General features: G+C 25.9%; 7 protein-coding genes across 7 annotated transcripts; 5 read left to right on the top strand and 2 right to left on the bottom strand.

Moving 5' to 3' along the window:
- The first annotated feature begins 21937 nt into the window (after positions 1 to 21937).
- Positions 21938 to 23509, top strand: LOC145838209 (uncharacterized). Its single transcript, XM_082945769.1, has one exon. It carries the CDS (start codon positions 21986 to 21988, stop codon positions 23219 to 23221), a length of 1236 nt encoding a protein of 411 aa, XP_082801895.1. The 5' UTR covers positions 21938 to 21985; the 3' UTR covers positions 23222 to 23509.
- A 398-nt stretch (positions 23510 to 23907) lies between these two features.
- LOC145838434 (oxysterol-binding protein-related protein 9-like) lies at positions 23908 to 33397 on the top strand. The gene is made up of 5 exons (XM_082946024.1): positions 23908 to 24156; positions 29043 to 29250; positions 29579 to 30067; positions 30299 to 31053; positions 31325 to 33397. The coding sequence occupies exons 1-5, from the start codon at positions 23929 to 23931 to the stop codon at positions 31700 to 31702; spliced, it is 2058 nt and encodes a 685-aa protein (XP_082802150.1). The 5' UTR covers positions 23908 to 23928; the 3' UTR covers positions 31703 to 33397.
- On the top strand, positions 33396 to 64331 carry LOC145838436 (catechol O-methyltransferase-like). The gene is made up of 7 exons (XM_082946025.1): positions 33396 to 33525; positions 36346 to 36420; positions 42483 to 42654; positions 43874 to 44038; positions 46364 to 46572; positions 59270 to 59422; positions 62469 to 64331. The coding sequence occupies exons 2-7, from the start codon at positions 36358 to 36360 to the stop codon at positions 62685 to 62687; spliced, it is 981 nt and encodes a 326-aa protein (XP_082802151.1). The 5' UTR covers positions 33396 to 33525; positions 36346 to 36357; the 3' UTR covers positions 62688 to 64331.
- LOC145838029 (fibrinogen C domain-containing protein 1-like) lies at positions 47280 to 49961 on the bottom strand. Its single transcript, XM_082945551.1, has 7 exons — positions 49913 to 49961; positions 49636 to 49722; positions 49057 to 49205; positions 48476 to 48572; positions 48251 to 48347; positions 47940 to 48010; positions 47280 to 47542 (listed from the first exon to the last, which is right to left on the bottom strand). The coding sequence occupies exons 1-7, from the start codon at positions 49959 to 49961 to the stop codon at positions 47280 to 47282; spliced, it is 813 nt and encodes a 270-aa protein (XP_082801677.1).
- Positions 64332 to 82340: 18009 nt separating the features above from the next.
- Positions 82341 to 94292, top strand: LOC145839394 (2-oxoisovalerate dehydrogenase subunit beta, mitochondrial-like). The gene is made up of 9 exons (XM_082946968.1): positions 82341 to 82500; positions 83870 to 83956; positions 87347 to 87540; positions 88058 to 88227; positions 88729 to 88921; positions 89795 to 89905; positions 90125 to 90211; positions 92450 to 92574; positions 93789 to 94292. Exons 1-9 carry the CDS (start codon positions 82359 to 82361, stop codon positions 93802 to 93804), a joined length of 1125 nt encoding a protein of 374 aa, XP_082803094.1. The 5' UTR covers positions 82341 to 82358; the 3' UTR covers positions 93805 to 94292.
- Positions 94293 to 103521: 9229 nt separating this feature from the next.
- LOC145837860 (solute carrier family 35 member E3-like) lies at positions 103522 to 113734 on the bottom strand. The gene is made up of 6 exons (XM_082945325.1): positions 113554 to 113734; positions 111526 to 111758; positions 109794 to 109904; positions 108395 to 108548; positions 105236 to 105439; positions 103522 to 103833 (listed from the first exon to the last, which is right to left on the bottom strand). The coding sequence occupies exons 1-6, from the start codon at positions 113708 to 113710 to the stop codon at positions 103754 to 103756; spliced, it is 939 nt and encodes a 312-aa protein (XP_082801451.1). The 5' UTR covers positions 113711 to 113734; the 3' UTR covers positions 103522 to 103753.
- A 12691-nt stretch (positions 113735 to 126425) lies between these two features.
- LOC145838005 (cytochrome c oxidase subunit 4 isoform 1, mitochondrial-like) lies at positions 126426 to 127376 on the top strand. Its single transcript, XM_082945519.1, has one exon. It carries the CDS (start codon positions 126503 to 126505, stop codon positions 127040 to 127042), a length of 540 nt encoding a protein of 179 aa, XP_082801645.1. The 5' UTR covers positions 126426 to 126502; the 3' UTR covers positions 127043 to 127376.
- The last annotated feature ends 12780 nt before the right edge of the window (positions 127377 to 140156 follow it).

Below are 140156 nucleotides of genomic sequence, written 5' to 3' on the forward strand. Positions count from 1 at the left end.
CTACTACAAAAATTAAATTAAAAAAAAAGCAAAAGTGTCTTTGTGCAATTTTATCTTCGTGCAGTTTTATCCCTTGTACAAAAATATCTTAGTGCACTTTTGTCCTCTCATTAAATTTTGTACCCTCGTGCAATTTGGACAGCTACCCATTTAAAATATATAATATTTCATTAATTAAATACAAATATTTAAATAATAAAAACTAATAAAAGAAATAATCAACAAATATAATATAAAAATTAATTTTTTTTACAAAAAAAGCTATAACTTTTAAACATTTTTATAAATCAAATAAAGGTACAGATCAAAATGTATTTAAAGTGTTTTAAAATTTGTTTGAACTAAGTTTTTTGTTCAGAAAATTAAAAAAAAAGAAAACCATGTAGAAAAATATTAATGTTAAAAAACCTTTGATGTAAAACTTTAAATTATAATCTTAAACAATTAACACAAACAACTGAACAATTGTTGATGGTGGGGTATTAAAAACTTATGGATTTAAAAAAACAAAAACTTAAAAATTTAGAAATTATAGAGTTAAAAATTAGTATTAAACACATTGTTCCTGTGGTTAATTTCTGATGTATTAATGTTTAAAAGGAAAAAGAAAGGTAAACATTAAAAAAAAAAATTTAACACATTATTGTTGTTGTTTCCACGGTTATATTATGGTTTAGAATAAGATGGTTTTTTATGAAAAATGTTTGTAAAGCAAAATTTAGAACAAAGGTTAGATTTAGAATATTAAATTAAATTAAAAAAAAAATTAAAAAAAATAAAAATTTAGCTAAGAAACAACCATAGATAATATATTCTACTAATAATCTAGCTTGATAAAAGACTACAATATCTTAAAACTTAAAATTGGTTTATTGTAATGCATGAAGAAACAATTTGATATCTTGACAAAATATGATTTACAACTGATCTAACTTAAAAAACATTAAAACAATTTAAAACCAAAAATAAGAATGTTATGATGCAAGGACAAATTATATAACATTTTAACAAAATTTTAACCTATGTAAGTTATAATCTATAAATATTCATTCAAGTAATGCGGGCATTGGGTTGTAAGTTCGTTTCTCTTGTTTATCGTGGTTTATTGAACGAAAAAAAGACGCTTAAAATATTTGGTCCTAGAACCTGGTGAACGGACAGCCTTTTGGTTTAAGGTATTTCTTTTGTCTTCAAGGACTATATGGACTATGGAGTATGGATGGAGTCTTTCTAGGTTACATAAGATGCACACATTAATATGTGCACCTGTCAGTATGTTAGTATTCGGACGTAAAAATTTGCTTTGCGGCGAAACATTGTAATTTTTTTTTTTAATAATAAATTACTATTTTTCAATCTCCCCTGTGGATCGATTACTGTGTCTTATTTGTTTTAAACTCAATAGTTAAAGGCAATGATACAGCAGTAAATAACTAACATTTGAGCCCTTATTCCTTACCTATTTTACCCAAAAGCTTTGTGTAAAATACTTTCCCAATTAACTTTACAAGTTTTTTTTTAACCAAACATATAACGAAAATTATCAGAAAAAGCTTTATTAATGAAAACTTAAAATAAACAGAAATCAAATTTTATCTAATCAAAAGCACCCTGAACTCGCAGTAGACGTTTAAAAATTTCGCTTTCTAGAAAAATAAACAAACTGTTTTTTATACCATAATATTATTTTCAAATTATTGCTTCCACAAGTATAACTGTATTTAAGAAACTCATCTGAAATAGCTCGAAATTATTTAAGCTTTATTTACAATAATGTTTAGACCAGGGTTTTCCAAAGTATGCGATATCGCCCCCTGGGGGCGATAACTAGAAAGGGGGCGAATGGGGGGCGATTTTAGAATGTTGGTCAGTGATAAAATTTTTACTTTCTATCTTGCTATCTTACTATTTTTAGCTTGATATTAAATATTTGACCCTGAGATAAAACTTAAACAAAAAAAGTCCATTTTGTTTACGTAAAGTGTAGATTTTATTCAGAACGTGTAGATTATAATGTAGAGTTTTTCAGAAAACGTCGAGATGAGAAAACAAAACAGTGTAAAATCACAAACATGTTCAAGAAATCTACACAAAGTATTGAAGATGGACTATTAGCTTTTTATTATCTGTCTCTCATAGTTGCTAAACAAGGACTGCCTCACACCATTGGGGAAAAAACGTTAATTTATGTCTGAAAAACAGTTCTGGAAAAAGTCTTTCATTATAAAAACACCAGTAGTGTTTTACGTTATACTCCTTTAAGCAACCAACACTATGAAAAGACGTATAGATGAAATGTCAAAATGTCTTAAACAAAAGTTAGTTTGAATGATGTGCTATAATTTATTTTCGATGCAGGTTGATAAGTCCACATTGCCGGAGAATAAATGCGTTCTTCTTGTTTGCGTGCGTTTTATAGTTGATGATACAACATACGAATAACTAGCGTTCTCCCAACTAATGGAAACGCATAGCACAGGAAGGCTTGTGTTTGAGAAATTAAAAAATATTTTTAAGTAAATAAAGTACCTTTGAAACATCTTATATGAATTGCAACAGATGTTACTCCGTCTATGATAGAAAAGTATAGTGAATTAATCACATATTACAAAGAGTCTATTAATTTTATATTTATATTGATATTAAATAACCCTGATATATTTACTATTCATAGCGTTATACATCGCCAACATTTAGTTGCAAAAAATTTGAGCGTACGTTTAAATGACTCATTAAACTTTGTGATAAAAGCTGTCAACAAAGCATGCGTTACAAAGTCGCATTTTTAACAGCTGTGCAGTGATGAGGTGACAATGGTGAGATTTTTGATAAGTTGATAATGCATACAAAAGTGAGATGGTTATCAAAAGGAAACTGTCTAGAAAGTTTTCGGCTGTTTTTAATTCAGTTATTGATTTTTTTCTGAAAAGGATAAGGTATTGGTAGAGAATCTTGTTAAAAGAAAAATAGACATTGCATACATGTCAGACTTATATGGTAAGATCAACAATCTAAACAAAACTTTACAAAGTAAAAACTTGAATCTTGTGAAAGTCAAAAGTAAGATAACCAGTTTCAGAAACCAACTTGAACTGTATGGAAAAAATTTCAAAAATAGTCAGATTTCACAATTTATAAGTTTTGAAAACTTAAAGCTTCAAATAAGTGAAGGTGAAGTAAAAGTTTTTTATCATGTGATATTAATAAACGGTTTACTGACGTTTTTCAATTTAACGTCCCGAAGTGGAATATTGATCCATTCAAAGCAGATCTTTTTAAAGTAAACGTTGACTTACAGGAAACTTTCACAAACTTGCAAACTGACCTTGAACTTAAAGTAAATTTTACCAAAGAACGATATGAATGCTTTTGGACTCAACAAAAACTAAGGCAAAAGTATCCAATCATTTGGGAGGAAGTTTGATTCTTGTTTATAGCTTTTCCTCTTAGCTATGTTGTTGAAAAAGCTTTCAGTTCAGTTATTAACATCTTGAGCAAAAGATCTAATCTAGATATTTGTAAAGGAAGTGACTTGAGGCTTTAATTGACTGATTTAGAACCAGATATAGAAAAACTTGCAAGCAGTCATGAAGCTCATCCTTCACATTAGATTAGACTTCAGTAGCACACATTTTTTTCTGTAAGTTTTTCTATTTTATTTTATTTACTAAAATATTTCTTTACATGGTTTGTATTGTATTTAAGTATTCATTTTATACGAACAATTTTATTAAGTTATTTATTCTACAACAGATTTGCTTATTGCCTAATGAATATTAATTACGGTAGATTTTCTCTTCAGTTCGCACTTTTCACCCAAAAAAAAGTCCAAGTTTATATATTCTTAAATCTAACTTTTATAAAGTATATAACTAACTAAGTATTAATAAAAAAAAATACTTAATAGCTTATATAGATTTATCTTTTTAATAAATGCTTATTTTATGTTTTAGTGGATTTTACGTTTATTCAAAACATTATTGCATAATAATATGTTGAAATTTTCCATATTATTAAAAATGATAATGCACTTTTGAGTTCAAACTTTTTGATTATGTTCAAATTGCGAACTCAAGCGGATGTCTACTGTATTTATTGAGTGGTTTGTATTTTAAAGTTATTAATAGTTATGCTTTGACTTGGTTAATTTTTTAGTTTATATTTGTCGTTTTACATTACACTGAAAATTTTTATAGCATAGTGAATAAAATATTTGTTTGAAAGGTATTTATTTGACAGATTTTTGCTACTATTTCTTTAATCTGTTTGATTTGATATCTTAATAACCATTAAAGTTTTTATTTCAAAAAAGATTTTGACTTTAACTGAGTATAGATTTGAGGTCTATGACTTTAACTATTTCACTTAAAAAACTCTTAAAGTCAGTTTTATTTTTTTACTTGACTTATTACTGTTAAAAAATCTATTTATTAAAGAATTTTAAATTATTTGTACAATTGTTTTTTATTTTATCTTAATACAAAATATTTTGGCAATTAAAAAGTTGTGTTCATTTAAATAGTTCAACCCTAGCTTTTAATTTTTCACTATTTTTCTATGTTAGATTATTATAGGTTGATAGCTATAAAAAAAATCATTATTGAACAGAATTAAATAAGCCATCGAAAAGACTGCTACAGTTACAAAACAAAATTTTAATCTAATAAAAAGAAAATTAAGTAATCACTTTCTGTTCACAAATTTAACTGTAAAACCTTTAATTTTTTTTTTTTGAATAAAGAAAAAAAAAGTTAGGTTTAAGGTTTAGTTTTTTAAAGGTTATTCCGAGTCAAATACTATTTCATGGTAGTCTACTACGAAACATATAGTTTAAAAATTTTAAATTTACAACTAACTTGCTTATAATACATTTTATCATTGAAATTAATAATTTTACTGCATTAACAGAAGCTATTGATAAAATCACTTTTCATGTGAGATAATCAATCAGTCGATTAAACTTCCTCAAACTAGATCAGCAATGATGTTTTAATATTTATTTCATTACGTGTATAATTAGCTGTTCATTTTTATATAGTTTTTTAATCTGTGGTATAGTAATTTTAGAATATGTCTATTTATAAAATAATTTAAGTATATTGTGCGACTTAAATAAGTTACTTAGCAGCCACTTCTAAATGTCCGAAATTCGTTATTAGAGACTATTATAATGCCAGTTTTCAGATAAGATTTTAGATGGGTAATTTACGGTCAAAATCCAGTCAAATTTCGGCCCGCCAAGTAACTTGAAAACTACTTGTGGAAAATAAATAAAATTAATTTTTTGATACTTAACATTTTGAAACACGCTTTTAGTTTGGTTTTCAGTTTACAATAGTACTTCCTAAATCACAATAATACTTAATCAATTTATTACAATTTTGCTCGAGTTTTTTAATTTTCATATATGTTAGTTTTTAAATTATGCAGCCCGCAAGTTCATTTTTTTATCAAGTCGACACTAGAAAGAATTTTTTAGTAAAATTGACTTGCTGACTACAAAAGTTTTCCACCACTAACCTAAAGATTTCTTTAGTTTTAAACGATACATATTTAAACAGAATTTATTACAGATTACACAAGGCTTTTTAGTAATTAAGTATTTTGATACACTTTACAGGTATATAAGAAAATAACTGTAATTTTTTTTTCAAGTCCTGTAAAATACTTTGAACACAGCCCAAAAGTGCGTGCATAAGAAGTTCCAAATTAAATTACATTTCGAATACAACTATTTTGCCTCAAAAGTGCGTACTCAAGGTAGAAAAAAACTTTATACAATCATGGGGGCGATTTTTTTCCAAATTTCTGAAAAGGAGGCGATTTAGTAAATAAGTTTGGGAAACCCTGGTTTAGACGCATGGTGAACTAAAACCATGCTTATAAATATTTTGCCAAGTATTCAGTGTTTTCTGTAGTAAAGCAAATGTTTGTTGTAGTAAGATCAATAAGAAGATAGTAAGGTCTTCTAAATATTTTAATTGTAACTAAATCTATTTTGTTTAAATAAGTTTCAGTAATAAGAAGTTTATTACGATAGTAAAATTGTTTCAAAAACGTATTAACTGCGACTAGGGTGAGTTGTACAACGACATAAAAAATACTGAATCAGATTTAAACTTATAAGCTCTTTAAAATACACAAAAAAGTTTTTTTACTGTAATCAATTCAGTTTATAAACAAAGTTACTTCAAAGGAAATAAAAAAGTTTGCCATTCTTGATTACAACTTAAAGTTTTTGTATTTTACTTAACTTTAAAAAACTAATTTTGTGATAATCTTTTGTTTTAATAATATTTTTAGTAAAGCTTATTCTTTTTATGGCTAATTATTACGAGGCTGAAGTTTTATAGACATTTCAATTCAAGAAACTATAACACGTTCTCATTTTTTACCAATAGTCATTACCGCACTTTAAAAACGCTCGTAGTCACATTAGAGCAATGAAACTAAAGAACATTGTTTCATGTGCGTAGAATTATGAAAAAAAAAAATTAACTTTCTACTTAAAAAATAAAATTGTTACGGTACTTCGAAAAATACCAAAAGAAAAGCCTAGAAAACACACTTTCAAAACGCTCGTAGTGACATTAGAGCAAATTTTTGTAAAAGAGTGAAATCAATAATTTAAATTAGGCCTCCAACAAGAAAAGCAACTTAAGAAAATACAAAATAGATAAATATCACGAAAAGCTAATAATGTTTAAGTGGTTACAACTTTTGTTAAACTTCATACTAAACACAAATAGAACAGATAAAAAAAACTTAAAAACAAAAAAAAATCATAATACATAAGTTAAGTACATGGAAACTATTAAAAAATAGAAATGATGGCTAATTTAACAAGTAAACAATCTTAAACATATCTTTTTATTTACTACTTACAAACTGTTGGGAAATTTTTAATTCTTACAGCTACATAATTTATGAAAAAAAAAACACTATAAAATTCTTTCAATTTACAGAAAAAAAAATTCAAAAAGTTATTTACCTAATTTATTATTATTGTCGTTATAAAAGATATAATTAAACAGTTGAAACTTTCGGTAAATAAACGGTGCAAAAGTTTTGACATATAAAAATGTCGCCGTGGAAAAGTGACGTCGTGCAAAAGAGTCGCCGTGCAAAAGTGCACCTTTGTGCAAAAGAGTCGCCGTGCAAAAATGTCCCCTCGTGCTAAAGTGACGACCGTGCAAAAGTGACATCCACCCTTTATTTGGATAAACAAATTCGAAGGTTCACAACAAAAACTTTATTTCCACATATAATTTTTTTTAAAAGAGTTCAAAGTTAAAACTAAACACCATAATACCCAAAATAACCTTTAAAAACATAAAAAGATCATGATAATTAAAAGCATGCAAACCGACATAAATTTTAAAAGAATAGAAGCTGACCAACTAGCTGATATGTTTAGATCTTTTTCTTTAATTTCTTTAATACAAAAATATTTGGCAGCGTCAATTTTTCGGACTTAGCCTACAAATGGTAGCTTGCGTTTTTGCACTTAAGCCCGCTTGATTAGATCTCAACAGCGGTTTCTCGCGATTATACCTGCTTGTAGAGTCCTAATAAGGGCGAAATATTGCTGTTGTTGATGATCGTGCGGTGTAGTTCTTTGTTTATTTTTAACTTGTTTGATCATGGCCGAAATAAATATTGGTTATTAAAAATACCTAAGCATTAAAAAATTAATGATAAGTTTATTGAACATTATAACGAAAATGCTCGAAAATACTTTGGTCTAAGGACCTGGTGTACATAAAAAACTATAAAATATTTACCTTTGGTAAGAAGTTTTTAATTTTTTTATTATACTAAAAATAATTACAAAATAAAAAAACTTTATTAGTTAGTATTCCGAAAAAAAAAAATAAAAATCTACTTTACAACTTAGAAATTAAGCTTTGTTTTGTAAGTGATAGCACTAAACATAAAAGTAGTTTTATTATTCTGGTTGTTAAACAATCTAATCTACTTCTAACTTTGATAACATAACGTTAGTTTTGTAAACTCCCATCACTAGTTTCTTCGCTCCAATCACTAGTTCCGTGTCGTGAATCAAAATTTTTGATGACTTACGCCAGACCGCAATTATCTTATTTCCAAAGAGCAGTCTGCAGCAAAATTTATGAAGGCTACAGTTGTTGTCAAAACTTTGTCGAAAACTTCACACATTTCTGGAGTTTTAGTTCCTCTAATCATGAACAGCTATTTTCTGCAGCAGCTGATCTTTGTACCTCGGGTGAACCGTAAGCGATAACTCCGACCCTTTGTCACCGATATGATCGTACGATGTGACCGACTTCGCTGCGTCAAAACTGAAACCGGCACAGCCCGAAACACCTGTTCTTCCGTTGAAAACCGTACAGGTAGCAATTTTTCTCCCACCAAATTGAGCGATATCCTTCTTGCTGTAGTTTGTCGCATCAATTTTAATGTTATACACTAGTTTAGGAGAAAATATTGGTCTATCATGTAGTTTTAGAATGCATAGTTGGTCAATAAGAGAAGTGCAAGCATTACAACCTTCATCATTAACACGATGAAGATTAACAAAGTTTTTAAACGTGTTGTAAAAAGTTGATTATTTCTCAATTGACTTCAGTTGTTTACCGTCTGCAATAAAAATAAACATTATCCTTTAAGTAAACGGATTAATAAAGTAACCATTTTTTTCAAAACATTTAGCATTTTAAAATCCTTTAATTCGGTCCCACCGATTTGGCTTAAACTTTCAACGCGGTCGTTCGTTGTGCTGCAAACCACAGCGTTACAAATTTCACCGTTGAAATTCATGTTTGTAAAACAAACGCCCGCAATTTCGCTGCAACATTGCTCTTTGTCGTTCAAGATGGCATTGACAACGCTGGAGCAGCATTTGCGAAACGACTTGTGCTTCTTGAAAATATCGTTCAAATAAATGTGTGGTAACAGTGGGAGGCGAATAGTCACCAGAAGATCTCGTGCATGCTTCTTCCTCCTCTTCCTGCAGACAACCGATCTGATTGTCTGTGGCACTAGATTTTCAGAATCAACATTCAGAATAAAATTTGACAGTGTTTTTGAAACGAGCGGAAAGTCGAGCTCTAAGAACGCGTCCGTCTCGCTGAGCAAAGGGAAAAAGCGCTGGATGAAGCGCTCGATTATTTCAATGATGACGGGTGTGTTAAAGCTGCTAGGTAGTAAAATAAAGTAAAGTTGGCACGTCTAAATCTGTATATACTTTGCTCATATGTTCGTCATTATATATTACTCTATGGAATTCGAAATATTAGACCAACTTAACTGCGTGTACAGGATTTTCTTAAATCTACCAAAGCACAGTGGGCAGAAAAGGGGGTAAGGCGGCAATTGACTACAGAAAAATATTTTTATGAACAGTAAATGAAAGGTGTTATGCATAGTTTAAAAAAAAAATTCTTGTTTTTAAAAGTGGTGTTGTTTTTTTTTAAATGTTTAAGAAATTATGTATGTTCAAATGCAACAACTCTTTGCTGTTTTTAATTTAAAAAACTACTAAAAACTGTTTTTAATTTTTTTTTTAATTAACTCGCAAAAACTATACAAAAATATCAAAAGTATTTATTCAAAACTCTTATTTTTACCGTTTTTCTTAAACATGGTGTAGTGTTTATAAAAAAATTAGACAAGTTTGATCAAAAACTCAAGTTAAAAAAAAGTATTTGAAATATTGCTTACGAAACAATAAAAAAAAACTTTTTCCTTGAATTTTTTGTAGTTTTTTCATTATATATACCTAGCAAAAAAAGTGAAGTTTTCTAAGGTTCTTTTAGTTCATACGACCCTAAGTGTTCCCCAAAGTTTACCGTCATAATTGAAAAAATATAATTTAATATATCAAAAAATATCAAAATATTTTGAGCTTTCAAATAACTTATACTGTTTTAAATGGGAGTTACACTATTACAAGTAAAAAAGTAAAAGAATAGGTAAAAATTAGTATTGCAGCTGTTGCAAGCGTAAGTTTTGTCGTAATTTAAAATCGTTTTAGGTATTTTTGTACATAAAATTAATAAAAAATTGACCGAAAAAAAACTTACGAATCAAATACTTGAAGCAAAAAAAAACAGTTTTTAATAGAAAAAATCCAGTTTTGTTTAACAATATAAAGCTCTTAGTTTAATTTTCTAGTCACAAAAAAAAGCCGCTAGCTAGTATGCGAGGAGAGAATAAATATCTAAAACAGCACTTGTACAATCAAGATCAATAATTTGATGAAAAAACATTCTTTATCATTTCTTTTCAAAGCACGTTTTTTTTGCACAAACTCAAATTATCACTATACTAATGGTTTATTGGCAACTCAACGACTCTTGTTCAATACATCCAAATTCATCTCTACTTTTATTTTTACATCATGATGGATTTTTTTACCATATATTTTTAACATTAGTACTTTCATTGGATTATAAAATTATCTGTAAAAGTTAGAATTAATAGCATAGAAAGTTTGAGTTTTATAAATTTAATAAAAAAATAATTTCAATTAAGATTTTCAATATGTATCAAGCTAGAAAATATTTGAAGTTTAAATAAACAGCTTAAAAATATGACCTAACAAAGATTTCTATTAATTAAGACGTGTAATAAGTGAACTACTGTTTTGTAACAGCTAAGCACAAAACTTTCAGTTTTTATTTGCGAGTTACTCATATTCTTGTTAAATCTTTCGAATTTTTTTTTTACTTTGATTAAAAGCAAAAGCTAAAAAACTTCATAAACTATAACTTGTAGTTTGAACCTAACCAAATTAAGAATTTAATTTGTGACTTTTGTGTAGCAGCTATATATAAAAAATATATAATATTCACATATGTAAAATTTACTAACTGTATTTTGTTATAAGTTGTTGGCGGTTTTAGAATTATTACCTGGAGCCTATGCTACCCAAGAAAAAGAAATCAAAAAATTAAGTTAAAACCATTAAATACAGAAACATCTCGACTTTATATATGTTATTATAATTATTGCTTATGCTTGCTTAATAAATTAAAAATTGTTGACTATTGAAATTACAAGAGTTAAGCATTATACAAAAATATACTTGATTAATAAGACATCTTATAATCAGTCGTAATTGTTTATTAATAAAAAAGATGCTCAAAATATTTGAACCTAGGACCTGTAATAATTTATAAGATATAATTTCATTGCGATGTAACAATAATTTTATAGTTAACAAGAGCCTATTTGAAAATGGTAACCCTGATTTTTTAAATCAACATTTAATTGGAAACGCTAGATTGTACATTAGGATGCATCCGTTGACCTTTACAATGAAATTTTTGTAGTAGAGCTTAGTTTAGTTTTATTTCCAGTGGCAAATCACACAAAAGATAGCATAAAACAGCTTTCTAGCTTCGACCACTGTCACGCTATTCACACTTTTATAAAAACAACCCCATTGTTAATAACCCCATTCAAGTTTTTGGCTGAAAATTGTTGTACATGTAGCAATCACCACAAAAAAACATCTACGCGTTTCAGACGTTTTGAAGAAATTTTCAAACAGGTATTTTTAAGCTTTAAAAAAAACTTTTAAATAACGAAAAATGGTAAAACAGTACAGAAATTGTAAAAAATCCACAACAAAACTTTTTCAAATCGTTTTAAAACGCAAGTGATAATTTTACAACCTGAGTTATCAAACTATCATACAAAAACTGAATTTAATTAACATCAAACTATCCAGAGTCAGCCTGATTTTTTGATGATGCTGATTAAAGTTGCATTAAAATATTTCTAGCCAAGACTACTGATTTTCGTTTGAGTGGAAAAACAGTTTTATAAAGCATTTATTGTTTTACTTTAAGTATTTCATCAATCTAACTAAAATTGTATAAAATAAGGTATCTAGTTTTCATTGTTTTTTTATACGTCATGTTTGCACAAAATTTCAATAAAACATTTACAAAAGTGCTTTTATTGAATTTAAAAACCTTTTTTGTTATAGTTTTGGTCAAAAAATAAATTATGCTTGCTATAAACGAATACTTTAATTTTAAGTCGCAATCAATTAGTTTATTTGATATATATTGTTTATATTTAAAACGCAAAAAATAAAAAATCTTAGTTATTTTAAGGCTGTAAAAAAATTATTTAAGTAAATTATTAAAGTAACTAAATTTTATAAACAACTAATTTAATATTTGTTTAATGTATATTGTATATGCACGATAGATATAAGTTTTGCTTTTTTAGAGTTGCTACATAAAAAATTACCATATTAGTAATTCATTTTGTATTGTTGTGATGTGACTTACCCAACAATAAAACTGAACTATGTAACTGAACTTCAGACATAAATCTGTTCCTACATTATTAGTAGAGTTACATCATGCAACTTATCGTTTTTGGTGATTGATAAATGCTTAACATAAAAACTTGTGATTGTCAACTGAAATGTTCAATGAATTTTTATATAGTTATTTTCATAATAATTACTTTTGTACTATCAATTGCATATATTCTTTAAATACAGCATAGTTTTAAAATTTATTTACAAAAAGGTTCACAAAAATGCAATTTTGAATTGAAAAAATGATCTATATTGCTGACAAAAATCCAATAAATCTTCCTTTGAACAGGTCTATTGACCACCCTTGTGAATATTACAGGGTTGCCAAAAAACCTGGAATCCTAGAAAAACCTAAAACCAGGGTTGCCAAAAAAACTTGGAAACCTGGTATTTGACATTTTAGGCTAAAAAACCTGGAAAAACCTTGAATTTCGAACAAAAGTCACTTAAAAACCAGACAAACCTGGGATTTTAAACAATTTTTCATTTTAAGTAGAAAAAATTTGATTTGATCAAAAAATCTACCATATAGATAATTTTTTTTAGTCATCATCAAACATTTTTTTATTATAAACATATTTGATATAACCTTACAGTATTTTTTCAATGTTTTTATACTATTTAACACAGTGTTTTTTTAACTTAAACTTAACTTTAAACTAAAAAAAGACCTAAAAATGTGTACTTTTAGAAACCTGTAGGAAATTTTGAAAACCTGGAGAAAATTTGCTAAAAACATTTAGAAACCCTGAAAAATTTTGAATTTGACAATTTAGGTTATAAAACCAGGAATTTGAGCGATTTTGAACATAATTTTTTCTCTAAAAATTTAAAGATATGGCAGGTAGAATACCAAATGATGAGCTCAAACTCACTTGCTTGATCTCCAGAAAACGTTTATTGTTGCAGAGGGAAGAGTGAGTTCTGATGTTTTTCTAATCACCAAAATGAATCACCAAAAAACCTGGAATTTTAAACAATTATTACATGCTCAGTAACAATTTTTTGATTTGACACAAAAAATCTATCATATAGATAGATAAAAATTTTTTGTCATTCTCCAAATTGTTATTATTAAAAAAACACATTTAAAATAGCTTTACAGTGTCTTTTCAATGTTTTTATACTTTATAACACAGTTTTTAACCTAAAACTTAACTATAAACTAAAAATAGACCCAAAAATGTGTACTTTTAAAAACCTGTAGGAAATTTTAAAAACCTAGAGAAAATTTGCAAAAATTGTTTGGCAACCCTGATATTAATGTTTTTATTATTTTTGTTTCTTGAAAGTTACAGAGTTGCAGAAAACCTGGAATCCTGAAAAACCTGGAATTTGACAATTTAGGTTAAAAAACCAGGAGTTTCCAACAACTTTTACATGGTAAGTATTACAATTTCAATTTGACAAAAAAAAATCTATTGTGTAGATAAATTTTTTTTGTCTTCATCAAATATTTTTATTAATAAAAATCATATTAAAAGAAGCTTTTTGATATCTTTTCAATGTTGTAATACTATTTAACACAGTTTTTTACCTTAAACTTAATTTTAAACTATAAATAGATCCTAAAACGTGTAAACTGAAAACCTGAAAGTAATTGCCAAAAATATTTGGCAATTCTGAAATCACTTCTTTAAAAATTACTTTTAACCACTAGGTTTTAGTTGTGCATATTTACAACAGAAAGTTTCAAAGTCATCAATTTTTTAAATTAGAAAAACATCAGAACTCACTCTTTCCTCTGCAACAATAAGCGTTTTCTGAAGGTCAAGGGAGTGAGTTTGAGCTCATCATTTGGTATTCTATCTGCCATATCTTTAAATTTTTAGAGAAAAAATTACCTTTTAATAAAAAAAAAATAAATCTACCTATAAACAAAAAATAAAATGGAACTTTTATTATTAACTTAACAAAAAAAAAATCATAACCCTTTATTGTAAAAAAACCCTGGTGACATGTTTTTTGGCAAACACTGACAAGGTAAATATCTACAAACACATTGAATTTACAAACATATTTTACATTTTATTTATATAGTTATTTGTCTTAACTATAAAAGGAATGCTCAATTTATTGGGATGTAAAGAGCTTATTTAAATAAATTTATGCAAATTAAATATTTTATTTGCAACCTGTTTTGGTGGACAAAAAATATGTTTTTATTTTAGAGTAATTTATTTTCAAAGTGAACAAAAATAAATGTCTTGCTGGAAAAAAAATTAAGCCTTATACACAAAACTTAGCTTCAATATTTTGATGTCCATTTAAGCATAATTAACAATTAAGTTGTACTTTTGTTATGCAAAATAAATAAATTTTAGACTGAACTAAATGCTTAAAACACAAAACAAATCACAAAAAAAGCTAAAACATTTTACGTTTAAATTAAGAGTTAGTTCTTATTGTGACCATAAACAAATTAGAACATAAACTTTTGCAAATTATTTAAATTTCATTTTTATAAAACAAAGTGATATTGAAAAAACATGGAGCCAAAATAAATTGAAATAAACTACCAACTGTAGTAAAAGCCTAAAAAATAATAGAAATTACAACTGTAATAAAAAGTTGTTATATTCCACTTAGGATTACAATTTTACCATAACAAAAAAGAAATGTAGATTAACTTAAGCAGCTGTTTGAACATATAAAACAAACTACAATCTCAAAAGATGTCTCTGTTATACTACAAAGGACTATTTTTATTTTTTCAAGTTGTGGTGGAGAAATAAAAGTTTTTTGCTGGTCTTTGAAAACATACAATTGCGCTTTTTGCTCATACAAATTTCCAGTTTTGGAAAAAATTCTTTCACAATACACAAAAGATGGTGGTGAAGCACAATATTTCCTTGCAAAATTGGCAAGATGTGGCTATTTTATTGTGTTAAGGTTCCACCAGTCTAAGACTTAATCCTCTTCAGTTTCTGCATTCAAACTTTCTGTAGTAAAAAAAACCTTTATTTCTGCTTCAATTTGTTCACCAATAGAATCCTGTTGCTCCTCCTCCTGTTTGATTCTTTTATACACAAAGAATAGTTAGTTCAATACTTCTTCAGATCAAAGTTTACAGAGTGTTGTGGTTTTGGTTTCTCTGGTGGCAATATAGGACTAGGAGAACCACCACCTTGATTAGCCTCAAAACAGATATGCTTTTTAACATGTAATTTTAGCTGCTCTTTAACATTATTTTTGAGGTAAGAAGGAAAAGCAGAATGTCAATATTGTGGATCAACAGCTGCTGTGACTAACAGTAATTTTTTGCCATTCAGGTTTAAGTTGTTGTTATTGGCATCAAACCTTCCTTTGCAAGCCTTTCTTATATTTTTTGGCTAAGGTTTTACAAATATTTTATACTTCTTCTGAACTTTCATAAAAGTTAACAAACTTTGTAAGTGATACTGCATGCGGGATCACGCTTGAGAGCAATACATTGTTTTTATTATACTTCTTTGTTACAAAAATAGGTTCAAGCAGTAAAATAATGTCATTAACCAGCTGCCATTCTTCATTTGTAATATTGAAATCTTAATTGTTTTTATAGTTAGCTTCATAGTTACGGACACTTGATTTTAGCTTTTTCAGTCTCTCTAGCAAAAGATATGTTGAATTACACCTTGTATCCACATCATAAACAAGAAGCAAGGCTTTTTGTTTGTGTGTGGTCAAAATCTAGCTAGATCATAAATAAACTACCAACAACATTTACATTATTCAGGGTTGCCATTCTTTAAGTTAAAAAACTGCTTTGAGTGCCCTTAAACTGTCCTAAGTCAACTCGGGATTTTTCAAATCCTTAAAAAAAAATTAATATCTTTTTGACATCAATAAAAATCAAGTTTTTAACGAATTGGTTATGAAACAAAGTAAAAAAAAACATTTAAAAGATACTGTAAAGCTACTTTAAAAGTGTTTTTTGATAAAAAAGATTTTAATGATGACAAAAATTTTGATCTATATGATTAATTTCATTGTGTCAAATCAAAATTTACAACTTTTTTAGTTTTTTTAGTGATTTTTGTTCAAAATTCCTATTTTTATCTTGAATTTTTTAAGTTCCAGATTTTTCCAGGTTTTTAAGTCTAAATTATCAAATTCAATGGTTCCAGGTTTTTTGGCAACCCTTTAGAGAGAATAATATAACATCATTTTTTTTAAGACTTTGTTTTCATAATAATCTTTCACTCAAAACATAAAAAATATAATAAAATAAAACTTATTAAAAAATTGTGAGCTATGAATGTTGGTGGGCCAACATCCAAAGTTTTTGTTGGGTATGGTTGACTGTCTGTAGTAGATTGTCAACCTGACCTTTTTGCCCATACTTTTTCTGCAAACAAGGTGACTTTCTAGCACGTTTGTGCTTAGGACCCTCTGCGGGCATCTTGGTATTTGTGTTATTTAAATTGGACATAATAAATGTAAAATGCTTTTATACTAGCTTATTATAAGTATCTGTGGATTTTATCTATCAATAATAAAGACTATTCTAGACTACTTAATAAAAATTAGACAAGATAGTTTGGGTGATGTATCTATTATACAAAAGAACCAAAAACTATATTACAAAAATTTCTTGATCAAAAAATATAAGCTGCTGTTTTAACTTTTATAAATTACGAGGCAAAAGTTTTTTGATAAAATGTTGTATCATTGATTTTAAGCCTTATTTCTCATAACTGCAAACAGTTCTAAATATTCTCTTAATATTCAGATTTCAATAATGAATAATGCAAGTAGTTGCAGCAGTTCATTACAATGTAATTTATGTTTTATTTTTAAAGATTTTCTTTTCTTTAGAACATTGTTTTTAAAATAAAATGTTAAAATGTTTGAAATTATATCATATATGTCATAAATAATAAAGTTATCAATTAATTAATGATAATATATTAACAAAAAGTATATAGCTAAAAGTTTGTAAGCATCTGCTTTAATGTTAAACATTTACGTTGCATTTTATTTCTGTCTTAAGTTGCAGAATTTCATTACAATCAGCAAACATAAAAAACTAAACATATGATGAAAAAATAAAAGCGGTTATCCAAAAAGCTGAGATTAAACGCCTTAACTATGTATTTAATTTTATTTGAGAGTCTAACAAAAACAATTTGTCGTAGTTTTTATACTGTGTGCAAAAATATAAATCAAAATTGATAAGGCTTTTATAAATCTGAAAAACCATTTTTTATCCACTCAAGCAAGAAGTTATTAACTAGTTTTACATTTCATTTAAGTTTTGACAAACAATTAAGAAAAATTCAAAAAGTTTAAAAGTGGTCTACCAAATCGAAAATTTTGGGTTTGGCCGAATCTGAGTCTTTTTTTGAAATTAAAGTTTGGCCGAATCTGAGTCCAATTCTTATTTTGAAAATTAGGGTTTGGCCAAATCCATTTCGAGTCTTATTATTTGGTCGAATCCAAATACAAGTCCAAAAAAATCTGATTTGTTTAAATCCGATTCCAAATCTTAGATTTGGTAGATCACTACTTTTAAGCTTTAAAACTTTAGATGTTTGTGTTTCACAGTTTAAATAAAAGAAAATTTATGGTATTGTAACTATCCAATGAGTTTTTTTTCCAACAAATACGATTAACAAAAAGTTACTCAGGGTCTGAAATTTAAAAATTTACTAAAAATCTATCTACTTTTGAGCTAAAGACACTAAATTTTCAGAAACTATTCTCAAACAAGATTTCTTAGTAATATATTTAGGTATTTATATTTATAATAATTATGTTTTTCTATATCTCAAAAACTCAGGCTAGCTTGATTTTATTAGGGTAGCTTTTGGTAACTCAGTTTGAATTTTTTGTCTTAAAGGGTGACAACTTTATTAATTAAAAACAATTTTTTCATTGGCAATATATGAACTCACCAATTTTTAATTCTTAAATCTCAAAACTTACTTTAAATTTTGTTTAGTGTACAGTCGCAAACCTCTACAAAAAAAGATCAACATAAGAAAAAACACATAAAATACTTATTTATATTGTTCTAATGTTGTAACTACTTTTAAACCATATCTAATAAAAGTAATTAATAAAGTAGTATTAAAGTATAAAAGTAATAAAGCATTATTGATTTGTATTATTAAAAATAATAACGTTGATACAGGGCTAATTACAATATAAAAAGAACCACAATGTATCCCATTGAACATAGAATAGACATCTCTTGCTTAAACAATGGAAGTCTTATGTTTTTAATCTGCCTAAGTGTTTTTTAGGCCTGGAATTAAACATTTTCTAATAATTAAATATGTATGAATCTTGTTGTACATTTGCAACACTAACTGTTTTTTGTAAAATAAATTTTAAGTTGTTTGAAATATTTGTGTTAAATTTGTTAAGCCAAGCTAGTCTTCTAAATACTTGAAACAATTGTATTTACTTGCTAGCTTACAAAAATAAAATGATGCATTTTTAAGATAAGTAATGTAACTTGAAACTACTCTTATAACATTCTAAACTGTACCTAATTTACTTAAATTTGGTTATTAATAATAAAAAAATTAACATTTACTATTAATTAAATTAAAAAGTTCTTCATTATAGTTTTATATTTAAGCTTTACAAAATTTAGTTGTTTTTTCTAATATAGCTGTAACTTACTCAGTTGAAATTTGTTTTTAAAAAATTAAAATTCCTACTTATAAACAAATATTTTATAAAAGCTGATAAAATAGTTTCCTCAAATGACTTAAATGTTTCATAAGTTTCAGAAGGCATGAATAAAAGAATAATAACCAATACCTAATACCTAATAAAAATTGAAAGTTTACCTTTTAAATGAAAAAGGCCATCAAAACAAAGAAACATGGTTAAAAAAATTTGTACAAAACTTATTTGTCAACTTTTCTCTACTTTTACAGCTTATTCTATAAAAATTTTGCAAATATTTAAATGTATTCATATCTCTAGTCTAATTCTCTATTATTTACATTTCTTATTAAAGTTAAATCTCTCAAGTACTGAAAATCCAATAACATGTAGTTTTTAAGTAAATATAAGAATACATTAAAAGCAAATACATTTCTCGTTTATATTTTTGAGGAATTTCCTAATAGATCAATAAAAAGTTAATTATTAAATTAAATGAATTAATAAGTTTAATTAATTAAATGTAAAACTGACCAAATTCATAGAGTATTTGGAATGTTTATTAAATATCAGGGTTGCCACACGGTCAGGAAAAGTCAGGAAAAACTACAAAAAATTACAAAAGTCTTGAAGTTTGACAAAATTAAAAACAAAGTCAGATTTTTCCAGATTAAATTTACAAAGTTCCTTATTTTCCAAAGCCTTCAAATGGTAAAAGATGAATTGAAATCTTTTAAAGTCGGAATAAAATTGTAAAATTTTCCTAGAAATTCACAAAATTATTTAATTTCCAATGCTTTCATCTGGTATAAATTAATAATATATCATTTTTAATACTGCAAAATTTTTCTATTAAGATATTGAACAACTACCCTACTTGAACAAGCCGTTTTTTATGCTCTTTAGTATTGATGATCTGTTGCAAAGACACTTCGATAGTGAAACTGTGATATATACACAACATTTTTCTTGCATTTCTTTAGTTATGTGATACCTCTTATGCAGCCTTTTTTGACATTTTACCAGGGTACCCAGCCTGTTGTTGCCTTTATGCATGAGAACATTTTGTGCTTGGTAATTAAATTGCTGTGCATCATTATGAAAGACATGATAATTACGAACCTCAGAATAACCAGTTATTCAAGGTTGAATTAAATGATCAAGCTTTCCTAAAACTTGCCCTTGATCTTGGTTGTGCAGCAAACAATTTGCTTGCAAGTTTGAGGAAAAATGACCCAGTTGAGGGACAAAAGGTCATAAATTTCAATCAAGCAAAAGAAAGATTGTTTGGACCAATTCTATTTTGAAGCATTAAAGTTTCCTGCCAAATCTTTCTCGGAAAGTTGTTGCAACCATTATTTGTGTTGCACAATGACCAATCTGAGGTCAAGCTGGGGTTTAGTGTTAACAAAGCTTTGATTGAAAACAGTATGAAATGAGAAACTATTACATTCAGAAGAGGAGTTAAAGGTTATATGTATGCATTCAAACTAGAACTGTATCAAGTTAGAAAATAGAAATATATTGCTTATAGAGCTGTTTATTGCAAATACATAAGTCATATACAGGTAGTTCAAGTGGTGTAATGGAAGTTAGATGATTGAATTCATTAAAAAAACTGTATAAAAATAAGATTGTATAGTTTCAAGTGTTTGATTATGTATTTTATAATAAGTTTATCTTGAGAGTTTAGATTTAGAAAAGTCAGGAGGATTTTAGTAAAAAGTCAGACATTTTTTCTCAGCATGATCTGTGGCGACCATGAAATATTATAAAATACATCATCTGATGACCGAAGTGGTATGATCAACCCTTTTGCTTTAAAAACCAGGGTTAATTTTTTTTCAAAAATTTTTTCTTTAAGGTTTTAAAATCCATTTGAAGTCTTGAAAAAAGTTAGTTATTGCCTTAATAAGTAAACCTAAGTAGCTTAAACTCATTATTATTGCCTTAACTAAAACAGCCAGGTAAAGTAGTAGTATTCAAGAATTAGTTTAGAAACAAAAAAAAGTTAAAAGATATAATTAATTAAGCCCAAGGCAACATTTTGTTTTACAAAAATTAACATTGATTTTTATTTGAAAGGTAAAATTATATTCATACTGTAAAGTAGAATATATAAAACATGAAGCTTTATTTAACTTCTAAGATTTAGTCTGTTTAGTAAGAAGTTTCTGATACAATATTATGGAGAAGAAATTTTTCATTGATAAATTTAATATGTTTAAATAAAGCTACTAAAAATCTATTTTATCTTTTATCTCTTACACAATTGGCTTCAAATTTTAGAAAATATTTTTTCCATTATAAGAAAAAATCCTATTGTATTGATTTAAAAAGTATTATAAAGTATGCATTTTATGACCACAAGTATAAAGATAGTTGTTTTTTATAATTATATTTTTACTCTTAAACTATAAAAATCATATAATACAATTGTTTGTTTTTTAGTTTGAGATAAAAGTAAGAAAGTTCAGAACAGTTGCAAAAAATGAAGAAGACATAGTTGAATTAGCTTTACAGTATCTTTACAATGTTTTTATACTATTTAACACAGTTTTTTACCTTAAACTTAACTTTAAAATAAAAATTGACCCAAAAATTTGAACTTATAAAAACCTGGAGAAATTTGGGTTTAAAAATATTTGGCAACCCTGTAGTTAGGGTAATTTTTTTAAAGTAAGACCAACTTATAAAAAGAGCCTTACACCCCATACGGCCTTTATTGTAATTCTTACATTTGATGATGATGATATTTTTGTCAAGTGTAAGTAAACCATTGATTCTAAAGATTTTATTTAAACCTTTTTTTTCAATAAAAAAACTTACTAGTAAACATTAAAGAACATAAAAGTGCTATAATTTTAAATTATAATATAAAAAGTGTTTTATAAACTGAGCAATTGTATTTTATTTATATATGCTAAAATTTTTGTTACAGTAATAAAGTTATATTTTAGTGTTACTTTTATAGATATGTTTCAAAATAAGATTTTTTTTATTGCAGTATTATATTACCATTATATTTTAGGTGTTAGTTAGTTTTTGTGTGTGTTTGTGATGTTTGTTGTAAGAGCTTTAGAGACCTCACCAACGGAGGACACAGAAAATACCTTAAATATTGAGCCTGTTGAGGATAAGTTTCATAATTCAAAAACAAACTCTGACACTGCAGATTTAAATACTTTAACAGAAGATACAAGTTTGGAGAACAACAGCAAAAGTTTCATCTCAGCTTCATCTGAATCAACCCCAACTGAAGATGCTGTTTGTAAAAATTCCAAATCTTCCAACTTAGATACTGTCTTAAAAGATTCTCTAAACCAAGCTTCTTCTGAAATCAATGAAGTCAATAACACCAACCTATTAATAACAAACTGTACTTGTGATGTGGAAGATAACGATGATAACTCATCTGTTTTGAACATCAACCTACATTCAACAGACAGCAACTGTAAGAAACCAGACAACAGCAATTGTAAGAAACCAGACAACAGTGAGCCTCTCCTTGTTCAAAACTATATGGACGGTGAAAACATAGAAGTAAAGAAATGGTCCTTCCACAACTTTCTGGACAGAAATGTCAGGTATCTGAATTATGTCCCTTACGCTTTAGGCACAGCAGGGCTGTTTATCATATGCAAAAAACTGAGGATCACCGAAAAGTTCACCTCCAACAACCAAATACCAAGAGACTTCCTTGCAAAAAGGATAAAGTTGAGAGGAAGAGTCACTGAGGTCAGTGCTGATGGCACACTGCACATTGATCACACGCCAATAATCAGCCACAAGTGGCTCAAAAACACCAAGAGGCAGGCTGGCCAGCTCAAAGTGAGGCTTTTGGGTGTGCATTGCCCGGCAAACAAAGTTGAGCCTCAATCAAGTTCCATATTGAATAGTCTAAAAGACCAGGAAGTTTGGTTTAAGCTGTGGCACAAAGACGCCGATTTGAAGACAAAAGAGGACGTCTTGTACTGCATTGTCACAAAAAACAAGTGGCCTTTCAACACAAACATAAACACAGAGTGTCTCAGAACAGGCATGGCAAGATGCCCTCCTGACTTGAAGTATGTTGGAGACGATGTTTTAGCAAACAGAATGAGAAGCAAGTTTTCTAAAGCAGAAAACTATGCAATAAAGAAAAGAGTAGGTATATGGCATGATCCTAATCACACTAAAGTAGACTACGCAAAGTACACTCACGGACTAAAAAATGTATTTACATTTATTATCACTTGTATTTACAACTTTTTAAAAGGGTTTATTATGTTTATAAGCAAACTTTTCAAAAAGTAGTGTTACATTTTTGTGTACTTAAGTTTTATTATTAGGAGTTTAGTCAAAATTTTACTAGCTTTTTCTGTTTTAATTCTGTAACAATCTGCTGTTTTATAGACACTCTAGCTGCTTAAAAAAATACTGTGAGGATTTTGTTAAAATTTTAATCATAAATTGCAGCTTAGTCTAAAATGTTATAAGAGTTTTATACCTGTTAAGTCACAAAGCTTAAAGTGCTTATAATTTTAACTAAAAGCTCATTTTACTGTTATAAGTTTGACAATGTGTTTATATATTACACTTATAAACTGAATGCTTCATACTGTAAATATTAAAACATATGTTCTAATTTAATTTATTTTTCTAATATAATGTGAGTATTTAATTTTGTGTAATTTCAAGAAGTTTTGTAAACTAGTTTTTCAAAAATGTTATAGGTTAAAATAAAAGTATGTTTAGTTAAAAGTTATAATTTTAGTTTTGACTTATTTCACTATTTTCTTATTTTAACAATTTTCAAAGTTTCCTTTTTTTAATTAGTAAAGTATTGCATACATAGATATGAATGTTTAAAATATTAAAAAAAGTGTTTACTTTTTTTTTTCCTGCTAAAATGACACAAATAAATTGAACTTTAAACTTTATAATTTACCAACTATCTAAATATGTTACAAAACGCAATGTTCAAACCAATTTACAGACTTTAAAAGCTATAAACAAATCAAATGACAAGCGCATCGTTGGAAGGGCCGCTGTCCAAATGGACGAACGTGATGAAGGGGTGGCAGTACAGGTGGTTCGTGCTGGACGACGGGTCGGGACTGTTGTCATACTACACCAGCAAGGAGAAGATGAAGAAGGGAGCTAGGAGGGGGTGCGTCAGGTTGAGGAACGCGATCATCGGGATTGACGATGAAGACGACGCCGGATTCACTATCACCGTTGACCACAAGGTTTGTTGTTGATAGTTATTACTGTTAGATATGTTAGTAAAATACTATTTTATGAAGTGTTAGTAAATCTCACCATCACTGTTGATCACAAGGTTCGATCTGATGTTTTAGATTATTAAATATTTAATTTTCTTTATATTTAAGGGTAAATTTTTACTACTCTATTTTTATTACTTGTTATCACTACTTCGTTGTTATTGTTGATCACAAGGTTTGATATGGTGTTTTTATGCAACCGAGTATAAACTATCACTGTTTTGTTTTAAACTTTTGGTTTCTATAACTGTTCGCAAAGTGGTTTAGTTTAAAAAGTATTAATTTTATTGTATCTATCAAAACACTAACAAAATTGTAGCTGTAAGTGCTAAAGTATATACTATTATATAGTACATTGTTGTATATCACTGTTGATCATAAAGTTTTATTTAAAGTTGTTAATCATCACTGATAAATAGGTAAAGTATTAGTATTAAGCTTTAAATTTGTTTTGTTGTTTGTTGGATGTGTTTTAGAATAAATAAAAGTTGTAAAAAAGTGTAATAAATATTGTTAGTTTATTACTGTTATGTGTTCAGTAATTCTTGAAATTTTTACCATCACTGTTATTCATAAGGTTTTTTATGTTGTTCTGTGTACAAATTTTTATTTCACTAAGTTTTTAAAAGAAGTAGACTATCACTAATTTTTCTAAACTCATCCACCATTTTTGTTGTATTTCTTAAAATGATTTAATTTTAAAAGTATTAGTAGTATAAATTTTAACTAAAAAGTTTTATAGTATGTGCATTGTTTTATTTCATTGTTAATCATAGGATCTATTATGAAGTTGTTTTGTGTGATAAATACTACTATACTGTAGTACTGTTGAATAAGTAAGTAAACTAGATTTATTAAATCTTTTTTGTAATTTCTTTTATAATCACTATGATTGTAAAGTTGGTATAATGGTTTTAAATAACATTCGTTGAATGGCATTTGTTGTTCTTAAGATAGTTTAGTACAGTGTTAGGAAATGTTTTACGAGTTACCAACTAATTATAATATCATAGTAATTACGATGTGTCAAGTAAAATAAAGTTATTCACTATTATTGTAAATCTCAACACATTTTCATTAGAATTTTCTCACTAATGTAAAATTAGTATTTTTTTTTAGTAAAATTTATAACTATATCTTATAATTATTTTAATTCAAAATCTTTAATTTTTTACGTTATAAGTAAATGTAGTGTTAGAACTTATTTTAATGTACTTAAAGGTAAACATTATTTTAGTCTGAAGAGGAGATTATTTAAAATATTAGTTTTAGTAAAATATATTGAATTGATTACGATAAAAGACTAATGTTTATTAATTAATTATATAATTTTTATTTAGAAAATTAACTTTATTAATTCTTATTGCCGGTTAAAAAATGATCAACAATAAGATGAAAAGAATTAAAACATTTGGCTAACTATAATGTTAGCGATTATTCAGTTTACTCTAACTTTATTGATTTTAAAGTTAATGGTTCGGACATTTAGTGTAAAAAAAGTAATAAGGCGTATTTAATTTTTAAATCGGGAATTTTTAAGTAGTACTAAGTGTAGCTAACATAATTGCAGAAAAATTAAGCTTTTAAAAGATATTTGGTATAAAAGTTTACCTCACACTGTTATTAGTAAAAGGTTTTTTTATAAAAGAAATCACTTAATTTCTGCTTGTTTACGAAGTGGATTTTGTAAGACTTGTTTAATAAGTCTATACAAGGTTAAAAGTTAGTTTTTAATTACTGATTTATAACTTATGACATTATAATAAAAAAAAATTTAAGATAATATGCTTTCTTTACGTATCGTTTAAAGTCTAAGTATAATATATAGTTGCATTAATTGATATTAAAGGTGAAAATGTTGAGTTGATACTATACTGTAAAATTATATAAAATAGTTATTACTAATTTTGGTTACTAATATGTTTTAAAACTTAAAGCTACTTGTACTTTAAGAAACAAATAAACAAAACCAAAACATCTTTCACTTTAAGTAATTGAGTTTAATTGGTAGCCAATACTTCTTAAAATTTTTTGGTTGTTGAAATTGAAGTATTATATATATATATATATATAGTATTAAGTTAATTTAGAAACTTTATTTTATTTTACTCATACAATGATATCTCTTAAACATTTAGTTTTAGAAATCAATAATTTATTTAATTTAATAAAATATAACAATATAAATCTTATAATTCTTACACTTAATCCAGCTAGCAAACTTGTTTAAAAGTTGATTTAAATTAGTGTAGTTTTTATTTTCTTACAAGATTTTCAAATTGTATTTTAAATTAGCAAAAGCAGACAGTTTAAGTCATGTTGTACATTCTAACTATGAAATATGTTTTATATAAACAAATATTAAACTTTTTCGTTTATTGTTTAATATTTTTTCAAGAGAAAGTTTTAAAACATCATAGCCCAAGTTAAAATAAATAATTTAAGGAAATGCATTTTCTATCAAGTTTGTATGCTAAATTTGTTACAGATTGTTTTTATAAAAAGTAAATGAGTGTCTTATTCAATGAAGTTTATTTTAACATTTTATTGTCTTAATAATAACTATTTATAGAATTAAATATATTTTAATCAATTATTCATTACAGAAAAACTTTAGTATTAGTTAGTATTAGTCACAAATTTGGCTTTCTGTAATTATTCGCTGTTGATTTTTAAAATGTTTTACTATTTACACCTACACAATTAAAATAAAACTTGTTAAGATTGTCAACAAGCATATTAACATCGGATTTTAAAATAGTACTTATTAATTAAACTTTGCTTATAAACACTTTGTACACATTTTCACAAGTTTAATTTTTTATCCATAGAAAAAAGTTATAAATAAAAAGGTTAGTAGAGTATAAAAGTGTCAAACTACTTGTTTTTAATGTTGTTATGTTTAGTTCTTATAATTGATTAAATGTCTACTTGATGCTAATTTACTAAAGTTAAGCTTTACTCTTGCACTTAAAATAGTTTTCATTACAGGAATGTAACATTCATAACTATGTCTGATTACAAGGTTAATTCTTTTTAGTACTGCTTTTTTAACTTAAAAAGAAATAAAATGAAACCCCAGTTTACTCTAGAACCACATTATAGCCTGCTTAAGTTAGGTGTTAGTCAAAAAATTACCAACAAACTCTTCTTTAGCTTAATACTTACATTCTATTGACATGAAAATTTTTATATACTTGTTTTAACTCTATTAGTATATTAAAACTAATATTCTAACTCCATACGACTACGAGTTTAAAATCTTTGGATTTCCAGTACTATTATGTATTATTACTAGTTTTAAAATATTTATATTGGGTTTTTGAACTTTATAGCTTTTATTATTAAAGCACGTTGAATGTTTTCAATCTGTTTTTCCACAAAAAATATTTTAATATACAATGTTTTAAAGTTTATTTCCTGTTAAATATTTCAAAGTTTATAACTATTTTCGTAGAATTAAATTTGACTTAATGTGTTGTTAGTTGAATAAGTTAAAAGTATCTTTATATTCATAATTTTGTGTTCACAACTTCTATTAATTAAAAAAAATATATTTAAATGTTTTTTTTTTAGTTTATGCAGCAACCGAATCATAACTCTATAACTTTTGTTGTCATATAGTTGTTGGTGGTTCCATTATTTTTCAGCTTTGTTAGTTTCAACACAATGTAGCTCATGTAAATTACTTCCTTCTGAAATATTTTTGTATGACCAACTAGTTTGGAAAAACTCATTTTTTATATTATAACATACACAAAGATTATGTGTTTTTGCTTATATGCTAGATATTTATCTTTTAAGATTATTTACAGTTCATAAAAAATCTAGACTACTATTTTATTAATTGATTTTAACCGTCTAAGTTATAGAACAAATACAAAATTGTTTATTATAAAGTTTTAAATTTAATAGTGATTCATAGGTTTTTAATAATAATTAGATCGTAACATAGACTTGTGAATACTTTTGTTAAAGGTTTAGTTAATTAAAAGAAAATAGTGCTTGTTATAACTTTATACTTCTACCTGAACCGATAGAAAACTTTTCAATCAATTATTAATAAAGTTTACATTACATTGTACATTAATCACCTATTAGGCATATGCTTTTCAAATATTAGTTGTAATTTTATATAAGCAAGACTGAAAGTCACATCCGGCTTAAAGTTATTATAATATATCTATATTTAAATTTTTGTGATAATGTTATTAATTTCAACACAGTCTGAACCAACATAGAAAACTTATTTCGATTGTTTTGATTAGTAATTAGTTTACAAGTTAAACGAAGTCCTAAAATATAAAAACCTTTTATTTTCAGCATTATGAGGATTTTTTGTTGTACATACAAACATTTTATGTACGTTAAAATTTTTTTACAAGTGCTTTTGTAGTTTCTAATGATTTTGATGCAATCTTTTATAAAAAAATAGCAATAAATATAATTAGCATAGTAACACTCTATACTATACTTAAAGTAACTTGTGTCCTAAATATAAATAAATAAATTTAAGAATGTTTAAGCATTTGAAAGGTATGATGTTATACTTATAGCTATAAGATATTTATTTACTACAATATCCAACTAAGTGTGAAATTTTGTTCATAGTAAAAAAAAATATTAAATAGATTTAAAAACTCTTTTTAAAAGTTGTTATTTATCATAAGAATACATTGATAAAAAATAAAAGTATTCCTCAAAACACACACTTACTATTTCTAACTAAAAAACAAGTAGTGTACACATAACAAGTTAATCTCAAAACTCTATTTTTTATAACTAACACAACCATGTAAGATATAATTGTTTCCTCATAGCCGGGGATTTTTGATATTTTGAAACCGCAGGTGTTCCACTTTCAAGCGAGGGACGAGGAGGAAAGGACAAAGTGGGCGACGTCGCTCGAGGACACGATCAGGAGGCACTCGCAGCAGCATTTCAGCAGCCAGAAGGTCGACTTCAACAACTTCGACAAGCAGCTGGCCGAAGCCGACGCTTACCTGCAGATCATGCTTCAGTCCGTCAACTCGCTACAGATCAAAATGGACGCGTTGGGTATGTGTTGCATATAAGTTTATGATGAAATGCCACGCACAACTTTTAACATGACAATTACCCATATAAATATGTACCCTTTATGTTCAAATATTTGAACTAATTTAAATTCATTTTCATTAGTTATAAGTTTTTTAAATTGTTGATAGCAATGTTGGTTTTGTATTTTGAGACTAAGATTACTTACCCTGCTAACATTTTTAACGAAATCGAGCATATGGACTGATCATTTTTTAAATTTATGAAAAATTAAATTTGAAATCCATATAAACAAATTTTACATTTAGTTACTCTCAAGTGAAAAAAAAATCTGTTTAAAACAACGCAGGGCCAGGAGCAGAGAAGGCGAATATAGCCGAGATCATCAAAACGTCTCGGTTGATGATGGAGTCGGTCAAGAAGACCATAGTCATGCTCCAACTGGCCAAGAGGTCCGTGTCCAAGAACGTGAAGGAAACCACAATAGAAGCGGTCCACACCGAAGTGGTGCAAGCCGAAGTGGCCCAATTGAGCATCAGCTCAACTTCTTCCAGCGTCCACAGCGGGGAAAGCCCCCTGAACGACATCGACGGGGGCATGGGCGAGGAGTTCAAGACCCCGCAGAAGCAGGATGATGTTCCTGCATCGGGGGTTCCCCTCACGAGCTACTCTTCAACGGACGACGAGAACGACGATTTCGAAGACGCGTACGACGAGGTGCAGCCGTCAGAACCCAGTGAATCAAGTAAATCGGACGGTGGGGATAAGAAGGACGCACCAAGTGACATATCGCTTGCGAAAGTCAGCAGCAAGGACTTCTTCATGAACGAAGATGAAGGTATATCACTTCTTTATTTTTGTGTGTTTTGATTTACTAACTAGTTGGATTTCATATTGTTACAGTTTAAATTTGCACAAAACTGTTTATGTTTATTTAATATATTAATATATTTTAGTTTATATTATTGTCTTACTAGTTTCATTTTCCCTCATAGTCATACTTGTACCAACTGCTCATTTTAAACAGGACTTCACTAAAACATCAAAATTTACACTTACATATACTTAGGTAACGGCAACAGCAACGGAAACGTGGAACAAGAAGGCAACAAGAGCGTCATAATGCACATGTTGTCCCAGCTCAAGATCGGCATGGACCTCACAAAGATAACCCTTCCCACCTTCATACTCGAGCGCAGGTCCCTGCTCGAGATGTACGCCGACTTCTTCTCCCACCCCGACCTCTTCATCGACATCGCCAAGCAAGCCACGCCCGAGAAGAGGATGGTGGCCGCGCTGAAGTTCTACCTGAGCACGTTTTCGGCGGGAAGGGACTCTACGGTGGCAAAGAAGCCGTACAACCCGATCCTGGGCGAAACTTTCAAGTGCCTGTACAACCTGTCGGGCGAAGAAATGACGCACGACGACAGCGAGAAGTCGGACGGCCCCGTCCCGTGGGCCAAGTCGGACCACTTGGCCTTTCTCGCCGAGCAGGTTTCCCACCACCCGCCCGTTTCCGCGTTCTACTCCGAGCACAAGGAGGCGAGGATCCAGTTCAACGGGCACATCTGGACCAAGTCCAAGTTCCTGGGCATGTCGGTGGGCGTGCACAACGTGGGCCAGGGCGTGATCAGGCTGCTGGACAGCGGCGAGGAGTACGTGATAAACTTTCCCAACGGCTACGGCAGGAGCATACTGACGGTGCCGTGGGTGGAGTTGGGCGGCGACTGCCAGATCACCTGCCAGAAGACGGGATACAGGTCCGACGTCAAGTTCCACACGAAACCGTTTTACGGCGGAAGGGCGCACAAGATATCTGGAGAAGTAAGTTTTGTTGGATCTTTAACTCGAACAAAAAATACTTTCAAAAATAATTTAAAAATGTTCTTTGTGATATAAACTTAAAATTGAATTTTTTTCAATATAAAATTGATTATTTTTTCTAATTTTTTTTATTGATTGCTATAAATATTATTAAAAAAAGTTGGCAGCCTTCGAAAGGCTTTAACTATAAAGTGCAGTAGCAAGCAAGTTTTTGTAAGAAAATATATCATAAATTATATCAATGTTTTGTTAACTTACTTTCCATTCTCAGGTGTTCGCGCCCAACCAGAAGAAGAGCGTGTACTCGTTCGACGGCGACTGGAACGGAAAAATTAACATAAAAACGCAGCAGACGGGCAGGAGCGAGGTGATATTCGACGCTCTGACGTGCAAGAAGTTCCCCAAGTTCGTGCAAGCAGTGCCCAACCAGCTGCCCACGGAATCGCGCAGGATGTGGCAGAAGGTGACCGAGGGTTTGGCCGGCAACAACATCGACTTCGCCACCGAAAACAAAAGGTTTTTGGAGGACAGGCAGCGGAAGGACGCCAAGGACAGGGCGGAGGCCGGGGTCGTGTACAAGCCGGCGCTGTTCAGCCTTGACAACGACCAGAACTGGGTCTACCACTCGTTGCTTAGCAACAGGTCATAGGGGGGAATTTCGCTTGCTACGTGTTTGCTTCTATCTCTCTTCTATATGAAATACTCTGCTGCTCTTTGTGGCTGAGCTTGTCAAAATTATACAAAAACTGTATACAAGTAGCATTTTGTTCGCTGATTATGCTAGTTCATGACATTATCCATGCTTTCCATACTATATATATATATAGATTATTGACGTTTTAATATAAGTTTACTTTATATGGTTGTAATAAATAAAACTTGCAAGATTTGTTTTTTATATAAATTTTCTAAGATTGTAACCCTTGTGTTATAAAAAATAAGAGGTTTAAGAGTTTTCATATACTAAGTTGATAATAACTCGTTTAATAAAAACTACTCATATCAAATTGTTTTTAATAAAGTTTTATTGCTAATTGAGTGTGATTAAGATGTGTTTAATTTTCTATTAATATTGCAATCAGAATTCTGACACTGCAAAGTATGTTCTCAAATACTCTTGATACTTTGACATGCATTTAGAAGTGTGAAACTTTCTCTTTCGGATTTTCTAGCCGTGCCTATCAGAAATGGCCAAAGCTTCTTTCGATTATATGTTTAAAATGTATAAAATGTGTATTAGTTTGTCACCAAATTTTACTGAATCATAACTTTTCACATTCTAATTAGACTTATATATATGGTATCTACTTTCTATACAACACTATAAAGTTTTAAATTGATAAATTTTATAAAGCATGCTTGTTTCATAACTTTTTTAAGTGTCACAGAATACGTAATAAAAGTATTAATAATTAAGTTACTTAATTTTAACAGCAGAAAAGGTTCAACTTAAAAAAAATAATTGTATTTATTTTGTCTCGCTTCAATAAAAAAACACACATGTACAATTTACAATTATGCGTGTGTTTGAAATTTCAAAATAGTCTTAAATGTTAAAAAAAAGTTTTCATTTAAACGTAATTTATGTTTTATTTTATGGTGAAATATTGTTTATCAAAATACCTGGTAGTCATGTGTTGTTGTAATTATAATAAAAATAGAATATATTGCAGACACGCATATAATTATTTTTACGAAGGCAATTTTAGTTTTACCAAAATTCTTGATTTACATTTAATTAACTTTCTAACTGTTCTTGAAAAAACTACTGCTGTCAAAAGGTGTATTAATAATTTAGCAGAAGTAGATTAAAATACGATTATGTCTTTTTAATTTAAGCTGAAACGCTAACAATTTTCTTGCTATTTCATGGGAAAAATGTAAAATTGATATAAACACTTTACATTAGAAACAATATATTTACGATAAATGTAATTGCTGTGTGTTTGCTTATTAAGAGAGTAAACTTTTATAATAAGCTGAGTTTTTGTGAAAATACTAGTAATCTGTTAATTTTTTAACTTTTGTTTTTGATAGAAAATGTTTATCTTAAAGATTTCTTGACCTTTCATTATTGTTAAATATATAATGTGTTTATTTATTATACATCTTTTAGTAATTTATACCGTTTTCTTAATTTAGTAGACGAAAAATGTTTAAGTTTTTCAAAAATTATCACACCAGTTTAACTTTATTACTAATTAACATATTTAGTATAATTTATGATCTTTTGATGATTAAAACTTGATGTTTGAAACAAAAAACCTTTCTAATATTCCTAATATAAACTTCTCTATACAGTTTTACGTGTGTTTTAACTAAAAGCTCTTTTTCCATTCTATAGGTTTTATTTTGTAGTATCGGAATTAACCTTTGCTAAAATAGATTTCAGCGGTTTTTGGCTTCTGAAACACACTGAATAGACGTTTTAAAACGACCACTTAGAATCAATTGGATTTCGCTCTGTACAGGGTTAGTTACTTTTGTTGTTGTTTTTCTAAGGCTGGCTGTGTGTACGCATGTTGAAATTACCATGACATTTAGCTCTTCATTCCGCATCGATTTGAGCTTGCGTTCAGAATATAAGTTGCTACGGTCAAAATCCTTAATTTTTGTACATAATTAAATTCTGGTTTTAAATTTATAAAACTTTCTTTTTTTTTGCTTTTCAAAACTTTTGTAATAAGTGTAAACTTTTAAAAGCATCAAGTAATATTTATGTTCGACTTAAAGTCGTAAAACAAATTTACTCATTCTGTAATTATTCAAAGTTCTTTTAATTTGTACGTACAAATAAAACAGAAATGCGAAAAAAAAAGTATAGAAAGCGATTAATAATTGTTTAATGCTTACAATTCATCAAATGAAATGTTAAAGTGTAGTATCTGCTAGTGTTAAAGAATAAAACAGAACTATAAATCTATATATATACATATATATATTAAAGGTTTTATAAAAAGTTCTGATCGATAGTGCTCGACAAATTAAATTGGAGCTAAATATTTATCTAATTATATAAAAACTATAATTTAAACAGCTGTTTCACACATTGAAATGTAAAATTTCATGTGATCGTCAGTAAGTTACAGTTTATTATAATAGTGAACAGAAATTTCGATTTTAGAATTTTTGTAATAATTGTGACGTATTAATGGTACAGTAGTAAAGCATAAAATAACATTCACAGCGTATTTCAAATTCAGCTAATCGTACAATAAACTGTACCATTACTACGTCACAATTATTACAAAAATTTTAAAATCGAAATTTCTGTTCACTATTATAATAAACTGTAACTTACTGACGATCACATGAAATTTTACATTTCAATGTGTGAAAACAGCTGTTTAAATTATAGTTTTTATATAATTAGATAAATAAACATATATATATATATATATATTTGTCCTATTTATTTTAATTAATAAAAGGCTGTATTTATATAATTAATGGCAGCGAACCACTTTTTACATAGTAAGTTTTAACATACATTTGTTATAACTTAGTTAATAAAAACATATGTATGTATAAGGGTTGCAAAAAAACCGGGAAACCTGGAAAAACCTGGAATTTGAGAAATTAAAAAAAAACCTGAAATTTTTAACAAAAATCACTAAAAAACCTGGAATTTTAAATAATTTTTACATGTTAAGCTTTAATTTGACACGAAAAATCTATCATATCGATAAGAAAAGTTTTTCATCATCAAAAACTTTTATTATTAAAAAACATATTTAAAGTAGCTTTACAGTATCTTTTTAATGTTTTCACTTAGAACAGTTTTTAACCTTAAACTTAGCTTTAAATTAAAAATAGACCAAAAAAGTGTACTTTTAAAAACCTGAAAGAAATTTCTCAAAAATAAATTGACAACTCTGACACATATATATAAGTTAATTATACACAATTTAAACATAACATAGGTAATTCTTAGCAAAGAACTTTAGTTTTTAATAAATATTTTCATGGACAATGCTTAAAAAACACTTACTTCTTAATTAGTTCATGCAGTGTTTTCATTAAAAAAAGTTGTCATTCATAAGATATTCACGATAAATATTTGTCACGAACAAAGTTCATGTTTTTTTTCGAATTTTTTTGTAGTTTTAAGCATTGAAACAGAATAGTGTATTATACTTTATGATTTGATTAATAAAAATAAACTTTATATACATTTGCTCGCAGTTAGAACGGCATTTTGAATCACTTGAACTTTATTCATGATTAAAACTTTCTACAAACCAGGTTTTTATATACATTTTTTGTATCTTACTTAAAAAGAATGATATATAAATTGTTAATGCGTAATTTAAACATGACATAGGTAATTTTTAGTCAAAAAAAATTAATAGATATTTTTAGGGATAACAATTAAAAACTCTGTAAATCAAACTTTCCAATAGGTCATTAAAAGCCAATTACTTTTTCATTAGTTTATGCAGTGTTTTTAATAAAAAAAAGTTGTCATGTATAAAGTATTTACTAAAAATGTTTGGCATGCACGAAGTTCATGTTTTTATTCGAAACACACCAAATGAGTGCTATTATGACGTCACAACAAAAAGTAAAACTCGTGTTTCGGTCGCAAGGCGTTTTTGATTTTATTACAGGGGCTCCATACGTTAAAATATTCATTAAAACTTTTTCTCACTAGTCTTTTAATTATACATTTGTATCAATGCGTTCTTCAATTTCGCTTGTGCTAAAAATCTGAAAGTTTTGATTTTTTCGTTAAAACCACACATCTTCAAAATTTACAGTAGTTTACAATGTAGCCCATAAAATTTGAACAATTTTGGTCAAGTAAATATTCTAAAGTAAACGCTATTTATAAATTTTTTCAAATATTGTAAGATGTTTGGCTTCATAAGTTAACGTTAATTTTTTTCTTAAAGTGTTGAGATAATCACTATTACTACAGAATACATTGATTAGTAGTGTATTGATCTCTTTGAGTTATTAATGTTCTTACATATCAAAAATATTAATTAAGTGTTTTTTTGTTATTAAGATAAAGTGATTTATGTGCAAATGCTGTAAACACATTATTGTTTGATAGATCATGTTAACGCATGGATCATAACTAAATAACAAAAAATTAAACCTTCTTGATTTAAAATAGTATTTATATCTACAAGTTAGTCAAATTAAAACCAGGAAAGTTGTATTGCTAATTAAATAAACTGGAAATTATCGAAACAAAAAGTAGATCTAAGTAATATTGCTTTAACTTCTATAAAGCATAATTTAAATACATTTTGTCAAAATATAATTAAGGGAATATTTGAACAGGAAATAATCAGAATGACGAGTTTTGCAGCCGCTATTTTGCTTCTTTTCATCGCAAACTGCCAAGCTTTTCCCGGGGTTAGTAGCTTGTTGCGATTTTTACTGAAATTTACCTAGTTTTGGTTTGTTTAAAATCTTATTGAAAAAGTTTAAGTTTTAAAGGTTGATAATTATTAATTCAATTAATTTATTACTATTTCTGTATTTCAAAACTTATTTCCGGTGTAAAACTTATACGAAAAATATACATTTCATTGTTACTTACTTTTGTACTTTCGACCAAGTTTTGTCAAAAACTGTATCTTAGTAAATAAAACTGAATTGAAACTGAAATAAAATTATATTATAAAATTCTTAAAAGTGTATAAAATATAAAATGATGTAATAATCGAGTGTAAATTTACAAACAAATAAAATTGCTATATATCAAAAAAACTGTTAGTTTCTTTTTCTTTTCAATTTGTATATATGATAAAAGCTTTGTCTCAAGCTCTACTTTAGATAAGTTAACTGCTCTTCGGTAAAGTATTTGTGACTCTTGTCAATATTATAATATCAGAAAATATTTTGATAGGTTTGAACTACAATGCTTTGAACTAACTTTAGTTAATCGGGTCGATAATGTTTAAAAATTACTGGTTATTTAAAATGTAAATAGTTGACAGATGTTCCGTAAAGTTAAAAAAAATCTATTTATTACTTTTTAAGGTATATTGGAAAATTTTAGCATAAACAAGTTTTGAATACAAAATAAACTCTCATTAATGGTTTAAAATTTTCTAAAGCTATACGAGTATTGAAATTAAAGATCACTCTTTATTTTCGAAATTTATGTTGTCTTGTAATTATTTTTAAGCTTAATTTTTAAGTTGGTTAGCCTGAACGAGTAGTTTTGTGCTTTTGAGAAATAAATTTTTGTTAAGTAAGATTTGGTACTTAAATTATTTATCTTACATGTAAATTAATGATTGAATAAAAAAAAAAGTAAGAACAGATCTGATCATAAGATTAGATGCTTCATGCGGTGTGCTTTAAAACAAACTGAAATTAACCGTTAAATAAGTTACTTTGATTGGGAAGTATTCTATTTTGTTGCTACTTTTTTAAAAGTTTTAAATTCGTTTACTATAAAAGTTCCAAAAAAATTAAACGAAAATTGGTTATATTAGAGAACACAAACAAAAATTATAAATTAGTTTAAATGATAAAAGCTAAAAACTTTTTATTGTTATATAATAATATTACCAGTCAAACTTTACGAAAAAAAAAACTAAACTGTTAGAAGATTTTAAAAAGTATTGGTTTAATTACTTATATTATCCGAAAATAAAATACTTTTAAATTTGGAAGTTCATAATTTGAGTTATATATTTTAATCAATATTCTTACATAAAATAAATGTTGTCAGTTATTTATGTGTTAAGTTATTAGCTTAAAAAAATAAAGCAATTAAAAAAGTGTTTTATTTATAACCCAAATAATTTATCTACCCTCCTTCTGAAATATTAATACTTTCCTCAATCTTGTGCAGTACTTTTGTAAGGTTGAAAGACTGATGTGAATAAATATTAGTGTTTATATTGAATCGTATTAACTATTTATAAACTAAAATTGTACCACAAACATTGTTTTATAAAGTATTTATTGTATATATTTCATTTAAAGTGTTCAAATTCATCTTTTAGCAAAAAGTTAATTTTATCAGTCATTACATGCAATAAAAATATATTCTACTAACTGAACAGAATAATAACTTTTACCTGAAATATTAGGATACAAAAACGTTTTTACATCAGGTTGATACTTAATAGAATATGGATATTTATTGAAGCCAATGTTTACAAATTTTACACTGAAATTGAATTCAAGTGATCGCATATGCGGCAAATAATCTTTGTTTGGTTTGAACACAAGTAATGATATGTACTTGTTGATAGTAATAATAAACATTACAACTACTGAAATTACATGCTTTTTATAATGTACATATGTACCTTGTTACATTAATATAGTTACGAAAGTTGTTTTACTTATGATTTGTAGAAAGTTAAACAAAAAGTTTTTAATTTAGAAGACTAAGGAATATTTACTTGGTTGATAAATTATTAGATTTTTTTAAGATAGCATGTAATAAATGTTGACCAAATAAACAATATAGTTCAGCCTGTCTTATTTATATCTCTACAAGGTCTTTTACAACTGCATAGATTGCTCTTGTGGTATTTTAAGTTGTCATTTTAATTATTTTTCATTTTATCAGTTATGAGAATATGAAAAGTCATCTTTTTTTATTTTGCAAAATTGCAATATATGTGTACTGAAAATTGGGTAAAAAGTTTGTTTTAACTTTAAGTGTTCTTTTGTGGTAATGTAATTAAATATCTTGAGTTTATTATACTTAAGCGGCTTCCAAAATAACTGTGGAAGTAAATTAAACTGCCAAATACTTAATGTTAGTTATTATCATGCGTAAAACTACCTTAGACACGTGTTAGACGTTATAAAAGATTGTTGAATTAAAGTTAGTAGTCTTTCTTTAAAAATAAAATAACAGTAGTTTTAGAATTCAATTCTAATTTTTCTTATTAGAGCAACACCTTAAGATTATCAAATAAGATTTTGATCTGCAAAAACTTAAGTAATATGAATTATCATTTTTGCAACAAAAAAAGTTTTATCACTTTGCTTGTTTCAAGTATTTAGGTGTTTTATATTTTGTATCAAGCTTTTAATCACTTGAGTTAAGTTTTAATATTGTGCTTTTGAAAAAATATAATTTTTAGATTAAATAATTTAGAGCTATCAAGTGTTTTCTTTAAACGAATGATGAAAATATAGACACTTATGTATAAATTATTGATAGATAGATTAAAGTTTAAGCTTTTAAAATTTTTAACGCTTTTTCTAACTAGATACTTTTTATTCACTATTTTTTTACAATTGGAAAGCATAATATAAGTGTGTTTACTAAATCTTCGTCAAAACAAAGTTTTGATGCTCTTGAAAACGTTAACTTAACACATTAAAGTTTATGAAACCACGTAATTACTAGTATGTGTATTTTCTCCATACAAATGGCATATAAAAATAAATGCTATTCAAATTACTGCCAACACTTTAGCAAAGACCACTTTACTGTTTAGTAAACTTGAAATGATTTCAAAAATTAGTTTCTCCTGTTTTAATATCTTTTATTTTGCACTATATAGGTATTAATTCATTTATAGTATGCTGAAATTATGGTCTATGTTTAAACAATGTGAATCTCGAGATTTGAAAAGATTGTAGTAAAGCATTAAAATAAGCTTGGTTGTTTAACAATTTCAAATAATAAATTTTATGTTTATTTTTTAAAACTATTTGTAATTTTAAATTTAAATATCATTTTATTCTAAAATGAACATTATTTATAAACATTTTTTTTGTCAATTCAAAGATGTAAATTAATATTAAGTTTATGGAAAGCGTAATGTTTTATATACTGAAATATTAAAAAAATTGAAGTTTTTATCCTGGTAAAGGCAAATCATAGAATGTTACAGAAATTTATTTTGCTGAGTATCTGTAGGTGAGCAACTTTTTCAATGAATACTGGCGTGTTGCTTATAAAAGCCTGCTGACCCTTAGTTAATTCAATCTTAATGAAATAAAAAATCCTTTTTTAGTTCATCTGCTCGATTTTTTGTTATGTGTTGCATGGAAATACATTTATTTTAAACTTTAGATACCTTATGCGGTAGATTAACGTAATAAAGTTTCGCATATACAACAACAATTACGCTAACTTTAAAATTAATACTTATACTAATGCTGTTGAAAACCTATTTGATTACTAGATAAAAATTACTGTTGTATTAAAGCAAAATAAATCTATCTGAATGAAAAGAAAAAAATCACTATAACAACATTGCACATGCTTAAACATTCAAAATCAGAAGAGTTACATTTCATATAAGTAAAGAATGTGATAAGCTATATAATCTTGCGGTATATTATCAAAATCCACCCTATTTTTTCGTATTTTCTTTATTTATTAGTTTATTTTAAATATTTTATGCATCTTTTTTATTTATTTCTCACTATTACCCCTAACCCTTACCCTTGATTGGTAAGCGGTTCTCGAATTTGACTGGGTGGATTTTGAACGCGGGTGGATTTTCAAAGTGACCCAATTTTGCATTACAAGTGTCCAATTTCTCTTGAGATAAAAGTGGTGTCTTAATTGCAAATTTAATCTCAAATTTAGTGAGAACATTTATTCAAAGAAGTTTTCTACATCTGAGGACTAAACGTTTTGTAAAATTCTCTCCAATTAAGACTAAAGTACCCAACCTCTCTTATTATATAACAGCATGTAATTAAAAATTTGTATTAGGAAAAGGTCTTAGATTTTCTATTCCCTCTAATAATTTGCTACCTGAAAATATTTTCTCGGAATTTGAGATTTTATCACGATAATTAAAATATCATACACCATTACCTCAAGAGAAATTGGACAGTAGTAATGCAAAGTTCAGGGTTGCTACAAAGCCAGGAAATTTGATATAAACAGGCTCATAATAAGAAAATTTATCATCACTAAAAACTGCATTTTACTAATGATATTTTCTAAAAAAAGTTTCTTTTGCAATTCATCCTTTTTTCAGGGTCTAATTGAATTTTTGAAATAAATTAATAATTTTTATTATCATCTTTTTCTATTTTTTAGGCCTCTGTTTATGTATATTTGAATTTGTTTTAATTAAAAATTTTATTTAGAAAAGTCAAAAGTTTTTTAGCTTTGTATATGACAATCATGAAAATTATATAGCTTATCGCATTCTTTTACTAATATAAAATGTAAGTCATCTGATTTTATAATGTTTAAAGGTTGCAGCTTGTAAGTCTCTCAAATCCAATTTTTATATATGTGCACGAATTTACTTTACTTGAACAACAAAAAATTATCACAAACGTTAACTTACATAGATAACATTATATCTTTGCCAAGTTGCTATCTGAACTAAGCCTAAATGGAATAGACATCCTCTACTATTTACACTCTAGTTCTAGGGTTAATATTAAAATGAACCAATAATTTTGATACGGAATTATTTTTGTACTTATTTTTAACTCGTAAAATAGGGTGCATGACTACTTAAATTACGAGTTATCGTTAATTATCTCTTTTAATATATATTAAAATATACGTTATTTATGTTTTAAAGTTTTTTCAGTAACCTAAACTTTGGTAATATAAAAATTAAAAATCGTTTTAATTAGTTTATTTGATAAATTATTTTTAAAAGTCGTTTTTTCAAGATGGTCTTTTATTTTTGTATTTTCATCTTAACTAGTATATACTTTTTATATTTTTTAATGGTTTTAAGTCTGTTAGGAAGTATAAGTAGTGAAGGTTGAAAAGTATATTACTTTTATGCAAAGGATAAACTAACTGCAAAAGTCAAGCAATATCACTTTTTTATTTTTTATTTTTCTACAGTTTTAAGCTATATTTATTTTTCTATTTCTACAGTTTAATTTATATTGTTATTTGATAGTTTGCTAGCAGAAATGCTTTATTTGAAATAAAATTTTTAGATCTAGTGCTATTTTTAGAAGATGATGTTGATAAATTTATAAAGATTATTTTTAAAAAGATAAAAGCTGTTCATTTGAGGTCCCCAGCTAAAATTACCCAATGCTCACTTAGTTTTTTGTTTTTCATAAATTTGTGGTAAATCTTTCCATCATACCTTTTTGCAAAAACTTTAAAAATAGAAAACTATTTAAAACAAATATTTCAAGTTGTTTTATTCAATAAAGCTCCTAGAAAATGTATTGGTTTAACATCTGACTTACAAACATATTTTAACTTTATTTTATTTTAGTAAGCATTGTACAAAGTATTTTTTTGTTACAACATAAGATTATACAAAAACAAATTAAAAAACGTTTTGATTATATTTAGCTGTGTTAAACTTTTTGTAGTATGAGCTGATATAATCATCATAGTAGTAATAAATAAAAACTATGTACTGTTGAAATGTTTTTTTAAGAGTGCTAATTAACAGCAAAAATTAAATGTTTTAATGATTTCTACGACTGTAGTAATGAGTTTGTACATAAGATTTTACAAACTGATTTGTATTTAATTACAGGAAAAGCTGCTGGACGTATCGAACTACGGTAGGGACGAATACTTGGTAGTTGGATTGTTCGCATTCATAATGTTTGTGGCTGTGAAGCACCTCATATTCCACACACTGTACTTCTGGTGGTACAATAACGGAAGGTTCTACATACCCGATAAGTACCATTCCTTCACAAAAAGTTAGTCTAAAAGAGTTTTTACATAAACATTTTTCACATACACTATATATATGATAGTATATATTAATTATCCATAAAACGTAATATAAGCTAGCTATGCATCTTTTAAATAGTTATAATTACTTTTATTTGCTAATAAAGGGTAATGAATACTTTTTTAGAAATGCTTTATATATAAAAAAAAAAATTTCGGAAGTCTTAAAAAGTTTTAGTTTTAAGGTTTTATTTACCAGTGTTTTATAATCTTATTTGAAATAATACTAAAAAACTATTTTTAGAGTTTTTATATCATTTTTGCTTGTTGTATGTTTAATTTAAGACAATCGAGTTCTTCTCAAATATAAGGTCATATGGCCAAATGTGGCTCCCAAGAAAAAAGTCCACGCCGAGAGTTTAGCTATAAAACAACAATAGAAAAAAATAGTTGTTTTTTTTTAATTAAAATTTTACATATAAGCTCTTTTTTGCCTGTGAGTGAACTGTGCTGCTATACATAGTTGCTCTTATCCGTTTTTTATTGAAATTAAAGTAACAGTATTCAAAAATAGCATTTCTTAGGAAGATAAGTCCCATTCCTTGTTATCAAGCTGCCTACTGCTGTTGTATTAAAATTGCTTTTGTTATTTATTAAGTTCCCGCCGTTGTTGATATAAAGTTAATTATTATTTTTTTTAGGTGTATTTTGAGTTGTTATCTTTGTATGGCAAAAAATACATTGATTTTTGATTAACTGGTTTTATCTTTTAAAGCATAATATTATTTATTGTTATTAATATTATATTAAAATATTATTAACACACATTTAAAGTACCATCATTTTCACTTTAAAATGATCATTATGAATCAGAAAACTCCAGCATAACTTTAAAACGTTCAAAGCGCTTTGGTGATAAAAGAGCCCTAATATTCTTGACCCCACACCAGGCTACACTGTTAAAGTGCCTAGCAGCTTATTGAACCGTTTTAAGCTAAATATTTGTCATGTAAACAAATTAATTTAAAGGTTAAGATAAATTTTTGTTTTAGTATATAAGTTCAGATTACAAAAAGTAATTTTTCTAAGAATTGTTGTAAAAGTAGCAAAAAAGATTGCATAACTTGAAAAAGCTGAATTCTGTTACAATTTGTAAATTTTCTGAAATTCTTTTCACTTTTATCGTTGTTTTTAATTTATTCTGTTTAAACTGCTGAAACTTATCACTTGTATTTTTTCTACCAGGAAACACCAGGAGTGAGAGAATATTCTCGCACGTGATGAAAGCAATCGGCAAGAACAAGAAGTTCAAACAGCAAGATGACAAGGAAAAATTGAACGAAATGTTGCTCGCTGTTGATGATTACTGCCACAATGTTGAATTTGCACCCAGCTTCGGTGCTGAGAAAGGTCTGTGCTATATTTGTACACTTAAGTTTTATTAACCATGGAAAAGTATAATTTTTAATATGGATAATAAATAAGGAAGTTTAAGTTACTCTTTTATAATGTTTGTCATGGATGCCAAAAAACCTGAAATTTGACAATTTAGGCGAAAATAACCTGAAAACCTGGAGATTTAAAGAATTTTTACATGTAAAATAATTTGATTTTTGTAAGATAAAAAACATCTATTATATACTATCTTTTTTTGTTATAAATAAAAGTTTTTTTTACCTTTAAAAACATTTAAAATAGCTTTACAGTATCTTTTCAAGTTTTTTGTACTACTTATGACAGTTTTTCTACCCTAAATTTATTTTTATACTAAAAATGGACAAAAAAAACTAGAACTTTCAAAAACTTGGAAGAAATTAAGAAAACCTGAAGTATTTTTCAATAAACCTTTGGCAGCCCTAGTTTGTAGATATTAGTTGCTATTATGTTATGTAACATTCCCCTTTATTTATGTATGAGCATCTACAAGTGCTAAAAATTAGCTTAACAATGAATGAATATGTAGTGATTTCTTAAGTTTTGGAGGGTTTGATAGCACTCAGTTTTTCAAGTTTTTTTTTTTAATATTTTTTTTTAATAAAAAGTTAGAGACAAAAGCACCAATAAGCCATAAAACATATACAATTTAATAGAAAGTGCGTTTCTGCAAAGTTTTTAATTTAATTATAAACTTTTTGCATAAAACTTTTAATTATTTATAAAGCAAGTAATCTGATTAGCAATTATCACGCTTGAATTTAGCAATTAAACTATTAATAAAACAAACTTACTGCTTATTTTAAGAAATTCTGCAAAAAAATTACTTAACTTTATGTAAAGGAACTTTAGTTTTATTATAGGTATGTTGTTGAAACTGGCGTTTCTTCAACTAAGATTTTCACAAATTAACCCTTTATTTTGTCTGTGTAATGTTTGTAATTGAGATTAGCTTAACAGTGCATGTATAATAGGGTATTAAGTTTTAAGTACGCTGAATAATACAAGCACACGTAATCTTGTTTGTATGTAAATTAATTAGACTTTAAAAGTTTATTCCATCATTAGTTTTGGTTTTAGTATTTAAAGCTAATAGCACACAAGTTTGTTTTATTTTCCGCTCATTCTAAAAATTTATAGCTCATTTAGTAAGTTAACGAAATAAAAATAGTCTTTTAAGTGGTGTTAAACGATTTTGTTAACAAAACTTATAAATGTTATGATATTTTTAACAACAAGAGTACCTTTTTACTTAGTTTTTTTTTTAAACTCTATTTTTAGTTTGTAAATGTTTAGATTTTTATATAGACAAACTTTTATGTTAGCACTTCAAAACTTTAGTTCCACCTACGTAAATGCTCTATATTTGACTGTACTTTTTTTTTTGCAAAATTTTCAACTTACTGTTATCTTTAGTTAAAATTTAAAAATGGTTATTGGTACATTGTTCTTTTACTTATTTTTGAAATTGAAAGAATTATTGAATTAAATATAGGTTTATAATGACTCAAATAGTATTTAATATTTCAAAGTACCTCATAACTGATAATTTACTTTTGTTTTTATCTAGTTAGGTCGTTTATTATTTACCCCACAGTGGGTTTAAGTATAACTTTACTTAAGTATTGTATTTTCAAAAAAAAAACATTTTAAACAAGCCTTTGTGTTTAGGTTTAAAAAGGTTTAAATGTTAAAATTTGGTTAAATCTTTTTATTTATGTACCTAAATGTTTTAAATTAGAACAATCCTCCTTCGTTTAATTATTCATAGGAAAAAGCTTTTATTAGTACTTTCAAGTTGAATAGTATTAATTAAAAAGTGTACTATAAAGTATTTTTTAATCAGTTACTGAAACTGGTCCTTACTTTAAGAAACGGTTACATGACAATTCAAATTCGGACAACTCAAATTCCGACATTTCAAATTAAAAAAAAATATTTAAAAAACTATATCTCATTAAGTAATATAAGTTAAAAAAAATATATGTAGAAAAATTAAAACATTTAAATAAAGTAAAAAACATAGTTGTTTTAAGTAATTTTAAAACATCTTGAAAAGTATTTTAGATTTTGAAAAAAAGAAAAAAGTGGCCTGTAGATATTAATATGAACTACATATGTATTTTTATATTTGATAAATATACATTACTTTTTTATTTGTGGCTGTTTCTTTTTTTTTTTAGAATTTGAATTGTCGGAATTTGAATAGTCGTGCACCCTTAAGAAACAGTGAGTTCAATAAAAATATTGAAACTAAATAAAAACCAATTATATCTTCAATTTAACTAATATATTAAACAGCAAAAGTTCTCGAGTCTTGTGTGCAACAAAAACTCGACAGTGACGTCATAAAGAGGATACTTGTTTGCGGAACTTCCTGCGGTTACGTCACAATGACGTTGTTACGTATAGTTGATTCTGATGACGTCACGATCGACATTACTGACGCGTCACGTGACAACCTGATGCTGGTGCAGCTGTTGCTTAGCAACTTGGAACACAAATCCAAGGTTAGATAAAAGTTATTAAATATATAAATACATATACAGAAGTATATAAGTGTAGTTTCTCTCAAGTTTTTGAATTATTTGTTTCATAATTTGTTTTCAAATAATTTATTATCCGAAGCTTTTAAGAAGGTTAAAGAACATCTTTTATGTCCAGATTATATACTGATTTTAAATCTAGTTATGTATATAAAAAATATGGTTTAAGTGATTTACTTTGATATATATGTATACTTTTGTTATTTCATGTACAAAACTTAGCGGTCACTTAGGCTTGTAATAAAACTTAGACTAGTATTTTGATTAACTTTTAACTTTTATTTTGTAATGATTTAATTTTTTTACTGCTTATCAATCTAAACTCAACTGTTTGGTAATTTTTTATTTATAACACATTTATTGCTGGTTTACTATATATGATAAGTTAGGTCATTTTTTTTACAGGCGATAAACTAATCCAACCTCTTTAACATATTGTTATTTGTTTAGCATTTCTAGATTTTGAGCACTGTTAACTTCTAAGATAAGTTACTTTATAAGTTTACTTATACATCCTATTTTATCAAGTATACAGAAACCTCTGCAACAGTGTTTACATATTTATCAGTGCAAGTGTAATTCGAAGACACGTCAATTATTGAAAAATTACAAGGTAACAAATACACACGGTTGATAAATATCATTTATCTTTGTTTGAGGACAAAATTCATTCATCCTTCAATGTAGTCGGGTCTAAACTTCATCTGGCTTATCTTCAACGCGTAGTAGTGGCCCCTGAACGGCCCCCACACCATGCCAGTGGCATACTGGTCCGTTTCACCTTTCAAGTAAAGGCCGTTGAGGTTTGAACTGTGACACGCTTTATACCACCAAGCCCCCTTGAACGTCTGCGCGCAGTTATCTTTCGCAGTGTCCTGGTCCTTGTTTTTTGTAGTGAATTTCATCTGGTAACTTACAGTAGAAAATGCGTCGCCTGTTGAAAAATTTGAATTTTAAGTGTTTGTTTTTCAATACTATTCTTTTTTAACAGAACCCATTGATATTTTAGCTAAGAACAAATAGTCATTAAATTTTAAAGAAAAACTAAATTTTTAATATTACCTATTAGAACTCTTTTCACAAAAACTTTTGTATATACTTGAATATTATAATTGTAAAAATAAAATTGCTTTTAAATAACTGTTTTAGTACTTATATGATTGTTGTTAAATTAAGTTAAAAAATTCTAAGATTTAGTACGAAGTAGTTAATTCACCTTTTATTATAGATTTTGTATTATAACTATTACTAATTGTAGATATAACTTATGTTTATAAAGTACAAATAACATTTTAAATTGAAAATGTATTTGTTTTAAAAGTATTTTTTACCTGCATCACCGAAATAAGAGTTTTTTGCAAAGTTTAAAACATATCCAGGGCTGTCACCAACATAGAACTTTCTGTAAACATTTTATTTGGTTGATACAACAAAAAAGTATCAACATAAGAAAAAATAATTAACTAATTAATGAGTCTAAAAATTCATAAAATTGGCTGTGGATTTCCGAAAAAATATTCACATAATAAAAATGTTCAAAAAGTATTTTTTTAATTCCTATGTTATCATGCGTTGAAGTTATCATAGTTTTTATAAATTTACAATATAGCTGTAAACTTGGTATTATAAGTGGACCACACACTTGTAAGTAGCATAAGCTTGTATGTCATTCCAGTCGCTAAGATCTATTCTGAGTGTGTACTTTCCATACCTTGTCAGCTCATGTAACAGTTCGAGCCCTAAAACAATTTTTTATTGTTTGTTACCATTACTTCCGTAGTTTTTAGTGTAAAATTTTAAGTTGTAGTCTATCTTATTTATCTGTTTTTATGAGTGTGATTATTAAAATCATAAAAAATAAAATTACCAAGCCAAAATTCTTCTTCTAGCCTTCCAAAGCCTTGAATGTAAGACTCCCAGTCTTTGAAAAAGTCTTGTTTGCCACTAAATCTGCTTTGAAAGACCTATTTAAACATAAGTTTTTATTAGATACAGTGAGATACGTACTGTTTTTATTATGCGTAATTTTTTATTTGTGCAGTATTTTAACATTTCAGGGATGGTAAGAAAAAAGCTTTATAAACTAATTTTGAAACATTTCTTTAAAAAGTTAATTAAACTAGTTCATCGTTTGTATTCATTGTATAATTATAGTGGTAGGCAAATAACTACATTTATTTTATGTAAAGTATTTTAATCAAGACTGATTTAAAATATTTGCATATAATTGCAATCATAAAAACTAAACTCAGGAAGATATATAAAATGCTAAAACTACATTTTAATTTTCTTTATCTTTGGAAACCTTAAAAACAGTATATAGCTGTCATTGCTACATATATGTAACAAATTATATGTCTTTTCAAACTATTAAACAGTACTAACTATTGTAAACGTAGAGATGAACCTTAGATAATATTATTTAATTTATAAAACCAAGCAACTCACAATCCACCCTCCCCCATCTGTCCACATGTCGCACAGGACTCGGAACCCCTCAGGCCTGTTGTATGTCGGGTAAATCCGGTAAATCCCCGTCTTCGCAAGCGGATACACGTGCTTGATGTCGAAACAGTCGCGCGGTCTCAACGAAGCCTCTGAGATTTAACAGCATTGCATAATACAATATGTACAATATATATAAGTATTTTGTTATTACACAACAACATGTGTGTTGATATCAACTACTGTAAATGTTTGCTTGCTCATGGCTACGCTATAGCTTAACAAAATGTCCGTGCAAATTAAGTTTAAATATTTTTTATCAATAAAAGTTTAAAAAAATTTTTCATTAACAACTTATAAAATACACAAATACAAACTTCTTACACAATTTTTAAATCTTAATTTTTCTTATCCGTAGTAACTTTGTTTGTATGTGTGTTACTTGCTTAATTTCAGTTTGCTGTTTGAAAGCCTCCCAAATACAAAATATTTTATTTATTTTAAATGGTTGTTGTATTGTGACTTTATTTTAGATACTAGTTAAGTGTTCAACAACTGAAAATAAAACAATTTCAAACTCACTTTTAAATTCGGTTACAGTTTCGTTTATACGATAGTTCACTGCATCATCGGATAAGCAAGCACAATCTTTGTTAATCGCGCTTGGAGCTGTTTATAAATTGCCGATTTTATAAATAGTTACAGAGAATCAACTATACTTTTAATAAGACCTGTACAATTATAAAAACTAAGAATACTTTAAATTTCTTTATTAATAAACAAATGAAAACAGTAGCCGCATATAATAGTTTCACGGTAAGGAAACTTTTTAATCATTACATTGTCAATATTCACTTACCTGCATAAGTAGCCAAAGCTGTGATCAGCAACGAAATAGTGATCTTCATTGTCAAAGGCTTGTAAAGTAATAAAACATCGTGGTATCGTCGCTACTTATACGCGAGAAAAAAGGAACTTGACTTTGAAGCAATATGTAATAATTACAAAGATGCACTTGAATTTATCACGTACGCAAGACACATTTATGATAAAACAAACACACTGTTTATACAAAAAGTCTTTTAACTCAATTAAGGCTTTTAAGGTGAGATAATAAAATTAAGAATATGCTTATAATTTATTTTTTTCTTATTGATGAACGCCCATAATAAATAAAAGCATCAAAGGGCCTTTAATTTTTAGTTTTCAATAAATTTACAGACCTTCATTAAGTTTGCCAAACTTTCATTCATTTCAAACTTTTGAAAAAGCAAATTATATATTTCTTCTCCTTTTACAAAGTAGAGACCTCAATTATTTCTTCAACAATCAAACGTATAAGACCTTAATTTCTTTACTGTTAGTAATTTATTGCATTCTAAAGATTGATAAAGTAATTATACAGCTTAAGCATTAGTTGGCTTTATAGAATTGGCAAAGTTATAATAAAACAGGGTGGGTGTCAGAATGACACAGCGACAAAATGACACGGTGCGTCACTTTGGCACGGTGCGTCACTTTGACACGGAGGGTCACTTTGACACGGCGACAAAATGACACGGTGCGTCACTTTGGCACAGCGACAAAATGACACGGTGGGTCACTCTGGCACGGTGCGTCACTTTGGCACAGCGACAAAATGACACGGTGCGTCACCTTGGCACGGTGCGTCACTTTGGCACAGCGACAAAATGACACGGTGCGTCACTTTGGCACAAAGGGTCACTTTGACACAGCGACAAAACGACACGGTGCGTCACTTTGGCACGGAGGGTCACTTTGGCACAGCGACAAAACGACACGGTGCGTCACTTTGGCACGGAGGGTCACTTTGACACAGCGGCAAAATGACACGGTGCGTCACTTTGGCACAGCGACAAAATGACACGATACGTCACTTTGACACAGCGACAAAACGACACGGTGCGTCACTATAGCATGGATAAACAAACTTATAAACAAAACTAAACTTTTTCAGTAATATAACTTTTAATTGTAAAACTTTGATAGTAATTAGTTAAACAAAAGATTTATTATATTTTTTCCAAACTATAGTAGCTTGATACATTTGAAACTATATATGATACAATGCTTTAAAATTTAAGTCCAAGTATAAAAACAAAAATATTCTTAAGTTTTATTTTTTACGTTTCACAACTTTTCATATTTATGTAATGAATAAAATTTAGTATTTTTTGTTAAACGTTTAATTAATTATTATCAGGAATTGTTATAAAAAATAACTAAGATTTAATTTTGTACAGTATTATTTCGTTATAAGAATAAGTCATGCGTGTTTTAACTCTAGTTTTTGAAAATACAGAGTTTAGCTGCTTTTGTAGTATCTAGCCAGTTATATTAAATATGTTTAATATTTTAACCTTGTAGTTTGTTTAAACATAAAAGTTTTATTATTACTGTTTTTTAAACGACAAAAGGTTATCGCTCGAAAAGTTATACCAAAGAACATTTCAGTTATCGAGTCGTAAATCACGTGCTTTAACAATCTCTTACGTGCAGTTAAAAATAAATTTTTTAAAGTTAAGTCCTAAATTTCCAAAAACATACAAAAAAATATTCAACAAAAGTTAATAACTTAGGATGTTTACTTAAAACTCTGTATTGAAAATCTATAATAAACTTGTCTAAAAGCAAATAATTAAAATAAACGGTCCTGGAGCCTAAATTTTTGAAAAAGTTAAAAATAGTATCATGAACAGTTGAGAGAAAATTAAGAGTCTGATTCAACCATTCATGCGCATTTATAAATTTATCACTTTTAAGAAAATTAAGCACTAGAGGTTATACAACTTGAGTCCTAATAAATCAAAATTAGTTGTTCTTAAAAATAGTGTATTAAATGTTAAGTTTATCGTCAATTTAGTTAATTCTAATAAAGTTAATACTTCAAGTCTTTTTAATTTTTACAAAACTTTGTAGCCTAAAATATAAAAAATTAAACTTAGAGTATGACAGATGTTATAGTATTTTTTTGCATTTAAGGAATTAAATAGCATTTATACTATTAGTTTTAGTATTATAATAGTAAGAAAAATTGTACTTTGTTAAAGCAAGTCTAAAATAGTCTATTACAAGTGTGTAATAGTTATTGAGTTTTATTTAAAGAGATGCTTGATGTCGGGAAATTTTTTGCTAAAAAACTAATTTATTTGCGGTTATTTGTACTTATACTTTTATCTATGCAGTTTTAGTGTTAGGTGCACAATTTTATTTGCGAAAGAGCATTATACTTCTACTTCTAAGTGCACGATATATGTTGCAACTAACAAAAGTCGCATAGAGGCGTAAAATTTCGATCTTTTAAGTCAAGTGCATAATGATTTTTTTGAAGATGTTGCTACTAACGTAAATCGTCAGGAAACGCAGTATTTTAGTTCAAAATTGTCAGCTATTGAGTCGTCAAAAGAGCGCAAGTATCACTTTTTTTAAGCATAAAATCGAAAAATAAGAACCGCATTAGAATTTAGAAAATTACAACAGCAGAAAAGTTGTTTTCGATAACGTCTGAGTTTTAGTTTATAAAACAAATTATCCTCTGTGTTAACACCTACTAGTTTATTGTTTTGATATGCTGAATGATTGATCTAAAATGTAGATTGTATTTTTTAAATCAGAATGTTGCTGAAGTTTAAAAAATAGGTTTATATGAGTTTTTATCTTTTTAGTCGTAAAATGGCAAGTCATTTTTTAATTTTTATTACTCGTATCAAGTTCTAGTAAAAAACTGTGTTTAAGTTTTTCCATTCGAAAGAAATCAAAAATAAATTCCCTTTAACTTTGGCAGTCGTATTTTGTTAAAAAAGTTGCTGCTTTTGCATCTTTGTGAACTTTGTTTGATACAAATAATTATTTGTCGTTTATTAAGCACAGCTTTTAAGCACACCTTACACCTTGCTACTGCTTAAAAATGAGTATGTTGTTTATAAGTACAACGATGGACAATAGAAGGTATAAACATTACGTGTTTCACTTTATTTTATGAAGTCACAATCAAAAACTCCTGCGGTCTTTGTTTTTAAAGTTAATCGATGTGATTGTTGCTGGTTCTACAAAACCGGTTAGAAGACAGTAAACCGAAAAGTTTCCTAGAAAAACAAGATCGTTGTCCATACCAGTGAAGATTGAAGTTTCACAACAAATCGTTCCCTCCCTTATTAACCACCGTGTCATTTTGTCGCTGTGCTAAAGTGACCCTCCGTGCCAAAGTGACGCACCGTGTCGTTTTGTCGCTGTGCCAAAGTGACCCTCCGTGTCAAAGTGACGCACCGTGTCGTTTTGTCGCTGTGCCAAAGTGACCCTCCGTGCCAAAGTGACGCACCGTGTCGTTTTGTCGCTGTGCCAAAGTGACCCTCCGTGCCAAAGTGACGCACCGTGTCATTTTGTCGCTGTGTCAAAGTGACCCTCTGTGCCAAAGTGACGCACCGTGCCAGAGTGACGCACCGTGTCATTTTGTCGCTGTGCCAAAGTGACGCACCGTGTCATTTTGTCGCCGTGTCAAAGTGACCCTCTGTGCCAAAGTGACGCACCGTGTCATTTTGTCGCCGTGTCAAAGTGACCCTCCGTGCCAAACTGACGCACCGTGCCAAGGTGACGCACCGTGTCATTTTGTCGCTGTGCCAAAGTGACGCACCGTGTCTATTTGACGACCGTGTCATTTTGTCGCTGTGTCATTCTGACCCGCTCCCAATAAAACATGGGTCGGCAGCCCCTTATTAGTAATGGACTAAAAAATTGTTTGTGGGACGCTCTTAATTAAAATGTACCAACAAAAAACACTATTTGTATTAAAAATTTGATAAAATGTTCAATAATGAGGCCCTTTTAATTATAAATTTTTATATTAAGAGCCTAGTTGTAATCCTTGCTATTTTTTAAAGTTAAATTGAACTTAAAAGTACATCGTTTGTCGCAGATTGTTGCTTTAAGGGTCGCATTTAGCCCGCTGGCCGCAGTGTGCCGACCCCTGCACTAGATAATTAACTATGTGTTTATTTTCACTGAAGCTAAGGTCGATATTTATTAATTTGCACAAACTCTACTAGTTCTTAAAAAACTAAGGTGTTAGGGTTTGAAATTGTATAAAGTAAAAAAACACAAAGTTTTGTTTATCAACGAGTTTTATATGCTGGTCATAATTTTTATATGATATTATTGTTAAAATTTGTTTCAATTAACTACATGAAAAAAAAATTAACTTTATCAAAAGCTTTAAACAAGTCAGGAAATTATTTGAGAATAATAAAATTTTAAATCCATAACTATACATTAATAAAATATAACACATTTTTCATATAGCTACTGAAGAAATACTTTTTTATTTGTAACTAACAGTTTTTGTTTTTGTAGAAACTATATTCTTTCCCTATATATATATATATATCTAATTGTTTAAATTTACTTTTTACTGAATCTTTTTCAGTAGAATTTTGCAAATAATTTTTTAACAGGTATTTAATAAGTCTGTCATGCAAAAGATACGTGCTTATCAATGTAAATTACTGTTAACAACAAGTAATATTTTATTGTTTTTTTTTTAATCTTAACAACAAAAAGTAATTACTTCTAGGCAAGGATAATAAAACGAATCTTCATTTTTTTTTTTGCAAAGGCTAAACAGTCAAAGGCTTTAGAAAGTTAAGTTTGGCAAATTTGTTTTATAGTTTGTTTTCCTTCCAGTTATTTTGTTGCCAGAATTTTGTGCAAATTTCGACTGTGCTTGTTTTAAATTAAAGTTCATGTAAATTTGCTCGACTTTTGCGAAAGTGAACGCTTTTATAACATTTATTTGTTTGTTTTTTATTTGTTTATTCACATGCTACGAAAAGGTATGCAGTTATGTTATAAGTTTGTTAGGTTTATTTTACGATTTTATAAAGTTACTGCACTTTTGTGTATAAAGGTGAACTTAATCTTTAAAACATATTCTATTTGAATAAGATTTTAATTATAACTGAAAAACTAGAAACTGAATATAAGTAAAACATTGTTTTATAACAGAATTCTTTGAAGTATAATATATCTAAAGGTGAACGGTTATTTTAAACAAAGTTCAGCCATTTAATTCTTTTAGATCTTAAAAGTTTAACAAATAGTTATGTCATTACTTTTATATTTAACCTTCCATATTGAACTTTGTTCTGCAGTTGAGACTTAATGTATTAAATTTTCTTCAAAAGTATTAACAATTCATTTTGGAATATACAACAGTTTTATAAATAATACTTATAACCTTAAAAAATTTCAAAGTTTACTAAATTTTGCTTTTGCTTACTTTTGTAACTAAAAAAGTACTGAATAGCTTTTCACAAAGTGTTCAACTTTAGTTTATTTGTTAAACAGTACAAACCTTAAAACAACTTTATTATATTACAACCTTAGAAATGTAATGACAATTTCTGTTGTAAGACATAAAAAAAGACATGGGCAGTATCCTTATAACCTCTAAAAAAGTTATTTCGTAATTAGAAATTTAAGTTGAAAAGGGATATCCTTAAAATGTACATAGGTTAATGTACACAATATTTCCATTTTTTCAAAATTTAAAAAGCATTTATAACTTTTAATTATTAAGTATAAAACTTTATTTACACAAATTTTGTTGAATATTTCGCATTAGCTTGTTTTGAAAAATTTTACTTTCAGTCTATAGTAGAGTACATAGTGACAATTAAAATAACTCGTGCAGAGTAATTAAATAAAGCAATATAAAAATTATATGTTCATTTATCTCTTTCACAACCACAGTCTGCAAGCACACACCACAATTTAATTTATTTTTTCAATAAAACCTCAAGTTTTATTCACAGATCGTCAAATGAAATCAATGTTTATCTAGTTTTGTTTTTCACACTTTTCTAAACTTTATTGAAATTTTCTATAGATTCTGTGCTGATTCTCAAAGATTATTTGCAATATTTTATTTTTTATTGCTCACCATGTCTTTTATACTTTAAATTTCTATAAAAATCTATTATTCAGAGAACAAGAGTATCTTAAATTAAAAAGTAAAATAATTAATTCACTAGAACTTACAAAAACAACTAACTATGGTAAAATGGCAATGGGATAATCAATTTTTTGTACTGTAAATAAAATCTAAAAAAAAGTGAGTTTAAAAATACAATTTATTTTTTTTTTTGAAAAACTTTACCTTGATCATCGTTATTTGTATTGCTGTGATAATTTATTGAAATCAAAATTTAAAGCATATAGGTTAACATCGATTGTTGGTTTGTTGGTTATTGATTTATCTTTACACTTTGGTGTGTTGGTGTTTGAAGTTCATTGAATCTTATATTAAAAACAACTATGAGTTTTGTATACACCCATACTTCATTGTCATTATTATCAAAGTTTAAACTTGAGTTAGAAAAAAATGTTTGTTTACTAACAAATTTGCTAGCTCATAATTAGTAATCACTTTAGCAATTATGTCTAGCCAGTTTGAATTATATAATAACACGTTTTATAACATAGAATCATAGAAAAAATTCATACCTCAGGTTTACATATCTGTCTAATATTCACAAATTAAGGTTATTATAAAAACAATTAGTAAAAAACATATTTTGAAAAATAATATTTTGAACATTCCCGCTTCGTATATTCTTTTACAATCATATTTAAACTTTGTTCAGTCAATTTAACATAAAAAACTTAATTGAAATATATAAATACTATGAGCATTTAATTAAACTTAAAAGAAACTAATCATTGAGCTAAGCATTTTGTATATACAAAATCAATTGAACACGTCATAATGAATTAATGTATACGTCACACGTGGAAATAATCAATTTCTCTGAAACCTCTTATTTGCATTGCAAATTAGATTCTTAGATAAAATGGATTGAGATTAGATTAGGTTGAAATACTAATTACAAACAAAACAATAGGCTAAAGGTCAAAAGAAAAAGAACTGAAAAAAATTTTAATCACTACAAAAGTTTAGGCATCTAATTTCAAAATTTAAAAAAAAGTTGGTAACTATCAAATTGTGGTTCAATTAAGAAACAATATTACTAGTTTTTATTTAATCAGAAACAAAGCTAAAAAACAAAGTAAGTTAGAAAATATCAACTTCTATCTACGTCATGTATTGAAAATTAAGAGCGTCTTAAGAGCCTCTCATCTGCGTGAAAGTTTCAATTTAGATAAGTGTAAGATGGAAATATAAAATGAGAGGGAAAAGCTAAGTTGATAATCTGTATAAATTATTGAAACCATTTCGCTCGCCTTTTCGCATGAAGTCTTTGGTTGGCTAGGACAGTTTTTTTTTCTTCTTATTTAGATTTGGTGTTTCTAGTTTTGTATAAACATACTTAAATATGCGATTTCTGCGTAGATAAAGTTTTCAGTACATTACAAACTAAAAAACTTTTAATTATGTAAAAATAATTCTGCTGAAACACTGAAAATATTACTAGTTAGAACAAATTGGCATATACAAAAGCTTCTCATATTTTACAAACACTAGGTATAAGTTATATGATTTTTTACATTAAATACTTGTATAACTAAGTTTTACTTTATTTTTTATTTTTTGGTTATGAGCATAATCTAATTTTTTTAGTTTCTGTAGAAGATGTAGCTATTGTAAATAAGACTAAACACTTTTTGAAAAGCAATATTCAGTTAGTTTTTTGGTATTAAGAAAACTATTTTACTTTAATAAAATATTTACATTTAATTCTACTTAAAAATGACGTTATTTATCTTGTATAAAATACTTTTAAATTCATTGGTATTTTAAATTTATACCTGTGTTAGTTGAAGTTATATTTTTAAATAATTTCATACGGTGCTATATTAATAAAAAAAAATGAATTTAATCAGTACTATACTAAATATATTAAAGTTGAGAATGTTCCTAAAATTAGCAGCTCAGTATAACTTAAAAAGCAATTAGTGTTTATTTTTTTGTTTATTTTTTAGCTTTCAACTGTTTCTTAAATATTTGACACTTATGTGTAAATAGTTTAAAATAACACTATCATTTAATAAATTTGTAAAATTTTGTTTTTAAGTTATAAATAGGTTGAATAAATATTAAATTAATTTTTTTAATTTAAAGTAAAAAGAAATATTAGTTTAATCTTGTAAATTCACTACTTTTTAAGAATTTTAAACTAATAAAGTTTTGTTATACTGATTAAAACATAAAATATTAATTACTAATATCTATTTGGAAATGTTTTTGAGTAAAAAACGATTATAATGTTTTAATTGAATATGATAAATTTTTGCAGATAAATTTTTCTAGTTTAAAAAGTTTGATGACGTATAAACTTTTATATGCATTATACTTTCTAGGTTTTCACATATGAGTATTTATTTTTTTATTTGATTTTAATTTGTTTTTCATTATATATTTTTCTATATTTCTACCATTTTGCTATGGTTTAAAAACAAAGTTATAAACTTTTGTTAGAATTTTTTTGTATGGTTTATTTTTCTCATAAGTATCAAATGTATAATGAAAAAATGCTTCAAGCTAATTTAGCATCATAAATTGATTTTTTGATAAACCGCCAAAAATTATGCACGGCCAAAAGTGTTATTGTTTAAAATTATACGAAAAATAAATATTATTGTGAAAGTGTTATTATAGATTTGTTATTTATCAAAATATTATTTGTTTAACTTAACTACGTTGTATATATAAAAAAATTATTTTTTATTAAAATTAGCAATTGTTTAAAAAGACGTATACATTTAGCATGGCTAAGTTTTATTTGACTTAATTGAAACTTAAAGCAAAGTTATAGGTATCATAACTCCGACATACATAACAATTTTTTTTTTTAAGTTTCGAAGTAAATTTAATTTATTAAAAACTAGTTGAAACAAAATATATGGTATAAAATCATTATTTTATTTAAGTTGTAAAAAATTCTACGTTTTGAAAAGTCGTAATGAAATTAAAAAAATATTAATGTAAACGTTTTATTTCAAAAAATATTTTAACTTGTATTAAATTATTTTTTTCAATATAAATATTACCCTAGAAAATATGATTTTAAAATTATTGCTTTCTTTTTTGCTTTTTTATGAAAATTTGCTCATGTTTACTAATTTTCTGAACAAATTAATTGATAAATTTTAATAAATAAAAAATGTTAAATTGTAACGTATTTTTAAACTATTTTTTTGTATTTGTAAATGAATTGAAAGTTGGTTAATCTTTTTTTTTCAGATAAACTTGAACCTGATAGCTGAGCCAAATGAGAAATTCTTTTCTTCGGTTCTTCAGAAGGGTCAGGCTCATTATGACGTCATAGTGACAACGAGAATCAGCCACGATCAACCGTCGCACGTTCGTATGATCGAGTGTCTACAGGAAAATAAGGTTTAAATAATATTGGATGATATAAAAATAATATTTTTTTAAATTTATTGCAGTGGGGAGTCAAAGTATTTTTTTACAACTGTTAACTTGAAAGCTTAAGTTTGAAAAATTAGTTAAGGGCATATCAGGGGATAAGGCACTTTTTAAATGTTGATCTTACTTTAATGATCTTTAACTAAGCTAGCGGTTGCTTTTTACCGTTTTGTAAAATTCTAACTAATTTTTGAGACATGAGGGTGCAAAGTCGGAATAGGTTCCTTATGAAAGGACCAAAGTAAAAAGGCATAAAAAGACTATTTCATTTGAATTATATCTTCTCCTGAAGTTTTTAAGCATTGTTTCTGAAACTTTTTCAGTTTAATCTAACTAAATAAAAGATATTTCTGTTTTAGGAATTGTTTTTTTGAGTAAAATCTTTTTTAATGACTATTTTCATATTTTAGCCGTGAGATTCTTAAATTTAATTTTTTTAAGTTTTACAATAGTAATTTTTTTATTAATAGAAGGAAAATTTCCTGAAAGTTTATGGTTAATTGGCAAAAAATTAAGAAGAAGATAGATTTTTAGTGAATTTTTGAAAATTCTAAGAAAATCGGCATTGAAAATTTTTCCTCCATACTGTTGTATCGGAAGCTTTTTACGCAACTGAAGATATCTCAAAATTTAATGAATATGTTTTTCATTCTGTGAAAAGTATGTTATAGTATATAATTATAGCTTAAACGGCAAAAACATAAGACCGCTTTTTTGTTAATTTATCAGACGATTATAAATTCGTCCAAATTCTAATTTTTAAGCATAAGTAATAAAATTATGTGGAAACTTGCCACAAGTAGCTCAAAAGATTTTAAATGTTAGAATTTTGAAAGTGTTAAAAATAAAATTTCAAAAAACTAAGTAAAATTAATAAATAATAGTAATGGACTTACTATAAAATAAATGTTAATGAAATATTAGTTCAAAATCAAGTACAAGTTAGGTTTTAAACACAATTGTACTTTTTTCGCTGTTTAAGTTTGTATTTTCCAAAAAGAATATTTTTAACTCCAATATTGATCCATTCTTTTTAAAAGTTTTTTAAGCGGTAAAAAGTGTCTGCTAGCATAGATTAAACTCTACAATTTAAAATCAACTTGTATAAAACAAGGTAAAGTTTCTCTTGTAAACACAAAATTTGTAATAATAACAAAAAAATAAATAATAGGAGTTGAATTCAGTAAAAAATTTAAATATTAAAGACTCTAATTAGCTAAAATTTATTAAAACTTACTAGTTTTTTGATTAGATAGATATTATTGATAAGCAAAGTTTGTATCTTGAGATTTTTGAAAATTATTTATAAAACTTATTTTCAAAACTGAATAAACCCCTTAAAGTAAAGTTGTTATACTTCTTTTTACTAAAGCTTATCTGCTTTGTAACTTGTTTATGTTCAAAAAATAGAATAAGCTGCTTGTTTTTAGCTATCGATTTTAATATATGGCATTTTTGTAAATGGTATCAGAGATTTATTTTGATAGAATTTATTTTATAAAATCGATAAATAAGTTGTACGTATTTAGCTACTAGCTGTACTAAACCACACCTTTTGAATTAAACATTTGTTTTATTTCTGTTTTAAAAACTAATGCAGAAAGTTATGTTGTGTTTTTTCGGAAAGTTTTCCTTTTCAAACTACTTTAACATGTTCAAGGAATTTTTAATAGTGTAAAAAAGGTTTTACAGGTTAAACTTACTCAATACTTCTATCTAACTATTTGTAAAGATTTTTTTTGATAATGATTTCATTTGTTTTATATATATATAGGTTTTTTATTTATTATAGAGCTGTAAATAAACATAGTTTTTAATCTGTTATAATAAGAATATTAAACATTATTATTAAGTTTAGATACCGTCTAATTGTTTCATTTACCATAAGAAAAGCTTTGTTTTTTGTTTTCCTGGAAATGTATTTTAAATTATTATATGAATGGAGTGTGACTTAAGTACATGAACTTATAAAACAACATTTTTTTTTCAAGTGCCAGAAAGTTTTGATTACAGTTTGCATTGTTAATTTGAAATTAATTGCTACGAAATTTCAAATTAATATTTTATTAAACATGTTTGAACAGTTTAAATTTATTCATCATGCCCATATGTTTAATATAGTTTTAACTTATGTTTAAAATAAATTTGTTATATTATCATAAATTAGTAATTTTTTTTCTGTAATAAGTAAGTAATTTCAGTTTTGCTGGACTCAAAAAAACGAGTAATCTTAAAACGCAAATTTTTATTTTTCTTCTTCTAAAAGTTAAAAATTAAGTAAAATTTAGTTTTGTGAATCTGACTTTTAACAAAAAGTGAAAAAGTTTTTGAGTTCATTTAAACTTTACTGTTTTGCTATGTAACATATAAACAGAACTGAAGTTTTGAATAAAAATGGTTGGAAAAAAATCTTTCATGGTTTTGTTTAAATTTATAATGTTTGATCCAATTTTTCGGCTAAGATTAAATTGTTGAGTTTTTGTTGACATTGAAATTAAGCTTATTTAATTATTTTTTGTTCTTTTATAAGCTAGCTTTGTATAAAAAAAAAGGTTACTTTTGTATAAAAATATGTTAGTACTAGTGAAAAAATTAGGAAAAAGTAGATAAAAATTAGATTTTTTTCATAAATACTATGGTTAAAATATTTAAAACTTTTAAAGGATTTCCAGGATTATCCTGATGACTTGTATTTTTGTTTTATTACTACTAATATATTTTGATTAAGATATTAATTAGTATTTAATTATTTAAAGAAAGATATAAACTTTTATATAAGATACAGGTTTAAAAAAAAGTTATTAATAGTATGATAATTAAAACAGAAGTTTTAACTTGTTTTAAAAAAATTATATAGCCTTGTAGTGATTAATTTCCTATTTTAGTTTAAAATTAAATTTAGTCAATTATACAATCTTTTAATATTCTCGGTTGAAATTCTGTTCTGTACTTATAATTTAATAAATGCAAACAAACTCAATAAAACTTTATTATTTTATTTTTTTATCTACAGATGATAGTCGAGGGATCGGTGATTATCAGCGACAAGGTCGTTCACTTCAGCGACCCTACTTTCTTGTTGCATGTCAGGGAAAGTCCCTTGTATCAAACTACTTACCACCAGATGGCGTTGGAGCACTGCACATACGACGTTCTGGACGCCATCGAAGTTTGCAAGTTCGTCGAGAAACCGGACCCTGAATTATCCCAAAATCATAACCAGAAATTTTAATTAATTTTTCCGTAGCTCTGAGACAGGGGTCGGCAGCCTTTTTAAAAGTCGTGGGTCGCATTATATAAATAAAATTATTCTGCGGGATGCAGTTATTTAAAAAAGTTGTAAAAATCTGTATAAAAATGTTATTTTAAATCAAAATTGTGGTAAAATAAGCAATATAAGAGCACTTATAAACAGTATTTGTTAAATTATAAGCCTAGTTGTAAGTTATTACCACAACAAGATTCTTTTTATTGTTTTTAAAAACATCTTTTTAGCTGAAAAGCCTTTTGCGGGCAGATCTTAGCTTTATGGGCTGCAATTTGCCGACCCCTGCTCTAGAAAGTAGTTATTACAATGCGTTTAATAGTTGTATGTAGCAGTCATTTGTAGAAACTAATTTAAGAGATTTTATTTCATAAAGTAAACTTTTTTAAAAACTAGACTAGTTTTAAAAATTGAGCTTTTTTAATATATTATTTTAAATTACAATTAGTTAAGTTGATTAACAACTTTTCTACATTTTATTAGCTAGTTTTTGCTTTAGTACTTATGTTGTGAGTTTAGAGTTTTTAAATTTTTATGCTGGCATATTTAATAGTAGAATAACTAATTTTTGTACATTTTGATTAAGTGCTATATGATTTAAATTCAGTGCTAATGATTTATTATACTTAAAATAAGTCGAAGATGAACTTATTTAGGTCCTTGAAAATTTAAAATTATGCTGTTTTAAATATTTTAAAACATTTTAAGTTAAACTTTATAGTTCTGATTAAATGAAAATTATGTTTAGTGCTGTAAAGCTCATTTACATTTTAATGTTATAATTAAGTGCTGTTTAAATTTTACCTAATAAATGTCGAGATTAACTTATTGTAGCTTATTTTATATTTGCTCACTTTTGTTTATTCTTCAATGCAAATAACACTAATACAAACCTTTTGATATATTTCAAATGTTAGCTCATTACATTTTTGAGATTAAATTTTAAAATAACATATTATTTGGTTGCTCCAAGTAAGTATATAAACACACATTAACATTTCAATTTTGATAAAACTTGTGATTGTATTTCAGTCATGTTTTTGGTACTTTTATTAGCTGTTAGATTTGTCTACCATAAAATTTTATTTCATAATTAACTTTAAATGATTACTGTGTAAAACACTATGTTGTAAAAAATAGTGGTACTCAAATTTATTTTTAAAGTACTTTTTAATTTAAGTGAATTGGTATTTTGTAAACTGTAGCTTTTTGAAGAAAACTTTACTGCTGTATAATCTGAATAGCAACTTTTTTCTTCATGTGTTTAAAGTGTGCTCATTCCATTAAATTATGCAAAAAGCTGAAATAACATTTCTTTGTTCTCATTCCAAAAACTAGTTGATTCAAATTATGAGAACAAAATATTTATATCCGTGTACATCTGATTATAATGTTGTTTTTATGCAAGAATTCTAAACAGTGATTATTGATTTTGCACTTTAATTGCACAACGATGTTTACTCTCTCATTTTAAAGTTGTATTGTTAACTTATCTGATTTTTTATTTAGAAAAAAAGTTATCCATTGGCAAATGGTTTTACCTAAATATAGTCAAAGTGTAGTCTTTTTTTAGTTGTCGTGATTTCCTTTGTATTAAATTTTAGATTAGTATTACTTAGTTTTATACATATTTGTAAACATTTAATAATGGTACAAAATGATTTAAATTACTCTTAATAGTTGACTACTGCCAGCAGCCAAAAAATGTAATCGTGATTAACAAAAATAAGTAGGATACAATTTTTCTACAACTACTACTAGAATACAGGGTGGCCACTTAACCTGAAATCCTGGAATTTGACGATTTAGGATATAAAAACCAAGAATTTGAATTTTTTTTAAACAAAAAATATACACTTTAGTGTGTTTAATAAAAATATAAAATAAACATGCAATTTAATTTAAAAGTGTAATCCATTACAAACTATGTATGAACTTAATAAAAAATTGATTGCTCTTGTCTTACAATTTTTTAATATAGTTGATACCCTAGCTTCGTGATTTATTTTAAAAACATTTTTAAGACTTAACTATAGAAATGGCTTTTTAGTTTTATCTCAAGTTTTTGTTTTAAAAGTCTATTTATATAAAAGCAGTATATTTTAATAATAAAAGCCTAGTAGTAGTGTACATAAATATTTAGGTTTAACGATATTATAATACATTTATAAGAGATAACTTATGATTCTTTAAAGTTTTTTTTGTTATTTGTAAAACAAATACTTAATGGTTTGTTGCATTACACACAGTCTATACGGCAGTAAAATTAACTATATAAGCTGAAAGTGTTATAAAGATTTCGTCAACAAACACTTTATTATTATAATCGGTTTTTATGTTGAACTAAGATGAAAAATAAACACACATGTTTGCTTTGTACCATTTTTTATTAATGAATTTTTTAATTGTATATATAAGCTTTATTTTATTAATTAAAATAGCTTCTGATGGACTGGTTTTGATATAAAAGTCGGCAGCACGACTCAATCTTTACCAGGATTTCAAATTACTTGTTCTGCAATTTTCAACAAAACCAATATTCAGCACCCCATCTAAAATTGGCTTGTTTACCTGTTGAAAGTTTTTGTTGAATACTAAATTGAAATTTTGTTTCAATAATTTTACTATGTAAAACAAGCTCTTTAGTTACCTACTGTATATAGAAAAAACGATGATAACTTGGCTTAAGTAATAGTGAGAAATAGTAAAACATTAATTTTATCAAAATCTCAAGAATGACACAAACTTTCCACTAAATCAAAACAAACTAACTTTGCTATTTTTGTTGGTGGTTTTTTTTTTAAATTGTATTTGTGTCACAAAATAAGTAAACCAATACTTATCACCCCTCTAAGTATTGGCTTGTTTACCTGTTGAACAACTTTGTTAAATGTTTAATTAGAGATATTTGAAAAAACTACATTTTTTTAGGCAAGCATCTTAGTTACTTACATTGACTAAAGTTTAAACCTTTAAAAAAAATCTAGTGTTTATTTTTAGATAAATTAAACAATGATAACTTGGTATAAGCAGTAATAAGTTTTTAGATACATTATTTTTAGAAAAATATCAAAGTCATAATAAAGAGTATCAAGAATAACGCAAGTTTTTTATATTTTTTATACTTAAATTAGAACTAACTAACTTTTCATTTTTTGTTGGTGGATTTGATTTTATTTTTGTAGATTGTATTTTTGTCAAATATTTAACAAGACAAACATGACATGTACTAGGTATCACATACTTCCTTCATATTATTCTCTCATGATGGTTTCAGTGTGAAATAATAAAAGTCTGCAGCACGACTTAATTTCGACACCTTCAATCAATCGTTCTTATCTTCAGCAGTTTTCAACAAACCAATACTTATCACCCCCTCTAAATATTGGCTTGTTTACCTGTTGAATAACTTTGTTTAATACTAAACTAAAGATATATTAAAATAGTTTATTGATTTGGAAAAGCATCTTAGTTAGCTACAGTAGTAATCTAAAGACTTATAAACAATTTTGTTGCTTGTTTTTATAAAAATTAAACAATGATAACTTGGCATAAGCAACATTAATTTATTAAAAGTATAAATATAAGGGTTTTTTTAATATTACCAAACAGTATCTAGAACAGGGCTTCCCTAAGTGGGCCATTTCAGAAATTAAAATGGGCTATGGGGTCATGATTCGAAACTTACACAAAATATTCTTGGGTTGATGACGAACATCAAAAAAATTAAAAAAAGGTTTAAGGCGTATTTAAAAGTAGTCTTTTTGAGAAATCTTGTCGGAGGGGCTTAATGAAAAAAAGATTGGGAAAACCTTATCTAAAATATCTCTTTTGATTTCTTAACTAGAATAAATACAAACTAACTGTGCTCTTTTTGTTGGTAATTTTTTTAGGTTGTAGTTGATCGCGTATTCAACAAGACAGACGTAACATATGAAAGGTATGACATATTTCATTGGTATCATTGAAAATATACCAAAAATGACGACATCAAACATAAAACATGCACTTTTTTTTGGGTTTTACCACTTTTTTAACAGGCGTTCTGTAAAAACTTTTTTTTCATTAACTGATTAAAATTTTATTAGAATAGAGTTAATTTTATTTAAAACAGTTTGTAGTGTAAAAACGTGAATAATCTAACTCTAATTGAAATAATATTGCTATATTTTGATTAAATAACTACAATTACTTTAACTATAATTCAAAAAACTAACTCCAGCAGCCTGCTTTTTTCATTCGTTTCTAAAGAAAAATTAACGTTAACTCGTCATCAGTCTTAGTTTTTTTTTATGATTAGCATTTTATTTTGTTTATACCACATCTTTTTAGTTTTAAGCTGAATGCAAACAATTTCAAGTTTTGTTTGTATCATATACATAAGTTATAGATTAAGTTTTTAATTCCAATATAACAATAAGTTTCGAAAGTTTTACAACTTTTTCAAATAAAAGTTTTTTTTTTAACGTACATAACTGCGGTTTAGATATCCTGCAACCATTTAAGTTTTGCTTTCAAAAAATAATTCCATATATACTTAATCATCAGTATCTTAGTACTTTTAAGTATATTTTTAAATTTTAACACGTGCAGAAAAAGTAATAAACTCATTAAATAAAAACAAAGGTAGCTTAAATAAAAACTTTTGATTTCCAATTAGAAAAATTCTAATAGCTTAGTTTCAAACTTACTAGCTCAAACCCAAAACTAATGTTTTCATTAAATAAATCTTTGTTTCTACTTTGTGTTTTGTACAATTCCCTTGACAATTGATCATAATCTTTTAGTACGGCTTTCAACCTATTTTTTTATCAATATCTTTTAATACAATGTTTACAACTTATCTTTCAGATTTATCACAGTGTTTAAGTTGTTTTCATAAAAAATCATCTTGTTCTTTTTTTTACATTTACTAAAATTTCAAACAAACAACAGTAGTTTTACTCACAAATCCATTTTGTTTCCTCCATTAGCTTTTAGAAGAGGTTTTTTCCTCCCCAATTCTTTCAAGAAAATGCTGGCTTCTTCTTTTAAACTGATTTTTTATTAGTTTAACTAAAAATACAACATCTATAACTTGTTAACAAAATTAATACAATGTTAATTTCTTTCATCAAAATAATATTGATGTCTCATCTGTTTATATATTTCACATTCAGTAAAAAGTTTAAACAAATTAAGTTATTAAAAAAAAATTAATCGAAGAACTAACATGTTTAATTCTCTTTCTTTATCCTGTAGAAGATCTTCTTTTTCTTCAATATCTTTTATGAACATGATAGCCTCTTCTTTTAAACTAAATTTTTATTTATTTCTTTAGCAATACAATATCTATCACTTTTTCACTAAATTTATTACGATATTTCAGTGTTTTTCTAAAAAAAATTTATTGTCTCATCTGTTTATACATTTTACATTCAGTAAAAAGTTCAAAAAAATAAAGTTAATAAAAACCACAAAAAACCTTAATCAAAGAACTAACGTGTTTAAATTTTTTTCTTTGTCCTGTAGAAGATTTTCTTTTTCTTCCAATGCCATCTGTGCATTTTGAAGCTGCTCATTAGTTTTCTTTTGTTCTTCTTGAAATTTCTCTCTGTTAAAATAGTTATAATTTAATCTTTATACTTCTATAAGTTTGTAATACACACATTTTGAAACAGCTGTACTTTTCTAAACTTTGTTTGAAAACTTATAGCATAAACCTTTGAATATTTTATATATATTGTTTTAAACCTCGCGTTTTCAATATCCTTTTTAGTTTTGTTGTTTTCAACTTCAAGGTCATTGCTTTTGACAGTTTCTGCTTGTAACTTCTTGTTCAATTCATTCTTTTCCACTAAGGCCTCAACAAGCTGCCCCAACAGACGGCTACCTTCATCAATTTTTTTATCCTTTTCTTTGTTGCTGTCTGTCAAGGCAGCTACCTTCTCCTTCAAAATTGCCTTGTCGTTTTCCAAACCCTCTATTTTTTCAATCATCTTCATATACTCGGATACCTAATCAATTTATTTATAAAACTAAAGCTACAGTTACTTTTTATGCAAACAGTTATGTGCATTTTAACCAAACTCGCTTATACTTTTATTAGAAAAAACAATTGAGTACTTATTTAATAAGTTAAACTTTATTAAACATAGTTTCTAAAAAAATTAAAATCATGCAATAACTTGCGTTAAAAGATATTTTTTTCAGTTTCAATTTGTTTAATTATCAAAAACTTTATCAATTTAAAACTCACATTGATAAGAATCTGATATCCAGATGCAAATTCAACTGAATTGACTGAGTACATCTCTTCTTTTTTTAGATGCTTTGTTAAAGTAAAACTATAACTATCTAGGTTTGGATTTGATTAAAAATAGTTAAAAAACTTTCCTATAAACTTCTCAATTATGACGTACAGAAGTTTCGAACTTTTTATTTTGAATAAATGTAGACAAATATATAAAAATAAGGAAATTAAGTTTTGCATCAAAACTAGAAAAATTGTGCAAAATTTATTGTAGGTGAGTTTTACAATTGTTTAAACTAGGGTCGCCTTTTTTTTAAGTAACCTGCCCAATTCTCCAAAAAAAAATTCTCGCGGGCCCAGTTATTTAGAATAGTTGTAGTAACAAGTAAAATATACTACTTCGAACCAAAAACGAGACAAAGTAAGCAAACTACTAGTAATTGTTAAGTATTAAGTTAAGGGCCTAAATGCATTGTAATTACATTATAAGCATTATTTGATTGCTTTGATAAGGTATGTTTTTAGCTGAAAAGTATATTGCGGACCGCATTTGGCCCACAGGCCGCAGTTTTCATCCTTGGTTTAATGTAGAGACTTTAGAACATTTGCCGACAAACTACAACTCATTGTTGTTTTGATTTTGTAAAGTTTGAGGCACGTACTAATAGTTAAAACTAAATAACTATAAAACATTAGCATAAGTTCTGTTAAAGCGTAATTTTAGATTATAAAAAAAAAGTTGTAGTTATGTTTCATCGTAAATTAAAAAAAAATAAGTTACACTTCACTGCTTTAGAAGTTAAGCAAGACCACGTTAGATAAATGAACAACTTTTTTTGTAACAACATTTGAACCGTTTTAAAATAATTTGATAATTATGTGCAGTACTATTTAATAGAGTTTTGTATATTTTCATGGTTTAAACAGAAAATTTAGTATCAAAATTATCATAATTTAAAACTTCCGTAACTGAAGAAACTAAGGAAGTGTTATGAAATTTATAGTTTTCAAAGTAAACGAGTAAGTTCTTTAAAGTTTTTTACTTTAAATGAACTTCTGTTTTTTTTTTTCTAGTGTACTTACGTTACTAATAACTTTTTGCTTCTCTATGTTAACTAAAATATAATGAATTCTTATTTAGTATTAGAAGCAATTTATAGTTTGAATTAATTTATTCGACAGTTTACTTTTTGTAGAACATTAAATAACTACACATTACTAAGATAAAACAGTAATTGATTTTGAGTTTTGTTGATACTTAGTTTAGATTTTAAATTTTTAGTTAAACTTTTATATAACTTTTAATTTCATTCGAACTTTGACTTGTTGCATTTATTCAAGTTAATTTTTGTTTCTCAAAAAACAATACAAATTTTACCTAACTATGAAAATATAAATTTGAAAGTTTTGTATACGCAACATCTTAGTTTTGTTTATACTTTATTGTATGAATAAGTTTTAATTAGTTTAAACAGCATTTTTAAACTGCAGTTTACTGTTTTGTTAAGTATTTGGTAACATCAGTTTTTTCTCTCACCCAAACCGTTCATAAAAATAGTTAAATGGCACGTTAATTATTATTTAGTAGAAAATATAAAAAATACAAACAAGAGTTAAGTTGTAAGGTACAAAAATATAACTAATGCAAAACAATATTTTTAAAGCTTAACTTATTTAAGTGGTATTTTATTATATTTTGATTTACACTACAAGTTTGACTTACAAAAAATATAATATGGGTCTACTTTGTAAAAGAGGAACTTTTTTTCAAAGGCTTATTCAAATAACTACGCTTTGCTCCAAGAGCTCGTCAGTGTTTAAAATAAAGTAAATGTTTCTGAAAACAGTATATTTATACGTCATGGACAGTAAATTGTTAAAGTAGTGAGCAAAAACAAAATAAATCAAAACTAAATAATATCTTGAAGTTAGTAAAAATTAAGTAAATTGTGATTTTTTAAATGAGAACCATGAGTTAGGAGCTGTATGACACTCAAAATAGTTATTAGTTATTGTTATATGCTTAGTAGGCATGTTCATTTTCGATGGTTTTAAATAGTTTTTAGAAAAATATTAGTTTTTTTTAAGCACTGACGAGCTCTTTGAGTGAAAGTTAGTTTTCAAAATAAACTTTTTTTTTTAAGAAAACTTTAATCTATATATACTTTTTTATTAAAACATAAATCTATAACTCGATAATATTTTAGAATTTATTAAAGTTGTAAGAGTAATCTAAATTTAATTCATTAAAAAAAAATTCTATTGAGCATTTCAACTAAAACACTTGTAATAGAATTCTTAATAAAAGACAAGAAAATTTTAAGTTAAAATTTGCACGTTTTAGCTTCGTTAATTATAAACAACAAGCAAATAAGAATGACATGCACTGATAAGAAACTTGATTCAACATTTGTTACAGTATGTGGTGATTTTATGTTTGTTCACAAGTTCCTAAGTTACGAAGAAGCTTTGGAGTATTGCGAAAAAAACAATTATGAACTAGCTAAAGTTAATATTGTTTCTGGTAAAGTGGATGAAAGTGGTCTTAAAAACTTTACGTTCTTTGATCTTCCCAGCAAAGTCGTAAATTACCGAATAGCATTAAAGTTTAAATACGCAAACGGTACATGGAAAGGAAAATGGTCAAACGGTGAAAATTATGACTTTCAATCTAATGGTAAAATAAAAGAACTTGAAAGTATGTACTCTGATCCAGTTAAAGATAATTGTTACGAAGTCTTCATGCATAGAAACTTCAAAAAAATTAACCTTTGGGAATGTAATCGAAATAAGTACAAAGCATTATGCAGAAAACCTCTTACTAATCCAACCATTGTAGCTTCTACACCAGTGTTTCTTAGTTCGAATGTAACAAACAAACTTATTCACAACACAACTTCTCCTACGTCAAAAAATTATGCAAATCTACCAACAAATGTTTCAACAACACAAGCGAAAGAAGTTGAAAATAAAAAAGTTACTTTACATCTTAATTCTAGCTCTTTTAAACCATTGGAATATTCTATAGTAAAAATAACTTTTGTATCTCAAACTGATATTCAACCTCAAGCTACCACAACTTTTTCGCCAAAGATAAAAATTAAACAAACAAGTGAACCAACTTTGCTCATGAAAACTCCAATAAAATCTTCAAGTTTTTCGATAGGAGGACTAACCGCTGGAATTTCATCTTTTGTGGTTTTTATAATTGTATTGATAGCTTTTGTTTGTATCAAGAAAAGAAAACAAAAAAACAAAAATAACAACCGAAAAGGTAAAAAAACTGCAACATCTCAAATCAAGCATGGTTTAATCAAACCATTCAACCAATTAGTAGATGAAGTCAGAAGTGAAAAAAGCATCAATTTTCGAATCTCGACTAAGTCAGATCGTCGATCAATACAGGGGTTCATAGAAGATAAAATTGCGTATATTGAGATAAATAAAAACAGTGAAATAAATGTTGAGGAATGTAGTAAAGAAATGATTGAAGAAACAAATTCAATTGAGCATTTAGCATCGGATATTGTTTGTTCAGAAAATAAAAACAAAACAGATTCAGATTTTGAATTCTTATATACAAAAATGAGTAAGAAAGCAAATTCAAATGAAACTGAAAACATTGAAGATGTCTTTGAAGACAAAGAAGATATTTATTGTCACATGTATGCTCAAATTGATAAAAGTAAGAAATTAAAAAAAGTTGATGAATAGTATTTTTTCAACAACATATAAATCATTATTTCGCACTTTGTAGTTTTCAATTTTTTAAATAGTGAAAAGTATGTGTTACGACAAAATCAGGACAAAAAACTAAAGTTTTGTTACTTAGTTCTTACTATTAACAAAGTGTAAAGACATTTAATTTTTAAACTGCATTTGTAGATACAGTTTGACTTTTTTAAATAACACAGCTTAAATAAATTCTAAGTATCTTGCTGAAACTATTATACAAGTTTAAAAAAGGTAAAATATCACTATTTAAAGTATAAACTTTTAGTTAAAGTTTATGATTTAATTTTTAAGTTTTAAAAAGTGATAAGCTTGCATGATCTTTTTAATGTAATGGTGTTTTTTGAAGTTCTCAAACGCAGTACAAATTAAAAAAACATTTTATTTTTCTTCAAATTCGCGCTTAAATATTGCTATAAGTTGTATTTGGACATTTTAAATTTTACTGTTCAGAATTGTACAAAATATCAAAGAAATTTTTGTGAACTTCAGTTTTTCAAAACTAAAGAAACATTTGCTAAATATTGGAACATGATTTTAATTCCTGTGTTTTATTTTTAGTGTTTTTGATGTTTTAAATCAATTTTTAAAGTTTTATTTTGTTTTAGTTTAAAACAATGGAACCTTATTTACAATAACAATGATTACAATATTCAAATAACTAAAAACAACTTTTCAAGAAACGTTTGTTTTTTTTTTTGAGTATTCTTTTTAAACATATATTTAAAAGCCCTTTTAAAACTGGGCTGAGTGAACAAATATACTATTCTATTATATATTCTGTTATATATATATATATATATATATATATATAACAGAATATATAACAGAATAGTATATAACAGAACAGTGAAACAATAGTATTTGTAAAACGTAGTGTTTCATTAACATATATATATATATATTTTATATATATATATACACACATGTTAATGAAACACTACGTTTTACAAATACTATTGTTTTACTGTTCTGTTAAACATAACAGCTCTTCAGTTTAACTATTACAAAAGTTATATATAAAAAATGTTTTTTTTGCCTAAATAAAATGCATGTCTACTTTTATATGTAGAGTAACAAGCAGTTGATGTTGAAAAAAACAAGTTGAAATATTAATTTTTAATCGTATTTTTACTTGTCATGGGTTTTTTTATTAAATATTAGACTGCTACTTGCTTGATTTGTTTTAAATTTTTTTGTAAATACTTGACAAAGCTATAAAATATTTGTTTTAACTAAAAGTTGATAAAACTTTTGTCAGTAACTAAAATTGATAAAATTTAAGAAATCATTTAAAAGTCAAATTTTGTACCTAAATTGTAAAATTAATATATTTTTTAAATCAATGAGTTTTTTGAGGTCAGCCTAGTTTTGAATGGTAGTATGTACTTTAAAACTGTATTAAAACCACTATAAAAGTAAAGTTGCTATGTCATAATTATTTAGAAAGCAATACCGTGTAACAAAGTTCAAATTAAGGGAATACTTCAAAATATTCTAATTAAAAAGTAAAACTTTGTTTGATTTGCACAACATTTTTTTTTAATGCGCCGCGGGTTAGAGATTTTTTTTTGCTGACCAGATGCGGCACGCAGTCTGATCGTTGCACGCCCGAAAATTATAACAGGTATTTTCAAACTACTTTTTGTGCGTAAGCTAAGCATTAAACATATGGCTTGCAAAAAACTTTTTTTGTTTGCTGTTGTATGTACCGACTTTTTTTTAAGCTTAGCAAATCATAACTGTATCAGCAAGTTCTTAATATAACTTATATTTGAAAAATATTTCGCTGTTTTATTCTGAGTTCCTCATTGTAAAATTTTATATTTTATTTTGTTGTAACCATTGTATCGGAACTTTTTTTTCAAAAATAAACCAATGTCCCGTAAAATGACAATCCACGTTATTTTGTTAATTCAACCTATCTCATTGCTACTTCGTAAATTTTGCAGACCAGTGTTTAATTTTTTTTTTCAAAATTTTATTGTAAAAGTGTATGTGTAAAAACATACTTTTTAGTTTACAAGTAACGTAAGCTGTTTTAAATATCTGTTAACTAATAAAAAAGGAGATATGTAAGAATATTTTGTATGAAATTATTGTCAGTTTAGCAACAAAATACGAGATGTATTAGTAAAGCTTAAATATTTTGCGAACAAAACTTAAAGATAAACAAAAGCTTGTTACATTAAAGATAAAATTGAAATAAAACTTGTAAAGTAATAAAATTAATTGGTGTTCAAACTCAATTTAAGATCTAAAATCTTAAGTAAGTATAAATTTTTCTAAATTCTATACTAAAAGTTAATCTTTAGATATAGCTAAACGGAAATTATTAGCAAACAAGATAATATGTTTTCCATAAAAAAATGAGTTGGAAAATATCTATTAGCAAAACTTTCAAAAAATAAATAATTAGTTTATTTTGTTATTTTAGTAGAACTTAATAGAAATATTTAATAGTGTTAAAAACTTAAAAGTAATAAAATATAAAACAAACAAGGTTTTCAGAGCAACCTCTAATTTACAACATAAATAAAAATTAAAACTTGAAAAAACTGGTTTAGAAACACCTCTGAATTTTTATTAAATAGTAATTATGTTGAGGCTGGAAATATAAACTATAACTTATGATAAATTAGTTTTTTAGCTTTAGAATTTACTATTGAACAATTTGAGCTTTTACTGAAAAATAATTTATAACGTTAATAACAGTAGCATTGTTGTTAGAAACTATAATAATTAATTTCTAAGTATATAATGATAATAATTAATATAGTTATTTTTTGTATGAAATACGCTTAAAATTTTAATAGTTTAATCAAAATAATTTTGGGAAACAGTTATGAAACTTCCGTGACTGAAAACTGAAGGAAGTAACGCTTAATTTACAACCAGCTTATGGAATACTTCAACTATCAGAATTTTTTATGAATTATTAGTTATGAATATAAATTTCTTTACCTCGTTCTTTTTTGACAACCAAAAGTTACGTTTACTTTTTCTTATATAAAAAAAATAAATTGATTCTTTCTTAATTTTTGAATTTAAGATAGTTTATTTTTTGTATTTTGTAAAGTAAACAATAAGAAACTACGTTTAAATGATTTTTTTTAGTTTAGGTATGAAAATTAATAAAAAAACTAATTATATTCTATGATATGCTAACAGTAAGGACTTTAACTTTTGTAAAATTTATACAGTCTCATAGATACTTTATTTTTGAGTATCAAAATTTCAACTTAAAGGTAAAGTAGAACAAAAGTTTCAAGTGCTTTATAAAAATGTGTCTACAAAAGCACTTATTCTAAAAAATCATATAAGTTTTTTACTACAACAGACATTTGAGCTTTTATTTGTTTTACTTGTTTTATTATTTTGGTACATGATTTTTTTTTAATATGAAGATTGGTTTATTTAGTAAAATCTTATAATAAAAACAAAAAGTATATTTATAATTTATATATTTTGTACTGTTTTATGGTTTTTATAATATTAAAAGTAGATAAACGTTAAAATACCATATGGAATGCACAATCAAGTACAAAAAAAAAAGAAAAGATATTCATATGTTGATTGTGGAGAGTTTCTTTTTATAAGAGAAGAAAAGTTTAAGTATAAAGAATCTATTGAATTTTGCAAACAACATAATTATGAGCTCGCATAAATTAAAATTGTTTCTGGTAAAGCTGACGATGATAGCCTGAACAAAACTTTTGCTCTGAACAAAATCAAAGACGATGCTTATTTTCGAATTGATTTGAAGTTAAAAAAAAAAAAAGGTGGTAAGTTTTATGGTGAATAGTCGAATGGAGAAAAGTATGACACAAAATTTAATGGTGAAATAAAAAAACACGTCGAAACTTACCAAAACTCTGATTGCTACGAAGTTCTTGTGTATAAAGAAAAGAAAAAACTTCTTCTTGTACTTGTAACATTAAACTTCCACTACTATGCAGTAAACCAAAAAACAATCTCATAAAAAACTATTCTCTAACAAAATCTGTGAAACCTACAGTTACAACAACTATTTTAGATACAAAATATTTGGTAGTCGGTACTGCTACTAGTGCCACTAAATTATCAGGTTTTATCCATATTTTAACTAAAACAGCACCTAAGCGTAATCTTAATGCAAAATCATCTACAAAGCATCTCTAATTTTGTTAAAACAACTAAAGCTATTCAAAATTATAAGTCTAATTTTTATTTAGCGAAAACCTTTTTATCGCCAGCAAAAACCCCTGAAAGTATAAAACCTAGTTTTGAAACGTTTTCAAACTATGTAAACTCAACAGAAGTTTATCAGGATACGAAATATTCCCAATCAATAACTATTTTGCATTATCTGCCCACTGATGATACATCACAAGTATCTAGAAAGCCAAGTAAACGACTGAACAATTCTACTACTTCAGTAAATTTAAGTAGAGTGCAATCATATACTGGTGAAATATTTACAAAATATAATCAAAGAATGGTATAAAGCTTATAACAAATAGTCGCTTCACAACAATTAATTTAACTTCAACTATCAGTAATTCTAACCAATCTACAGGCTTCCCAGTTGCAGGATTGATCGCTGGAGTTGCATCTTTTGTCTTTCTTATCGTAATTTTACTGGTTTATTTCTGTAACAAAAAATAAAACAAAGAAATAAATAAAAATAAAAGTCTGATAGCAAAACTGAAACAAATCAAAGCACTGAAACAAATTCCTGGTTCAATAAGTTCATTCAAACAACTAGTGGATAAAACTAGAAGTGAAAAATGCTTAAACTTTCAAAACTCTATTGAGGCAGATCATCAATCAAAAGATGAGTTCATAGATGATGAAGTCATTTATATGGAGGTAAACAGAACAGTTTAGTAATTAATTAGGATGATATTGAAGAACAAACTGTTGTAGTAACAAATGCCTGTTTGTCATCGGGTGTTGTTTATCCTGTATTTTACGAGAAAATAAATTTAGAAAGCTGTGGAGTCAACGGGGGCTTTATTGAAGACAACGGAAATATTTATTGCGACATGCGCCCTTTAAAACACACAAAGTAAAACTTGAAGTTTTTTGTATCATTTTAGTTGCTATATTTATAAAGTTAGTTACAAACCATTAAATTTTGGAAACAAAAACAAACAGTTTTAACTAGTTTTGTATTATTCTATAAGCATAGCAAAGTTTTTGGTTTTAGTTATGTTTTTACTGATAATTTATAAAAGACAAACTTTTATGTTATAATAAGTTAATCTACAAAAATTATTAAAACTACTGTGCTGTAAGGTAATTGAACATGAAATCTCTCATTTTATGAGGGATTTCATGTTCAAATAACGACAATTTTTACTTAAACGTGCATGGGTCATGTCTTACATAAAAACAGTTTAGATTAAAAAAATGCGTGGACCATTAAGAATAGTCGTTATTAAGTGCTATAAAATAAGTTTTTAAAAAATTCTGCTACAGGGACCGTTAGAAAATTGAAGGTTTTTGAAATTTACAATCGGACATATTTGTATATATTATTAAAATATTATAAAGCAAAAAAAAAAACAACGACCTTTGAGAACACAGCTAAGTAAGAGTATTAAAAAAAAAAATTTTACTTTTTGGCTAAAACATCCGTTAGAGAAAAAAATTCAAAAAAATGCTTTTTTTTTTCTAAAGGACCCCACTCAAAATTTCAAACCCCAATCCAATGGACTTTTTTTTAATTCAAGGCAAAGGAGCATTCTCTATAATAAAAAAAAATAGTTAGCTTTAAAGATATGGAAAATAATTGGATCTAAAGTTTGGACATTTTTTAAAATTGCAAAAAAATGCTAATCGAGCTAAGTTAACGCTCGTTAGTTTTAATTTGTGATAAAGTAATTCAAAAACTCAACTAAACCTTATGTTTTTTGCAGTTTAGAATTTATATTTTTAAACCTTTTATACAAGACAATTTTTCGCACTATAGAAATACTCTTTATTTATAATCAATATAAGAAAAAATAAAATAAACATACATAAATGTTTTTTTGTATCTTTTAAATTTAGTCGTTAATTTTTTTTTGATCTATTACTTACATATATTTTATTATCGAAAATTTTTTTAACCATAAACAATCATCTAAGCTTTTTTAAAAAGACTTTTTAAAGTTTGTTCTCGTTACATAGCTTGGAATAAATTAAATCTTTGTATAAATTTTATTAACTTTTTTATATCTAAATCTATCTATTGATTTACATTCCTTTTTAAATTTGTTATTCTAGTTTTTTACGCAACAAATCTACTGAACCTCTTATAACTAAGTTATTTAACAGTTTTTAAGTTTCAATGAAATTCAAACTACAAAGTTTAATTAAATTTTTGTTTATCATTTATTTACTTGTATTTTTGTGTTATTCTTATATATTATATCTCGAAAACTGACAGTAGTTTTATAAATATTTTGTGTCTACTAAAACAAGTATGTTATTTAAATGTAAATTATCTTAAGAAAGTATTGCTTTGTACGTTAATTTTTGCACATTTTATAGTTTATTGAACGACAAAAATTACGCTCAAAATATTTGGCGACCTGGTGCACAAAAAACCTTTCGATTATTGAATTGCACACCAGGGATACCTTTTGACGTCTTGTCCAGGACAAGAGAAATTCGTAATTATAAGTTGAGAAATCGTAATTAGCTATTTTCATTAAAACTAAAATTTGTTTTTTTTTTTGTGGTAATAAGACGCTAAACTAAACTCTTAATTAAATTTCAAGTTATCAACTTTAATCATTGTTCTTAGTTGTAAAAGTTTAGACTTTTTCCTAGAAAAGTAGTAATAAAGTTGATATGTTTAAAACATATTGGTTTATAGTATTCTTTTTAAAACAGTATTAAGTAACAAGTTACAAATTTAATCAGATTTCACATAAAAATTAGTTCTTGTTTAGAAAAGTGCTGATATTTTTAATGTTTAAAAAAGTGTTACCCAATAAATGTTTCTTACAAACTTTTGCTTTCTAGACTAGGATAAATTAGTACTTACGAATGTTTTTATATTAGTACAAAAGATGCTTTCAAAATTTTTATTTGTAAATATTCGCGCGCCGCAGACGTAGGCTCTTTTTTTTCATAGCAGGCCCCAAAATATTTAGTGCAAGTTTCAAATTTCATGTAAATTTTGTCTACGACCGTTTTTCGCTCTTCATTTCGAACCTAAGAATATTTATAAGCTTTAAAACTTAAAACTCGCTGGCCTCAGGTGATACCTTTCATTACTTTGATAATAACATTATATATGGTCTTAATTTTCAAAATTATTTAATTTGGCATTAACAACTGTTTTATCTGTTAGTAACAAAAAAAATTTTTAAGCCCATAAAATATAAATAAAGCGATATAATAGTTTATGATGTACATATTAATATAGTTTTGTATTGTATATATTTATGAAATTCAAGTAAGATAAAGTTTTTAATTTAATAAAAACAGTTGTAACTCAGAAAATATTTATGCAACAAGTAGACTTTTGTAAATTTTTATGCTTATCTTTTATTTCAAAAATAATCACTAATAACTTTTTTTGTTTGAAATTAAACTATTAAATTAGTTACAAACTTTAATTATTTGTGTAATTTATTAGCGGGAAGTCAAATGATAAATATTTGTTCGAATTTAAGTAATTAAAAAAAAAATAGAATTACAAAGCTATTACAGAAAAAAAACAAAAAGCTAACCTATATTAAAAAAATTAACATTTAAATATACCCTATTAGTAAAGTACTTTTTAACTTTCTTTATTGATCTTATAGGTAAAAACTAATAATTATCGACATCTTAAAGTTACTCTTAAAAAAAATATTTGCTGTTTGATGTATAAAGAGTTATATATATTAAAAGTTTACATTAAAAAAAGCAATTATTAAAAAATATGCCATTTATAGTTAATGAATAATAAATACAATGATTAATTATAAGTTTAAAGACGGATTAATTTTTTTTTTTCAATTAAACCAGCATAAATATTTTTTCAACCATGATGCTTTTAATTACTTTATACCGTTTATTTATATATGTAAACTTTTCAAGGCCCTCCTTCAGCTAAACCAATCATAAAGCTTTGTTGCAGTAAAGTTACCTAGAAAGAAAAATGCTATCACGCTTAAAACCAAAACAAAATTATAGAATCCATAAAAGTTGCAAACTTCACAAAATTTTCCATTCAAGTGCACAAAAATTGCAGCAAAAATTTTAAGCATCAAATATTAAAGAAAGAGTAATGCATTTTAAGATAAGTTTACTACGCAAACTACTGAAGTATATAACATAAGTTTGTTAATATTAATCTATTATCAAAATTATTGTAACTAGTTATGTTGTTAATAATATGTTTGATGAATATTAATTGTTAATCTTGTTTTGAATTATACACTGTTTATTAATTAACCAAGGATTTGGTGTTGAAAATAGTATTTTATGATTTATTTTATTCTTTTATTAACATTTTAAGATAAATTTTATAACTAAATGACAAAAGTGACAAATGTTTTCACTATATTTAAAAAAAGTTAAAATTTATCAAAATTAAACAAACATAAAAACAACCGTTGTTAGATTTTAGAATGCTTTTAAAATCTTTTAGTTGTTTTAGTTTACTTTTCAACAATTGATAGTGAAGTTTTTTTTTTTTGATTTAGTGTAATATGCATTGTTCTTTTATGATTTAAAATTTATTAATATTAGTTGATGTTGTAACATGTAATACAATTATAAAACATATATAATCAATTACCCATATATAAAACATTAAATTTTACTGTGTGCAATCGAATTTTCAATCAAAAATATTGAAAATATTACTTTAATAGTTAGTATTAATACTTTAAGTAGATATTACTAGACTCATGCTTCTTTGATTTTTTGTAAAACTTATACTAATTTGAATTACAAAAAATAAGTATTTTTTGTCTTCAGACTTTAGTTTTATGTTTACTAAAAAAGATAAGTTTTCTCATTCTTTTCATTATTATTACTATCTTAAATGTTTTTAAACAGTTTATAGTAAACTTTATAAGTTTTTTGACCATTAAAACATGTTTAGTTATAGTTTAATTCAGTTACAGTATAGTTTGTACATTTTACATCTAGTTTGGTGACAGTTTTGGTGTTTTTTTTTTTGCTTTGAAAAATCGTAACCTTGATACTGGTAATATAATGACATTATATTTAATTTGTTAAACTATGAAAGTAAATTTTGATTAGGTGATAAAGTAGAATAATATCTTACAATTTTTGTTTTTGTATAAAATACTTTATTTAAACTATTAAAAAAACTTTTTAAAAATTATAAAAATTATTGTAATTAGATTACATCTACTAAGTATAAACTTTACTACAATTTGTTCTTTAGTTTTTAATGCATATATAATTTAAATTTTTTTCAGTTTCTAAGCTTCAAACTTATAAAGTTATAGATAATTACTAATTGACTTGACTTTAAAAATTATTTAAAGTTTTATTATATAATTTTTGTTGAACAACTAAAAGTTTGGTCCAAAGACCTGGTGTGCAAAAAACCTTTCAGTTATTGTGTCATATACCAGAACAGTTTAATGTCATGCCCATGACCATATGATATCTATAATATAAAACCAATAAAACATTTAATCTAATTTTACAGATTTTATTAGTAGTTTTTTAAAATGGTACATGTTCAGAAAGCCCTTAAGCTAGGCAGCATTGGTAGTTCTTTGTTGAAGAAAAGCCAGCAAGTACTACCAGTTACCAGTCAAAGATTTGCTTCACACTTCAAATTCTACCCTGATCAACCTGATGCAAAACATGGTTGGTAATGTTTATTTTACTGAATTTTTATTAGTACAGTTTGAAAAGTATTTTGCTTGAAAATACTTTGATGTGCAGAAGTTAATAAAAAATATTTAACTTCATTAGTTTTTATCATTTACCTGCTTTCTTCAAGTTAAATTAATTTATTAGCCCATTTGATTTTTTCAATTGCATATTTTTGCTTTTTAGTTGTTTTTGCTTAAAATAGTAAATCAGATACAAATAATGGCAAGTTTTATTAATTTTGAATAATATATTTAAAAAACATTTTTTGTTAAGAACATTGATCTGTTAGTGTAAACATCTAAGTTTATACAAAAAATGTTCACTTATGAATAGTGTTTGGTCAGTTTTGTAAAACAGTTTTATAAAAACATATTAAGTTCAGTTTTTGTTTGTCAATATTTTGTTAAACTTCTTTTAAAGTATATTGTTTTAGAGGACAGGTCTGCTTTGCATAAAGGGTCACTCCTGCACAAAACATCTTTTTTGCATCGTAATCAGTTTTGCACAAGTCTTTAATTTTGAACAAGTTTTAAATTTTTCAAGTAGAAAGTTTTGCATAAGTTATCACTTTTGCACAAAGCAATTTTTTTTGTGCAGTGCAAAGTTTACCCTTATACAACTCTTTCAAAAGTGACAAAAATGAGGACTCTTTCAAAAATGACTACTTATGCAAAAGTGACAAAGTGCAAAAATATCAATCCATGCAAAATTGACAAGTTGTATAAGTGTCAACTTGTACAAAAATGACAACTGTGCAAAAGTGTCATTGTCTAAAACTGACTCTTTGTTTATTTCTGACTTCTACCCATTACTTTAAGTTAGAGAACTAAATTTTTAGAAATCACTCCTTAAAAAGTATACTTAAAAGTATAAAAGCTTTCACAAGTTGGATTTTGAAAAATATGTATATATATATAAAAGTGTGGTGACAAATAATTAAAAAAATATGGTTTATCTTCTTTTTCCAAAATTTAAAATATTCCTTTAATTAAGTGTATTATTTTAATACTACTTACTATTTAAAAGTAAAATTTGGAATAAAATGGTTAATCATAAAAGAAGATACTTTTTGTGTAAAGTAAATTTTTACTTTTTCAATTTTTTATCAAAATTTAATTTGCAGTTTTACAAACTGAAAATAGTTACTTATTGCTAAATAACTTTTTTTTTATAGTTTTTTCTATCTTGTTTAACCTCAAATTTTTCAACTATAAGTTACATTATTTTCTGAATTAATTGAATTAAAACTTGTATGTTATTTTTATTCCTCATGTATTTCAACTCTTTAAAAAGTATTAATTTTAATTTATTCCAAGACAAACTGTTGAACAAGCTTTTACATGAAATGTTTACTAAACAGGTGAAACTGAAAAGATGAATTTTGTCAAAGCTTTAACTAGTGCAATGGATATCTCACTACAATCTGATCCATCGACTATTATATTTGGTTAGATTTATATATCATCTACACTTGTTTTTTTTGTTTTTGTTTTACTGTTTAAGTATTTTGTCTGAAATAATTAATAACTTTAACATTTACAGCCTAACTACAACGAAAGTACTTTTGCTGTTTAAATTACTATCCCCTTTGCTAGTTTAAAAGTAGTTTTTTTTCAAGTTTCAACTTTTTTCTTAGAAATTATTTTCAAATGCATTTTTGTGTAAAACATTTTTTAAGACAAACTTTTTAACGACATATTTTTTAAATGAGTACTATTTTGGCATTTTAGTTATTACATTAAAACGAAGAATAATAAGTAAATTTTTGTAAACTGTCTTATATTTGTTTGTTGTGGTTATTTTAATGTACTTTGTTAAAAGTAAAATAAGTTTCTTTATACCATTTGCAACTAAGTGTGAGAGGTTACTCATTTAATTTTTTATTTTGTTACACGAACGTTTTCAAAACTATACTAACTTCATTCTCAAGTGATAAATTTTAAATGAAATTCAAAAAATTGGTTAGTAAACAGTTTAAAAAATAAGTTTAAATTATAACGTATAAATATATTCAAATAGATATAAAATTTAGAGTTAAGCAAGTAAAATTAAAGTAAAGATATGTTAATTTAAAAAAACTGTTAATAGTTTTGCTTTTCGATTTAATGTTATTTGCATATTTGTCTTAGGTCTTTCTTCGTCTATCAATATGTTTTACTTGCTTTTTTTTTTCAAATTCATTTACCATTTAAGAATGAAACTAGTATAGTTATGAAAAAATTCGTGTAATAAAAAATAAAATACAAATAACCTCTACATACTTACTTACAAATGGTATATAGATACGTTTAAAAACCTTCCTATAATAGTATATAACAAGTCTGACTTCAATAATTTTTATTGTTAAACCTAGATTTTTTTTCTAAATAAGTATTACTCGAGTAGAGCTTGTTTTATATTATTATTTTATAAGCTTGAAGTAAAAAACTATGACAGCTATTACAATTTTATTTTGTAAATCACAACTTTTATAGTTCTACCTATTTTTAACATTTTCAAACTGTAAATTATTTTTTTTCCAATGATTTCATATGTTAAGTCAGTCATACAAATAACTTCAACCAGCTTTTTTTATATTATCTTATTTAAGACTGTAAATTTATACTGTTTAATAACTGTTTTTAGTTAGTGTTTGTCTGCATTTAATTTTATAAAACAAAAGTACTAATTACATAACATTATTATTACACACAACTCTGACACAAAATTTATTTAGAGATTAATCAAGACAGATACTTTAATTAAAACCAAAGGGGGGTAAGGCACTTCTATTACATGTTGATCTTATTTTAAAGGTCTTTAACTTAGCTAGCAGTTGCTTTTTACCATTTACATAAAATTCAAATTATTTTTTGAGATATGAGGTCACAAAATCAAAAAATCTCAATAGGTTCGATATGGAAATACCAAAGTTAAGATGCAAAAATATAATATTTTATTTAAAATCTAACCTTTTCATACAATTTTTGAGCAATCTTTCTGAAACTTTCTCAATTTAATCTTTTCTACCAATAAACAATTCTATTGTATGATGTTTTTTTATGTTTTTTTTGTCGTAAAGCTTTTGAATTTCAATTTTTTTTTATTCCTATCACAAGATTTTTACTATTAATGCAAGAAACACTTCATAAAAATTTTAGGTTAATTGGACAAAAAATGTACAACCAGATATAATTTTAGTTAGTTTTTCTAAATTAATTAGTTTCCTCCATACGGTTGTATCGGAAACTTTTTACACAACTGACGATATCTCAAAATTTTATAAGTGTTTTTTTATTCTGTGATAAGTATCTTTCAGTTTGTACCTAAAGCGTTCATATAAGGTTTAATGTAAATTTTGTAAAAAAATGTTGGATCCCACATATGCCCCTAATGTTATTTACCAAATTTAGTTATATCAAAAGTTAAACATTAAGAAATTACTTGTATGATTGACTCTTTTCGAAAATTTATCATTATAGTACATATGATATTTGCTTGTAAGCATAACTTGAAAAAATACATATTGTTTTTTAATATCAACCTTTAACTAAATGTTGCAGCATTAATTTTTTTAATACCTACAAAATCTTTAAATTTCTGAACATCATTATTTTTCTAAAGAAAGTCTTTTAAAAATGTTTATAACTATAAAGTTTTATCCAGCTAAATTTTTATGTGACAACAAATGAAACTAGTCTGGTTCTATGCAACTGTCTTTTATATTTTAAAGGATAAGCGTCAGGTATTTTTACAAAAATAAATACCCTTCTTAGTTACTCTTTTTACCTTAAACTGGCTGATTAACTTTGTACTCTAGTTGTTAATATCATAAACATACAAGCAAGTCTTTTTTTGAATCAAATTTTGTGCTTTTTTATATCTTAAAGATAACATTCACTTTATATATATATTATAACAACTTAAAGACAATAAATTCATGCTACAAAAATATCTTAAGATTTTTCATTTCTTGTATTTTAATGTTGACTTAGTACTTTTTTAAGTACTAAAGCGTATATAAATACATCTTTAGTATTTGATCCTATTGATACAACCATGCAAAAACGTCACCTCAAAGAGTAGTTTGTACTATTTGAAGTTTTGTTTTTTTCTTGTTGTAAATGGTATGCATTTAAACACTTGTGTTATTATCCGTATAGTCGTGACAAACTTAGTGCAGCATAAATAATCAAAACTGATAGATTTAAGGAGCTTGATATATAATAGCTATGCTTTAAAAATGTTAGCTAACTTAAATCTGACTCATTTTATCATGAATAGTTTAGTTTATTTTGAAAAGTTACCTTTTTTTTTTAATTTTGTTAAACTTATTACCAATCTCTAGTAATCTATCTTGTATATTGGTGTATGCATGGGTTTCCCAAAGTGGCTGCAAGGGGGCCATGAGGCAATAATTTGAAAAATTTCACTAGATATTCTAGAGTTAGTGATTATGAGCAAAAAAAAACGTATTTAAGGATAGTTTTGAAACTTATACTATATCAGGGAGTCTTCACCTTTTTTGAAGATTATTAAAAAATTTATCCCCAATATGCAAATAAAGTTTAATTTTTATGAAAAAAACTAAATTTTTTGGACTCTTAGCTTGTTAAATATAAAAATCGTTAAACTTCCAGAGTTTGTTAAATTAAAAATAAACAGTTACATACTAGTTAATAAACTAAAAAGACAATTAATAAAAATCAGTTTACATAACTTCTAATAAATAAATTTGCCCCCTAAAACAATGGTCATAATAATAATTTACAGTAAAAAGTAAAATAGTCTTCAATACACGTATAAACATCCAAATTATATGTACATGTTCATGATTAAATGCTTGTATTTTATACAGGAGAGGATGTGGCATTCGGTGGCGTGTTCAGATGCACGGTTGGCCTGAGAGAGAAATACGGTAAAGACAGGGTGTTCAACACGCCACTGTGCGAACAGGGAATAGCAGGGTTTGGAATCGGAGCAGCAGTGGCTGGTACAACTAGCATTGCTGAAATACAGTTTGCTGATTACATATTACCAGCGTTTGATCAGGTTTGATTAATATAAATAATTTAATTTATTAATAATATAAGTGAGATACAATTCACTGATTACATACTTCCAGTGTTTGCTGAGGTATTTTTAAATGTTTTAAATCTTAGTATACATGCAACACCTTTATTTTGTTTTTCTATAATTTGAATACAGTTAGCAGTAATGCTTTTTAGCTTTGATTTAAATCTCAACTTTAATTTAGTGAGTATGTAGTAATTTTTGCTAATCATGGTCGGGCAAATAAAAATATTGATAGTAATAATTGTACTTGTTCTTACAAAAGGCTGGCAATATATATACTCTGATAAGATATGTATCTAAGTATGTTTATGAGTATCTAAGTATATCACATAGATAAAAACTTAAGGCTCTTTAGATAAATTATTAGAGCTCTATTTTTAGGTATAAAAATATTTTTGACTTAAATTAAAAGCTTAAAACTTCTGTATTATATAAACTTGAACAAAAGTATGTGATAATTAAATAAAATATATTAACGATTATTATTAAACAGATAGTGAACGAAGCGGCCAAGTACAGGTACCGGTCAGGTGGGTTGTGGGAGTGCGGCAAGCTGACCATAAGAACCCCGTGCGGAGTGGTGGGCCACGGAGGGTTGTACCACAGTCAGACACCCGAGGCATTCTTCGCTCACTCTGCTGGACTGAGGGTTATTATACCGAGGTGAGAATAAAAAGCTTTAAAACGATAGATTCTGCCTTTACGGGTGCACTTCTTTTGCCATCATTTATAATGTAAGTAGGGCTCAGATAGATTACAACAAGCTTATGAGAAACAGTTGTGACTGGTGTATTCGGCATGTGTGTTTTTCTTTTTGACTTATTAATAATTACACTTCCTGAAGCTTTCTGCAGATGATACCAAGATGAGTTGGAAAAAAAGGTAAGTTAGGTCGGCTTTTTTAAAAGTGCGATTCTTATCCAAGATTTTAAAGTGGTAAACTAAAACAAATCTATAGTAGAAAGCTTAATACGCTTTTGTTTTATATCTGATTTGTTTAAAGTTATTTCCACAGGTGGTTATGTAGCTAGTTGTCGCACCTCGCAGTAATCAAACTGTATGCATTACACTTTTTGTTTGTACACCATTTCATTATATTTGTCAATAATATAGTTTACTTTATTTCTTAGCTCAGATTTCTTTACTAAATATCATGTTGTTTAGATCGCCCATCCAAGCCAAGGGAATGCTACTGGCCTGCATCAGGGACGACAACCCGTGCTTGTTCATGGAACCGAAGATACTGTACAGGGCCGCCGAGGAGCAAGTGCCAACAGGCGACTACATGCTGGACCTTGACAAGGCCGAGGTTGTTAGGGAGGGTACAGACATCACCATGGTAGGGTACGGTACTCAGGTTAGATTTGCTTTTTTATAGTTAGACTTTGATCGAGTAATGTTAAAATTTTCCATTAAGTAAGTAGAACAAATTATTTTATTATTAAAGTTTTTTTGGCATAACCTAACTTTTTTTTTTTTTGCAAGTTTCAATTATACGTATATTAAATTTATAAATAATTCTTAACTACTCAAAGTTTCTTATGTACTACTTTAAATCCTCTTGTTTTGTTCGAAAAAAAATTGACAAATTTAATTTAGGTGTTTTTAACTTGATCAATATTTTAATTAATAACGAAGTTTAGTCAACTTCACTTTAATTTTTGCTTGGGTTTATATGCTTTAACATGGTATGTTTTTTTGTAAAAGATATATGTGTGTAAATTATATCGAGTATTTATAGATTATGTTTAGGTATTGTTTTTTTAATGAGAAATAACTTTCAATCTTACTTATACATTTTAGTACATATTCGAGCTATTTAAAGCAAGGTTTTGTATTTAATAAGTTAAACTTAGTATAAACTTCTAATAAAACATTTTATTTATCTACCTAAAGATGTAACAAATGAGTTCACTTTAGTTAGTAAAGTTAACTGAACATGACTTCTTATCTGATCTTCTTTAAAAAGCGGTAGCAAATATTGCCCTAAAATAACAAGGTTAAAATTATTACATTGTATCTTGTGGTGAGTAGAGTTGATCAGATGTATGTAGGTAGATCTACTTATTAAAATAATTTACTATTTACAGATGCATGTATTTTGAAAAGTAGCATATAAAGCCTAATATAGATTGGGTGTTAAACTCCTTACTCGTAGTCTATACTACCTATTTATGTTAATAGTTATCGTTTAAGATGATTAAAATAAGATTATTATAACTATTAATAGATCCATGTTTTAAGAGAAGTAGCAGACATGGCCCACAGTGAATTGGGTGTTAGCTGTGAAGTTATCGATTTGAGAAGTATTCTTCCATGGGACTATAATACTGTTTGTGAAGTAAGTTTTGTGTAGCTACATATATAGAAGTACTTTTTGTATAGTAAGTTAAGGTTTTACATTTGATAAAGATTAATATATCTTCTTAGTAGTATGCAAAACAAACAGAGTTTTAGTAACTTATATAAACATAGTTAAAACACTATACTTTAGCTATCATATATAAGCTACTTATATCGTACACGTATAAAATATTTTAATTAACATATATTACTACAGTCCGTATGCAAAACCGGAAGAGCTTTAGTATCTCACGAATCTCCAGTGACCGGTGGATTCGCTGCTGAAGTCAGCGCTACTATTCAAGTGAGTTCGTATATATAGGTAACAAGTTAGTAGCAATTGAAACATATTTATCAACGTATATTTCATGCGGAAACGGGTCAAAATTGCACAAAGTCAATTTTGCACGAGTTACAATTTTGCATGGAGGGTCGTTTTTGCACGAAAGTAAAAAAATATATATATAGTTAGAATTAAGTTATCTAACTTAATAAATTGTATTTTTCACACTGAGCCCACCTTGAGGGCTTTATTATTAAAAAGGTTTATTTAAAGATGCAAAACTCAAAGGACTCGAGTTTCGTGACTATTCACTCATCAGCTTCAAAACAAGTTTAAAATAAAGCACAAAACAAAATCACTAATGAAAGTTAAAAAATTTTTGCATAAATAGATTATGACGTTATTTTGAAACTATCAAAAATCATGCAAAACGGCTTGTGCAAAAATTAATTTACCAATCGACAATAAACTAGCAAAAATTCATATAACTTCAGTGAGTAACTATATATTAGGACAGATAATTGAAAGATATAAAGATAAAATTAAGATGCAAATTGAAATTTAGGTTATTTTAAGATGAAATTAAAACTTGTTAAACTTTAAAAGCGACTTTTTTATATGTCTACAAGACGATACAAACTCGCTTCTTTTGTTTAGGCATCTCTTGTCTTTCAGTGCATATACAACGGCTGATGCTTCTTTGAGACACAGCCTACATATTGGGCTATTGCCGTCGGCTATAGGCTGTGCTCTTTTTATAACTTCCCAGAATATTTCAAAGTCTGTCTATATATATATATATATATAGAATTAAGTTATTTAACTTAATAAATTAAATTTTTCACACTGAGCCCACCTTGAGGGCTTTGTTAATAAAAAGTTTTATTCAAAGATGAAAAAACGAGAAGAACTCAAGTTTCGTGATTACTCACTCATCAGCTTCAAAACAAGTTTAAAATAAAGCACAAAACAAAATCACTAATGAAGGTAAAAAATTTTTTGCATAAATAGATTATGACGTAATTTTGAAACTATCAAAAATCGTGCAAAACGGCTTGTGCAAAAACTTGCAAAAAAACTTGTGAAGTTATATGAATTTTCGCTAGTTTATTGTCTGTTGGTAGATTAGTTTTTGCACAAGCCGTTTTGCACGATTTTTGATAGTTTCAAAATTACGTCATAATCTATTTATGCAAAAAATTTTTTACCTTCATTAGTGATTTTGTTTTGTGCTTTATTTTAAACTTGTTTTGAAGCTGATGAGTGAGTAATCACGAAACTTGAGTTCTTCTCGTTTTTTCATCTTTGAATAAAACTTTTTATTATATATATATATATATATATAAACAGAAAAAAAACTAAAAGATAATTTAATAAACAAAAAAAAATACTGACCGAGGGTAAGGGTTAGTGGTAACAGTGAATATAAAAATATATATTGCTTATTGAACGACTTAAAAAAAGTGCTCAAAGTGTTTGGACCAAAGACCTGGTGCACGAAAAAACCTTTTGGTTATCAGGTCGTACAGCACGAATACCTTTTAACGTCTTGTCAAGGGAATAAAAAATAACTAACAAAAATTATTATTAAAAAAAAAAAGAATAAATAAAAATTAATTATTTAAAAAACAAAAAGCTACCGACTGAGGGTTAGGGGTAACAGTGATAGTAAAAAATGAACTAAATTTATAAAAAATTCAACCTGTGCAAAAATGTCTCAGTGCAAAGTTTTCTGCTCGTGCAAATTTGACAGCTACCCACTTCAACTACTTTAGTATGTGTATTTACTTTTTTATATTACCCCTACATAAAGTTTAAATATCTAACTAAATTATGTATTGAAAAAGTATTAGTTTGAAAAGTATTGCAAATATGATAACTTCAGTATATTTATTATTACTGTTTAACTTTTCTATTATAATTTTTTTTTTAATTACAACTTGTTTCAATACATACCAGTGATGGCATCAACTAGCTTGCATGCAGTTATCTCTCATACTTAAATGTTGTACATACAACACAAACAATTTTCTACAAACTTTTAGTAACTAATGCAAAAAGATTAATAAGTTAAAATTGAACACATTCATTGTAGAAAAAATATCACCAATAATAATCTAAATATTCCTTGTTGTTATAATTTCTTAGGCTGGTATATAAGTGTCCTCAAATAAATGCTTCTTACATCTTAAACCTAATTTTGATATATAAATTATCCACATACTGTAACAAAAAGTTATGTTCATGTAAACTCAACAGAAAGAATGTTTCCTGCATCTTGAGTCGCCAATAGAAAGAGTTTGTGGCGTTGATACTCCCCACCCTCATATACTAGAACCATTCTTCATTCCTGATAAGTACAGGTGTTTCGAAGCTGTCAAAAGGTTTACTTAAATTCTATATTTTATTAATTTAATTTTTTTGTTTATTTTGTAATAGAACCATTTTTCATTCCTGATAAATACAGGTGTCTCGAAGCTGTCAAAAGGTTTACTTAAATTCTATATTTTATAAATTTAATTTGTTTGTTTGTTTATTTTATAATAGAGCCATTTTCATTCCTAATAAATACAGTTGTCTCGAAGCTTTTAAAATGTTTATTTAAAATTAATTTGTTTATTTAGTTTTTTTATCGAACTTTTTATTTTTTATTTATTTAAAACTTTAATAGTTATTATAACCTTTGTTATCAACATTTTTGTTTAAAAATCACTTTTATTTACAACAATTTGTAGCTTTTATACTTTTTTAACCTGACAAATAAATAATATTATGATATTTTCATTATGTTGTTGTGTTGAGAATGAAAACAGTTTATCCAAAAGCCATTAACAAAAATAAAAATTAGTATATCTTGGTATTCACTTATATACCTTTGTTTTAGTTTATCCATTAAGTTCTGCTTTTGAAATTATTCTCATTGAGGTCAACAATAGTCTTTGAAGTTTTATTTTAATTATGTTGAATACTTAAGGAAATTTTTTCGATATTTACTTCTGGTTATGCATATAGAAAAGTTTTTATTCAAGTCGTTTCACCTTTAATAAGGTTGAATGAAATAAAAATTATGTAGGAAAATACCTTTATACCTTTTATAACCTTTATATTTCTTAAGCTATTAATAACGTATACATAAAGAAATTAGACTCTACAAAATCATAAGTCACAAATGGTATATAAGCTTTATGTAAAACCTTTTAATGCTGAATATCTTATAATTACTCGTAAACAAATGTTTTTTTTTAAGAATAAGGTTTTGTAAAATTATAAGATTTTGTACTAAACTAGTTTGCATTTTAACTTAAACGTTAAGTAAATTAAGTCTTTATTCAATATTAACTATTTTCTTTTTTTTATATACTTTTAGTTCAAAAAAGGCGATAAAGTATTTTATGATTCTTTGATTGGGTATTTATATACTTTTTATTATTATAAAGCAGAAATCAATACACTTTTACACTCAAATATCTTCCAAGTTTCTAATAAACAGTATGGACTTTAACGTATAATCAAATAATTACATAATTGATTTTTCTAAAAATTTATAGCTAATTATAACACTAATTTTACATAAATCATTATTTTAAAATTATTTTAGGTCAATCAACTACTAACTGACAAAAGCTGCTAGATGGGTGATGCTTAGAGAATTTCAGAGAATATTTTTTTATAAAGTTACTAACCAATATAACTAAGAACAAGTTGTTTTAATACTCATTATAAAAAGTAATCAGCACATATCTGTAAAAGTTATCTAGTAAACTGCATTTAAATATAATCAATGTCTAAATATTGTTTTTTAAATATGCTTTGTTTTTAATAGGATAATGTTTTGAAAACATTTAATCACTGTTGTATATTGCTATTTCTCTAATAAAATCTTCAACTTTGAAAGTACTATTTTATATTTTGCTACATAAATAAATTTATAGAATTTTTAAAACCATATAAATTATGTTTTGATATTTATGCATTTTGAACTATTGTAAATTTTTATTGCACTCTAATGCCAAAAATTTTATTATATATACACATAAAACTAATTAGCTCATATTTTAGATTGTTGTTTTTTGATGCAAAGTTTTCAAGTCGATTATGAATAAATTTTAAAGTGAAAATGAGTATTTTATACATTTTATGTAAGTTTTCGGATGGTTGTTTTATTTATTATATTGCTACAAAAAATTTAAACCTAAGAAATAGTTTTACCAATATTTTAATGCAGATTAATATTGTATGTAAATAATATTAGTGTATAAGTTTTAAATGACTTTTTCTCAAAGTATGATAGCTATACTTACCAAGGCTAGCGACAAAAAACTTTTAAACTAATCAACATAACTTCTAAAAACTTAAGAGTTAAAAAAGACTAGTTTTATCTAAAAAAAATTACAGATTATAAGTAACTATCATACTCATTTATATGTCATCTATTATAAGACTACTTTTTAATTTCTACTAATTTAAAAGCAAGCCTAAAATACAACAATTAGGTCATTTTAAAACTCCAGTCTCCTGGTCATCCTTCACTTAAATAATGTTAATAAAATAAAACAATAACACTATGCTTACATTTAAAAGATAAAATATAACAATATCTAAAATATATCAGTATTATTTTGTATCAGACTAATCAGAAGTACATTTAAGTATAAACTACTTTTTCCTTAATTGAAAATACAGTATTTTGTGACTACTAAGTATGTTTAGTTCTTTGTAGAAATTACAGTATAAACATGTAAAACAAATGTTTGTAGAGACAAGCTTAAGTTTTTAAACTTAAAAATGATTTAAATTAATTGATATAATGCAGTTGTAACTAGTTTTTAATGTACATTTATCTACTAAATTTAAAGCAGTGACAACCTTAAGCTCAACCTCTGTTTTTAATTACATGCTAGACTTCTTATGCCTAGTAAAACATGATTTAAGTAGTTGGAAACTGAGTTTTAAATATGTATACTTACAATTTAGCTAATAAACTCAATATTACAGGCTTAAACAACTACTTTTAAGAAAATTACTCGAGTTGTAGAGTTTTCTATACTTACACAAATTTCATTTAACTATAGAACTGAGTTTTATTGATGCTTTTTTGTTCATTTTTAATTTTGCTTAGTAATAATTTTTTTATTATTAACGATTCAAAAATATACTTTAAGTTTAATTAAGCTTAATACATACTAATTTTTTGTTTAACTGTAGATTAATAAGAAGTTATAAGATATAAAATTTATAACATTTTGACTGTTGTTTTACTGATTACAACCACATCTTAAATTATTTTTAAGAATTAATAAATTTAAAAGCATATATAAATACGCTAATGTCTTACTTAACAGTTTTATTATTGTTTGTAAAGATCTGTTTATCTCACTGAAACCAAGTAATAAAACAAAACATTAACAAATTTACATTTTGACCATAACCAATAAAATAACTATGAATTGTGAATAAATAAATGACTAATATTTTATTAATAATCCCATATGTGTAAATTGTATTATGTATAGGTTTTTTTGTAGTTTTTTTTAATCCTATAATATAGCTTTCTATTGTCGTAACTTATAAAATTACTGGTGTAACAAAAGTAAAGCGTAAAAGTTTAAGTTCAATAAATCCGGTATGCTAATTACAAAACAATGCTATATCAGGTTCAACGACAAAATAAGTTACGTAATTATTTTATAAAACGTTTATAAGTTTACAAAATTTGATTTATTTTAAACAAAAAACTCTTAGAAAATATAAATTTTCACATAAAAGTAAGGTTTATCGTGAAACAAAAGCAAAATTACTATGAATCACTCAATCAAGATGCTTTATTGACACATTTGAGATAAAAACATGCCAATAAAAAGCAATTATGAAGTTTAATTTCTTTTTTATCAAAATTTTTCTATAGCAATAAGAAAAATCTTGAAGTAATACATCATAAACTTGAATGTAAACCTACAATTATTAATACATATTTAACTAATACATCAAATATTGTGTTTGTTTAAAGATTATTAAAAATATTCAATCATCAAGGTTTTTATAGATGCCTCTAATTATCGTTGTAAAGCAAACGTTGGAACTTAGAAAAACTGCTTTTGAAACTTTTTTAATATTTATGAAATTAGTATAAAAAAACTAGAGTGTTTTTAAGACTAGATATACAGTTTATGATAACTTGGTTTTATACTTTTAAATAACTTGAGTTTTAACTAAAAGCAATTTAAAACAATAAAATTAGTAGCCTTATTGTTCGAAATCATAACTATTATTTTAAGTTTACAATGATATAAAATAACATAATTACTGTTTGTATAAAAACACACTAACAAATTTAATCATCACAACATACTAATTTTGCAGCATAATTATAAAATTTCCGTGTATGCAAACTGAGGAAGTAATATTTTACTTAAAGTTTGCTAACAGAGTAATAACCTGAGTAGTATCTATTTTAACCGTTAGAAAAGTTTTTACCAAAGTATAAATATTTTAGCTTTTATTGTTTTATTTTGTAAAAGAATTAAGCAGCTTATTCCTATACATATTTTACATTTTAAACGAGGAGAAAATATTGTGAAATATAAAAAGTAAAATTAGATTTTTTTTTTGACAGGTTGAACCTATTGTTTTTAGTTTATGTTAAACTATTTATTTTACTTGTTTAAAAAAGTTATTTCTTAGTTTTGTTATACAGTCATCCTCCGCTTGACTTTGAACTTTTGAGTCACAAAACTTTTTTTTAATGTAAACATATATGTTTTTTTAATACAATCTCTAAAAAACTGTACCAGCAAGTTTATTGTAGTTTTTTATATGAATTTAGTCATTAATAGGTAAGTTTTTCGAATAGGGTAAGGTGATAATTAAAAGTAAGTGAGTCATGGAGTAAGTTTTCCAAAACATGTCATATTTTTCTGTATGTTTTTGTGTTTAACTTGTCATTATCTCAAAAAAAAATCTATTCCTAGAAACATTTAAAACATTAATATTTAAAGTTTTCAAATGAGACCAAAGCTAATAACCCTTCGCTTAATCAACAGAGTTGCCACTCATTTTTTCAAAAAAGTTTCCAGGTTTTCCAGATTTCTTCCAGGATTTTAAAAGTACACATTTTTGGGTCTGTTTATAGTTTAGAGTTAAGCTAAAGGTAAAAAACAGTTTTAAATAGTATAAAAACATTGAAAAGATACTGTAAAGCTACTTTAAATGTGTCTTTTAATAAAAAAAAATTCGATGATGACAAAACTGTTTTAATAATATGATAGATTTTTTGAGTCAAATCGAAATTTAACCACTGAACATGTAAAAATTGTTAAAATTCCAGGTTTTTCTTAGTAGTTTTAGTTTGAAGTTTTAGGTTTTTCCAGATTTTTTAAATTTCTCAAATTCGAGGTTATTTTCCAGTTTTTTTTTTTGCTTAAGTTGTCAAATTCCTGGTTTTTCAAGGTTTTTCTAGGTTTCCGGGTAAAGTGGCAACCCTGAATCAATTAAAATTCCTTTTACCAAGCTAATTATTAGAGATATAGAGTTCGATGTAAAAAAAAAATAAAGTTTAAAACATATATGTAAAATTCAATTCATTTTTTTAAGACTTTAAGTACTTTTTAGAAAAAAAACGTAAATAGTTATCTTTGTTTTAAGAAGCCTTTTAAATATTTTACACAAATTGCAATTATTAACATTCCCAAACTAGCCATTTTGAGAAAAGTTTTAAACCAGAACTTTTTGGACTGTATTCAAAGTAAGTATTAAAGAGAAAGGTTATTTTAATCAAGTATTATATGGTATAGAAGTATAAAACGTTTTTATAAACAAAAAAAACGACTGATTTACTAATCATAAAAGTTTATGCTTAAGTACTACTTAAGTACTTCTTTTTAGGTTTTTAACGTATAAGAGAACTAAAGTAGACCAGCTAACAAATGAAATGCAAAAAGAAAAAGAAGGTGAAGGAGGTTGTGCAAAAAAGTTATACTTATTTTGATTGTGGGGAGTTTCTTTTTATCGATCACCGGTTTAAATACAAAGAATCTGTTAAAATTTGCAAACATCGCAATAGTGAACTTGCAAAAATTAATATCAGATCTAATGAAACTAATGACGCTAGTCTAAATAAAGTTATAAATCAAGATTTCACATTTTCATACTTTCGAATAGGTTTAAGACTTAAAAAAAAATCTGGTAAGTTGTATGGTAAATGGTGTAATAATGAAGATTATGGCCCATTACCTATTGAAGAATTTCTGTTTTATAAAGACCAAAATTCTAATTGTTTCGATGCTGTATTTAATATAAAGACAAAAAATATTATTCTTTTTAAATGTGACACAGAAATAGAATTTGCTTCTTTATGCAGGAAACAACGTAAAAAACTTACAACGGATTACAATTTTCTAAATACATCTACGACTAAAGTTACAACAAAAACTGATCTAGATGGCAAAACTTTTGTACAAGATAACTTTACTAGTACTACTAAACCGTCAGGTGTTACCCATCTTTTAGCTACAACAGCACCTAAGAACAATTTTGACAGAAAATCATCGACACAACTAGTCTCTAGTTTAATCAAAACAACCAAAACTGTTCAGAACTATGAGTCTACTTCTTATCCCATTGCAACTTTTTCATTCCCAACAAAAAGTTCTGAAAACATAAATCTTATTTTCAAAACTAATTTTACCACTTTAAACTCTACTAAAATCCATCCAGGTAAAAAATATTTTGAGTCAAAAAATAATTTACATTATTTACGAACTACTAAAACGTCAGAGATACCAAAAAATTTAAAACAAAGCCTGAACAATACTTTTACTTCTCCAAGTAGTAGTCAAATGCAAACATACACTGATAATGAAGTTACTAACCATAGAACAAAGAATGATACTACTATTAAATGTCCAACAAATGTTCATTTAACAACGAATACTTCAACTTCAATTAACAATAATTCAAACCAGTCAAAAGGTATTCCTGTTGCAGGATTAATCGCTGGAGTTGCATCTTTTGCTTTTCTTTTTATGATTTTACTGGTTTGTATAGGTCGTAGAAAAATAAAACAAAAAATAAGAGCACGAAAAATAACAACTCGAACCACGCCTGGTTTAGTAAAACCATTCAACCAATTGGTGAATGATATCAGAAGTGAAAAAAGTCTCAATTTTCAAAACTTGATTGCATCAGATCATCAATCAATAGGTGAGTTTATAAAAGATAATGTCACTTATATAGAAGTAGATGAAAACAATTTAATGAATATTGATGAAAATATTGAAGAAAATTTATTTGAAGAAACAGACAAACCTTTCAACAAACCAGCAGAAAATGAAAACGGAAGTAATAAAAGTTTTAATTTTCAAAACTTTATTGAATCAGATCCTCAATTATTTGATGAGTTTATAAAAGATGTCTCTTATATAAAGTTAAACAAAAACAACGATACAAACATTAAAGATGGTTTGGAAAACAAAAGAGATATTTATTGTCACATGTATGCTCAAATTCATAAAAGTAAGAAAAAAAGTAAACCAAAAAAAGGTTATGAATAAAGTTGTTTTATAACAATTTAACAATCGTTATATCTCACTTTGTGATTTAAAGTGTTTCACAAGTAATTAAAATTTTTGCTAAAGATAGATTTTAAAATTAAATCTAAGCTTAGATGATCTTGTTAGTGCAAAGGACATTGCAAAAAAAAACAGTTTCAATAAAGACTTTATTTTAATATAAGATTTTTTTTGAATAAGTATAAGACCTTTTTTAAAGTGTTATACAAGTTAAATTAAAGTTTTATCAATATATACTTTTATGATTAACTTGTATTTTCTATACTTTTGCTTAAACATTTTAAAATAACCAGAAGTTTATAGTACTTTCAAACCTTATTCTTTTGCAATAAAAAATTTAGATTTTGATATTCTAAAAGTCTATGATAAAAATGTAAATTAGACATTCTATTTGATTAAGATTTACAATTTGAAAATCCGCTTCGCGGTAAAACAGTGTAATTGTGTTTCTTAAAGTAATAAACTTCTAAGTTTCAATCTCGTTGATGGACACTCTGTCAAGTTTGTTTTTAACTCAATAATTAAAATTAGACATTGTTATGAGTTAAATTTAGATCTTTTATTGTTAGTTAATACTTTAAACTTTCTACAAAACTTTAGAAACAGTGAAGTTTAAAAAATTAGTATTAAAAATAATATTTAGTCGCTATGATTACGTCAATATTTTGAACTGTTTCAGGAAAAAATTTTAACTTAAATATTTTAAAGACAGTACACTGTTTTGTTAATATAGTACTTAACTTTAAGCTAGAACCCAAAAAATGTTTTAGTTTATAAACTCAAACATTTTTACACTTTTTAACAAACATTTGTAAATGATAGTCATTGCTATAAAATTTATTAACCAAAACTAAGATTAAAAACCTTTATTACTGAATCGACTTTTTGAATCAAATTACCACGTTTTACTAATGTCTGAATCAATTTAAAGTAATAAAAAATCGTAATAAAAAATGTTAAAAAAGAAATAATTATTGTTTGAAATAGTATACTTTTATTTTAGTGTTGGTTATCTTTATGATCTAATTTTACTGAACTTTTTTATTCAAGTGTTTTTCTTACTAAACCTTGATGTGTTTTTGTTAATGTTATATCGTAACTATGTATAATTTTAAACTAAGTTTACAAGAAGTATCATGAAAAAAAATATTTAAAGTTTATGATTTTGTCAATACAGTACAAAAGTAGTTTTGAAATAAGTTTTTTTCTTGTTTTAATTATACATTTAGTTCCCTCAAAGTAGTATACGTTAAAAATAATATCTACAAAACAGTAATATTCTAGGTTTGTTTTTTGGAAAAAAACTTAAATTAATTAAAGATCTATAATTTTCTAGTGTTTTTAAAGTATGAAACATTTATTATCAATAGCATAAAACATTAAGTACGAAGACTATTTCATTGAAAAGCAAATAAATATAGTAACGTGGTACATTTCAGTTAGTATGAAACATCGTAATAAAAAATGTTAAAAAAGAAATAATTATTGTTTGAAATAGTATACTTTTATTTTAGTGTTGGGTTCCACACATATCTAATACTTTTTTAATCTCAGATTTTTAATTACATAAAAAAAAATTGTTCTTTTATATATTAACGCTAGTTTTAACTTTGAAAACAAACTGGAATAACTATTTGTTTAAAACGTTTTTGTTAAAAAAAATAATTGAACCTATATATTACTTATAATGAATTCTAACCAAAAAAAAATTTCTTATTTGCAATGTAAAACATTGTACTGAAACATTATATACTTGTTAAAATGTTTTATTTATTTAACATGTGTTAATATCAGGTTTGGCACTCTTTAAGACAAAATCCAGCCTGAGTAAACCAAATTTAACCGATTTAAATCAAACTAGCCTAAGTTAGCCATGATTATAATAAAATTGATCAATTATTAAGAAAATTTATAAGAACTTCAATTAAATTCAAACTTTAATACTTATAAAAACAATTATAGTAACAACACATCTTAGTATTTAAAACAAAAAACATAAATTCTAAATAAAATTTATTTTAAAGTTATAAAATCTAAAGAATTGAGAAAAAGTTTAAAGTAGTCTAAGTAACGATGAGTTTTTCAAACAACCTAAAAAAACAAATCTAGTTATATAAGTGTTTAACAACCCTCAATATTGCTATAACATGTAATTCTTCTGCTAGTTATGTAATAAATAAATCATAAATTTTTTGAGTAGCAAATTATATTTAGACAATATTTTTTATGCATACATAAAATTAAGTCCAACAGGTGTGAAGGTTTAGTTAATCAAAAAAATTAACAAAAAAAAACATGTATAGCGAATAAAACAAACTTTTCAATCAACTTTTTAAAAGATCTTCGACCTTAATAAAATTATAATGTTGTTTCAAATACCTTAACAAATTTAAAAATTTATGATTTGTTGTTACTATTAAAAATATTATGTCATTTTATTTAAATATAAAAAAATTGGTTTATTAAAACTCACAAAACGAACTACTTAACTTTTAATTTTGTGCAACCTAAGTGCACAAAACTTCAATAAAACTACAATGTTGTTTCAAATTACTAGAAAAATAAAAAAATTATTGTTAGTTATATGTGCACAAAATTTTATTAACCACACAAATACAAAAAACGTTAAATGTTTAAAGTGACAAAAATCGTGAAATAGAAAAGAGGTACTTAACTGTAAATAAAAGTGGTTTGTTAAAACTTACAAAATGAACTGTTTAACTTTTAATCACGTACAGCATAAGTGCATATAAAAAAATAAAAAAGCATAAATAACTGCTTTATCTAACTTTTTACATTGTCATGTAAAAAAATTTAACAAAAAAAAAATAGCAACATTGTCAAATAAGTAAGCTTGCAACGTCTGTACTTGGCTCGGAATATAATTAAGCAGTTTGTAGATACACTTATATACAATAACAATTAAATATGTATTTCATTAAAGTAAGAGAATACCTTATGATGTGTTAACTTTAAATACACACTGCATATCAAACGACAACATAAGCTAGGATGTTTTTTTCAATATTGCCAAAGTAATAAAAGTAAGTTTGCTTGGTTTTTTTAAATACTTTACACAAGATTTATATTTTCAAATGCTATTTATCTAATGAAAATATTTTAAAGCTTTATATAAAAACTTTCCTTAACTTTTTTACCAATGATAACTTTAAACTGCTTAAAAAACACTATACTAAGGCAATGTGGTATAAAAAATTGAATGTTTGAAAAATACTACAACTTGAATGGACTTTGTAATACTTAATAAATTAATATAAAAAAGCAAAATAAATTGAAGAAATGAATATATTTATAAATGGCTGACATAATTGCATCCCGTGCAAACAAGCTACCGAAAGCACGAATTTAAATTCATTACTGCAAATATATTTTTACGTATAGAAAAGTTTCAATAAGGGGAGAATATCTAATTCAATTCAGAAGGTAGTGTATAACTGTGGGAATTCAACTTTAATGGCTGTTAATTGTGAATTACATTAGTGGCTACAGAAAACTTTTAAAAACTATGACCTTGTTTTCTTGAAATGGTTTGTTGACAATGTATACATTTTGATATGTTTAATTCACCTTTTTTTCTTAATGTATTTATATGCATTTTTATTTTTTTATTTTAAAAAAGTTAAAATATTTTAAAATATTCTTTTTAATATTCACACTAAGGTTCGAATACTTTAGTTGTGTAATTATTAAAATAGTTCATTGAAACTTGTTCTTAAGAAACAAGCTCCCATTAAAATGGTATAAAATAAGTGCAAAAAAATAAGGTGTCTTTGGTGAAATGATAACTGATAGGTGCAACAAAACTGCATGAATAAAAGTGAAATAAATAAAAATATTTAAAAATAACTTCCATGTCGGATGTTTTTGAATTGGTTTGTTTATAAAACTTGCTAAGGAAAATGTAAAATGTCACTGTACTTTTAAAACTTACTATATAGTTCATATATCATAACAAACATATTTCAAATTTATATTTTTAAACTTTTTCCCCACTGTCCGAGTACTTCTTGGTTTTTGCGCTCAGCTTCAGTTTGAGGTAGGTGTAAGAAAATATTCCTGTTTTTATTTTGTAAATATAAATATTTTATGCATAAACAACTTTTCATTTTTATTTACTAGCTTATGAGAAGAAGAAGAAAAGTTTGAAATATTTGCTGTTCAAAAAAAAAAACTTCTTCATTTTTCCTAATATAAAGTTTATCTTTAGTTAGTAAAAACAAAATAATTATTTAACAATTCACTTTTTTATGTACTTATTTAAGTACTTATTTATGTACTTTTATGTATTTATTTAAGCAAACAAACTCTAAAAAAAAGAAGTTTTTTTTTAGAGTTTTATTACAATAATATATATAAGTCAAAGTAATATAAATTATTTAACACAATTCTTTATTGTAAAAAAGTGTCCTAATACTTGTTTTAAAATTGAAGCAATTTTTAAATTTTCATATAGATATAGCAAAACTAAATTACGTGTTGTTTTGGTATAATAAACTAATTTATAATTGTATTAAATTACTGTGAAATAAAACACTTTACAAAATTGTTCATCTACAATTATGTGCAATTTAGTTCTAGGAAATTCGTACTAAAAACTTATTTGCTCTTCAGCATTAAACTATTTGGTGGTTCAAATTATAATAGTTTTGAATAATTTTAAGCAACACAATTTTAACGGAATATAATTTAAAATTAACAACTTAGATGGAGTCAGTATAAAATTATGAAGCTCCTGGTAGAAAAGAACAGTATTTAAAAATTACAATTTTTTTACTTACTTTACTTTATATTATATCAAGTTTTTTTAAACCATTAAATTGCATAAATTATAATACTTTACCTAGAGTTTAATTTATCTATAAGAATATTCACACTGTTATGTGTTTTATTTAGTACTTAACACTAATGTTTGCTTTAATATAAAAGGAAATTTATCAGATACTTTATTTATCATACTTGAGATAAAACAAGTTAAACTTTATTGCTAGATAGTAAATATAACGTTTTTAGTATAATAAATAGAAATAAATGTAACTAGTGTGTGAACTTTTAGGCTTCAAAAAAACAAAAAATAGTTATAAAATGATACAAAACTTAAAAATTATCACTATTCAAAAATACTCTAAATTAGTTTTAACACAAAACAAAAAAAAAACATGTTAGAACTGCTGGCAACGTAAATAAGATTAAGAAAACTTGTTAACTGCATAAAAATTTGAAAGTCTGTCAAAGTAAATTTTAAGTATTAAGTTTCAAAATAAATCTATCGCCTTTTTTGTTTGTACAAAACATGTTTTTTAGGTACATAAAAATGTTTCCTTTTTCGACATGTGTTAAACAGTATAACTTATTCTTAAAGTATTTCTAACAGGATAAGATTTAAACTATTTAATTCGAAACAAAAACATCTTTACTGCCTTCTAAATTTTAAATATATATACAACACAAATCACAAAACCTGTCAGCGTGATGAGTATGCCGAGGAACTGCAAGCTCCTGATTGGTTCCATGAAGATGATCGAGCCAATCAGCAGGGTCAGACAGAACTTGAGATGTCCGAACATGTTGTACGTGACTGGACTGGTGGAGCCGATGATGAAGAATATGGTCAAGTTGACGAAGAAGGCGGTGCACGCTGACAACAGGACCAGGTACATGGTTTCTGTGTGGGGGATTTTATTTTTTATTCAAGATGTTTAACACGTGTGTAAAGATAAAAAGTAAAAAAAAAATCATGTTTTAATTTATATATATAAATTTTAATGAAGTTTTATGAATGTAAAAATCTTGAAATTGTAAAATTTAAACTAAGATTAAAATAAACTTTTGTGGAATAAAAGGTGGAAAGTAAAACTGCAATTACTAAACTCAAGAAATGTACGTCCATGGATTATTTTATTAATATATTGTAACGGAAACAGCATAAACTTTTAAAATCTGAACGGAAAAAAATCTTAAAAAGCGAAAAGAACAAAATAAATTTTATAAAGTAATGATACTATTTTAAACTTGTATTGTATATCAAAAAAAATTATTTCATTACATTTTTTTTTACTTTCTTTTAAGTTAAGTTTTTTTGTAGTTACTTACACAAAAATTATTTACAATAAAAACGATTCTGCAGTTTATGAATTGTTTAAAAACTTTTGTAATGTGCTTATAGTTTTTATTGAAATCTATAAAAGCTTATGAAATAAACTATTTCAAGTAATTTTAAAAATCTTTTTTTTAACTGTCTTTAATGTGCTAAAAATGGTGGTTGGACAAAAACTATTTTAAAAAATAAATCGTTTTATTAACTTGCACTTCGAAAAAATAACCAAATTCTAAAGAAGAACAAATTTTATTCATGAAAGTTTAAAAAAGCTTGCACACAGCACATCTTTTAAGATAAAATTACTGATAATTTTTATTGGATAAATCCACCTTTTTTATTGTAACTTTTTAGTACATAACGAATTCACTTATATTACACTTTTCAACCACTACAACATTTTTTAATTTACATTTTGTAAGCTTTATTTTATTGCTTTTTATTTGTATCTTTTTATTATTTGTAGCGATTTACTTTCTAAAAACTACTATTTAACCAAAAAAAACTAAATAAAATAATAATTTCTTTATCTAATTACAAACTCATAGTATTATAAATTCTATAGTATTTAACAAATTTAGATTAAAATATTACAATGAAAAAAAAATAAAGCATTAGAATCCAAGTGACTTTTAAGTAGCAAGAATAACGTTTGTAAATATTTACTTTAAACTTTAAGTTGCCAGTACTTGTGTTTGAAAGTCTTTTGTACTTATATTTTGACACGAACAAAAACTGTTGCTATTAATCAAAGGTGCTTACTGTTTAACTACAACATGTGACAGTCTAAAAGTATAATAATATACTTTAAGTTTTTATTGACAACTTAAAACCTGTGTAATAATTAAATAATTTTTGAAATTTAATAAAAAATAATTCAAATCAATTCTAGCTAATCAAACATTTATTTTTAATTTTGCCTAGAAAAAAAAGTTCAAATTGAAACTTATTTTTTATAAGATATTTATATTTTTTATAAACTGTGACATATATTTGTTTTTAACTTTATACTTAAAATCTTTTTAATTGTATGTAGTTTAGTTTTGTCAAAAATTGTATACTTTTGTTATTTAAATTAAAGTAATGTAAATATTTAGAGATAAAAAAGATAACAATTAAGAGAAAGTTTACAGAACTAAGAAATTACAAATATTTATTAAGGTACTAACTGAGTATCTGCTTTAAAGTTTTTTTTTAAATCAAGTAAAACACTCTTTCTATGTTTTTTTTTAATTTATACATATTATTCTAAAAAATAAAACTTAATTAACTTTTAAAAAAATATCACAACCGTTTTTCATCTACAAACAAACTTATAGTAAAGATGAAAACAAATAAAAACAGTTATATATAAAACAACTGTTAGATATTTTAAGAATTATTCATTTTTTATTTCTTAAAATACATTTAGTAAATAGTTTTTTTTTTCCCTGTATAACTTAATAATAATATTGGAGAGACTAAACTAATTAATTAACTGTTGAGAAACATATTAAAAAGTTATATACTATGAATTTTTAAATCAAATAACTCTATGTAAAACTTAAAAACAAGTAGAATTCAATTTAATGAAACTTTAAAAAGGTGAAAGTTATAATAAACAGACATATAACCATCTTCAATCAACAAGTATACTTCTAGCCAACATGCTATTTGTATGTGTATTACAGCAAATTTTAATTTTTAAAACATTATAGCTTTTAAATTACTTAATTTTATTTTATAACGACTTTTCACTAGAAAGCTGTTTTTTTTCATAGTATTTTTACAAACATTATCAATATTGAAAATATACTCTTATTTTAAAGAAGGTAGAAAATACAATAGCTTATATAAAGTGAAAAAAGTTTTCGTTTTAAAGTTTTTCGACAAATTAATTATTTTAAATAGCTGTAAAATGACTTATGTCTCCAAGAATAAAACAGAATCAGATAATACACGATTTTTGTAACATAATTTTTGAATTTAATAACTTTATTACAAATTTTTAACATATAAATCAAACCCAAAAATGTCGTGTTAGTTTGTACAAAAATTTATGAACTATAATTTTAGTCTGAAAATAATGGTTGTTTTGGAAAATTGTAAATAAAATTCACTTTTTGATTATTTCAAAGACTTCTTTAGCTCATTTTAGAAATTTAATCAAACAATTATTAAATGCAACTTAATTCAACACTTTAAACAATTTTGTTCACAATCTATAGCACAACCCATAATTTTGTCATAACCATAAAAGTCTGTTTAGAGTAATTAAAACCATATAAGCAAAAACTAAACTAATTTAGCAGCTCAATTGAAAATATCTTTTTTAAATAAAAAATAAATGTTTATGTAGCGAGCACACTGCTACAAGTATCTAAATCAGCGTAAAAAAGTCTACAAGCAAACATTTGTCACTAAATTGTAAAACTCAACTACTTCAGCAGCCTAGGCAAAAATTTTATCAAGGTAAAGAACTATTTCTAAACTTAGCGAACACAATGTTATAAGTATTCAGCACATCTAAATACAAACACCAACCTGAATCGAAGTTTTGATTGAGAGTTCCATGCTCGCCAGTGAGAGGTTCGAAGAAAGGTATGATGCACATGAGCATGGCTGAAGACAGTGGAGCTTGGTAGTACAGTAGCTGCATCGAGTTCGCTTCCAGTTCCTTCTGCTTGCTCCCCACTAACTGTTCAATTTGTTTGTGTTAAACTATTCGGAAACAAACAAAAATATGACAATTATTGGTTGATCTGCTTTGAAAGTTAAACAAAAACAAACCATTCCTTACTAATTGTTCAACTGGTTTGTTATTGTGTTTAACAACTTTTTTAAATGTGAAAGCTTTAAGTTGGTACACTTTAAAAAGTTTTTATTTTTGCACTTGTTTAATAAATGGGATGGAACTCTTTTTAAATGTTAAAAAATATGTAATTTCACTACTTCAAGTTAACCATCATAAATGCATATAACTTAAAATTACTTTTATTATTTAAATAGAAAAGTAAAAAAATGTGATAAATCTACATTAAAGCAACAAAAATGTCACTAAAATCTAGGCTTAAACTGTATGACCTAATTAACTAAAATTAAAATAAGTAAGTTCTATTACAGTTTAAAAAAGATAGTTTGGTATGATTTATGAAAATAAAATAGCTTAAAAATATCTGTAGTTAAATAAATCTATCTATACCTGCCTTCATTTATGTACGAACTTGTTTTTTTATTGTTTTTAGAAACTCATAAACAGCTTGAAAAACACTTATACAACTTTTTTTAAACATTTTATTTTTATATTGCCTACAACTTGTAACAAACCTTTATGATTTCTTTATGAAAAAAGTTATAGAACTAATTAAATTTTAAAAGTTCAATTTGACTATCCTTTTGTACCAGAGCTACCCTCCATTAAGGCAAAAAATCTAGCCTGAGTTGACCTGAGTTTGATAAAATTAATAAAAATAATTGATTTAAGCTAAAATACTAAAAAAAAACCCATACAATCAAGCTTATATTAAAATAGTTACAAAAAGTCTGAATAAAAAAACACAATTTTCGATATAAAATATATTTAAAGTCAAAAAAATTGGTCGTGAGATTAAGGAAAAGTATCCAAACTAGCCAGAATTTTTCAAAAAAATATACCAAATAAGCCTGAGTTTTTCAAAAATTTTAAACCAATCTGAGTGTGTGGCAAAGCCTGTTGTGTTTATAACTGATGCTTAATTTTATTTGATTTTCAATCATTTTAGTCAAAATTGCACTTTATACATTAACAGGAGATAAGTTTAATAAAACTATTTATATGCTGATAAGTTTTGTTATCTTATCAAAAACATTTTTTGACAAAAGTTGTATTTAAAATTTCTATACCTTGAAAACCAACATTAATTAAATTGATAGCATCTAAATAACATATAAATATACAACTAACAATTTGGTACATGGAAGTAACGACCACTCCGCACAGAGCAAACAGAGTTCCCTTAATGTTGAACTTGATGTCAAAACATGAGTTGAGAAATATTCCAAACACTATTGGAACCTGAAATGATTATGATTATTGCTAGATAGTTCCTGATGTCAAAATATTCAAAAAAAATCTGGAAAATAAAGTGCTAACTTTAATATAGGGGTGGGAAAACTGCATCTTGCAAGCTAAATGTGGCCTACAAGAAAAACTACCTGACAACAACATGATTTTAAGCTAAAAAACAACTAAGGCAGTAAAAACTATTGTTTGTAGTAAAAGTTTTTAAGCATGCTCTTGTTGTAAACTGTTCTTGTCTACTTCTGTTTATTTCAGTAGATATTCGCTTTTATAAATTATTTTAAAGTAAAAAATTTTTAGTTATTTTGCCCAAAAGGATTTTTCAGGTAAATCCTGTTTCTCATAATTTACTTCTGTTATCCCTGCTTAGAGTGTAATAAAGTACAGATATGTATTATATTAAAATATATATTTATACATATTACTATTGTTTTTACCAACTAAATCAAAATCATTAAACACTATAAAAGGTTATATAATTTTTAAAATAAACAAAGTCAAGATACTAATCTAAATTCTTTACTAACAAAACAAAAATTAAAAGATTTATTTCAAGTTTAAACAGACTTAAGAATTAATTAGAATTTTTTGTTGTTAAATAAAACTTTTCATAAATATAAATTTATTAAGTTTAATAATAAAATACTTTTAACTGAAACGATTTTAGAACATTGAAATTCATTTAAATCAGCTACTTTTTAAGAATAAAATTTTACATTAAACATCAAACTTTTATGCTGTATGCCAAAAAAGCAATCCACTTAAAATAAATAATTAATTGTAAATGTGTAGAGTTTTAGGGCTTAAAAATCTTTGCTTGTTATTTATTACTTTAAGTGGATTTTGAAAGTATAAAACTCATAAATTAATAATTAACTGAAAACTTTAACATAGATAATAAAAAAACTGAAATATTTTTTACATAATTTCTACCAACACTTCGAAGTTATTTCCTACATTAATTTTAAATAAAAATTATCTATAAAAAATTTAAATGAAGTTTTAAAACAACATTGCTATTTGACATTTTATAAAAAACTTTAATTTTGTACCTCTTTTTAACAACACAAAATAATTAAGACTTTTTTTTTAAGTTTTGAAACAAATTTTATGAAATGTTTTACAAAAAATTTTGAGAAATTACTATGAATGACTATAGAAAAAATAATTTTCAATACCTTTTTTTTATTAAATTTTATTTTGTCTTGGAAAATTTAAAAAAATTTTGAGGAAATACTTTGAATAAAGTAATGGAAAATCATAAGTTTTATTAAAAGTTTAATTTTTTGTATAGAGTTTTGAAATAATTTATCTCTTTTTAATTTGAATCAATGGGTAATGTAAAAATTTAGATATCTCTTTGTTACTCTCTTATTTACTTAGATACCACAAGAAAATAAAACAGATATTAAACAAATCAGTAAACATTATAATCTTAAAAACTTAAATAAAATAAAATCATTTTGGTGATTTATATTGCAAATATACCTAGTGCTTTATAAAAAATCTGCTAACCTTTTAAATATGAAGTAAACGCCTTTCATAACAAACACTATGATAATAATAAAAAAACTAAAGTCTAGCTCATTTGTAATTTTATTTCAAACAAACATACCATGGTAGCCTTGATGGCTTTTGAGAAAGTCTGCCTGTAAAACTGTGACTGAACAAATATGATGAGAGGCGTTGTCAGCGCCTTGGCAAGCTGGTAAGTGCCGACAGTGTTACTCTGCAGTGACAAGTTTGTGAAGACAACAAACCCGCAGAAGGTCAGGCTCAGCGGCACAATTGGCCTCAGTGGTAGCTTCTTGGGCTGGAAGACGCCAAAAAAGTGGCAGAGTACCAGACCTGTTGGTGCAAGAAATGTTTAAGTTGTTTTGTTGTGCTTAAAATGTATTAAAAATCTATACTTAGGAGCAAAAACCTGCTAACTTTTCATAAACAATAACATTTTGTAACAAAACTTTGTATTTTAGTTCAACTACAACAGTGCTTCTGAAATGGGGTTCCGCGGAACTCTAGGGTTCCGCGACGCCTCTCAGGGGTTCCGCGAAACCTTTCGAAATTTAAAAAAGAACATTTATTTAATTGAACATTTTACGTAAAATTAAAATCAGGGGTTCCGCGGAAAAGTTGAACTTTGGAAAAGGGTTCCGCCACTAGAAAAAGGTTCAGAAGTACTGAACTACAATATAATACAAATAACTAAAAGACATTTATTTTGACAAATATTTTTACTAAATTTGTTAAGTACACTTAAACTACACTAAAAAAGAAAAAGAAAACACAAAAACTGATAAATTTTAATGATAGAAATATAAAAGCACTTAAAATGGATTTTTTCAATTACTCTACACAAATTGTTCATTTTTTAATTGTAAATTGTATTAAACATCATTATAATTTGTTCATATCAGATTAATTTAAATATTAGTAAAAATATAAAATATTATTATAACTTTTTGTAATAACTACTTTTTATAAGAATACTTTTAAATATTTAATAAGGTCTTTACATTGCAGTAAATTGAGCAATCTTTTTTAGTTAAGACAAATAACTATGTACAAGATTATTTTTTGGTTCGCTTTCCTTTCGCTTGGTTATCCAGGTAACTTAGTTTAGAAAGTTATAACAAGAGCTAGAAGTTCAACAGCTTTAAAAATGATTGGCCTTCAGAAGTGTCCAGTATACTTAAAACTTCCTTACCTTGGAAATATTTCTGAGAGGTTTTCTAAGAAAATTTCAGAGGAAATAAGCCAAATTTTCAGCTCTGTTCATTTAAGAACAGTTTTGTATACTGATCGACCTCTAAATGGAATTTACAAAGATGTTTCTCCGACCCATGAAAAAAGTAACATCATCTATAAATTTAGTTGTCACTGTGGTAGTGACTACGTGGGAAAAACATCTCAAAGGTTTTATGTAAGAATCGATCAACATGTTCCAAAAGTCTTGAAAAAGTGATTTGATGGCCGTTCTGAGAAACCAACTAAAAAATACTTCTCAGCGATTGGGCAACATTTGTAGGACAATCCTGAGTGTGTTAAAAATTATAAAAAGGACAATTTTTCAGTCTTAGTAAGAGCAGAGAACTCTTTTCAATTGCATATTCTGGAAGCCTTATGTATTCAATCTTTAAGGCCCAGTTGATGTAAGCAGAAAAAGTTCGTTTACCAAACTAGACTTTTTAAATCCTTATATTAGTTTCTTGTTAAATTTTATTTTTAAGCATAGTTTTAATTTAAAATTTTTATCGCTTCTTTATTTAGATTGTTTTAATTCTACCGAGTTTTATTAGTATACCAAATTTGTTTAGAATTAGCACTTATTTAATTTTTAACATTTGATTATTACGTCATTTTATATCTTAAAACTTTAAACTACAGTATAATTTTATTTCAATTTGTTATTCATTCCAAATCAGTAGGAAACTATTTCTGATGAGTCCTACTTTGAAAGTACTTAAATAAATTTAAAGAAAATAAAATGTATTCTGTTATATATTTTTAGTAAGTTATGCACCGGAAAAAAGCTGTTCAAAGATTATTTTTACTAAACAAAAATTGTACTACTTTATATACATAGTTTAAACACAATATAACAACTAAATGTAGTTAAAACTTGAATATATTAATATTATACCTAATGATGTAGTCAAGAAGTGTATGCAGGTCAGAGTGATGTTTGGGAACTTGATGCGAGAGTAGAGCCACTTGTTGAGGAAGACAATTGTCAGCGAGCAGGCTAGGTTCAGGAGCAGACCTCCCATTATAAACGCTCTGCTCGGTGAAGTGTTCATTTTCAAGTTTATTTAAACACAACACTAGACCTTGTAAGAAAAATTAAACTATAATTTTTTTGTCAATTACAAAAATTGTAGCCGGATTATTTATTGATTTTTAGTTTGACCTAAATTTGAAAACTCTACAAGCAGAACTGTTTTTAATATGGAAATTAAGTAGATGATCTCAATCAAAAACAAACAAAGCTTATTATAACTTAAATTTACTAAACACAAGTCTTTAGAAACAGTCTTTCACAAAACATAAATTTTAATCTTTAATGAGTGAGTTGTTTTCAGATATTCACAACTTATCTTGTAATTATTTGATACAGTTAAAAATATCCTTGTATTTATTTATAAATTCATTTCAAATTTGATAAAAACAGAAAGCTGATTTTGGTCAAAATTACTGGCATTCAATTTTCAAATCTCTCTTTTAAAACAAGTTCTATAATTTTTACAAATACTATTGGTCTCAGTTTAATTTAAATTTTGTTTTAAGAAAACTTACATATAGAACCTAATATTTATTTTAACAGTTTATTACTAACAAAACAATGTTTCACTCCTATACTTGCATATAGGAGATCCTCAGTTGTTGTAAATAGGTCTGAAAAAAATTTTTTGAACAAAATAAATGTAAGTAAAACAAAAATAAAAACTAATGGTTTAACAACAAAAATAAATCTTAAATATACTAAACTTGGATAAAAAAATTTTTGTGCTTATGTTACGCTTTTAAGAATTTTGTTGGTAAGACTAGAAAAAAAAATTATAATGTTATATACGTTGAAGTTATAAACATCCTTAAAGACATATAAGTTGAGAAATTTAAATTATTTAATTCAAAACAAGTTACATAAATATAGAACCTAATACAAACTTGAAAACAAATAATAAAGAGTATTACAGGATGCCCTTTTTTTCTAAAAGTTTTAATGAAACTTTTGTAAGGGTTTTGAATTTTTCCAGGACTTTAAAACCATAAGTTTTATTTTAAGAAAGTTTAAATAAGTCGGTTTCCTCTTATTAAAATTGCTATTAATACTTTCAATTTCTAGTACTTAAGCTTTATACTTTAAATTTTGTTAAACAACTTTATATTAGCATCGCCTAGTACATGTAATTTTATTTTCCTATTATGACGCATAGTCTTACAATTTTATTAATTTTACTATTTTAGAAAAATCTATTTAGTTATCTACAAAAACTATTGAAAAGGGTAGATTGAAAAATTTTTAGTTAACAAAAATAAAACATACTGCAAAATGAATTGTTGTCTTAAATTTTTATATAAAGTTAGTACCGAAAAGAAATTATTTAGTAAAACCATAAATGTTCAATATCTTTTTGATAGAAATAAAAGTTAAGTTAAAAAACTGTTTTTAACAGTATAAAGTTAATGAAAAGATACTGTAATGCTACTTTAAATGTGTTTTATAATTATTAAAGTTTTAAACAAAAATACATAATTCCCTTACCATTTATTATAAATATTTCACCTATTAAAATTTTTCAAGAACTTCAGTTTTTTTTTTTTAAACAACAGATTTTTTGGCTAAGTTTTAAAACTCCAGGTCATTTCAGGATTCCAGATTAAATGACCAAACCATTGGTGCTTTGAAACATAACTAATGTTTTCAAATAAAAACAATCCAATTAAAAGACTATAAATATCAACAAGCTTTAAATACAAGTTTGAGAAGTACTTCTGTATGTTTACATACTCTAGACTAGGGGTGGGCAACATTTCAGTTGGCGGACCGGATCCGAAAAAAAAATAGTTTCTGGCGCTGGATCACTTTGAAACAGTGATTTACAAGAACCAAAATGTTAAGGCCATAGGGAGGGTAAGTCGTGTTTTTTACAAGATGATCTTATTTTAAAGAGTTTTTCTAAGCTTGAAGATGCTTTTTATTATTAAAAAAAACTCATATTATTTTTTGAGATATGACTAGTCAAAGCTGGGCCGCATAATAAGCTCCCTATGGAAAGGGAAAACTAAAACCACTAAAAAAGACTATTTTATTTAAAATCTATCTCCTCCTACATTTTTCAAGCAATCTTCTTCAACTTTCACAGTCTAATCTTTATACAATAACAAAAAAATGTTACTTAGGATTTTAAAAAAAATTGTAAGAATATTATTTTTTTGAAAACAAAACACTTTTTTTTAACTTTTGTGATAAAATTTTTATTTTTTTACATTATGAAAACTCTAAAGTAACGTTTTTTCCTTTTAATATAAGGAACATTTCCTGAAAATTTGAAGAAGATTGCTTGAAAATGAAGGAGGAAATAGATTTTTAGTGAATTTTTAAATTTATGAGAAAGTTGACCTCAAAAAATTTGTGGTCCATGGGAAACTTTTTACAAAAAATAAAATATCTCAAAAGTTAAATGATATTTTTAAATTCTATAAAAATTGGCTTTTAGTTTGTATTTAAAGCTTTCATATAAAAGCCAAAGTTAATTTTTGTAAAAAAGTCAGACCCCCCCCCTATGGCCTTAAAGTAACTTTTGAAAAATTTCTGAGGATTAAAAATTTGATACTTTTTTATAAGTAATGTCATCCTAGCTAAATTGTATTTGTTAGCCAAAATGCAAAATTATTAGAAGAAATTTTCCAAAGGCAGATTTTAAATTAAATATAATAGACTATCACTTTATTAATTGCCAAATTAGGAACCATCAGGAATATTTTTGTTCCTTAAAAGTATAGTTTTATTTTCAACATTTTATATAAATAAGTGTCAATCATTAAAGAGGAAGTGAAGAAACATGTTATAAAAAATCTTAGAAGAGGATAAGTACATACTGATGTTTTTTTTCACAAAATAAGAAAAAATACAAGTTATATTCACTCTACTGCCCACAAGTTCGAAATGGCTAGAGAACAAAGAAAAACTAACAAAATGTGGTTGCACTAAGTAATCTAGGATTAAGGCCATTGGGAGATCAAGGAAGCTTCTTACGAAAATTTCTATTGGGTCTTACATGAAAACCCAAAACATGTGCTAAAAGTCACATCTTATATTTTCTTAAATAACTTTTATTTGATAAATATTCAGTTTTGTAAATTTATCAGCTGCAGTAGTACTGCTCAAACTTAATATCGGTTTTCTAACTTAAATTAATTATAAAGATATAAGAAAAAAATATACACAACTACAATTTAACCAGCTTCGGGTTAAGTAGGTTAAAGGTAAGGATATAGTAGTCTAAATTCAAGACTTATTATTTTTGGTAAATAGGTTAGTTAGAGATTGAGGACGTAAGTACTTGGCTACTGTATTGCTACTGTTTCTAATTAACTTTATAAAAGTTTATGAAAAAAAAAACAGTACTAGTGTCGCTAAAGTTTAAATAAGGATTTTGAGGTTCGGTAGCATACTTGTGAGCAGTCATGTTATAATCAAGATGGCAGTTAAATACAGCTGTTTTAATTGTAAACACGCGCTTTAAAGCTCTATAGTAAATTGAGAGAAATTTGGAGAAATAAAAGAAACTAAAGTGAAAAGTGAGTGGTACGCTGGAGCGCGCTCGAGTTATTCTCTTCATTTAAGAACTTTACAAATAGACGCAAAGTTTTAGCGCAAAAGTGAGAGAGCTAGAAGAAAAAAGAAATTTATAAGCCAAAATCGTACGCTTGAGTAATTCACTTAATTTTAAAACTTTAATAATGCATGTTAATTTTTTAAGTTTTAACTAACTTAAAACACTTAAAACTAAAACATAAACTTACATTTAAGGCATTCATATTTATAAAAACAATATGCTTTTAAATATGTTGGTGTAATTGAATATATGAAACTTTTATGTTCTCAACTTGTAAAATACAGCTTTTGCTTTCATAAGAAATTTTAATTCTATTGCCATGCTTTTTATTTTTTTATTCTACTGCGGGGATTTTTCGCTCTCCGATTTAACATCACTGCTTGTGAGATATATACTTTCAATAGTTTTGTAGCTTTTCACTCAAGTATGTTTTGTTTGTTTTATTTTATTCAAAAGTTTGAACTTTGAAGCTTAGTGTTCTCCTGAGAAAAGTAGGAGACCAAACCGAAAGGCTTTCTGGTAACTCTGTTCGAAAGCCTTTTATAAGTTTCTAATTTTTTGCAGATCTCACTACATAAAAAGTAAAGTCTTCACTATTTGGATTTATTTAAAACAATTGTATTTGGAAAAAAATAGTAATAAATTTTAAACTTCAGTATATTAAGGAATACTAAAAGACTAGTTATAGATTAACATTTAGAGCTTATTTTAAGTTTTCAACACAAATCGTTAGTTTTAGTTTAAAAAAAAGGGGTTTTTATTTTTAAGGCTGCATTTGGCCAAAGTTCGCTGACCCCTGGTTTAGTACAGAAATAGCTTCAAGTCTAATTTAAAAGAATTTTATTTAAACAATGTCTAATAATAATAAACTTAAACTTTTGATATATTTTCGATCACTTAATATTCACCGTTCTTATTAAAGCGTTTCTGACTGCTATGCTTTTTTTATGTTGGTCATCATTATACTTACCTACATATTCCTTAGTTCTTGTTTTTAAAGCTGTGAAAAGCGTTGCAGCATTTAGTGTAGAGTATAGTGTTAATTCAAGTCTTTTGTCAGACTGTTTTAAGTTTAAATTTGCATTTAAATTTTACAGGCGTGTTCCTCAAGGTCATGATTAGTACTTATGCTAGCTGAAGTTTAAACAATTAGAAAATACCAGTAAAGCAGAATGCAAAGTCTTTTATCTAACCCAGTTCTTTAATTTTTGTAAATAAAAACTTTAATACAAACCTAGTTCCTGTTTTTATTGACAATGTGAAAATTTTGTTTTACATTGTGAAGCTAACATGAACAACAGCAAAATTTTATACATAAGAAGCTTAAAACAAATTACTAATCAAAATTAGTAGTTAACTTGTCTTAATAATAGAAGAACATATTCAATGATATGTGAATAAAATACTTAATAATTCATACTTTAAAGAAATATAATTACAATGTTTCACCAAAAAGCGGATTTTCAAATTGTAGGTCTTATCTAAATAGAATTTAAATAAGAATATGAAATTTCCAATTTAACCCTTGGTTCAACTAGAAATATATTAGAGAATTTTATAGTGTAATTTCTATTTTTACTTATTTTTACTTTTTATTTAAAATTATAATAAAATATAATTTACAATTTTGTGAAACGTAGTTTATTTCAATATAGATTGTGAATTACTAAAAAGCACACCTTTTACGTAAAAAACTACATAGAATTTAAAAATAGTAATCGCGACTCTATTAGATCGACAATTTACAAAAACTAGTTAATGTTACATAATGATATACTTTATTCAAGACATTTTTTTAATATACTTTTACTATTAAAGCTAAATTGTCTTAATAAAACTAAATCAACTACTAAATATTTTTCTAATTAATTAACAAAATCTTTAAAATGTTTCAAAATATGGGTTTAGAGTTTTTAACTTTTAAAAATAGCTTGATAAAAACAACCTTAACGCCAAATTTCAGCTATAATTTATCTAAATTAAAAGCGTTATTGTAGTCTTATGTAGTATGAAACTTACCAATTCTCCTAAAGAATGACCTCTAACATATAAATATTTACTCTTTCAATTCTTTTTGTTTTAGTTTTTCAAATATTTTTAAAGCTGTTTTAATAAAAGGTAATGCGTTTGTTTTGTTATCAAATACTCGAACTAGTTTAATCTTTATTAGTGATGTACCGAACTCACTATCCGAGTCCGGCTGGATATTGCCATTTTTGTCTGATATCCGGATCAGGCCGGATTCTAATTTGAAAAAAAGTCCGGATCCGGGTCCGGTACATCACTAATCTTTATACAGCATTTATGAACGAATCATAGTATCAATAGTTTTGTTATAATATAAAGATAAATAAATATTAAATAGTTAAAAATAATTAACCGGTAAAAGCCTTATATCATCGGATCTAGCTGATGAACCGGTGTCATCCATTTTGTTTGAATATTATTGCTGAAAAGTTTGTTTACTAATTAAATATTAACACAAATCAATACGGAAGAACGAACTATTATTAAATTTGTTATATCTTTAACTATGGGCTTTTTTATGTTTTCTTAATAAGTTTATTGAGTTAGAATATAATTAAGTACTTCAAAACTATTTTATAAACATTTTTTAAAATAAAAAAATTTGTGCTATAAGATCTCTTGATTAATGTACTAGTAAATAACTTTTGATGACTTTTTTAAATTGTCTTAATAGGCAAAAAGTTAAATTTTACTTTAAGTTTTACTTTTAGGAAGGTTGGTTTCGGTTTTGTTTTTTTAATTAAAGGGTTATTAGGTCGGGTCTAGGAGCTTTAATATAACTACTATAAGGATTTATTAATTCAGTTTTTAGTTGATTGAATGACTATTTTAAAGGTGAATAAAAAAATTCAACATAATTGATACCCTATTTGAAAAACAACACTATTAAAACTTCATTTTTATTTAAATCAGATCCCTTAGTTAACAGTTTTTTTCATTAATTGTTTACTTTTATACTCTTTCTTAAATCTGCTTAATTTTCTAACTTAGCTAAAAGTTTATAAAAATACTTATTAAATTTTAAGACCTTAATTTTAGCAAGAAAACATTTTTAACTGTTTTATTTAATTTTTAGAACTAAGTTAGTTACTTTTTTGAGTAACTATTTTCACAACTGGTTTTTTGAGCAAATAGAAAAAGGTTAAACTTATCTAAAGCAAATTTTATCACTTTTGTTCATATTTTGTCTAAATTTAAAAAAAGAAATTAGTCAACACAAGGTATTTGTATTTTTTGATATTCTACATCTCACAATTACAAACTATTAAACATGTATTTTAATTAAAAATAGTATAATTTTTGTTGCTACAAATAGATTACTTTTTTATTAACGACTAACTAATCTATATGTTTGCTAATCCTAAAACTAAATAAGTGTTCATGCGAAACTTGTATAACAGTTTAATTAAATTAAGGTTACTTTAGAAATTTCAACCAATAATAACTGTCAGGATGATAAATAAAATCTAACATAAAATTCAATATAACTATGTTTAAGAACTAAACCCCTATAATTTCCAACACTTAACAACCTAATGTTGCAATCAAAATAAAATAAAGCTATCAAAACTGAAATAGGCTAAATAATTATCTAAAAAACAGCTGTATACATCAAAAATTTGTTTCACTAAATATGTTACCTAAACTAACACAATCAAAAAACTAACATGGTAGTTTTTTGCGAGTAGGTTGATTTTTAACAATTTGTAAATTTTTAAATGAACACACGTTTTTCTAACGAGTTCAGTTTTAATTTAAGACTGATATGGTATGTGTATACAATTATAGATTTTAACAAACTTTGAATATAGTTATAACTAAATAAATATTAAATATAAATACTAGTTTAAACCATTTGTAATCATTACAATTTACAACCTTAAAAACAAAAGAAACTATAGTTTTTGCCTTAACAACCAAAAACTTTCAAAAATTTAAATGAAACTCAATCAAAACTTTTACAGTTGTTTTTTCATTTCCTTAGCCACTAGCTTAGCAAACGTTTGAAGTAAATTTTTTATAGACTACTAAAATTAATTACTGAATATTAAATGTTATATACATTAAAGTTAAGGATTTTAAAAGTGAAAAACTTCGACGTTTTACAAAAACATTTTAAAACTATTTTTATATTTTGCTGAAAATAAAAAATATCAGAAAAAGTATTAAGTTTTAGAGTGTTTAAAAATTTGGTTTATTTTATGGGTCAAAATAACAGTAAAAACTGCAAGCTTCAATGTCTAAAAAAGCTCGTCAAAAAAATTCAAATGCTTTTACTCCAAAATACTTCTGCTAAAATACAAATGGAGGGACTATGCTATAACAATATTACCCTGACGTGTTCTTACAGCATATCGTGCTTTGTGGTTTTAATAACTCACTTGTTTATTTTATAATTTTAACCTTATTTGAGATCTAATGCAGTTAGCTTGCAAAACTAGACTAAACAAGATAACCTTTGTTGTTTGAAGTATACTATGCTAAATATAATAAGTACTTCAATTTAATATAGCTATAGCAAAAAAAAAAAAAGTTTTCATAGTAAACATGTTGTTTAAGGTTATCAAAAGTGTAAATATTTTAAAAGTTAACTGATGATGACAAATAAAAAAAAATTCAAAACAACATAAGTCATTTAAGAATTTACCATATGATTGAAAGGTTTTTGAAGTAAAAAAACATTTAATCTAAATATTAAAGAGAATTAAATTGTTAAAAATTATTAATCAAAAAGAACACATTAAATAGTTATTTTTTTCTACTTTAACCAAAAAAAATTAATATTAATCATCAATTAATATTAGCATCGATCTTGAAAACTTTCTAATTAAGAAGAACTAAAATTTATTTATGATTGAAAAATATAAGTGCTAAAACCTAAAAATTCCTTTTTTAGATCGATGACTGAAAGGTCTTTTCGCACACCGAGGTCCTTTGACGAACTTTTATTATTTTAAATAAATTTTGTATTCAAGTATATTATTTGTAGAGTAATTATAACATTTTTAAGAAACGGGCGTGGGAATCTTAGGTTAATATAAAAAACAGTTTTTATACAAAGTGAAGAACTTCATTCGAAAGAAAGAAGATATTTTTGTTTGGGTTAAAGTTTTACAGATTTAACACTAACAAATAGGTCTAAAATATAAAGGTTCGGTACCAACTCGGCAATCAAATACTCAACTCAGTACTAAATCTGTAAAAAGTAAACAAATTTTTGACTAAATAGTAGACAAGACACAATAAAGTCTAATTTTTATTCTTTGAAAAAAATTGTTCTATCTCAAGGGCCGGAGGGCGGAGAAGGTTTGTTTACTATATATATTTTTGCAGGCCAAAGTCTTACAAAAAATATAAATAAAAGTATAAGCAAAATAAACTATGTAAGAAAATAATTATTTAGGCACAACAGTTAACTCGCAACAAAAAAGAGAATATTCATATATTTAAAAATTGACATTTTGGCTTTATTTTTTATTTTTAGTAACATATCTTAAAAGTTCGTATAATATTCTACTAATGCCACGAGTAAACGAATTTAAATGGTTAGTGTTATTATGTTATATAACTTTTTTGTTCTACATATACTAAACAGAAATTTGAGACATGATTCATTCAAAAACATTTTTATTGAGCAGACAAATAAAATCGATTACTTTGGCTAGCAACTAATTCAAAAATTAAATTTTGAGTAAATAAACAGTTATAGGTTTCATAAGTTTCAATTAATAAGAATTGGCATAATTAAGCAAAATTAATTAGAGATAGATAAACAATATTATAATTACAAACTAATTAATTAGTAATTTAACTATGATAAACAAACGTATTAAGATAAAAATAAAACAAACAAAAAGTACAACAAAATAAGCGACAAACAACAATCATAACAACTTATAAAAGTTAAATTTATAAACATATTATTGCTTGCATAAATAAGGTTTAAACATTTTTATAAATAAAAATTCTAAAACACTTAGATAATAATCATTACGTGCTTTCCTTATAATTAAAAAATGATTATCTTTATAATTCTTTGCACAGTCACAACTGTTTAATGAGTGCTCGAAAATCGCCGATGACCTTTAAATTGGTTTATTCAAATTTTTTTATTGTTTATTGAATTACCACATGTTTATCTATCTATAAAAAAGATTTTAGATTTGTTAGAAGAAGTAAGTGTTATAAACTACAACTTTTTTGTTTAATCAATTTTAAGTCAAACTAATTATTAAATAGCTGCTTTAATGAACAAACTTTTTTAAAAATGTATTAAAATCTAATCATAACATCTACATATTTCACAAACATTCTAACTAATAATTAAAATTAAAATTAACAAATATATACATCACATCACTACTGTTTATACAGCGTGTGTCAAGTTTCTAAATAACTTCTTTTAAATTGAATAAATACTCTTTATAGTTTGAACTTTTTTAGACAACCTAGCAACTCTAAATGTTATGGTGCAGGCAAGGTTACCAGAATTATAAAAAATCTAAATTCTAAACATTGTTTGTTTTAGCGACATAAATTTTTTTGATCGAGTAGTTGTGAAACTGTTTCTGTACATAAATCTGGCAACTTTTCTATGGTGATATTCTAACAAACTACTAGCCTCAACAAACTAAGTCGAAAAAACTTAAGCTAGAAATAGTTAAGCTTCATTTTTAAAAGCACTTTCATATGACATTGCCGTTACATATGACATTAAGCTTGTTTTTTAGCTGCTAGATCGTAAACGCTACAGTTTCTAATTTTAAATCGTCCAGTGTCTAGTGACCACCATAGAAAGTAAAAAGCAAAATACATGTGTACGAAACGCTAGATTCAACGAAGCTTTACTTGAAACATCACTGTTTTGAAGACATACTAAGAAAGTATTAGTGTATTACTAACAAACCAACTATGTATTTTGTTTTCAAAGTGAGCTGCTTAAAATTTAATTTCGACAATAAAGTTGATAAAAAATATTAAAAATGCTGATTATATACAAATCAAAACGTTGATCAAAAATTGACATATAAATTTGTTTCTATTATTTAAAACTATTGTAAATTTAGTTTAGTTTTAATTTCTACATTTTTTGACAAATAAATTTAAACATAATCTTAGTAAATTATAAAAAACAAAACTTGATTACTTCTTAAGCTAATTCTAGCTAGATTTGTTTAACAACTTAAAATTGTTTAGTTTAAAGCAATCCTTATGAAAATAAAAAAATAGAAAATACTTATTTATATATAAAGTAATTAAAAACGCGACTAAATAAATAAAAGTCTTAAGTATTTAAATAGTATATGAGAGACTTAATTTAATAGTTATATTTTGTTAAGTTTATAGTTGTAAATATTAAAAGAAGTAAGTAGCTTTGATATAGGTCAGCAAATATTTTCTGTTTGTTACAAACAGCTTTTGTACTGTCCTTAATTGTTTACGTATTTCTTTTTAAATCGTCAAAGTATTATCAATAACATTAAGACATACGCAGGTAATGTGCAAGTTAATGATTATTAACACAAGAATATTTTAAATAGATTAAGTTTTAACTTTTAAATACGTAACGATGTTTCGCTGCAAGATTAGTTCATCAGACAAAAGTAAAGCTGCGAAAATTTAAGTAAAACAACAAAGATTTATAAGAAGCTGAGAAAAAATTAACTGCTTATAATATTTGCTAACGTTTACTACACATTCCTGTCCTGAACAAGACCCGTGGTGTCCGACTTAATAATAAAATTGTTCTTCGTGCACCAAGTCCCCGGAAAAAATATTTTAATCAACTTTTTTGTCGTTTAATAAACAATACTAAGTAGAAATACAAAATAATGATAAAAAAACTTTAATATTTACATAGTTTTAACTTTTTATGACGTAAATAATTTTAATTAAACTTTCAGTAAGACTTTCATTTGTGTTAATTTTTATTTATGTCAGTACAGTATTTAACTTTTTTTTCTGTTGAGCTCTTAACGAAACTAATAAAAAAACCTTTCGAGTTTTCAAAAGGATTAATTTGTATATCTTTCTAATAAAAATAATTAACAAAAAGATTTTTTTAAACAATTCTATGAAATTGAAAAGAAAGGAAAAAAAAGTAATCTAAACTACTTTTTTGTGAAGTTTACATTTTCAACATTACCATTTAACTAAATTTTTTAAGTTTCTTTAGTTGAAGTTTTTTAATTTTGCTTATTAAACACATTAATAATAATTAGCAAATGTTATTAGTTTTTTTTAATCTTATTTATAAATTATCGTTATTTTATTTTGTATGGCAAACTGCTTTAGCAGCAAAACGTCGTTACGCGATAAAAAAATGAAAAAAAAACTTATGTTATTAATAACAAGCATATTCAATTATTTTACTATTTCATTTATTTTTTCAGGTAATTATTGCAAAAGCTGTAAACAAAATAAGAATTATTAGTAATTTATAATATATTTTTTTACTTATTTTATTAAATAAAACAAACCTTTTTATAAGTAGGGTTATAAAAAACTTAGTTTTTCAAGTAAGCAATAAAAAAAATAGTTTAATTAATTGTTATTGATGCTTATTAAAAAAATTAAAAAGCAAAAACAGTTAAGGCATTAATCATTAAAATGAGTTAACTATAATCATTGTATTTCTTAAACTTAAAAAAAAGTTCGTTTCAAATACTAAGAACCTTAGATATTTCGATAGGTATAAATTGAAAACTGATATTAAAAAAAAAATAATAAACAACTTTCTTTTATTTAAATCATCTTATATTTCAATGAAAGAAAAAGATTTTTTATTTCTTAAAAATCAACAGAAGATAATTTTAAATCTATTATAATTAATTTTTAATGTTTTTCGTCGATAAGCTCAAATAAATAAATATATAAGAATTTAAGTTTGTATAAACTTTTTATAACATATATTAACGCTTAAAGTTCTTACTTAGAAAACTGTTTAATTTTTTTTAAAAGTTTGACTTGTCTATTTAAACAAACATTTTGTATTGCTTTGATTTTTGGTTACAAAATAATTAAAAAAAGTTAAAAGAAGTTTTGCTACGTTCTCGTCTTACTATCTAAATTTATATTGCGTCCCTGCTTAAGTTTTTTTTTAGAAAGTAGTAAAGGCGAAATAACTTTTTTCATCAAGACCTTGAATAGCTAGATTGCTTGGCAAACCTTAGTTGTTGTTAAATTTTTAACCCTAAATTTTGTGCAATTCACCTAGGAAATATGACTTTGATTATGCTTCGTGGAGCCCAGAAGGCTTTAAGACTAAATGCCATCAGAATTCAAGCTAGAGCTGGCTCTGATGTTGCTAATGTCAAACCTGCTTTCATTTTAAAGTTTGACCCACATGATGACCCTTACTTTCATGAGAGTCTGAGGCACCCAATTCCATCAGGACCACGAATGATTGTTATTCCAGAAGAGCTAAAGCCTCTCAAAGAAAAGGAACTAGGTGACTGGAAAGAGTTGTCTGTTGATGAGCAAAATGACTTATACAACATGTATTTTGGAATGTCCATTGCTGAACTTTCCCAAGGAACAGACAGATGGAAGACAGCTATTGGTTGTGCAATGATTTACCTTTCATTTGCTCTTGCACTCGGATTTGTAATCAGAGAGTACATTCAAGTGCCCCGTGATGAATACTTGAGAAGTGAAGAAATGGTCAAGGATCAAATTGTGTGGCAGCTGAAAACTCACCACAATCCCATCACTGGATACCCCTCATTGTGGGATTATGAGAACAACTGCTGGAAAAAGTAAACACTTTTAACTGTTTCTGTTTTTACATGTAAGACTGTTATTATTCCAATGGTAATAAATAATTTTCAAAATTAAAAGATTGAGTTATTATTTTAGTGATAAGTTAAATAATTTTTTTTTGTTTTTAATTAAAATATGTTAACTTAAACTTTTAGTTATTTCTAAATAAAACTTCAATTAAAAAGTTTTTACTAAACCAAGATTATAGTTTCTAATTTTATTAATATACAAATATATTGTATAAATAAAAATAAAACTATAGTTGCTATTGAATTTTATTGTAAAAGTTTTTAAATAGTTGCTTTTGTTTATAATAAATCATACTGTAACTGAATTACATTTACTTAAAGATATATTTAAGCATATTTATTTTTAGATATTGTTTAATTATAATTCTTTTTAGATTTTTTTTTAAGACGAACATAGAATATTCTATTGTTTCTAAAAATTGTTTATAAATTGAAGTGGAAGTAAATTTATCATGTTAATTACTTCTACAACAATTTTTAAAATTCTGAAAATAATAGGGGTCCACATTTTTTCACAACTTAAATGTTGGCTTTTTTTCTAAAACATAAGTACACTGCATGATGGTTTTTATTGAACAAAAATAAACATTTTTAGCTGCAGTCATTTTGCATAAGTTATACAAATAACACATATATAAAACATTTACTGCAGCCTATTTTCTTAAAAACTTAAAAAAATAGCTAAAATATTTACTTTTTAGGGTTGCCACATACACAGGATACTTAAGACAGTTTGAAATTTTAGAAAATCTAATGATAACTCAGGCAAGTTTGAAGTTTTTAAAACTCTTTTTAAAACATGCAAGTTGAATTAAAAATTAAAACTCAGGCAAGTTATAAGATATTTTGAAAATATCAGTCCAACTTTTTTCTAGGTCTTGAAATAGATGTCATTCTCAAGTATTTTGTAGGGTTGCCACACACTCAGAATACTACACTCATGATAACTCAAACTATTTTGAAGTTTTTGAAAATCTCAGGATGACTCAAGATAGTTCAGTATATTTTGATTTTAATTTTAAACTCAGGATGACTCCGGGTTGTTTTGTTTATTTATGAAAATTTTTGGATACGTTAAGGTTTTTCAATAATATCAGAACAGATTTTTTCTAGATTTTGAATGAGGTTAAGTTACAATCTTATGTTATTTTAATTAACAGGGTTGCTATAAAACCTGGAATCCTGGAAAAACCTGGAATTTGACAATTTAAGATAAAAACCTAAAATTTGAGAAATTTTGAAAAAAAAAAACCTGAAAAAACCTAGAATTTGAACAAAAGTCACTACAAAATCTGCATTTTTAAACAATTTTTACATATTAAGTACTAAAATTTTGATTTGACATAAAAAATCTATAATATAGATTAAAATTCTTGTCATCTTCAAAAATATTTTTTATTAAAAAAACATTTAAAGTAGTCTTACAGTATCTTTTCAATGTTGTTATACTACTTAAGGGCATAGGGGGATAAACACTTTTTTTACAATTTGATCATATTTTATTAACTTTTTACTATGCTACAAGATGCTTTTTACAGATTTTAAAAATTTAAAATATTTTTTGAGATATAGCCGGTCAAAGTTGGAGGTAACAATAGGTTCCTTATAGGAGGCGCAAACTAGCTAGAAGTTTCTATAAATCTATCTCCTACGTTTTTTGAGATAACTACCTCAAACTTTCAGCAAATATTCCTTGCAATATTTAGAAAATTCTGTCAAAACAAATTTAAAAAAAAATTAAAAAACAAATTTTTATATATTTTTTAAATTTTGTTCCAACAAAATTTTCTAAATATATCAAGGAACATTTCCTGAAATTTTGAGGTAGTTATCTCAAAAAACGTAGGAGGAGATAGATTTTTAGTGAAATAATCTATTTGTGCCTTTTTAGTTTGCGCCTCCCATAAGGAACCTATTGTTGCCTCCAACTTTGACCGGCTATATCTCAAAATATATTTTGAATTTTTAAAATCTGTAAAAAGCATATTGTAGCTTAGTAAAAACTATAAAAAATAAGATCAAATTGTGAAAAAGGTAATTAACCCCCCTATGCCCTCAACACAGTTTTAACTGTAAACTCAACTATATCAACTTTAATCTAAAAATAGACCCTAAAATTGTGTTTTTTAAAAAAATTTGAAGAAATTCAGAAAACCTAGAAGAAATTTATCAAAAGTAGTGGCAACCCTGTTTATTATAACCAATTTAGTTAAAGAACTTGATATTTAGTTTTGAAAAGTTAAAAAAAACTTTTTTAAACTCAAGCTGACCCAAGACTGATGTTTTATAACCCATTTATTTTTAAAGAACTTAATTTGTACTCATTTTGTTTAGTTTGTTTATATTAGAAAAAAAATACTTGAGATTTTTTTAAGGATTAAAAGTACTTAAGATGACTCAAGACAGTTTAACGTCACAAAGGACAGTTTTTTTAACTCAAATAGTGGTAACCCTGAATTTTAATATATTTATTTAATGTTAACTCAAGCTTTATGAATTATTTTCTTTCAATTCTAAGATGAACTTGTATATTTTGAACAATATAAACAAGACACTCAGTGCAAAATACAAATATATTTCATGTTATTTTTATCAGTGGATTCATAGCAATAAATGAAAGATAAATTTAACTTAAAAAATAACAGAAGTAATCATCAAATAATAATTACATATAAAGTCAATTATACATAACTAATCAAGATACTAATTATTAAGGCTGATTAAATACAAACAAGAAAACACCAAAAAGAGCATTTAGTAAGTAAAGTAACACTATAGTCAAATTATTTTTGCCAACAAAGGGTAGGTTTTCTGTTTAAAATACATATAGCTTCTATTTTAATTAAGTCAAAAATGTTATAACACACAATCTCTCCAAAGCACAACTCTGATTGTTCACCAAATGTTCCGCAATACCAAATTTTTTTATTGCATTCATAATTTTATTAGAAATCTTTTCTTTTTTTTTTGGCTAAATTCAAAAACTTATTAATGCAAACAGGAATATATTCTTCGATTCTTTTCTTCAGATGTCTAGTTATAAAATTAACCAATGATCATAATAAAATAATGTTTGTATTTTATCAGCTTTAATAATTAGTGTTTTGATTAGTTTTGTGTAATTGACTTTATATGTGACTATTATTTGAAGTTTACTACTGTTACTATATAAATTAAGGGCATTGGGGGGGGGAGTAAACACACTTTTTTGGTTTTTGATCTTAATTTATATAGTTTTTACTGAGCTACAAGATGATTTTTACAGATTTAAAAAATTCAAAATAATTTTTTAGATATAGCCGGTCAAAGTCAGAGGCAACAATAGGATCCTTATGGGAGGCGCAAACTAAAACGGCAAATAACTAGAAATCACTAAAAATCTATCTCCTCCTACGTTTTTTGAGATAACTACCTCAAATTTTTAGGAAATTTTCCTTGCAATATTTAAAAAATTCTGTTGAAACAGAATTTAAAAAAATTAAAAAATTAAAATTTTATAACAAAAAAACTAAAAAAAAAACTGTTTTTTTGTTTATACTTTATATATTTTTTTTATTTTTTAATATAAAAAGAAAATTTCAGACAGAATTTTCTAAATATATCAAGGAACATTTCCTGAAAATTTGAGGTAGTTATCTCAAAAAACGTAGGAGAAGATAGATTTTTAGTGAAATAGTCTATTATTGCTGTTTTAGTTTGCGCCTCCCATAAGTAACCTATTGTTGCCTCCGACTTTGACCGGCTATATCTCAATAAATATTTTGAATTTTTAAAATCTGTAAAAAGTATTTTGTAGCTCAGTAAAAACTATATAAAATAAGATCAAAAACCAAAAAAGGGTGTTTACCCCTCCACCCCTATGCCATTAAATTTATCTTTTATTTATTGCTGTGTATCCACTGATGAAAATAGCATATCTTTAGAATTTCACTTAGTTTCTTTTTTATATTGCTTAAAGTTAATTTTGACTTCAAATTTTTGCATTGAATGTTTCGACCAAAAGAAAAAAAATATTTAATTAAAAAAAAATTGAGTAGGAAATGAAAAAATATCTGCTTTGGTTGCCACACAGTTTAAAATTTTTAAATATTTTTTTTAAACTTGTTTTTTTTTTTAATTTTTCTGTTTATATAAAGAGATAAATTTTTTAACAAACTAACATTGATACTATATGAAAGCTTAAGGTATAAATTTAAAGTTAGTTTTTATAAGATAATTTTAAATAACTTTTTGATTGTACAAGGTTGCCATAAAACTTAAAAAATAACCTTAAATTTAACAATTTAGAGAAAAAACACCTTAACCTGGAAAAAACCTAGACTTTAAAACCAAAACCATTTAAAAACTTGTAAATTTAAACAACTTTTACATGTAAAAACTGAAATTTTGATTAGGTCTGACAAGTTCATTATATATTATACATTTTTTGTATTGTTTATAGCTTTTTAATTATAAAACACATTAAAAGTAGCATTACAATATCTTTTCAATATTTATATTGTTAAATATTTTTTTTACCTTAATTATAATTTTGTATTAAAAATTAACAGCAAAACTGTTTGTACAAAAACCTGGAAGAAATTCAGAAAACCTGATTTTTTTATAAACCTATGGCAACCCTAGGTACGGACATTTTTCTTGTAAGTTTCCATTAAAACAATTTGTTTATTGCCATTTTTTTCAAAAATTTAAAAAAATTCTTATTAGTCAGTCTATTATATCCTCCATTTTTCGAGCTAATATCTTAAATTTTCAGGAATAATTTCATGTAGTTTAAAAGACTTTCTGTGTTGGAATTTTAGAATTATTCAAAAACTAAATTTTTAGATTAAAATATTTTTTTTTATAATTTTTTTAATGAAGTTTTGTGCATTGAAAACATTTAAATAATAGCAATAAGCTTACTGTAAAAATTTGAGGAACATAGGTTTAAAATGAAGGATAATACAGTGTTTTAATAAAACAGCCTTTTTTTGTTTATGATTTTTGCATTCATCAACATCCTAATTAAGTTCACTGACTAGATTGTTTATACTTGAAAAGTTACTTTGAATTTTGTTTAGTTATTAAACATTTCTGACAGCTGAGATATAACTGTTCAAACTAAGATCAACTTTTTAAATACATGGTGGACCCACCTATGCAAATAAGACCTCTTTTTTTATGTATTTTCAAGTATTATAGTTTGTTTAATATTAATATGTTGTTTCAGTTTTTACAAAAACTTAGCTAACTCAGGCTAGCTTTTGATGTAAGATATATACAATGGATGTAAATAAGGCTAGCTTTGCTCATTCAGTCTAAATTTGTGTTTTAAAAACTAGCAACCATGTAAAGCTTCAAAAGACACTTTTTTTTGGCTAAACTTAAAGATTTTATTTTTAATGCTTAAGTTATTTATTAAACAGGTATCTAATAACATTACAAACCAAAAACATTATTACTTCATTTATAATAATCTAAATTTTTTAAAGGTCTTAATACAAAACTCAATTAATTAAAGTATTTTCCCTTTCTATCATGATGCTTGGCATCTTTTATAACGTATTGGTGTTTTTCACTATTATTAAAAGTTATAACAGATAATGATTGCCAAAGGACTGCTTTCTGAAAGATTAAAGGTATAGCTTACAAACCTAGAAAAAAATTCAAAAAATTTCATAGTTTTAAGAAAATTCATCAATTCAAAAATTATTTAACAAATAGTATGCAACTTTAATTTGTAAATGAATTTTCATAATTTCTTGAAAGTCAATTTTAGTTTATCTTATACAAAAAAGTGGTGTTTCAATATCTTTCTTACTGATTGTTTTTAGTTTAAAGTAATAGTTGAATGTTTAAGGGAAATGTTTGATTAAGTTTTAATTAAATAACCAGCCACTAGAGCAGGGTTGCCACTCGGTCAGTAAAAGTCAGGAAATCAGGAAAAGTCAGGAAAAATTTAAAAAAATGACAAAAGTCAGGAAAAAATGGGGGGTTTTGAAAAAAGTCAAGAAATTTGATAAAATTAAAAAAAAGTCAGATTTTGTCAGTTTAAATTTACAAAATTCCTTGTTTTCCAAAGCCTTCAAATGGTAAAAATTAATTAAAAGTCCTTTAAAGTCAGAAAAAATTACAAAATTTTCCTAGAAATTTACAAAAATATTTTATTTCCAATGCCTTCACCTGGTATAAATTAGTAAAATATCCTTTATAAAACTGCAACAATTTTCTATCAACATATTGAACAAGTACACTACTTGAACAAGTAGATTTTGTAAGCTTTTTAGTATTGATAGATGATCTGTAGCAAGGACACTTCCATAGTGAAACTGTGATATATACACAAAAGTATAATATAATCTAGCATAATTTTAGAATCAAAAAATTTTTTGTTTTTTTTTAAATAATTGAGTTCTTTATAACTAAGCAGTTAGTTTAGTATTTTATGTAACAAGTTAATGTGTATACTTAACCTCTTTATAATTTTTTCAAAGTTGTTTAAATTTATAAATTAAGTTACAAGAGAGGTATATGCCAAGATTAAGTTTACTTATCATTTGTATTTTTTGTAGAGTAACTTAAGTTTTTAAAATAAATAAGAGTATATATATTTGTTACAAATTCTATACTAAATGATAAGAGGAAATATTTTATATAACAGATATATAGTTTACTTTTTTATGTCTTTTTTTACAGTTACTTAAGTATTTTCTTTTTTAATTGATTTTTAATTTAAGGATTTGATATTAAATAGTTTGGGTAGTATTTTATTAAACTAAGTGAAAAATTTATATAAGTAAAACTGATTTAGAAAAGTTAGGAAAATTTTGGTGAAAAATCAGGAAATTTTTCTCAGCTTGATCAGTGGCAACCATGTAGAGATTTTTTTAAAATTTCTGCTTGAAGTTTTTTACTTCTAACTATCAATTCCTTTGATATCATCTGGTCAAGAAAAGGTATAGAAAGTTATTACTGGTATTTAAGTTTTACTTCAAGTTTTTATAAGGTTTTGAAAATAAATAAAAGTTTACTATATCAAAAATATATGACTAAACTTATTATGACCAATTAAAAGTATGAACTTAAGCTTACATAGTTTTTTAACTTTAATGTATTATTTTGTGTGGTATTTTTTGAATTATACATTTTATTAATAATTATAATTTCATTTAATAAAAAAAAAGTATATTAAATTGTTACTATCAAAATTAAAAATTCAGATAAAATTTAAATATTAATTAGTAATCACTTTGGACTAGTTTTCAACTAAAAAGGTTTTAAAATAAGTTGTTTCATAAGTTAATGGTTTTTTATGTAGTATCTGTATGAAACACTATAGTTTATGTAAGTTGTTTTTTAATGGTTATAAATAATGTATAACTGCTATTAGGTTTTATATCTAAAGCTAGTTTTTGATGTTTTCTTTTACATTAAAAACTACCTGAAATTTTAAGATATTGGTAATTTTTGTATTTATTTTTTACCGTGTTTAATTGATTATTTTAAAAGGTCTTGATAGCCCTTGATAAAGTTGATTCCAAATTAAAGTGATTATATTTTATAATTTTAACTAATATTAGTTTTTAACTTTTTTTCCGATGCTTGTGCCTTAATGTCAAAAAATTATTTATTGATATTAGCAACCATATTTAGTACTTATAAAAAATAATTTAATATATTATAGTATTATGCACACAAGTATATAGCATCGTTATATAAGCTGAAAGTTTGTAATTGCTATTGACATTGAAGGCTTATATTATTAAGTTTTTAAAAGTAAAACGATTAAAATTCACAAAATATGCGAACTGATTGATTGATAATTTAAGGATAACTTGTTATAACAAACTTGTAAATAATCAAAAAACGTAACTATTTAATTCTATACTCAAATCTATACAATTAAATAAGTACTAAATTTTTAGATTCCTAAATTGCAAAGCATTAAAAAAAACTATTTTATGCAGATACACTAAGGTTGTTATTTAAATTAAAAATATTATTGAATAGGTATACAACTAATAAATGTTTAATACTAGTAAATGTAGAAGTTGTGGTACATAAACTTAAGATTACAGAGTTGATAATTACTAGATATCAGATGTTCATTGTTAAAATAAAATTCAGATACCATTGTTAATTTTACAGCTGAAGTTGTTAAATTGTAACCATTTTTTGATTTTAACTGATTTATTTTACATTTTTTGAGCAATATTCTTGTTAGAGACCCATTTTTATTTAAACCTTATGAACTTGTTATAAAATAATTCAGGGATCGGCAAAATGCGGCCCGCGAGCAAGTTTTGTTTTTGAATGGAATATGGCGCGCGAACAAAAATTTTGCGGCCCGCCAGCATGTAAATGTGGCCCGATGAGCAAAAATATATTTTAAATTAAACTTTTTTGAGTTTGGTCTAATTTGATTAATTTCGTTACAAGTACCTGTATAACATTTTAAAACAATTAAAAGACTTAATTGCCTTATCTTAGAAATATGAAAAAAACAGATTAGTACTCCACCAGAGTTTTTTCTCAGTATCATAATAACTTATTTCTTATAACAGCTAGTTATTATCTGAAAAAAGATAATGAATAATGCTTGGATACGTTAAACTTATGATTTGTATTTAGTAAATAAACTAAATGCAAATGTTTTTTATTTTGCTTAAAAGTAATGCACATTATTTAACTAAAATGTCATTTCTTTACATCTTTAGTATTTTTTTAACGTTTTTTATACTTTAGTTACTATTATAGATGTTATACTAATAAATGTTGTATTCGAGTGTGTATAAAAGCAGTTGAAATAACGTAATAGGAAGAAATAAGGTTAACTTTATTTTGAAAATTATATTGATGAAAATTCGATTTGACACTAAAAACCTAACATATTAATATTTTTTATTAGGAAAACACATTTAAAGTAGCTTAACAGTATGTTTTTAATGTTGCTATACTATTATAATATCTTAAACAGGCTTGCCAAGTAAACAGGCTAGTTTAAAAAATTAAAAAAACTCAGACTAGGTTAAACCTGTTTAAGACATTAAAAAAAAAACTCAGGTACGTGTGAAACTTTTATTTCAAACACTTTAAATAAATCTTCGAAATCTCAGAATAGTTTTCATGAAAGTTTTTAGCTTTTCTTACTTTTAATAAACTTAGGCTGGTTTGATATAAATCAGACATTTTCGCTTTTAAATGACAACCATATGGACAAATTAAATATTGTTAAGGTATTTTATTAAAATATACGAGCATTAGTTGTGTTGAAGAACTTGTTTTAGCTTTCTATAAAACAAATAGGTTATAGTTTTATTTAACTAGTTACTAATTTGTTTAAAGAGTGCGAACTATTTAAAACGGAATAAATATTTTCAAAAGTAAATGTTTTTAAAAATATGAAAAAGTTGTTCATTTTATAAAAAATATATAAAAGTAACCCATAAATGTTTTTCAAGTTCAATTTTTGTAGAGAGCTAGGTTGTAAGTAAGATAATAAAAATATTAAGTTTAACTTATTAAATGTTTAAGAAAGTACATAATTGATTAAGACTTAAATATATTAGTCAATGTAAATTTTATTCCAATAAGTATTTATAATTTAAATAGGCACACTGTGTAGCTAAATGTCATTTAAAATAATATAGTTACACAAAAATAAAACTTTCTCTAGGGTGACCAAAAATAAAACGAAAAGATTATTTAAATGTCACTAAAACTAAAACTGCGGCCCGAAAAGATTTTGGAAACTTGAAATCTGGCCCGCGAGCACCAACTGCCAACTAAATTGTGCGCAGTTAATTTAAATGACTTGTAAAGATAGATAAAATTGATAAGCTACATTTCAGTAGTTCTACGCCAAAAAAAAAATTAAAAATTGTGCTACTTTAAAGCTACAGACGTTTAATTTTATGTACCAGTAGTGCAGAGTTTCCCAAAGTGGGGGTGATATTAGTTAGTTAAAGGGGAAAAAATTAGTTAAAAGCCGATTTGAAAATTTTGAAACTTATACTAGATGTTCTTGACTTGCAGATGAAAAGCAAAAGAAAGGAGGTCTTAGGTGTTTTGAATGGTAGTTTTTTTGAATAGTGTTGTTGGAAGGCGTAATAGCCTTTTTAATTTCTTTAAAGAGGGCTATTTGAAAAAAAAAAGGGAAACTCTGCAGTAGTACTTAAATGAGAGGTTGTCTCAAAAACAAAATAAAAAAAAGTAAAACACAGTTTTTTTTTGACTACCATGTTCATAGTAATGTTGTATGATAGATTACTTGTTATGTAAAAAATGAATTGTAAACCTTAACTAAGAAATATAATATCGAAGAATAAGTTATTACCTAGTTAAACGGCAAAAGCAGGGTTCGACAGCTTTTTTACGTTTAAAGGTAGATGTAATAGACATAGCCTTTGGCGGGGCGTTTCAGTTTTGAACACTATACTAAAAAAACTTAACTAAAGGCAGAGTTTTAATGATAGGTCGAATATCAAAAATATTGAAAGTACTTGATATGCACAAATTGTTTATAAGTTAAAAATTTGCGTCGTGACCCAGTTCTATTTGGCAATCGAATATTACCCCTGGGTTTAAAAATAAATGAGCTAAAGATTAAAAGTTTTTCATTTAGAGTTTTAAACAATTTTAATAATTATCATGACGGAAAAGAATAACTTGTTAGCTAAGTACTGCGTGAATAAGTCGCCTTGTCAAGTTGTCATTTGTTCTAGTTCCCTCCGTAATTAAAATCACAGCTTATTTGCCTCCACTCATATTAGCCACCAAAGTATGTTTCCTGATAGCTGAGATGAGAACATTGAAGTTGAGTCAGGTAGTTCCTTCTTCAAACTAGCTTTGTAAACATGCATTTGGTTCAAACTGGTCCGTTTTTTTCACCAAACAAATATATCTTCAACAATTTGTTTTAAGCGTGTGCATTTGTACTGTCAGATGCGTATACTTAGAACAAACTTGCTTAAAAACAAAGTTCCGAATCTCATTTCTTAAATTGATACTGTAGTCTAGAATCTGTTATGTATTTTTTATTTCTAGGACCTTTCGGGTTTTATTCTAATTAGTGTAGTATAAAAACCAGTACTTAAATAAGTAAATAAATATTTAGAATCGTTGTAAATTAAACTATTTAGTTTCTGCGACCCGAGCGTCTGTTGTAAAGGTATCTTTATTTTCGCAATAGAAAGTCTGGTTTTTTTTCATTGACTATAAAATTTTTAAGCTTCTATCAGACAGTAACATATTTATCTATATCTAATTCTGAGTTTATAACACGTTAAAAATAGAGAGGTTTAAACTATTTAAATATTTAACATTAAGTAACTAATACAAAATGTTTTAGTATTTGCCACAGAAGAAACATAGCTGTCAACATATTTGTTGTAAAATCTGTTCTTAAAGTGGACAGTATAACTACATATGACAAACTGCCAAAATTTTGAATTTACGGTATTGATTTTTATCAAAAGGAAGATTATAATATATTTTAATAGCTTATAGAATTTGTTATATATAAGAAGAATTTATACTATCCAAAGTAGATGGTTTAAGTTTGGTATTAAGGAATTATGTGCACACATTAGCTTAAACAAGCTTTTTAAATTAAGCGTTTACATTAGATTTTAAGCATGAAAAGAAACAAACATTGCAAAACATAATAGTAAGTCGTAATTTTAACTTAAAAGAATAGAAATAAATCAATTTAATTGTGAAACTTTACATTAAAAAAAAACAGATACGTTTCAAAGTTTTCAACGAAGTGTTTTACAATCAAAAAAAAAGTATGTGTTTAGTAACTATTATAAAATTCTTAAAAGACTAAGCAACTTTTCTGGTCAAAAGTATGTATAATATTTAAAGTTATCTCTTATGTCATGAAAAACTATTTTTCTGTTTAACTAGCATATTTTAAAAAAAAAAAAAAAAAAACAGTTGCTTGAAAAATGCTGAATAAAAAATTAACGTTGAAAAAATAAAAACCTAGTTTTTTTAACATGGTCTTTTTTGTAAAGCAATTTGTCTTACTGATCATGTCAAAATACATATATTTTAAAAAATGAAAACTTAGCAGTTTGTACTAGCACCGTTCTCATACTGACTAGTAACTTTCTTATCTGATAAGTATGCATCAAAGTTTTTAGTTAAGAACTATAATCTAGCGCCTAAATAACAAATACTAGTATATTTTACAATCTGCTCTAGTTATTTGTTTTTTTTTTCACTGTAAAACAAATACTATAAAAACTGACTTCATTCTATGTTACCTACAGTTATATTATTTTTGTTCCTTTTTAAGAGTAACACTGTACAATAAACTGTTAACTTACTAAAAATATTTTGTTTTTATAATTCATACTAAACCTAGGAGATTTTTTGGACTTTAAAAAATGTTTACGCTATTTATAATTATAAGGGTTGCAGTTGTGCCAGGATATAATAGAGGTAAATCTACACAACAAACTTTTGTAATCTTTCATAACACTTGCTAGTTATTAGCTTAATATGATAATCCTTTGATACTTAATATTATCTCGTAGGTTAGGCAAGACAACGTACCGAAGAAAAATCTGGCCTTCATTTTTTTTTAACTTGTAAACAATTTGTGCAATAGAAATGAATTTAAGATCTAGTATCATAAACATTTTAAAATAAGCTCGTTGTTTGGTTTATGCACTTAAATCAAATTTTTGAGCATTATCGTTTTTTACGTTTGAATTTAATGAAATTATCTAACTTACTATTATGTTATACAGTAACGGGTATAAAAAGATCTTTTCATTAAAATCTTGCTTTAAATAAGTTTTGATGCAAAATTTTTAAATTTTTTCGATCCGCAAAAAATAATTTGTGGTAAATATTGCCCGCTATATAAAAGTATTTATATGTCCCTATCTTATTTGGTGATTCTAAACTTCAACATTATAGACGTGCGCACTAAATATTTGTACAAAGTGGTCATTGATTTAACTAAAGTAGTACTTAGTCTAGTAGAAGATTCATTGAACACATTCCAAACTGTTTTTATTTACTGAATCTGCTAATAATATATTTTAAAATGTATTTTATGAAAAAAAAAACTTTTTAACTAGGGGTCG

The sequence above is a fragment of the Thalia democratica genome, chromosome 6 (assembly GCF_965202585.1).
Source record: "Thalia democratica chromosome 6, ktThaDemo2.hap1.1, whole genome shotgun sequence".
Classification (NCBI taxonomy): Eukaryota; Metazoa; Chordata; class Thaliacea; order Salpida; family Salpidae; genus Thalia; species Thalia democratica.

What these genes read in the sequence shown, in the direction of transcription:
- LOC145838209 (XM_082945769.1), top strand. Translation starts at nt 21,986, where the DNA reads ATGTTTGTTGTAAGAGCTTTAGAGACCTCACCAACGGAGGACACAGAA.
- LOC145838434 (XM_082946024.1), top strand. Translation starts at nt 23,929, where the DNA reads ATGACAAGCGCATCGTTGGAAGGGCCGCTGTCCAAATGGACGAACGTG. An exon ending in GATCAAAATGGACGCGTTGG is followed by an intron (nt 29,251 to 29,578) that starts GTATGTGTTGCA and finishes AAAACAACGCAG; the next exon opens with GGCCAGGAGCAGAGAAGGCG. An exon ending in CTTCATGAACGAAGATGAAG is followed by an intron (nt 30,068 to 30,298) that starts GTATATCACTTC and finishes ACATATACTTAG; the next exon opens with GTAACGGCAACAGCAACGGA.
- LOC145838436 (XM_082946025.1), top strand. Translation starts at nt 36,358, where the DNA reads ATGACGAGTTTTGCAGCCGCTATTTTGCTTCTTTTCATCGCAAACTGC. An exon ending in ACTGCCAAGCTTTTCCCGGG is followed by an intron (nt 36,421 to 42,482) that starts GTTAGTAGCTTG and finishes ATTTAATTACAG; the next exon opens with GAAAAGCTGCTGGACGTATC. An exon ending in ACTTGGAACACAAATCCAAG is followed by an intron (nt 46,573 to 59,269) that starts GTTAGATAAAAG and finishes TTTTTTTTTCAG; the next exon opens with ATAAACTTGAACCTGATAGC.
- LOC145838029 (XM_082945551.1), bottom strand. Translation starts at nt 49,961, where the DNA reads ATGAAGATCACTATTTCGTTGCTGATCACAGCTTTGGCTACTTATGCA. An exon ending in CAGATGGGGGAGGGTGGATT is followed by an intron (nt 48,573 to 49,056) that starts GTGAGTTGCTTG and finishes ATGTTTAAATAG; the next exon opens with GTCTTTCAAAGCAGATTTAG. An exon ending in CTCTTATTTCGGTGATGCAG is followed by an intron (nt 47,543 to 47,939) that starts GTAAAAAATACT and finishes ATTTTTCAACAG; the next exon opens with GCGACGCATTTTCTACTGTA.
- LOC145839394 (XM_082946968.1), top strand. Translation starts at nt 82,359, where the DNA reads ATGGTACATGTTCAGAAAGCCCTTAAGCTAGGCAGCATTGGTAGTTCT. An exon ending in TCAACCTGATGCAAAACATG is followed by an intron (nt 82,501 to 83,869) that starts GTTGGTAATGTT and finishes TTTACTAAACAG; the next exon opens with GTGAAACTGAAAAGATGAAT. An exon ending in TGGTAGGGTACGGTACTCAG is followed by an intron (nt 88,922 to 89,794) that starts GTTAGATTTGCT and finishes AACTATTAATAG; the next exon opens with ATCCATGTTTTAAGAGAAGT.
- LOC145837860 (XM_082945325.1), bottom strand. Translation starts at nt 113,710, where the DNA reads ATGAACACTTCACCGAGCAGAGCGTTTATAATGGGAGGTCTGCTCCTG. An exon ending in TTACTTCCATGTACCAAATT is followed by an intron (nt 108,549 to 109,793) that starts GTTAGTTGTATA and finishes CAAATTGAACAG; the next exon opens with TTAGTGGGGAGCAAGCAGAA. An exon ending in CAATCAAAACTTCGATTCAG is followed by an intron (nt 105,440 to 108,394) that starts GTTGGTGTTTGT and finishes TCCCCCACACAG; the next exon opens with AAACCATGTACCTGGTCCTG.
- LOC145838005 (XM_082945519.1), top strand. Translation starts at nt 126,503, where the DNA reads ATGACTTTGATTATGCTTCGTGGAGCCCAGAAGGCTTTAAGACTAAAT.